The sequence below is a fragment of the Staurois parvus genome, unplaced genomic scaffold (genome assembly GCF_062004578.1).
Source record: "Staurois parvus isolate SC_StPar_1 unplaced genomic scaffold, SC_StPar_1.0 ptg000126l, whole genome shotgun sequence".
NCBI lineage: Eukaryota > Metazoa > Chordata > Amphibia > Anura > Ranidae > Staurois > Staurois parvus.
The window spans coordinates 1356560-1478455 of record NW_028317922.1 but is presented as its reverse complement, the minus strand read 5'-3'; the positions used below and the strand labels follow the sequence as shown (position 1 = coordinate 1478455).

Genomic DNA, 121896 nt, shown 5'->3' with positions numbered 1-121896 from the left:
TGTATACTGTGTCTTTTGGGACCCTGCAAGAGAAGTGACTCTGCAAAGAAATTGGTTGAATAAGTGATATTGCCTTTTCAAGGAAGGAGTGGTTATGCTTCTCATTTTGTGTGCATGGAAGAAGAAGCGGCCTGCAACCTGAGGAAGCTGAGAATCTTCAGCTGCGCAATTGTAGCTTTTGTCATGGAAGTCATTTCGGACCGCGAAGATACTTTTTCTGACCTGCTTCTGGTTTTCTAGTCTGATGCATCAGCACGAGGAAGAAAATGTATTGGATTTTATTCATCCCATGGTTCAAAAAAGTTCTATTTACTTGCATCAAGTTGTCAAAGACTAGTTTTGGCGGCGCCGTGACTTTTAGTATCTTTCAAAGCCGGCTAAGTCTTGTTCACCCCGGAATGCATTTGATAAGTTGTTTTGCTCGGCTGCGCGCTGCCATTCCTTTCGGACACATTGCATTTCCTCTGTGAAGCAGACTCTTCCACTTGGTTTGATTGGCATAACGCAGGTGAGGGCTGCAACAATGCAACATGCCAGCCTTTTTTTCTCCCAAGGCTTTGCAGCGCTATGTGGTGGTGTAACCTGGTCCTATTGAGAAGAATAGATTTTGGACATGTCCTTGCACGTTGGCTGAGAAAACCATATACTGCGGGAAGTTGTACAATTGCTTTTCTGCTGCGCCCGATACCCTAATGTGCACTGAACCAGTTTCTAAACCTTGGTCTTGGTCTGCCCAGTCTTGCCGGGAAGCGTTACACCAAAAGAAACGCAGGCAGTTGCCAAAACCCGGGATTGAACCAGGGACCTTTAGATCTTCAGTCTAACGCTCTCCCAACTGAGCTATTTCAGCTTAAGATGTGTGCTTTCCTCAGCAATTGTTGGCTACTATAAGTTGGTGTGACAGGAGCCTATGGAGAATTGAGATTTTTATGCCTATGCATGTTGCCGGAAAAGAGAAAAGGCAGCAAGATTCACGACTAAATTGCCAGTGAGACTAAGCCACCGTTCTGTCATGAGCAACAGACAGGTGAGAAGCCAAAGAATGGAGCATACGCTAGCCCGATTCATGAGAAAAGCAACAGCTCACAGACAGGTGGACTCTCCTTAAACCTACAACAGATGCCGAAACCCGGGATTGAACCAGGGACCTTTAGATCTTCAGTCTAACGCTCTCCCAACTGAGCTATTTTGGCACATTCCAAAGGAGCAAGCCAGCAGGTGTGTGGCGGCAAGGCGAAGGGGTCCCAGAGACCTTAAAGGAGATCTAAAGTCCCAGCCTACACTTTTATTTTCAAACATCAGCATGGTAATTGCAATAGGAACAATAGGAGCAATAGTTCCCCTTGACAAACCAATGTAAGCTTGCGTCAGTAACCTCCTTTTATGTTGTGATTGCTGTTTCTCTGCTGGCCATCTATTTCCACAATTTCCTGGATTTCCGGCATGGTGTTCAGCTTCTTCTCTGCTCTTTACTTTCATTTTCTAAGGACTGCAGCTCCCATGGTACCTTGCTGCCTGCAAGCTGTGATTCCTGTACTGACTCTGCCTCCTGAAACTCCTCCTCTCAGCAAATCTGTACGTTGGAAATCAGACTCTGTGAAATGTGTGACACAGCAAAGTCTACTCACAGGGCACTGTGAATACATTTCACTGAAATCAAAAAAGAAAATGTTGGTGGATCTTCACAAAGTCAGTTTACAATATTCAAGATTGTTCAAATTCATGCGAGTAGGCTAGAAATCAATGAAATGCAACGTGGGAAGCAATATATGGCTTTACATTTTTAAAGCTAGATAGAGGTTTTGAGGAGTCCAAATACACTGCTCTAAAGAAGCCTTAAACCAGCCGTAGTACTACCAAAGGACCAGAGTGAAGGAAAATGCTCCAAGTGTTCTCTTTTCGAAAGGAACCTTATCTAGCTGCTAACCCTCTTGCTTTTCATCTGACGTAGCCATTTTGAGCCACTTTCCCTGAAAAAGTCATACAGTTTGTAATCTTTCTTCGCTTTAAAGCTTTGCTTTTCATCTGACGTAGCCATTTTCACCCAATTTTCCTGATAAAAGGAATACAATCATACATCTTTCTTCAAACTAAAGTGAAAGGCAAAATCCAAATGACTTGCGTGTATACTGTGTCTTTTGGGACCCTGCAAGAGAAGTGACTCCGCAAGGAAATTGGTTGAATAAGTGATATTGCCTTTTCTAGGAAGGAGTGGTTATGCTTCTCATTTTGTGTGTATGGAATAAGAAGCGGCCTGCAACCTGAGGAAGCTGAGAATCTTCAGCTGTGCAATTGTAGCTTTTGTCATGGAAGTCATTTCGGACCGCGAAGATACTTTTTCTGACCTGCTTCTGTTTTTCTAGTCTGATGCATCAGCAAGAGGAAGAAAATGTATTGGATTTTATTCATCCCATGGTTCAAAAAAGTTCTATTTACTTGCATCAAGTTGTCAAAGACTAGTTTTGGCGGCGCCGTGACTTTTAGTATCTTTCAAAGCCGGCTAAGTCTTGTTCACCCCGGGATGCATTTGATAAGTTGTTTTGCTCGGCTGCGCGCTGCCATTCCTTTCGGACACATTGCATTTCCTCTGTGAAGCAGACTCTTCCACTTGGTTTGATTGGCATAACGCAGGTGAGGGCTGCAACAATGCAACATGCCAGCCTTTTTTTCCCCCAAGGCTTTGCAAGCGCTATGTGGTGGTGTAACCTGGTCCTATTGAGAAGAATAGATTTTGGACATGTCCTTGCACGTTGGCTGAGAAAACCATATACTGCGGGAAGTTGTACAATTGCTTTTCTGCTGCGCCCGAGACCCTAATATGCACTAAACCAGTTTCTAAACCTTGGTCTTGGTCTGCCCAGTCTTGCCGGGAAGCGTTACACCAAAAGAAACGCAGGCAGTTGCCGAAACCCGGGATTGAACCAGGGACCTTTAGATCTTCAGTCTAACGCTCTCCCAACTGAGCTATTTTGGCTTAAGACGTGTGCTTTCCTCAGCAATTGTTGGCTACTATAAGTTGGTGTGACAGGAGCCTATGGAGAATTGAGATTTTTATGCCTATGCATGTTGCCGGAAAAGAGAAAAGGCAGCAAGATTCACGACTAAATTGCCAGGGAGACTAAGCCACCATTCTGTCATGAGCAACAGACAGGTGAGAAGCCAAAGCATGGAGCATACGCTAGCCCGATTCATGAGAAAAGCAACATCTCACAGACAGGTGGACTCTCCCTTAACCTACAACAGATGCCGAAACCCGGGATCGAACCAGGGACCTTTAGATCTTCAGTCTAACGCTCTCCCAACTGAGCTATTTCGGCACATTCCAAAGGAGCAAGCCAGCAGGTGTGTGGCGGCAAGGCGAAGGGGTCCCAGAGACCTTAAAGGAGATCTAAAGTCCCAGCCTACAATTTTATTTTCAAACATCAGCATGGTAATGGCAATAGGAACAATAGGAGCAATAGTTCCCCTTGACAAACCAATGTAAGCTTGCCTCAGTAACCTCCTTTTATGTTGTGATTGCTGTTTCTCTGCTGGCCATCTATTTCCACAATTTCCTGGATTTCCGGCATGGTGTTCAGCTTCTTCTCTGCTCTTTACTTTCATTTTCTAAGGACTGCAGCTCCCATGGTACCTTGCTGCCTGCAAGCTGTGATTCCTGTACTGACTCTGCCTCCTGAAACTCCTCCTCTCAGCAAATCTGTACGTTGGAAATCAGACTCTGTGAAATGTGTGACACAGCAAAGTCTACTCACAGGGCACTGTGAATACATTTCACTGAAATCAAAAAAGAAAAGGTTGGTAGATCTTCACAAAGTCAGTTTACAATATTCAAGATTGTTCAAATTCATGCGAGTAGGCTAGAAATCAATGAAATGCAACGTGGGAAGCAATATATGGCTTTACATTTTTAAAGCTAGATAGAGGTTTTGAGGAGTCCAAATACACTGCTCTAAAGAAGCCTTAAACCAGCCGTAGTACTACCAAAGGACCAGAGTGAAGGAAAACGCTCCAAGTGTTCTCTTTTCGAAAGGAACCTTATCTAGCTGCTAACCCTCTTGCTTTTCATCTGACGTAGCCATTTTGAACCACTTTCCCTGAAAAAGTCATACAGTTTGTAATCTTTCTTCGCTTTAAAGCTTTGCTTTTCATCTGACGTAGCCATTTTCACCCAATTTTCCTGATAAAAGGCATACAATCATACATCTTTCTTCAAACTAAAGTGAAAGGCAAAATCAAAATGACTTGCGTGTATACTGTGTCTTTTGGGACCCTGCAAGAGAAGTGACTCCGCAAGGAAATTGGTTGAATAAGTGATATTGCCTTTTCTAGGAAGGAGTGGTTATGCTTCTCATTTTGTGTGCATGGAAGAAGAAGCGACCTGCAACCTGAGGAAGCTGAGAATCTTCAGCTGCGCAATTGTAGCTTTTGTCATGGAAGTCATTTCGGACCGCGAAGATACTTTTTCTGACCTGCTTCTGGTTTCTAGTCTAATGCAACAGCACGAGGAAGAAAATGTATTGGATTTTATTCATCCCATGGTTCAAAAAAGTTCTATTTACTTGCATCAAGTTGTCAAAGACTAGTTTTGGCGGCGCCGTGACTTTTAGTATCTTTCAAAGCCGGCTAAGTTTTTTTCACCCCGGAATGCATTTGATAAGTTGTTTTGCTCGGCTGCGCTCTGCCATTCCTTTCGGACACATTGCATTTCCTCTGTGAAGCAGACTCTTCCACTTGGTTTGATTGGCATAACGCAGGTGAGGGCTGCAACAATGCAACATGCCAGCCTTTTTTTCCCCCAAGGCTTTGCAGCGCTATGTGGTGGTGTAACCTGGTCCTATTGAGTAGAAAAGATTTTGGACATGTCCTTGCACGTTGGCTGAGAAAACCATATACTGCGGGAAGTTGTACAATTGCTTTTCTGCTGCGCCCGAGACCCTAATATGCACTGAACCAGTTTCTAAACCTTGGTCTTGGTCTGCCCAGTCTTGCCGGGAAGCGTTACACCAAAAGAAACGCAGGCAGTTGCCGAAACCCGGAATAGAACCAGGGACTTTAGATCTTCAGTCTAACGCTCTCCCAACTGAGCTATTTCGGCACATTCCAAAGGAGCAAGCCAGCAGGTGTGTGGCGGCAAGGCGAAGGGGTCCCAGAGACCTTAAAGGAGATCTAAAGTCCCAGCCTACACTTTTTTTTTCAAACATCAGCATGGTAATGGCAATAGGAACAATAGGAGCAATAGTTCCCCTTGACAAACCAATGTAAGCTTGCCTCAGTAACCTCCTTTTATGTTGTGATTGCTGTTTCTCTGCTGGCCATCTATTTCCACAATTTCCTGGATTTCCGGCATGGTGTTCAGCTTCTTCTCTGCTCTTTACTTTCATTTTCTAAGGACTGCAGCTCCCATGGTACCTTGCTGCCTGCAAGCTGTGATTCCTGTACTGACTCTGCCTCCTGAAACTCCTCCTCTCAGCAAATCTGTACGTTGGAAATCAGACTCTGTGAAATGTGTGACACAGCAAAGTCTACTCACAGGGCACTGTGAATACATTTCACTGAAATCAAAAAAGAAAATGTTGGTGGATCTTCACAAAGTCAGTTTACAATATTCAAGATTGTTCAAATTCATGCGAGTAGGCTAGAAATCAATGAAATGCAACGTGGGAAGCAATATATGGCTTTACATTTTTAAAGCTAGATAGAGGTTTTGAGGAGTCCAAATACACTGCTCTAAAGAAGCCTTAAACCAGCTGTAGTTCTACCAAAGGACCAGAGTGAAGGAAAATGCTCCAAGTGTTCTCTTTTCGAAAGGAACCTTATCTAGCTGCTAACCCTCTTGCTTTTCATCTGACGTAGCCATTTTGAGCCACTTTCCCTGAAAAAGTCATACAGTTTGTAATCTTTCTTCGCTTTAAAGCTTTGCTTTTCATCTGACGTAGCCATTTTCACCCAATTTTCCTGATAAAAGGCATACAATCATACATCTTTCTTCAAACTAAAGTGAAAGGCAAAATCAAAATGACTTGCGTGTATACTGTGTCTTTTGGGACCCTGCAAGAGAAGTGACTCCGCAAGGAAATTGGTTGAATAAGTGATATTGCCTTTTCTAGGAAGGAGTGGTTATGCTTCTCATTTTGTGTGCATGGAAGAAGAAGCGGCCTGCAACCTGAGGAAGCTGAGAATCTTCAGCTGCGCAATTGTAGCTTTTGTCATGGAAGTCATTTCGGACCGCGAAGATACTTTTTCTGACCTGCTTCTGGTTTTCTAGTCTGATGCATCAGCACAAGGAAGAAAATGTATTGGATTTTATTCATCCCATGGTTCAAAAAAGTTCTATTTACTTGCATCAAGTTGTCAAAGACTAGTTTTGGCTGCGCCGTGACTTTTAGTATCTTTCAAAGCCGGCTAAGTCTTGTTCACCCCGGAATGCATTTGATAAGTTGTTTTGCTCGGCTGCGCGCTGCCATTCCTTTCGGACACATTGCATTTCCTCTGTGAAGCAGACTCTTCCACTTGGTTTGATTGGCATAACGCAGGTGAGGGCTGCAACAATGCAACATGCCAGCCTTTTTTTCCCCCAAGGCTTTGCAAGCGCTATGTGGTGGTGTAACCTGGTCCTATTGAGAAGAATAGATTTTGGACATGTCCTTGCACATTGGCTGAGAAAACCATATACTGCGGGAAGTTGTACAATTGCTTTTCTGCTGCGCCCGAGACCCTAATATGCACTGCACCAGTTTCTAAACCTTGGTCTTGGTCTGCCCAGTCTTGCCGGGAAGCGTTACACCAAAAGAAACGCAGGCAGTTGCCGAAACCCGGGATTGAACCAGGGACCTTTAGATCTTCAGTCTAACGCTCTCCCAACTGAGCTATTTTGGCTTAAGACGTGTGCTTTCCTCAGCAATTGTTGGCTACTATAAGTTGGTGTGACAGGAGCCTATGGAGAATTGAGATTTTTATGCCTATGCATGTTGCCGGAAAAGAGAAAAGGCAGCAAGATTCACGACTAAATTGCCAGGGAGACTAAGCCACCGTTCTGTCATGAGCAACAGACAGGTGAGAAGCCAAAGCATGGAGCATACGCTGGCCCGATTCATGAGAAAAGCAACAGCTCACAGACAGGTGGCCTCTCCTTAAATCTACAACAGATGCCGAAACCCGGGATCGAACCAGGGACCTTTAGATCTTCAGTCTAACGCTCTCCCAACTGAGTTATTTCGGCACGTTCCAAATGAGCAAGCCAGCAGGTGTGTGGCGGTAAGGCGAAGGGGTCCCAGAGACCTTAAAGGAGATCTAAAGTCCCAGCCTAAACTTTTATTTTCAAACATCAGCATGGTAATGGCAATAGGAACAATAGGAGCAATAGTTCCCCTTGACAAACCAATGTAAGCTTGCCTCAGTAACCTCCTTTTATGTTGTGATTGCTGTTTCTCTGCTGGCCATCTATTTCCACAATTTCCTGGATTTCCGGCATGGTGTTCAGCTTCTTCTCTGCTCTTTACTTTCATTTTCTAAGGACTGCAGCTCCCATGGTACCTTGCTGCCTGCAAGCTGTGATTCCTTTACTGACTCTGCCTCCTGAAACTCCTCCTCTCAGCAAATCTGTACGTTGGAAATCAGACTCTGTGAAATGTGTGACACAGCAAAGTCTATTCACAGGGCACTGTGAATACATTTCACTGAAATCAAAAAAGAAAATGTTGGTGGATCTTCACAAAGTCAGTTTACAATATTCAAGATTGTTCAAATTCATGCGAGTAGGCTAGAAATCAATGAAATGCAACGTGGGAAGCAATATATGGCTTTACATTTTTAAAGCTAGATAGAGGTTTTGAGGAGTCCAAATACACTGCTCTAAAGAAGCCTTAAACCAGCCGTAGTACTACCAAAGGACCAGAGTGAAGAAAAATGCTCCAAGTGTTCTCTTTTCGAAAGGAACCTTATCTAGCTGCTAACCCTCTTGCTTTTCATCTGACGTAGCCATTTTGAGCCACTTTCCCTGAAAAAGTCATACAGTTTGTAATCTTTCTTCGCTTTAAAGCTTTGCTTTTCATCTGACGTAGCCATTTTCACCCAATTTTCCTGATAAAAGGCATACAATCATACATCTTTCTTCAAACTAAAGTGAAAGGCAAAATCAAAATGACTTGCGTGTATACTGTGTCTTTTGGGACCCTGCAAGAGAAGTGACTCCGCAAGGAAATTGGTTGAATAAGTGATATTGCCTTTTCTAGGAAGGAGTGGTTATGCTTCTCATTTTGTGTGCATGGAAAAAGAAGCGGCCTGCAACCTGAGGAAGCTGAGAATCTTCAGCTGCGCAATTGTAGCTTTTGTCATGGAAGTCATTTCGGACCGCGAAGATACTTTTTCTGACCTGCTTCTGGTTTCTAGTCTAATGCAACAGCACGAGGAAGAAAATGTATTGGATTTTATTCATCCCATGGTTCAAAAAAGTTCTATTTACTTGCATCAAGTTGTCAAAGACTAGTTTTGGCGGCGCCGTGACTTTTAGTATCTTTCAAAGCCGGCTAAGTCTTGTTCACCCCGGAATGCATTTGATAAGTTGTTTTGCTCGGCTGCGCACTGCCATTCCTTTCGGACACATTGCATTTCCTCTGTGAAGCAGACTCTTCCACTTGGTTTGATTGGCATAATGCAGGTGAGGGCTGCAACAATGCAACATGCCAGCCTTTTTTTCCCCCAAGGGTTTGCAGCGCTATGTGGTGGTGTTACCTGGTCCTATTGAGAAGAATAGATTTTGGACATGTCCTTGCACGTTGGCTGAGAAAACCATATACTGCGGGAAGTTGTACAATTGCTTTTCTGCTGCGCCCGAGACCCTAATATGCACTGACCCAGTTTCTAAACCTTGGTCTTGGTCTTGGTCTGCCCAGTCTTGCCGGGAAGCGTTACACCAAAACAAACACAGGCAGTTGCCGAAACCCGGGATTGAACCAGCGACCTTTAGATCTTCAGTCTAACGCTCTCCCAACTGAGCTATTTCGGCTTAAGACGTGTGCTTTCCTCAGCAATTGTTGGCTACTATAAGTTGGTGTGACAGGAGCCTATGGAGAATTGAGATTTTTATGCCTATGCATGTTGCCGGAAAAGAGAAAAGGCAGCAAGATTCACGACTAAATTGCCAGGGAGACTAAGCCACCGTTCTGTCATGAGCAACAGACAGGTGAGAAGCCAAAGCATGGAGCATACGCTAGCCCGATTCATGAGAAAAGCAACAGCTCACAGACAGGTGGACTCTCCTTAAATCTACAACAGATGCCGAAACCCGGGATCGAACCAGGGACCTTTAGATCTTCAGTCTAACGCTCTCCCAACTGAGCTATTTCGGCACGTTCCAAATGAGCAAGCCAGCAGGTGTGTGGCGGCAAGGCGAAGGGGTCCCAGAGACCTTAAAGGAGATCTAAAGTCCCAGCCTACACTTTTATTTTCAAACATCAGCATGGTAATGGCAATAGGAACAATAGGAGCAATAGTTCCCCTTGACAAACCAATGTAAGCTTGCCTCAGTAACCTCCTTTTATGTTGTGATTGCTGTTTCTCTGCTGGCCATCTATTTCCACAATTTCCTGGATTTCCGGCATGGTGTTCAGCTTCTTCTCTGCTCTTTACTTTCATTTTCTAAGGACTGCAGCTCCCATGGTACCTTGCTGCCTGCAAGCTGTGATTCCTGTACTGACTCTGCCTCCTGAAACTCCTCCTCTCAGCAAATCTGTACGTTGGAAATCAGACTCTGTGAAATGTGTGACACAGCAAAGTCTACTCACAGGGCACTGTGAATACATTTCACTGAAATCAAAAAAGAAAATGTTGGTGGATCTTCACAAAGTCAGTTTACAATATTCAAGATTGTTCAAATTCATGCGAGTAGGCTAGAAATCAATGAAATGCAACGTGGGAAGCAATATATGGCTTTACATTTTTAAAGCTAGATAGAGGTTTTGAGGAGTCCAAATACACTGCTCTAAAGAAGCCTTAAACCAGCCGTAGTACTACCAAAGGACCAGAGTGAAGGAAAATGCTCCAAGTGTTCTCTTTTCGAAAGGAACCTTATCTAGCTGCTAACCCTCTTGCTTTTCATCTGACGTAGCCATTTTGAGCCACTTTCCCTGAAAAAGTCATACAGTTTGTAATCTTTCTTCGCTTTAAAGCTTTGCTTTTCATCTGACGTAGCCATTTTCACCCAATTTTCCTGATAAAAGGCATACAATCATACATCTTTCTTCAAACTAAAGTGAAAGGCAAAATCAAAATGACTTGCGTGTATACTGTGTCTTTTGGGACCCTGCAAGAGAAGTGACTCCGCAAGGAAATTGGTTGAATAAGTGATATTGCCTTTTCTAGGAAGGAGTGGTTATGCTTCTCATTTTGTGTGTATGGAAGAAGAAGCGGCCTGCAACCTGAGGAAGCTGAGAATCTTCAGCTGCGCAATTGTAGCTTTTGTCATGGAAGTCATTTCGGACCGCGAAGATACTTTTTCTGACCTGCTTCTGGTTTTCTAGTCTGATGCATCAGCACGAGGAAGAAAATGTATTGGATTTTATTCATCCCATGGTTCAAAAAAGTTCTATTTACTTGCATCAAGTTGTCAAAGACTAGTTTTGGCGGCGCCGTGACTTTTAGTATCTTTCAAAGCCGGCTAAGTCTTGTTCACCCCGGAATGCATTTGATAAGTTGTTTTGCTCGGCTGCGCGCTGCCATTCCTTTCGGACACATTGCATTTCCTCTGTGAAGCAGACTCTTCCACTTGGTTTGATTGGCATAATGCAGGTGAGGGCTGCAACAATGCAACATGCCAGCCTTTTTTTCCCCCAAGGCTTTGCAGCGCTATGTGGTGGTGTAACCTGGTCCTATTGAGAAGAATAGATTTTGGAAATGTCCTTGCACGTTGGCTGAGAAAACCATATACTGCGGGAAGTTGTACAATTGCTTTTCTGCTTTGCCCGAGACCCTAATATGCACTGAACCAGTTTCTAAACCTTGGTCTTGGTCTGCCCAGTCTTGCCGGGAAGCGTTACACCAAAAGAAACGCAGGCAGTTGCCGAAACCCGGAATAGAACCAGGGACCTTTAGATCTTCAGTCTAACGCTCTCCCAACTGAGCTATTTCGGCTTAAGACATGTGCTTTCCTCAGCAATTGTTGGCTACTATAAGTTGGTGTGACAGGAGCCTATGGAGAATTGAGATTTTTATGCCTATGCATGTTGCCGGAAAAGAGAAAAGGCAGCAAGATTCACGACTAAATTGCTAGTGAGACTAAGCCACCGTTCTGTCATGAGCAACAGACAGGTGAGAAGCCAAAGCATGGAGCATACGCTAGCCCGATTCATGAGAAAAGCAACAGCTCACAGACAGGTGGACTCTCCTTAAACCTACAACAGATGCCGAAACCCGGGATCGAACCAGGGACCTTTAGATCTTCAGTCTAACGCTCTCCCAACTGAGCTATTTCGGCACGTTCCAAAGGAGCAAGCCAGCAGGTGTGTGGCGGCAAGGCGAAGGGGTCCCAGAGACCTTAAAGGAGATCTAAAGTCCCAGCCTACACTTTTATTTTCAAACATCAGCATGGTAATTGCAATAGGAACAATAGGAGCAATAGTTCCCCTTGACAAACCAATGTAAGCTTGCCTCAGTAACCTCCTTTTATGTTGTGATTGCTGTTTCTCTGCTGGCCATCTATTTCCACAATTTCCTGGATTTCCGGCATGGTGTTCAGCTTCTTCTCTGCTCTTTACTTTCATTTTCTAAGGACTGCAGCTCCCATGGTACCTTGCTGCCTGCAAGCTGTGATTCCTGTACTGACTCTGCCTCCTGAAACTCCTCCTCTCAGCAAATCTGTACGTTGGAAATCAGACTCTGTGAATTGTGTGACACAGCAAAGTCTACTCACAGGGCACTGTGAATACATTTCACTGAAATCAAAAAAGAAAATGTTGGTGGATCTTCACAAAGTCAGTTTACAATATTCAAGATTGTTCAAATTCATGCGAGTAGGCTAGAAATCAATGAAATGCAACGTGGGAAGCAATATATGGCTTTACATTTTTAAAGCTAGATAGAGGTTTTGAGGAGTCCAAATACACTGCTCTAAAGAAGCCTTAAACCAGCCGTTGTACTACCAAAGGACCAGAGTGAAGGAAAATGCTCCAAGTGTTCTCTTTTCGAAAGGAACCTTATCTAGCTGCTAACCCTCTTGCTTTTCATCTGACGTAGCCATTTTGAGCCACTTTCCCTGAAAAAGTCATACAGTTTGTAATCTTTCTTTGCTTTAAAGCTTTGCTTTTCATCTGACGTAGCCATTTTCACCCAATTTTCCTGATAAAAGGCATACAATCATACATCTTTCTTCAAACTAAAGTGAAAGGCAAAATCAAAATGACTTGCGTGTATACTGTGTCTTTTGGGACCCTGCAAGAGAAGTGACTCCGCAAGGAAATTGGTTGAATAAGTGATATTGCCTTTTCTAGGAAGGAGTGGTTATGCTTCTCATTTTGTGTGCATGGAAGAAGAAGCGGCCTGCAACCTGAGGAAGCTGAGAATATTCAGCTGCGCAATTGTAACTTTTGTCATGGAAGTCATTTCGGACCGCGAAGATACTTTTTCTGACCTGCTTCTGGTTTCTAGTCTGATGCATCAGCACGAGGAAGAAAATGTATTGGATTTTATTCATCCCATGGTTCAAAAAAGTTCTATTTACTTGCATCAAGTTGTCAAAGACTAGTTTTGGCAGCGCCGTGACTTTTAGTATCTTTCAAAGCCGGCTAAGTCTTGTTCACCCCGGAATGCATTTGATAAGTTGTTTTGCTCGGCTGCGCGCTGCCATTGCTTTCGGACACATTGCATTTCCTCTGTGAAGCAGACTCTTCCACTTGGTTTGATTGGCATAACGCAGGTGAGGGCTGCAACAATGCAACATGCCAGCCTTTTTTTCCCCCAAGGCTTTGCAGTGCTATGTGGTGGTGTAACCTGGTCCTATTGAGTAGAATAGATTTTGGACATGTCCTTGCACGTTGGCTGAGAAAACCATATACTGCGGGAAGTTGTACAATTGCTTTTCTGCTGCGCCCGACACCCTAATATGCACTGAACCAGTTTCTAAACCTTGGTCTTGGTCTGCCCAGTCTTGCCGGGAAGCGTTACACCAAACGAAACGCAGGCAGTTGCCGAAACCCGGATAAGAACCAGGGACCTTTAGATCTTCAGTCTAACGCTCTCCCAACTGAGCTATTTCGTCTTAAGACATGTGCTTTCCTCAGCAATTGTTGGCTACTATAAGTTGGTGTGACAGGAGCCTATGGAGAATTGAGATTTTTATGCCTATGCATGTTGCCGGAAAAGAGAAAAGGCAGCAAGATTCACGACTATATTGCTAGTTAGACTAAGCCACCGTTCAGTCATGAGCAACAGACAGGTGAGAAGCCAAAGCATGGAGCATACGCTAGCCCGATTCATGAGAAAAGCAACAGCTCACAGACAGGTGGACTCTCCTTAAACCTACAACAGATGCCGAAACCCGGGATCGAACCAGGGACCTTTAGATCTTCAGTCTAACGCTCTCCCAACTGAGCTATTTCGGCACATTCCAAAGGAGCAAGCCAGCAGGTGTGTGGCGGCAAGGCGAAGGGGTCCCAGAGACCTTAAAGGAGATCTAAAGTCCCAGCCTACACTTTTATTTTCAAACATCAGCATGGTAATGGCAATAGGAACAATAGGAGCAATAGTTTTCCTTGACAAACCAATGTAAGCTTGCGTCAGTAACCTCCTTTTATGTTGTGATTGCTGTTTCTCTGCTGGCCATCTATTTCCACAATTTCCTGGATTTCCGGCATGGTGTTCAGCTTCTTCTCTGCTCTTTACTTTCATTTTCTAAGGACTGCAGCTCCCATGGTACCTTGCTGCCTGCAAGCTGTGATTCCTGTACTGACTCTGCCTCCTGAAACTCCTCCTCTCAGGAAATCTGTACGTTGGAAATCAGACTCTGTGAAATGTGTGACACAGCAAAGTCTACTCACAGGGCACTGTGAATACATTTCACTGAAATCAAAAAAGAAAATGTTGGTGGATCTTCACAAAGTCAGTTTACAATATTCAAGATTGTTCAAATTCATGCGAGTAGGCTAGAAATCAATGAAATGCAACGTGGGAAGCAATATATGGCTTTACATTTTTAAAGCTAGATAGAGGTTTTGAGGAGTCCAAATACACTGCTCTAAAGAAGCCTTAAACCAGCCGTTGTACTACCAAAGGACCAGAGTGAAGGAAAATGCTCCAAGTGTTCTCTTTTCGAAAGGAACCTTATCTAGCTGCTAACCCTCTTGCTTTTCATCTGACGTAGCCATTTTGAGCCACTTTCCCTGAAAAAGTCATACAGTTTGTAATCTTTCTTCGCTTTAAAGCTTTGCTTTTCATCTGACGTAGCCATTTTCACCCAATTTTCCTGATAAAAGGCATACAATCATACATCTTTCTTCAAACTAAAGTGAAAGGCAAAATCCAAATGACTTGCGTGTATACTGTGTCTTTTGGGACCCTGCAAGAGAAGTGACTCCGCAAGGAAATTGGTTGAATAAGTGATATTGCCTTTTCTAGGAAGGAGTGGTTATGCTTCTCATTTTGTGTGTATGGAAGAAGAAGCGGCCTGCAACCTGAGGAAGCTGAGAATCTTCAGCTGCGCAATTGTAGCTTTTGTCATGGAAGTCATTTCGGACCGCGAAGATACTTTTTCTGACCTGCTTCTGGTTTTTTAGTCTGATGCATCAGCACGAGGAAGAAAATGTATTGGATTTTATTCATCCCATGGTTCAAAAAAGTTCTATTTACTTGCATCAAGTTGTCAAAGACTAGTTTTGGCGCCGCCGTGACTTTTAGTATCTTTCAAAGCCGGCTAAGTCTTGTTCACCCCGGAATGCATTTGATAAGTTGTTTTGCTCGGCTGCGCGCTGCCATTGCTTTCGGACACATTGCATTTCCTCTGTGAAGCAGACTCTTCCACTTGGTTTGATTGGCATAACGCAGGTGAGGGCTGCAACAATGCAACATGCCAGCCTTTTTTTCCCCCAAGGCTTTGCAGCGCTATGTGGTGGTGTAACCTGGTCCTATTGAGAAGAATAGATTTTGGACATGTCCTTGCACGTTGGCTGAGAAAACCATATACTGCGGGAAGTTGTACAATTGCTTTTCTGCTGCGCCCAATACCCTAATATGCACTGAACCAGTTTCTAAACCTTGGTCTTGGTCTGCCCAGTCTTGCCGGGAAGCGTTACACCAAAAGAAACGCAGGCAGTTGCCGAAACCCAGGATTGAACCAGGGACCTTTAGATCTTCAGTCTAACGCTCTCCCAACTGAGCTATTTCGGCTTAAGATGTGTGTGTTCCTTAGCAATTGTTGGCTACTATAAGTTGGTGTGACAGGAGCCTATGGAGAATTGAGATTTTTATGCCTATGCATGTTGCCGGAAAAGAGAAAAGGCAGCAAGATTCACGACTAAATTGCCAGTGAGACTAAGCCACCGTTCTGTCATGAGCAACAGACAGGTGAGAAGCCAAAGAATGGAGCATACGCTAGCCCGATTCATGAGAAAAGCAACAGCTCACAGACAGGTGGACTCTCCTTAAACCTACAACAGATGCCGAAACCCGGGATCGAACCAGGGACCTTTAGATCTTCAGTCTAACGCTCTCCCAACTGAGTTATTTCGGCACGTTCCAAATGAGCAAGCCAGCAGGTGTGTGGCGGTAAGGCAAAGGGGTCCCAGAGACCTTAAAGGAGATCTAAAGTCCCAGCCTACACTTTTATTTTCAAACATCAGCATGGTAATGGCAATAGGAACAATAGGAGCAATAGTTCCCCTTGACAAACCAATGTAAGCTTGCCTCAGTAACCTCCTTTTATGTTGTGATTGCTGTTTCTCTGCTGGCCATCTATTTCCACAATTTCCTGGATTTCCGGCATGGTGTTCAGCTTCTTCTCTGCTCTTTACTTTCATTTTCTAAGGACTGCAGCTCCCATGGTACCTTGCTGCCTGCAAGCTGTGATTCCTTTACTGACTCTGCCTCCTGAAACTCCTCCTCTCAGCAAATCTGTACGTTGGAAATCAGACTCTGTGAAATGTGTGACACAGCAAAGTCTATTCACAGGGCACTGTGAATACATTTCACTGAAATCAAAAAAGAAAATGTTGGTGGATCTTCACAAAGTCAGTTTACAATATTCAAGATTGTTCAAATTCATGCAAGTAGGCTAGAAATCAATGAAATGCAACGTGGGAAGCAATATATGGCTTTACATTTTTAAAGCTAGATAGAGGTTTTGAGGAGTCCAAATACACTGCTCTAAAGAAGCCTTAAACCAGCCGTAGTACTACCAAAGGACCAGAGTGAAGGAAAATGCTCCAAGTGTTCTCTTTTCGAAAGGAACCTTATCTAGCTGCTAACCCTCTTGCTTTTCATCTGACGTAGCCATTTTGAGCCACTTTCCCTGAAAAAGTCATACAGTTTGTAATCTTTCTTCGCTTTAAAGCTTTGCTTTTCATCTGACGTAGCCATTTTCACCCAATTTTCCTGATAAAAGGCATACAATCATACATCTTTCTTCAAACTAAAGTGAAAGGCAAAATCAAAATGACTTGCGTGTATACTGTGTCTTTTGGGACCCTGCAAGAGAAGTGACTCCGCAAGGAAATTGGTTGAATAAGTGATATTGCCTTTTCTAGGAAGGAGTGGTTATGCTTCTCATTTTGTGTGCATGGAAGAAGAAGCGGCCTGCAACCTGAGGAAGCTGAGAATCTTCAGCTGCGCAATTGTAGCTTTTGTCATGGAAGTCATTTCGGACCGCGAAGATACTTTTTCTGACCTGCTTCTGGTTTCTAGTCTAATGCAACAGCACGAGGAAGAAAATGTATTGGATTTTATTCATCCCATGGTTCAAAAAAGTTCTATTTACTTGCATCAAGTTGTCAAAGACTAGTTTTGGCGGCGCCGTGACTTTTAGTATCTTTCAAAGCCGGCTAAGTCTTGTTCACCCCGGAATGCATTTGATAAGTTGTTTTGCTCGGCTGCGCACTGCCATTCCTTTCGGACACATTGCATTTCCTCTGTGAAGCAGACTCTTCCACTTGGTTTGATTGGCATAATGCAGGTGAGGGCTGCAACAATGCAACATGCCAGCCTTTTTTTCCCCCAAGGGTTTGCAGCGCTATGTGGTGGTGTTACCTGGTCCTATTGAGAAGAATAGATTTTGGACATGTCCTTGCACGTTGGCTGAGAAAACCATATACTGCGGGAAGTTGTACAATTGCTTTTCTGCTGCGCCCGAGACCCTAATATGCACTGACCCAGTTTCTAAACCTTGGTCTTGGTCTTGGTCTGCCCAGTCTTGCCGGGAAGCGTTACACCAAAACAAACACAGGCAGTTGCCAAAACCCGGGATTGAACCAGGGACCTTTAGATCTTCAGTCTAACGCTCTCCCAACTGAGCTATTTCGGCTTAAGACGTGTGCTTTCCTCAGCAATTGTTGGCTACTATAAGTTGGTGTGACAGGAGCCTATGGAGAATTGAGATTTTTATGCCTATGCATGTTGCCGGAAAAGAGAAAAGGCAGCAAGATTCACGACTAAATTGCCAGGGAGACTAAGCAACCGTTCTGTCATGAGCAACAGACAGGTGAGAAGCCAAAGCATGGAGCATACGCTAGCCCGATTCATGAGAAAAGCAACAGCTCACAGACAGGTGGACTCTCCTTAAATCTACAACAGATGCCGAAACCCGGGATCGAACCAGGGACCTTTAGATCTTCAGTCTAACGCTCTCCCAACTGAGCTATTTCGGCACGTTCCAAATGAGCAAGCCAGCAGGTGTGTGGCGGCAAGGCGAAGGGGTCCCAGAGACCTTAAAGGAGATCTAAAGTCCCAGCCTACACTTTTATTTTCAAACATCAGCATGGTAATGGCAATAGGAACAATAGGAGCAATAGTTCCCCTTGACAAACCAATGTAAGCTTGCCTCAGTAACCTCCTTTTATGTTGTGATTGCTGTTTCTCTGCTGGCCATCTATTTCCACAATTTCCTGGATTTCCGGCATGGTGTTCAGCTTCTTCTCTGCTCTTTACTTTCATTTTCTAAGGACTGCAGCTCCCATGGTACCTTGCTGCCTGCAAGCTGTGATTCCTGTACTGACTCTGCCTCCTGAAACTCCTCCTCTCAGCAAATCTGTACGTTGGAATTCAGACTCTGTGAAATGTGTGACACAGCAAAGTCTACTCACAGGGCACTGTGAATACATTTCACTGAAATCAAAAAAGAAAATGTTGGTGGATCTTCACAAAGTCAGTTTACAATATTCAAGATTGTTCAAATTCATGCGAGTAGGCTAGAAATCAATGAAATGCAACGTGGGAAGCAATATATGGCTTTACATTTTTAAAGCTAGATAGAGGTTTTGAGGAGTCCAAATACACTGCTCTAAAGAAGCCTTAAACCAGCCGTAGTACTACCAAAGGACCAGAGTGAAGGAAAATGCTCCAAGTGTTCTCTTTTCGAAAGGAACCTTATCTAGCTGCTAACCCTCTTGCTTTTCATCTGACGTAGCCATTTTGAGCCACTTTCCCTGAAAAAGTCATACAGTTTGTAATCTTTCTTCGCTTTAAAGCTTTGCTTTTCATCTGACGTAGCCATTTTCACCCAATTTTCCTGATAAAAGGCATACAATCATACATCTTTCTTCAAACTAAAGTGAAAGGCAAAATCAAAATGACTTGCGTGTATACTGTGTCTTTTGGGACCCTGCAAGAGAAGTGACTCCACAAGGAAATTGGTTGAATAAGTGATATTGCCTTTTCTAGGAAGGAGTGGTTATGCTTCTCATTTTGTGTGCATGGAAGAAGAAGCGGCCTGCAAACTGAGGAAGCTGAGAATCTTCAGCTGCGCAATTGTAACTTTTGTCATGGAAGTCATTTCGGACCGCGAAGATACTTTTTCTGACCTGCTTCTGGTTTCTAGTCTGATGCATCAGCACGAGGAAGAAAATGTATTGGATTTTATTCATCCCATGGTTCAAAAAAGTTCTATTTACTTGCATCAAGTTGTCAAAGACTAGTTTTGGCGGCGCCGTGACTTTTAGTATCTTTCAAAGCCGGCTAAGTCTTGTTCACCCCGGAATGCATTTGATAAGTTGTTTTGCTCGGCTGCGCGCTGCCATTCCTTTCGGACATATTACATTTCCTCTGTGAAGCAGACTCTTCCACTTGGTTTGATTGGCATAACGCAGGTGAGGGCTGCAACAATGCAACATGCCAGCCTTTTTTTCCCCCAAGGCTTTCCAGCGCTATGTGGTGGTGTAACCTGGTCCTATTGAGAAGAATAGATTTTGGACATGTCCTTGCACGTTGGCTGAGAAAACCATATACTGCGGGAAATTGTACAATTGCTTTTCTGCTGCGCCCGATACCCTAATATGCACTGAACCAGTTTCTAAACCTTGGTCTTGGTCTGCCCAGTCTTGCTGGGAAGCGTTAAACCAAAAGAAACGCAGGCAGTTGCCGAAACCCGGGATTGAACCAGGGACCTTTAGATCTTCAGTCTAACGCTCTCCCAACTGAGCTATTTCGGCTTAAGACGTGTGCTTTCCTCAGCAATTGTTGGCTACTATAAGTTGGTGTGACAGGAGCCTATGGAGAATTGAGATTTTTATGCCTATGCATGTTGCCGGAAAAGAGAAAAGGCAGCAAGATTCACGACTAAATTGCCAGTGAGACTAAGCCACCGTTCTGTCATGAGCAACAGACAGGTGAGAAGCCAAAGCATGGAGCATACGCTAGCCCGATTCATGAGAAAAGCAACAGCTCACAGACAGGTGGACTCTCCTTAAACCTACAACAGATGCCGAAACACGGGATCGAACCAGGGACCTTTAGATCTTCAGTCTAACGCTCTCCCAACTGAGCTATTTCGGCACATTCTGAAGGAGCAAGCCAGCAGGTGTGTGGCGGCAAGGCGAAGGGGTCCCAGAGAACTTAAAGGAGATCTAAAGTCCCAGCCTACACTTTTATTTTCAAACATCAGCATGGTAATGGAAATAGGAACAATAGGAGCAATAGTTCCCCTTGACAAACCAATGTAAGCTTGCCTCAGTAACCTGCTTTTATGTTGTGATTGTTGTTTCTCTGCTAGCCATCTATTTCCACAATTTCCTGGATTTCCGGCATGGTGTTCAGCTTCTTCTCTGCTCTTTACTTTCATTTTCTAAGGACTGCAACTCCCATGGTACCTTGCTGCCTGCAAGCTGTGATTCCTGTACTGACTCTGCCTCCTGAAACTCCTCCTCTCAGCAAATCTGTACGTTGGAAATCAGACTCTGTGAAATGTGTGACACAGCAAAGTCTACTCACAGGGCACTGTGAATACATTTCACTGAAATCAAAAAAGAAAATGTTGGTGGATCTTCACAAAGTCAGTTTACAATATTCAAGATTGTTCAAATTCATGCGAGTAGGCTAGAAATCAATGAAATGCAACGTGGGAAGCAATATATGGCTTTACATTTTTAAAGCTAGATAGAGGTTTTGAGGAGTCCAAATACACTGCTCTAAAGAAGCCTTAAACCAGCCGTAGTACTACCAAAGGACCAGAGTGAAGGAAAATGCTCCAAGTGTTCTCTTTTCGAAAGGAACCTTATCTAGCTGCTAACCCTCTTGCTTTTCATCTGACGTAGCCATTTTGAGCCACTTTCCCTGAAAAAGTCATACAGTTTGTAATCTTTCTTCGCTTTAAAGCTTTGCTTTTCATCTGACGTAGCCATTTTCACCCAATTTTCCTGATAAAAGGCATACAATCATACATCTTTCTTCAAACTAAAGTGAAAGGCAAAATCCAAATGACTTGCGTGTATACTGTGTCTTTTGGGACCCTGCAAGAGAAGTGACTCCGCAAGGAAATTGGTTGAATAAGTGATATTGCCTTTTCTAGGAAGGAGTGGTTATGCTTCTCATTTTGTGTGTATGGAAGAAGAAGCGGCCTGCAACCTGAGGAAGCTGAGAATCTTCAGCTGCGCAATTGTAGCTTTTGTCATGGAAGTCATTTCGGACCGCGAAGATACTTTTTCTGACCTGCTTCTGGTTTTCTAGTCTGATGCATCAGCACGAGGAAGAAAATGTATTGGATTTTATTCATCCCATGGTTCAAAAAAGTTCTATTTACTTGCATCAAGTTGTCAAAGACTAGTTTTGGCGGCGCCGTGACTTTTAGTATCTTTCAAAGCCGGCTAAGTCTTGTTCACCCCGGAATGCATTTGATAAGTTGTTTTGCTCGGCTGCACGCTGCCATTCCTTTCGGACACATTGCATTTCCTCTGTGAAGCAGACTCTTCCACTTGGTTTGATTGGCATAACGCAGGTGAGGGCTGCAACAATGCAACATGCCAGCCTTTTTTTCCCCCAAGGCTTTGCAGCGCTATGTGGTGGTGTAACCTGGTCCTATTGAGAAGAATAGATTTTGGACATGTCCTTGCACGTTGGCTGAGAAAACCATATACTGCGGGAAGTTGTACAATTGCTTTTCTGCTGCGCCCGAGACCCTAATATGCACTGAACCAGTTTCTAAACCTTGGTCTTGGTCTGCCCAGTCTTGCCGGTAAGCGTTACACCAAAAGAAACGGAGGCAGTTGCCGAAACCCAGGATTGAACCAAGGACCTTTAGATCTTCAGTCTAACGCTCTCCCAACTGAGCTATTTCAGCTTAAGACATGTGCTTTCCTCAGCAATTGTTGGCTACTATAAGTTGGTGTGACAGGAGCCTATGGAGAATTGAGATTTTTATGCCTATGCATGTTGCCGGAAAAGAGAAAAGGCAGCAAGATTCACGACTAAATTGCTAGTGAGACTAAGCCACCGTTCTGTCATGAGCAACAGACAGGTGAGAAGCCAAAGCATGGAGCATACGCTAGCCCGATTCATGAGAAAAGCAACAGCTCACAGACAGGTGGACTCTCCTTAAACCTACAACAGATGCCAAAACCCGGGATCGAACCAGGGACCTTTAGATCTTCAGTCTAACGCTCTCCCAACTGAGCTATTTCGGCACGTTCCAAAGGAGCAAGCCAGCAGGTGTGTGGCGGCAAGGCGAAGGGGTCCCAGAGACCTTAAAGGAGATCTAAAGTCCCAGCCTACACTTTTATTTTCAAACATCAGCATGGTAATTGCAATAGGAACAATAGGAGCAATAGTTCCCCTTGACAAACCAATGTAAGCTTGCCTCAGTAACCTCCTTTTATGTTGTGATTGCTGTTTCTCTGCTGGCCATCTATTTCCACAATTTCCTGGATTTCCGGCATGGTGTTCAGCTTCTTCTCTGCTCTTTACTTTCATTTTCTAAGGACTGCAGCTCCCATGGTACCTTGCTTCCTGCAAGCTGTGATTCCTGTACTGACTCTGCCTCCTGAAACTCCTCCTCTCAGCAAATCTGTACGTTGGAATTCAGACTCTGTGAAATGTGTGACACAGCAAAGTCTACTCACAGGGCACTGTGAATACATTTCACTGAAATCAAAAAAGAAAATGTTGGTGGATCTTCACAAAGTCAGTTTACAATATTCAAGATTGTTCAAATTCATGCGAGTAGGCTAGAAATCAATGAAATGCAACGTGGGAAGCAATATATGGCTTTACATTTTTAAAGCTAGATAGAGGTTTTGAGGAGTCCAAATACACTGCTCTAAAGAAGCCTTAAACCAGCCGTAGTACTACCAAAGGACCAGAGTGAAGGAAAATGCTCCAAGTGTTCTCTTTTCGAAAGGAACCTTATCTAGCTGCTAACCCTCTTGCTTTTCATCTGACGTAGCCATTTTGAGCCACTTTCCCTGAAAAAGTCATACAGTTTGTAATCTTTCTTCGCTTTAAAGCTTTGCTTTTCATCTGACGTAGCCATTTTCACCCAATTTTCCTGATAAAAGGAATACAATCATACATCTTTCTTCAAACTAAAGTGAAAGGCAAAATCCAAATGACTTGCGTGTATACTGTGTCTTTTGGGACCCTGCAAGAGAAGTGACTCCGCAAGGAAATTGGTTGAATAAGTGATATTGCCTTTTCTAGGAAGGAGTGGTTATGCTTCTCATTTTGTGTGTATGGAAGAAGAAGCGGCCTGCAACCTGAGGAAGCTGAGAATCTTCAGCTGCGCAATTGTAGCTTTTGTCATGGAAGTCATTTCGGACCGCGAAGATACTTTTTCTGACCTTCTTCTGGTTTTCTAGTCTGATGCATCAGCACGAGGAAGAAAATGTATTGGATTTTATTCATCCCATGGTTCAAAAAAGTTCTATTTACTTGCATCAAGTTGTTAAAGACTAGTTTTGGCTGCGCCGTGACTTTTAGTATCTTTCAAAGCCGGCTAAGTCTTGTTCTCCCCGGAATGCATTTGATAAGTTGTTTTGCTCGGCTGCGCGCTGCCATTCCTTTCGGACACATTGCATTTCCTCTGTGAAGCAGACTCTTCCACTTGGTTTGATTGGCATAACGCAGGTGAGGGCTGCAACAATGCAACATGCCAGCCTTTTTTTCCCCCAAGGCTTTGCAGCGCTATGTGGTGGTGTAACCTGGTCCTATTGAGAAGAATAGATTTTGGACATGTCCTTGCACGTTGGCTGAGAAAACCATATACTGCGGGAAGTTGTACAATTGCTTTTCTGCTGCGCCCGACACCCTAATATGCACTGAACCAGTTTCTAAACCTTGGTCTTGGTCTGCCCAGTCTTGCCGGGAAGCGTTACACCAAAAGAAACGGAGGCAGTTGCCGAAACCCGGGATTGAACCAGGGACCTTTAGATCTTCAGTCTAACGCTCTCCCAACTGAGCTATTTCGGCTTAAGACATGTGCTTTCCTCAGCAATTGTTGGCTACTATAAGTTGGTGTGACAGGAGCCTATGGAGAATTGAGATTTTTATGCCTATGCATGTTGCCGGAAAAGAGAAAAGGCAGCAAGATTCACGACTAAATTGCTAGTGAGACTAAGCCACCGTTCTGTCATGAGCAACAGACAGGTGAGAAGCCAAAGCATGGAGCACACGCTAGCCCGATTCATGAGAAAAGCAACAGCTCACAGACAGGTGGACTCTCCTTAAACCTACAACAGATGCCGAAACCCGGGATCGAACCAGGGACCTTTAGATCTTCAGTCTAACGCTCTCCCAACTGAGCTATTTCGGCACGTTAAAAAGGAGCAAGCCAGCAGGTGTGTGGCGGCAAGGCGAAGGGGTCCCAGAGACCTTAAAGGAGATCTAAAGTCCCAGCCTACACTTTTATTTTCAAACATCAGCATGGTAATTGCAATAGGAACAATAGGAGCAATAGTTCCCCTTGACAAACCAATGTAAGCTTGCCTCAGTAACCTCCTTTTATGTTGTGATTGCTGTTTCTCTGCTGGCCATCTATTTCCACAATTTCCTGGATTTCCGGCATGGTGTTCAGCTTCTTCTCTGCTCTTTACTTTCATTTTCTAAGGACTGCAGCTCCCATGGTACCTTGCTTCCTGCAAGCTGTGATTCCTGTACTGACTCTGCCTCCTGAAACTCCTCTCAGCAAATCTGTACGTTGGAATTCAGACTCTGTGAAATGTGTGACACAGCAAAGTCTACTCACAGGGCACTGTGAATACATTTCACTGAAATCAAAAAAGAAAATGTTGGTGGATCTTCACAAAGTCAGTTTACAATATTCAAGATTGTTCAAATTCATGCGAGTAGGCTAGAAATCAATGAAATGCAACGTGGGAAGCAATATATGGCTTTACATTTTTAAAGCTAGATAGAGGTTTTGAGGAGTCCAAATACACTGCTCTAAAGAAGCCTTAAACCAGCCGTAGTACTACCAAAGGACCAGAGTGAAGGAAAATGCTCCAAGTGTTCTCTTTTCGAAAGGAACCTTATCTAGCTGCTAACCCTCTTGCTTTTCATCTGACGTAGCCATTTTGAGCCACTTTCCCTGAAAAAGTCATACAGTTTGTAATCTTTCTTCGCTTTAAAGCTTTGCTTTTCATCTGACGTAGCCATTTTCACCCAATTTTCCTGATAAAAGGAATACAATCATACATCTTTCTTCAAACTAAAGTGAAAGGCAAAATCAAAATGACTTGCGTGTATACTGTGTCTTTTGGGACCCTGCAAGAGAAGTGACTCCGCAAGGAAATTGGTTGAATAAGTGATATTGCCTTTTCTAGGAAGGAGTGGTTATGCTTCTCATTTTGTGTGTATGGAAGAAGAAGCGGCCTGCAACCTGAGGAAGCTGAGAATCTTCAGCTGCGCAATTGTAGCTTTTGTCATGGAAGTCATTTCGGACCGCGAAGATACTTTTTCTGACCTGCTTCTGGTTTTCTAGTCTGATGCATCAGCACGAGGAAGAAAATGTATTGGATTTTATTCATCCCATGGTTCAAAAATGTTCTATTTACTTGCATCAAGTTGTCAAAGACTAGTTTTGGCTGCGCCGTGACTTTTAGTATCTTTCAAAGCCGGCTAAGTCTTGTTCACCCCGGAATGCATTTGATAAGTTGTTTTGCTCGGCTGCGCGCTGCCATTCCTTTCGGACACATTGCATTTCCTCTGTGAAGCAGACTCTTCCACTTGGTTTGATTGGCATAATGCAGGTGAGGGCTGCAACAATGCAACATGCCAGCCTTTTTTTCCCCCAAGGCTTTGCAGCGCTATGTGGTGGTGTAACCTGGTCCTATTGAGAAGAATAGATTTTGGACATGTCCTTGCACGTTGGCTGAGAAAACCATATACTGCGGGAAGTTGTACAATTGCTTTTCTGCTGCGCCCGAGACCCTAATATGCACTGAACCAGTTTCTAAACCTTGGTCTTGGTCTGCCCAGTCTTGCCGGGAAGCGTTACACCAAAAGAAACGGAGGCAGTTGCCGAAACCCGGGATTGAACCAGGGACCTTTAGATCTTCAGTCTAACGCTCTCCCAACTGAGCTATTTCGGCTTAAGACATGTGCTTTCCTCAGCAATTGTTGGCTACTATAAGTTGGTGTGACAGGAGCCTATGGAGAATTGAGATTTTTATGCCTATGCATGTTGCCGGAAAAGAGAAAAGGCAGCAAGATTCACGACTAAATTGCTAGTGAGACTAAGCCACCGTTCTGTCATGAGCAACAGACAGGTGAGAAGCCAAAGCATGGAGCATACGCTAGCCCGATTCATGAGAAAAGCAACAGCTCACAGACAGGTGGACTCTCCTTAAACCTACAACAGATGCCGAAACACGGGATCGAACCAGGGACCTTTAGATCTTCAGTCTAACGCTCTCCCAACTGAGCTATTTCGGCACGTTCCAAAGGAGCAAGCCAGCAGGTGTGTGGCGGCAAGGCGAAGGGGTCCCAGAGACCTTAAAGGAGATCTAAAGTCCCAGCCTACACTTTTATTTTCAAACATCAGCATGGTAATTGCAATAGGAACAATAGGAGCAATAGTTCCCCTTGACAAACCAATGTAAGCTTGCCTCAGTAACCTCCTTTTATGTTGTGATTGCTGTTTCTCTGCTGGCCATCTATTTCCACAATTTCCTGGATTTCCGGCATGGTGTTCAGCTTCTTCTCTGCTCTTTACTTTCATTTTCTAAGGACTGCAGCTCCCATGGTACCTTGCTTCCTGCAAGCTGTGATTCCTGTACTGACTCTGCCTCCTGAAACTCCTCCTCTCAGCAAATCTGTACGTTGGAATTCAGACTCTGTGAAATGTGTGACACAGCAAAGTCTACTCACAGGGCACTGTGAATACATTTCACTGAAATCAAAAAAGAAAATGTTGGTGGATCTTCACAAAGTCAGTTTACAATATTCAAGATTGTTCAAATTCATGCGAGTAGGCTAGAAATCAATGAAATGCAACGTGGGAAGCAATATATGGCTTTACATTTTTAAAGCTAGATAGAGGTTTTGAGGAGTCCAAATACACTGCTCTAAAGAAGCCTTAAACCAGCCGTTGTACTACCAAAGGACCAGAGTGAAGGAAAATGCTCCAAGTGTTCTCTTTTCGAAAGGAACCTTATCTAGCTGCTAACCCTCTTGCTTTTCATCTGACGTAGCCATTTTGAGCCACTTTCCCTGAAAAAGTCATACAGTTTGTAATCTTTCTTTGCTTTAAAGCTTTGCTTTTCATCTGACGTAGCCATTTTCACCCAATTTTCCTGATAAAAGGCATACAATCATACATCTTTCTTCAAACTAAAGTGAAAGGCAAAATCAAAATGACTTGCGTGTATACTGTGTCTTTTGGGACCCTGCAAGAGAAGTGACTCCGCAAGGAAATTGGTTGAATAAGTGATATTGCCTTTTCTAGGAAGGAGTGGTTATGCTTCTCATTTTGTGTGCATGGAAGAAGAAGCGGCCTGCAACCTGAGGAAGCTGAGAATATTCAGCTGCGCAATTGTAACTTTTGTCATGGAAGTCATTTCGGACCGCGAAGATACTTTTTCTGACCTGCTTCTGGTTTTTTAGTCTGATGCATCAGCACGAGGAAGAAAATGTATTGGATTTTATTCATCCCATGGTTCAAAAAAGTTCTATTTACTTGCATCAAGTTGTCAAAGACTAGTTTTGGCGGCGCCGTGACTTTTAGTATCTTTCAAAGCCGGCTAAGTCTTGTTCACCCCGGAATGCATTTGATAAGTTGTTTTGCTCGGCTGCGCGCTGCCATTCCTTTCGGACATATTACATTTCCTCTGTGAAGCAGACTCTTCCACTTGGTTTGATTGGCATAACGCAGGTGAGGGCTGCAACAATGCAACATGCCAGCCTTTTTTTCCCCCAAGGCTTTCCAGCGCTATGTGGTGGTGTAACCTGGTCCTATTGAGAAGAATAGATTTTGGACATGTCCTTGCACGTTGGCTGAGAAAACCATATACTGCGGGAAATTGTACAATTGCTTTTCTGCTGCGCCCGATACCCTAATATGCACTGAACCAGTTTCTAAACCTTGGTCTTGGTCTGCCCAGTCTTGCTGGGAAGCGTTAAACCAAAAGAAACGCAGGCAGTTGCCGAAACCCGGGATTGAACCAGGGACCTTTAGATCTTCAGTCTAACGCTCTCCCAACTGAGCTATTTCGGCTTAAGACATGTGCTTTCCTCAGCAATTGTTGGCTACTATAAGTTGGTGTGACAGGAGCCTATGGAGAATTGAGATTTTTATGCCTATGCATGTTGCCGGAAAAGAGAAAAGGCAGCAAGATTCACGACTAAATTGCCAGTGAGACTAAGCCACCGTTCTGTCATGAGCAACAGACAGGTGAGAAGCCAAAGCATGGAGCATACGCTAGCCCGATTCATGAGAAAAGCAACAGCTCACAGACAGGTGGACTCTCCTTAAACCTACAACAGATGCCGAAACACGGGATCGAACCAGGGACCTTTAGATCTTCAGTCTAACGCTCTCCCAACTGAGCTATTTCGGCACATTCTGAAGGAGCAAGCCAGCAGGTGTGTGGCGGCAAGGCGAAGGGGTCCCAGAGACCTTAAAGGAGATCTAAAGTCCCAGCCTACACTTTTATTTTCAAACATCAGCATGGTAATGGAAATAGGAACAATAGGAGCAATAGTTCCCCTTGACAAACCAATGTAAGCTTGCCTCAGTAACCTGCTTTTATGTTGTGATTGTTGTTTCTCTGCTGGCCATCTATTTCCACAATTTCCTGGATTTCCGGCATGGTGTTCAGCTTCTTCTCTGCTCTTTACTTTCATTTTCTAAGGACTGCAACTCCCATGGTACCTTGCTGCCTGCAAGCTGTGATTCCTGTACTGACTCTGCCTCCTGAAACTCCTCCTCTCAGCAAATCTGTACGTTGGAAATCAGACTCTGTGAAATGTGTGACACAGCAAAGTCTACTCACAGGGCACTGTGAATACATTTCACTGAAATCAAAAAAGAAAATGTTGGTGGATCTTCACAAAGTCAGTTTACAATATTCAAGATTGTTCAAATTCATGCGAGTAGGCTAGAAATCAATGAAATGCAACGTGGGAAGCAATATATGGCTTTACATTTTTAAAGCTAGATAGAGGTTTTGAGGAGTCCAAATACACTGCTCTAAAGAAGCCTTAAACCAGCCGTAGTACTACCAAAGGACCAGAGTGAAGGAAAATGCTCCAAGTGTTCTCTTTTCGAAAGGAACCTTATCTAGCTGCTAACCCTCTTGCTTTTCATCTGACGTAGCCATTTTGAGCCACTTTCCCTGAAAAAGTCATACAGTTTGTAATCTTTCTTCGCTTTAAAGCTTTGCTTTTCATCTGACGTAGCCATTTTCACCCAATTTTCCTGATAAAAGGCATACAATCATACATGTTTCTTCAAACTAAAGTGAAAGGCAAAATCCAAATGACTTGCGTGTATACTGTGTCTTTTGGGACCCTGCAAGAGAAGTGACTCCGCAAGGAAATTGGTTGAATAAGTGATATTGCCTTTTCTAGGAAGGAGTGGTTATGCTTCTCATTTTGTGTGTATGGAAGAAGAAGCGGCCTGCAACCTGAGGAAGCTGAGAATCTTCAGCTGCGCAATTGTAGCTTTTGTCATGGAAGTCATTTCGGACCGCGAAGATACTTTTTCTGACCTGCTTCTGGTTTTCTAGTCTGATGCATCAGCACGAGGAAGAAAATGTATTGGATTTTATTCATCCCATGGTTCAAAAAAGTTCTATTTACTTGCATCAAGTTGTCAAAGACTAGTTTTGGCGGCGCCGTGACTTTTAGTATCTTTCAAAGCCGGCTAAGTCTTGTTCACCCCGGAATGCATTTGATAAGTTGTTTTGCTCGGCTGCACGCTGCCATTCCTTTCGGACACATTGCATTTCCTCTGTGAAGCAGACTCTTCCACTTGGTTTGATTGGCATAACGCAGGTGAGGGCTGCAACAATGCAACATGCCAGCCTTTTTTTCCCCCAAGGCTTTGCAGCGCTATGTGGTGGTGTAACCTGGTCCTATTGAGAAGAATAGATTTTGGACATGTCCTTGCACGTTGGCTGAGAAAACCATATACTGCGGGAAGTTGTACAATTGCTTTTCTGCTGCGCCCGAGACCCTAATATGCACTGAACCAGTTTCTAAACCTTGGTCTTGGTCTGCCCAGTCTTGCCGGTAAGCGTTACACCAAAAGAAACGGAGGCAGTTGCCGAAACCCAGGATTGAACCAAGGACCTTTAGATCTTCAGTCTAACGCTCTCCCAACTGAGCTATTTCAGCTTAAGACATGTGCTTTCCTCAGCAATTGTTGGCTACTATAAGTTGGTGTGACAGGAGCCTATGGAGAATTGAGATTTTTATGCCTATGCATGTTGCCGGAAAAGAGAAAAGGCAGCAAGATTCACGACTAAATTGCTAGTGAGACTAAGCCACCGTTCTGTCATGAGCAACAGACAGGTGAGAAGCCAAAGCATGGAGCATACGCTAGCCCGATTCATGAGAAAAGCAACAGCTCACAGACAGGTGGACTCTCCTTAAACCTACAACAGATGCCAAAACCCGGGATCGAACCAGGGACCTTTAGATCTTCAGTCTAACGCTCTCCCAACTGAGCTATTTCGGCACGTTCCAAAGGAGCAAGCCAGCAGGTGTGTGGCGGCAAGGCGAAGGGGTCCCAGAGACCTTAAAGGAGATCTAAAGTCCCAGCCTACACTTTTATTTTCAAACATCAGCATGGTAATTGCAATAGGAACAATAGGAGCAATAGTTCCCCTTGACAAACCAATGTAAGCTTGCCTCAGTAACCTCCTTTTATGTTGTGATTGCTGTTTCTCTGCTGGCCATCTATTTCCACAATTTCCTGGATTTCCGGCATGGTGTTCAGCTTCTTCTCTGCTCTTTACTTTCATTTTCTAAGGACTGCAGCTCCCATGGTACCTTGCTTCCTGCAAGCTGTGATTCCTGTACTGACTCTGCCTCCTGAAACTCCTCCTCTCAGCAAATCTGTACGTTGGAATTCAGACTCTGTGAAATGTGTGACACAGCAAAGTCTACTCACAGGGCACTGTGAATACATTTCACTGAAATCAAAAAAGAAAATGTTGGTGGATCTTCACAAAGTCAGTTTACAATATTCAAGATTGTTCAAATTCATGCGAGTAGGCTAGAAATCAATGAAATGCAACGTGGGAAGCAATATATGGCTTTACATTTTTAAAGCTAGATAGAGGTTTTGAGGAGTCCAAATACACTGCTCTAAAGAAGCCTTAAACCAGCCGTAGTACTACCAAAGGACCAGAGTGAAGGAAAATGCTCCAAGTGTTCTCTTTTCGAAAGGAACCTTATCTAGCTGCTAACCCTCTTGCTTTTCATCTGACGTAGCCATTTTGAGCCACTTTCCCTGAAAAAGTCATACAGTTTGTAATCTTTCTTCGCTTTAAAGCTTTGCTTTTCATCTGACGTAGCCATTTTCACCCAATTTTCCTGATAAAAGGAATACAATCATACATCTTTCTTCAAACTAAAGTGAAAGGCAAAATCCAAATGACTTGCGTGTATACTGTGTCTTTTGGGACCCTGCAAGAGAAGTGACTCCGCAAGGAAATTGGTTGAATAAGTGATATTGCCTTTTCTAGGAAGGAGTGGTTATGCTTCTCATTTTGTGTGTATGGAAGAAGAAGCGGCCTGCAACCTGAGGAAGCTGAGAATCTTCAGCTGCGCAATTGTAGCTTTTGTCATGGAAGTCATTTCGGACCGCGAAGATACTTTTTCTGACCTTCTTCTGGTTTTCTAGTCTGATGCATCAGCACGAGGAAGAAAATGTATTGGATTTTATTCATCCCATGGTTCAAAAAAGTTCTATTTACTTGCATCAAGTTGTTAAAGACTAGTTTTGGCTGCGCCGTGACTTTTAGTATCTTTCAAAGCCGGCTAAGTCTTGTTCTCCCCGGAATGCATTTGATAAGTTGTTTTGCTCGGCTGCGCGCTGCCATTCCTTTCGGACACATTGCATTTCCTCTGTGAAGCAGACTCTTCCACTTGGTTTGATTGGCATAACGCAGGTGAGGGCTGCAACAATGCAACATGCCAGCCTTTTTTTCCCCCAAGGCTTTGCAGCGCTATGTGGTGGTGTAACCTGGTCCTATTGAGAAGAATAGATTTTGGACATGTCCTTGCACGTTGGCTGAGAAAACCATATACTGCGGGAAGTTGTACAATTGCTTTTCTGCTGCGCCCGACACCCTAATATGCACTGAACCAGTTTCTAAACCTTGGTCTTGGTCTGCCCAGTCTTGCCGGGAAGCGTTACACCAAAAGAAACGGAGGCAGTTGCCGAAACCCGGGATTGAACCAGGGACCTTTAGATCTTCAGTCTAACGCTCTCCCAACTGAGCTATTTCGGCTTAAGACATGTGCTTTCCTCAGCAATTGTTGGCTACTATAAGTTGGTGTGACAGGAGCCTATGGAGAATTGAGATTTTTATGCCTATGCATGTTGCCGGAAAAGAGAAAAGGCAGCAAGATTCACGACTAAATTGCTAGTGAGACTAAGCCACCGTTCTGTCATGAGCAACAGACAGGTGAGAAGCCAAAGCATGGAGCACACGCTAGCCCGATTCATGAGAAAAGCAACAGCTCACAGACAGGTGGACTCTCCTTAAACCTACAACAGATGCCGAAACCCGGGATCGAACCAGGGACCTTTAGATCTTCAGTCTAACGCTCTCCCAACTGAGCTATTTCGGCACGTTCCAAAGGAGCAAGCCAGCAGGTGTGTGGCGGCAAGGCGAAGGGGTCCCAGAGACCTTAAAGGAGATCTAAAGTCCCAGCCTACACTTTTATTTTCAAACATCAGCATGGTAATTGCAATAGGAACAATAGGAGCAATAGTTCCCCTTGACAAACCAATGTAAGCTTGCCTCAGTAACCTCCTTTTATGTTGTGATTGCTGTTTCTCTGCTGGCCATCTATTTCCACAATTTCCTGGATTTCCGGCATGGTGTTCAGCTTCTTCTCTGCTCTTTACTTTCATTTTCTAAGGACTGCAGCTCCCATGGTACCTTGCTTCCTGCAAGCTGTGATTCCTGTACTGACTCTGCCTCCTGAAACTCCTCCTCTCAGCAAATCTGTACGTTGGAATTCAGACTCTGTGAAATGTGTGACACAGCAAAGTCTACTCACAGGGCACTGTGAATACATTTCACTGAAATCAAAAAAGAAAATGTTGGTGGATCTTCACAAAGTCAGTTTACAATATTCAAGATTGTTCAAATTCATGCGAGTAGGCTAGAAATCAATGAAATGCAACGTGGGAAGCAATATATGGCTTTACATTTTTAAAGCTAGATAGAGGTTTTGAGGAGTCCAAATACACTGCTCTAAAGAAGCCTTAAACCAGCCGTAGTACTACCAAAGGACCAGAGTGAAGGAAAATGCTCCAAGTGTTCTCTTTTCGAAAGGAACCTTATCTAGCTGCTAACCCTCTTGCTTTTCATCTGACGTAGCCATTTTGAGCCACTTTCCCTGAAAAAGTCATACAGTTTGTAATCTTTCTTCGCTTTAAAGCTTTGCTTTTCATCTGACGTAGCCATTTTCACCCAATTTTCCTGATAAAAGGAATACAATCATACATCTTTCTTCAAACTAAAGTGAAAGGCAAAATCAAAATGACTTGCGTGTATACTGTGTCTTTTGGGACCCTGCAAGAGAAGTGACTCCGCAAGGAAATTGGTTGAATAAGTGATATTGCCTTTTCTAGGAAGGAGTGGTTATGCTTCTCATTTTGTGTGTATGGAAGAAGAAGCGGCCTGCAACCTGAGGAAGCTGAGAATCTTCAGCTGCGCAATTGTAGCTTTTGTCATGGAAGTCATTTCGGACCGCGAAGATACTTTTTCTGACCTGCTTCTGGTTTTCTAGTCTGATGCATCAGCACGAGGAAGAAAATGTATTGGATTTTATTCATCCCATGGTTCAAAAATGTTCTATTTACTTGCATCAAGTTGTCAAAGACTAGTTTTGGCTGCGCCGTGACTTTTAGTATCTTTCAAAGCCGGCTAAGTCTTGTTCACCCCGGAATGCATTTGATAAGTTGTTTTGCTCGGCTGCGCGCTGCCATTCCTTTCGGACACATTGCATTTCCTCTGTGAAGCAGACTCTTCCACTTGGTTTGATTGGCATAATGCAGGTGAGGGCTGCAACAATGCAACATGCCAGCCTTTTTTTCCCCCAAGGCTTTGCAGCGCTATGTGGTGGTGTAACCTGGTCCTATTGAGAAGAATAGATTTTGGACATGTCCTTGCACGTTGGCTGAGAAAACCATATACTGCGGGAAGTTGTACAATTGCTTTTCTGCTGCGCCCGAGACCCTAATATGCACTGAACCAGTTTCTAAACCTTGGTCTTGGTCTGCCCAGTCTTGCCGGGAAGCGTTACACCAAAAGAAACGGAGGCAGTTGCCGAAACCCGGGATTGAACCAGGGACCTTTAGATCTTCAGTCTAACGCTCTCCCAACTGAGCTATTTCGGCTTAAGACATGTGCTTTCCTCAGCAATTGTTGGCTACTATAAGTTGGTGTGACAGGAGCCTATGGAGAATTGAGATTTTTATGCCTATGCATGTTGCCGGAAAAGAGAAAAGGCAGCAAGATTCACGACTAAATTGCTAGTGAGACTAAGCCACCGTTCTGTCATGAGCAACAGACAGGTGAGAAGCCAAAGCATGGAGCATACGCTAGCCCGATTCATGAGAAAAGCAACAGCTCACAGACAGGTGGACTCTCCTTAAACCTACAACAGATGCCGAAACCCGGGATCGAACCAGGGACCTTTAGATCTTCAGTCTAACGCTCTCCCAACTGAGCTATTTCGGCACGTTCCAAAGGAGCAAGCCAGCAGGTGTGTGGCGGCAAGGCGAAGGGGTCCCAGAGACCTTAAAGGAGATCTAAAGTCCCAGCCTACACTTTTATTTTCAAACATCAGCATGGTAATTGCAATAGGAACAATAGGAGCAATAGTTCCCCTTGACAAACCAATGTAAGCTTGCCTCAGTAACCTCCTTTTATGTTGTGATTGCTGTTTCTCTGCTGGCCATCTATTTCCACAATTTCCTGGATTTCCGGCATGGTGTTCAGCTTCTTCTCTGCTCTTTACTTTCATTTTCTAAGGACTGCAGCTCCCATGGTACCTTGCTTCCTGCAAGCTGTGATTCCTGTACTGACTCTGCCTCCTGAAACTCCTCCTCTCAGCAAATCTGTACGTTGGAATTCAGACTCTGTGAAATGTGTGACACAGCAAAGTCTACTCACAGGGCACTGTGAATACATTTCACTGAAATCAAAAAAGAAAATGTTGGTGGATCTTCACAAAGTCAGTTTACAATATTCAAGATTGTTCAAATTCATGCGAGTAGGCTAGAAATCAATGAAATGCAACGTGGGAAGCAATATATGGCTTTACATTTTTAAAGCTAGATAGAGGTTTTGAGGAGTCCAAATACACTGCTCTAAAGAAGCCTTAAACCAGCCGTAGTACTACCAAAGGACCAGAGTGAAGGAAAATGCTCCAAGTGTTCTCTTTTCGAAAGGAACCTTATCTAGCTGCTAACCCTCTTGCTTTTCATCTGACGTAGCCATTTTGAGCCACTTTCCCTGAAAAAGTCATACAGTTTGTAATCTTTCTTCGCTTTAAAGCTTTGCTTTTCATCTGACGTAGCCATTTTCACCCAATTTTCCTGATAAAAGGCATACAATCATACATCTTTCTTCAAACTAAAGTGAAAGGCAAAATCAAAATGACTTGCGTGTATACTGTGTCTTTTGGGACCCTGCAAGAGAAGTGACTCCGCAAGGAAATTGGTTGAATAAGTGATATTGCCTTTTCTAGGAAGGAGTGGTTATGCTTCTCATTTTGTGTGCATGGAAGAAGAAGCGGCCTGAAAACTGAGGAAGCTGAAAATCTTCAGCTGCGCAATTGTAACTTTTGTCATGGAAGTCATTTCGGACCGCGAAGATACTTTTTCTGACCTGCTTCTGGTTTCTAGTCTGATGCATCAGCACAACGAAGAAAATGTATTGGATTTTATTCATCCCATGGTTCAAAAAAGTTCTATTTACTTGCATCAAGTTGTCAAAGACTAGTTTTGGCGGCGCCGTGACTTTTAGTATCTTTCAAAGCCGGCTAAGTCTTGTTCACCCCGGAATGCATTTGATAAGTTGTTTTGCTCGGCTGCGTGCTGCCATTCCTTTCGGACACATTACATTTCCTCTGTGAAGCAGACTCTTCCACTTGGTTTGATTGGCATAACGCAGGTGAGGGCTGCAACAATGCAACATGCCAGCCTTTTTTTCCCCCAAGGCTTTCCAGCGCTATGTGGTGGTGTAACCTGGTCCTATTGAGAAGAATAGATTTTGGACATGTCCTTGCACGTTGGCTGAGAAAACCATATACTGCGGGAAATTGTACAATAGCTTTTCTGCTGCGCCCGAGACCCTAATATGCACTGAACCAGTTTCTAAACCTTGGTCTTGGTCTGCCCAGTCTTGCTGGGAAGCGTTAAACCAAAACAAACGCAGGCAGTTGCCGAAACCCGGGATTGAACCAGGAACCTTTAGATCTTCAGTCTAACGCTCTCCCAACTGAGCTATTTCAGCTTAAGATGTGTGCTTTCCTCAGCAATTGTTGGCTACTATAAGTTGGTGTGACAGGAGCCTATGGAGAATTGAGATTTTTATGCCTATGCATGTTGCCGGAAAAGAGAAAATGCAGCAAGATTCACGACTAAATTGCCAGTGAGATTAAGCCGCCGTTCTGTCATGAGCAACAGACAGGTGAGAAGCCAAAGCATGGAGCATACGCTAGCCCGATTCATGAGAAAAGCAACAGCTCACAGACAGGTGGACTCTCCTTAAACTTACAACAGATGCCAAAACCCGGGATCGAACCAGGGACCTGTAGATCTTCAGTCTAACGCTCTCCCAACTGAGCTATTTCGGCATGTTCCAAAGGAGCAAGCCAGCAGGTGTGTGGCGGCAAGGCGAAGGGGTCCCAGAGACCTTAAAGGAGATCTAAAGTCCCAGCCTACACTTTTATTTTCAAACATCAGCATGGTAATTGCAATAGGAACAATAGGAGCAATAGTTCCCCTTGACAAACCAATTTAAGCTTGCCTCAGTAACCTCCTATTATGTTGTGATTGCTGTTTCTCTGCTGGCCATCTATTTCCACAATTTCCTGGATTTCCGGCATGGTGTTCAGCTTCTTCTCTGCTCTTTACTTTCATTTTCTAAGGACTGCAGCTCCCATGGTACCTTGCTTCCTGCAAGCTGTGATTCCTGTACTGACTCTGCCTCCTGAAACTCCTCCTCTCAGCAAATCTGTACGTTGGAATTCAGACTCTGTGAAATGTGTGACACAGCAAAGTCTACTCACAGGGCACTGTGAATACATTTCACTGAAATCAAAAAAGAAAATGTTGGTGGATCTTCACAAAGTCAGTTTACAATATTCAAGATTGTTCAAATTCATGCGAGTAGGCTAGAAATCAATGAAATGCAACGTGGGAAGCAATATATGGCTTTACATTTTTAAAGCTAGATAGAGGTTTTGAGGAGTCCAAATACACTGCTCTAAAGAAGCCTTAAACCAGCCGTAGTACTACCAAAGGACCAGAGTGAAGGAAAATGCTCCAAGTGTTCTCTTTTCGAAAGGAACCTTATCTAGCTGCTAACCCTCTTGCTTTTCATCTGACGTAGCCATTTTGAGCCACTTTCCCTGAAAAAGTCATACAGTTTGTAATCTTTCTTCGCTTTAAAGCTTTGCTTTTCATCTGACGTAGCCATTTTCACCCAATTTTCCTGATAAAAGGCATACAATCATACATCTTTCTTCAAACTAAAGTGAAAGGCAAAATCAAAATGACTTGCGTGTATACTGTGTCTTTTGGGACCCTGCAAGAGAAGTGACTCCACAAGGAAATTGGTTGAATAAGTGATATTGCCTTTTCTAGGAAGGAGTGGTTATGCTTCTCATTTTGTGTGTATGGAAGAAGAAGCGGCCTGCAACCTGAGGAAGCTGAGAATCTTCAGCTGCGCAATTGTAACTTTTGTCATGGAAGTCATTTCGGACCGCGAAGATACTTTTTCTGACCTGCTTCTGGTTTCTAGTCTGATGCATCAGCACGAGGAAGAAAATGTATTGGATTTTATTCATCCCATGGTTCAAAAAAGTTCTATTTACTTGCATCAAGTTGTCAAAGACTAGTTTTGGCGGCGCCGTGACTTTTAGTATCTTTCAAAGCCGGCTAAGTCTTGTTCACCCCGGAATGCATTTGATAAGTTGTTTTGCTCGGCTGCGCGCTGCCATTCCTTTCGGACATATTACATTTCCTCTGTGAAGCAGACTCTTCCACTTGGTTTGATTGGCATAACGCAGGTGAGGGCTGCAACAATGCAACATGCCAGCCTTTTTTTCCCCCAAGGCTTTCCAGCGCTATGTGGTGGTGTAACCTGGTCCTATTGAGAAGAATAGATTTTGGACATGTCCTTGCACGTTGGCTGAGAAAACCATATACTGCGGGAAATTGTACAATTGCTTTTCTGCTGCGCCCGATACCCTAATATGCACTGAACCAGTTTCTAAACCTTGGTCTTGGTCTGCCCAGTCTTGCTGGGAAGCGTTAAACCAAAAGAAACGCAGGCAGTTGCCGAAACCCGGGATTGAACCAGGGACCTTTAGATCTTCAGTCTAACGCTCTCCCAACTGAGCTATTTCGGCTTAAGACGTGTGCTTTCCTCAGCAATTGTTGGCTACTATAAGTTGGTGTGACAGGAGCCTATGGAGAATTGAGATTTTTATGCCTATGCATGTTGCCGGAAAAGAGAAAAGGCAGCAAGATTCACGACTAAATTGCCAGTGAGACTTATGCAGGCCATAGATGGGTCGAAAATCGGCCGATTTCTCGGCCGAAAATAAAATTGGCCGATTTTCGGATCGTTAGTGGGCGATTTGGTCGGCCGTTTTTCGGTATTTTGGCCGTTTTTTTTTTTCGGTAAAGTTGGAAAAAAATCGGCCGATTTTGCCGATCGGCCGATTTTCGCGGCAATTAGTGGGCAAATCGGCCGATTTTTTACCGATAAAAAATCTGCGCATGAGCAGTGACCTGCAAGAGGAAGACAAAAAGAAGAAAAAGAAGAGGAAGACGATGAAGAAGAGGATGAAGAAGAGGAAGAAGAGGATGATGAAGAAGAGGATGAAGAAGAAGAAGAGGATGAAGAAGAAGAGGATGAAGAAGAAGATGAGGATGATGAAGAAGAAGAGGATGAGGATGATGAAGAAGAAGAGGATGAGGATGAAGAAGAAGAAGATGAAGAAGAGGATGAAGAAGAAGAGGATGAGGATGAAGATGAGGATGCAGAAGAAGAAGAAGATGAGGATGAAGAAGAGGATGAGGATGATGATGAAGAAGAAGAGGATGAGGATGATGATGAAGAAGAAGAATAGGATGAGGATGCAGAAGAAGAAGAGGATGAGGATGAAGAAGAGGATGAGGATGAAGAAGAGGATGAGGATGAAGAAGAGGATGAAGAAGAAGAGGATGAGGATGAAGAGGAGGATGAGGATGAAGAAGAAGTAGGATGAAAATAAGAAGAATTCCAGTCCAGCAAAAAGTGTCTGCAGAGAGCTCCGCTATTTCTGACAGTTCTCTGACAGTTCCTTGACATTTACAGTGGTTGAAACATTGTATCTATTTGTTTCCGAATAAAAACATCTGTATCCTAAATGGAAACAAATAGATACATTGCTGCAACTTCTATAAATGTCAAGGAACTGTCAGAGAACTGTCAAAGAAATAGCAGAGCTCTCTGCAGGGACACTTTTTGCGGGCTCTAGACGGGTAGAAAATCGGCCGATTTTTTTTACCATTGATGGTAACGTCGGCCACTTGAACAACCGATTTTTCGTTTTTTAAAAGAAAAATCTGCAGTTTTTCTCCCCATCTATGGCCTGCATAAGCCACCGTTCTGTCATGAGCAACAGACAGGTGAGAAGCCAAAGCATGGAGCATACGCTAGCCCGATTCATGAGAAAAGCAACAGCTCACAGACAGGTGGACTCTCCTTAAACCTACAACAGATGCCGAAACACGGGATCGAACCAGGGACCTTTAGATCTTCAGTCTAACGCTCTCCCAACTGAGCTATTTCGGCACATTCTGAAAGAGCAAGCCAGCAGGTGTGTGGAGGCAAGGCGAAGGGGTCCCAGAGACCTTAAAGGAGATCTAAAGTCCCAGCCTACACTTTTATTTTCAAACATCAGCATGGTAATGGAAATAGGAACAATAGGAGCAATAGTTCCCCTTGACAAACCAATGTAAGCTTGCCTCAGTAACCTGCTTTTATGTTGTGATTGTTGTTTCTCTGCTGGCCATCTATTTCCACAATTTCCTGGATTTCCGGCATGGTGTTCAGCTTCTTCTCTGCTCTTTACTTTCATTTTCTAAGGACTGCAACTCCCATGGTACCTTGCTGCCTGCAAGCTGTGATTCCTGTACTGACTCTGCCTCCTGAAACTCCTCCTCTCAGCAAATCTGTACGTTGGAAATCAGACTCTGTGAAATGTGTGACACAGCAAAGTCTACTCACAGGGCACTGTGAATACATTTCACTGAAATCAAAAAAGAAAATGTTGGTGGATCTTCACAAAGTCAGTTTACAATATTAAAGATTGTTCAAATTCATGCGAGTAGGCTAGAAATCAATGAAATGCAACGTGGGAAGCAATATATGGCTTTACATTTTTAAAGCTAGATAGAGGTTTTGAGGAGTCCAAATACACTGCTCTAAAGAAGCCTTAAACCAGCCGTAGTACTACCAAAGGACCAGAGTGAAGGAAAATGCTCCAAGTGTTCTCTTTTCGAAAGGAACCTTATCTAGCTGCTAACCCTCTTGCTTTTCATCTGACGTAGCCATTTTGAGCCACTTTCCCGGAAAAAGTCATACAGTTTGTAATCTTTCTTCGCTTTAAAGCTTTGCTTTTCATCTGACGTAGCCATTTTCACCCAATTTTCCTGATAAAAGGCATACAATCATACATGTTTCTTCAAACTAAAGTGAAAGGCAAAATCCAAATGACTTGCGTGTATACTGTGTCTTTTGGGACCCTGCAAGAGAAGTGACTCCGCAAGGAAATTGGTTGAATAAGTGATATTGCCTTTTCTAGGAAGGAGTGGTTATGCTTCTCATTTTGTGTGTATGGAAGAAGAAGCGGCCTGCAACCTGAGGAAGCTGAGAATCTTCAGCTGCGCAATTGTAGCTTTTGTCATGGAAGTCATTTCGGACCGCGAAGATACTTTTTCTGACCTGCTTCTGGTTTTCTAGTCTGATGCATCAGCACGAGGAAGAAAATGTATTGGATTTTATTCATCCCATGGTTCAAAAAAGTTCTATTTACTTGCATCAAGTTGTCAAAGACTAGTTTTGGCGGCGCCGTGACTTTTAGTATCTTTCAAAGCCGGCTAAGTCTTGTTCACCCCGGAATGCATTTGATAAGTTGTTTTGCTCGGCTGCACGCTGCCATTCCTTTCGGACACATTGCATTTCCTCTGTGAAGCAGACTCTTCCACTTGGTTTGATTGGCATAACGCAGGTGAGGGCTGCAACAATGCAACATGCCAGCCTTTTTTTCCCCCAAGGCTTTGCAGCGCTATGTGGTGGTGTAACCTGGTCCTATTGAGAAGAATAGATTTTGGACATGTCCTTGCACGTTGGCTGAGAAAACCATATACTGCGGGAAATTGTACAATAGCTTTTCTGCTGCGCCCGAGACCCTAATATGCACTGAACCAGTTTCTAAACCTTGGTCTTGGTCTGCCCAGTCTTGCTGGGAAGCGTTAAACCAAAACAAACGCAGGCAGTTGCCGAAACCCGGGATTGAACCAGGAACCTTTAGATCTTCAGTCTAACGCTCTCCCAACTGAGCTATTTCGGCTTAAGATGTGTGCTTTCCTCAGCAATTGTTGGCTACTATAAGTTGGTGTGACAGGAGCCTATGGAGAATTGAGATTTTTATGCCTATGCATGTTGCCGGAAAAGAGAAAAGGCAGCAAGATTCACGACTAAATTGCCAGTGAGATTAAGCCGCCGTTCTGTCATGAGCAACAGACAGGTGAGAAGCCAAAGCATGGAGCATACGCTAGCCCGATTCATGAGAAAAGCAACAGCTCACAGACAGGTGGACTCTCCTTAAACTTACAACAGATGCCAAAACCCGGGATCGAACCAGGGACCTGTAGATCTTCAGTCTAACGCTCTCCCAACTGAGCTATTTCGGCACGTTCCAAAGGAGCAAGCCAGCAGGTGTGTGGCGGCAAGGCGAAGGGGTCCCAGAGACCTTAAAGGAGATCTAAAGTCCCAGCCTACACTTTTATTTTCAAACATCAGCATGGTAATTGCAATAGGAACAATAGGAGCAATAGTTCCCCTTGACAAACCAATTTAAGCTTGCCTCAGTAACCTCCTATTATGTTGTGATTGCTGTTTCTCTGCTGGCCATCTATTTCCACAATTTCCTGGATTTCCGGCATGGTGTTCAGCTTCTTCTCTGCTCTTTACTTTCATTTTCTAAGGACTGCAGCTCCCATGGTACCTTGCTTCCTGCAAGCTGTGATTCCTGTACTGACTCTGCCTCCTGAAACTCCTCCTCTCAGCAAATCTGTACGTTGGAATTCAGACTCTGTGAAATGTGTGACACAGCAAAGTCTACTCACAGGGCACTGTGAATACATTTCACTGAAATCAAAAAAGAAAATGTTGGTGGATCTTCACAAAGTCAGTTTACAATATTCAAGATTGTTCAAATTCATGCGAGTAGGCTAGAAATCAATGAAATGCAACGTGGGAAGCAATATATGGCTTTACATTTTTAAAGCTAGATAGAGGTTTTGAGGAGTCCAAATACACTGCTCTAAAGAAGCCTTAAACCAGCCGTAGTACTACCAAAGGACCAGAGTGAAGGAAAATGCTCCAAGTGTTCTCTTTTCGAAAGGAACCTTATCTAGCTGCTAACCCTCTTGCTTTTCATCTGACGTAGCCATTTTGAGCCACTTTCCCTGAAAAAGTCATACAGTTTGTAATCTTTCTTCGCTTTAAAGCTTTGCTTTTCATCTGACGTAGCCATTTTCACCCAATTTTCCTGATAAAAGGCATACAATCATACATCTTTCTTCAAACTAAAGTGAAAGGCAAAATCAAAATGACTTGCGTGTATACTGTGTCTTTTGGGACCCTGCAAGAGAAGTGACTCCACAAGGAAATTGGTTGAATAAGTGATATTGCCTTTTCTAGGAAGGAGTGGTTATGCTTCTCATTTTGTGTGCATGGAAGAAGAAGCGGCCTGCAAACTGAGGAAGCTGAGAATCTTCAGCTGCGCAATTGTAACTTTTGTCATGGAAGTCATTTCGGACCGCGAAGATACTTTTTCTGACCTGCTTCTGGTTTCTAGTCTGATGCATCAGCACGAGGAAGAAAATGTATTGGATTTTATTCATCCCATGGTTCAAAAAAGTTCTATTTACTTGCATCAAGTTGTCAAAGACTAGTTTTGGCGGCGCCGTGACTTTTAGTATCTTTCAAAGCCGGCTAAGTCTTGTTCACCCCGGAATGCATTTGATAAGTTGTTTTGCTCGGCTGCGCGCTGCCATTCCTTTCGGACATATTACATTTCCTCTGTGAAGCAGACTCTTCCACTTGGTTTGATTGGCATAACGCAGGTGAGGGCTGCAACAATGCAACATGCCAGCCTTTTTTTCCCCCAAGGCTTTCCAGCGCTATGTGGTGGTGTAACCTGGTCCTATTGAGAAGAATAGATTTTGGACATGTCCTTGCACGTTGGCTGAGAAAACCATATACTGCGGGAAATTGTACAATTGCTTTTCTGCTGCGCCCGATACCCTAATATGCACTGAACCAGTTTCTAAACCTTGGTCTTGGTCTGCCCAGTCTTGCTGGGAAGCGTTAAACCAAAAGAAACGCAGGCAGTTGCCGAAACCCGGGATTGAACCAGGGACCTTTAGATCTTCAGTCTAACGCTCTCCCAACTGAGCTATTTCGGCTTAAGACGTGTGCTTTCCTCAGCAATTGTTGGCTACTATAAGTTGGTGTGACAGGAGCCTATGGAGAATTGAGATTTTTATGCCTATGCATGTTGCCGGAAAAGAGAAAAGGCAGCAAGATTCACGACTAAATTGCCAGTGAGACTAAGCCACCGTTCTGTCATGAGCAACAGACAGGTGAGAAGCCAAAGCATGGAGCATACGCTAGCCCGATTCATGAGAAAAGCAACAGCTCACAGACAGGTGGACTCTCCTTAAACCTACAACAGATGCCGAAACACGGGATCGAACCAGGGACCTTTAGATCTTCAGTCTAACGCTCTCCCAACTGAGCTATTTCGGCACATTCTGAAGGAGCAAGCCAGCAGGTGTGTGGCGGCAAGGCGAAGGGGTCCCAGAGACCTTAAAGGAGATCTAAAGTCCCAGCCTACACTTTTATTTTCAAACATCAGCATGGTAATGGAAATAGGAACAATAGGAGCAATAGTTCCCCTTGACAAACCAATGTAAGCTTGCCTCAGTAACCTGCTTTTATGTTGTGATTGTTGTTTCTCTGCTGGCCATCTATTTCCACAATTTCCTGGATTTCCGGCATGGTGTTCAGCTTCTTCTCTGCTCTTTACTTTCATTTTCTAAGGACTGCAACTCCCATGGTACCTTGCTGCCTGCAAGCTGTGATTCCTGTACTGACTCTGCCTCCTGAAACTCCTCCTCTCAGCAAATCTGTACGTTGGAAATCAGACTCTGTGAAATGTGTGACACAGCAAAGTCTACTCACAGGGCACTGTGAATACATTTCACTGAAATCAAAAAAGAAAATGTTGGTGGATCTTCACAAAGTCAGTTTACAATATTAAAGATTGTTCAAATTCATGCGAGTAGGCTAGAAATCAATGAAATGCAACGTGGGAAGCAATATATGGCTTTACATTTTTAAAGCTAGATAGAGGTTTTGAGGAGTCCAAATACACTGCTCTAAAGAAGCCTTAAACCAGCCGTAGTACTACCAAAGGACCAGAGTGAAGGAAAATGCTCCAAGTGTTCTCTTTTCGAAAGGAACCTTATCTAGCTGCTAACCCTCTTGCTTTTCATCTGACGTAGCCATTTTGAGCCACTTTCCCTGAAAAAGTCATACAGTTTGTAATCTTTCTTCGCTTTAAAGCTTTGCTTTTCATCTGACGTAGCCATTTTCACCCAATTTTCCTGATAAAAGGCATACAATCATACATGTTTCTTCAAACTAAAGTGAAAGGCAAAATCCAAATGACTTGCGTGTATACTGTGTCTTTTGGGACCCTGCAAGAGAAGTGACTCCGCAAGGAAATTGGTTGAATAAGTGATATTGCCTTTTCTAGGAAGGAGTGGTTATGCTTCTCATTTTGTGTGTATGGAAGAAGAAGCGGCCTGCAACCTGAGGAAGCTGAGAATCTTCAGCTGCGCAATTGTAGCTTTTGTCATGGAAGTCATTTCGGACCGCGAAGATACTTTTTCTGACCTGCTTCTGGTTTTCTAGTCTGATGCATCAGCACGAGGAAGAAAATGTATTGGATTTTATTCATCCCATGGTTCAAAAAAGTTCTATTTACTTGCATCAAGTTGTCAAAGACTAGTTTTGGCGGCGCCGTGACTTTTAGTATCTTTCAAAGCCGGCTAAGTCTTGTTCACCCCGGAATGCATTTGATAAGTTGTTTTGCTCGGCTGCACGCTGCCATTCCTTTCGGACACATTGCATTTCCTCTGTGAAGCAGACTCTTCCACTTGGTTTGATTGGCATAACGCAGGTGAGGGCTGCAACAATGCAACATGCCAGCCTTTTTTTCCCCCAAGGCTTTGCAGCGCTATGTGGTGGTGTAACCTGGTCCTATTGAGAAGAATAGATTTTGGACATGTCCTTGCACGTTGGCTGAGAAAACCATATACTGCGGGAAGTTGTACAATTGCTTTTCTGCTGCGCCCGAGACCCTAATATGCACTGAACCAGTTTCTAAACCTTGGTCTTGGTCTGCCCAGTCTTGCCGGGAAGCGTTACACCAAAAGAAACGGAGGCAGTTGCCGAAACCCAGGATTGAACCAAGGACCTTTAGATCTTCAGTCTAACGCTCTCCCAACTGAGCTATTTCAGCTTAAGACATGTGCTTTCCTCAGCAATTGTTGGCTACTATAAGTTGGTGTGACAGGAGCCTATGGAGAATTGAGATTTTTATGCCTATGCATGTTGCCGGAAAAGAGAAAAGGCAGCAAGATTCACGACTAAATTGCTAGTGAGACTAAGCCACCGTTCTGTCATGAGCAACAGACAGGTGAGAAGCCAAAGCATGGAGCATACGCTAGCCCGATTCATGAGAAAAGCAACAGCTCACAGACAGGTGGACTCTCCTTAAACCTACAACAGATGCCGAAACCCGGGATCGAACCAGGGACCTTTAGATCTTCAGTCTAACGCTCTCCCAACTGAGCTATTTCGGCACGTTCCAACGAAGCAAGCCAGCAGGTGTGTGGTGGCAAGGCGAAGGGGTCCCAGAGACCTTAAAGGAGATCTAAAGTCCCAGCCTACACTTTTATTTTCAAACATCAGCATGGTAATTGCAATAGGAACAATAAGAGCAATAGTTCCCCTTGACAAACCAATGTAAGCTTGCCTCAGTAACCTCCTTTTATGTTGTGATTGCTGTTTCTCTGCTGGCCATCTATTTCCACAATTTCCTGGATTTCCGGCATGGTGTTCAGCTTCTTCTCTGCTCTTTACTTTCATTTTCTAAGGACTGCAGCTCCCATGGTACCTTGCTGCCTGCAAGCTGTGATTCCTGTACTGACTCTGCCTCCTGAAACTCCTCCTCTCAGCAAATCTGTACGTTGGAAATCAGACTCTGTGAAATGTGTGACACAGCAAAGTCTACTCACAGGGCACTGTGAATACATTTCACTGAAATCAAAAAAGAAAATGTTGGTGGATCTTCACAAAGTCAGTTTACAATATTCAAGATTGTTCAAATTCATGCGAGTAGGCTAGAAATCAATGAAATGCAACGTGGGAAGCAATATATGGCTTTACATTTTTAAAGCTAGATAGAGGTTTTGAGGAGTCCAAATACACTGCTCTAAAGAAGCCTTAAACCAGCCGTAGTACTACCAAAGGACCAGAGTGAAGGAAAATGCTCCAAGTGTTCTCTTTTCGAAAGGAACCTTATCTAGCTGCTAACCCTCTTGCTTTTCATCTGACGTAGCCATTTTGAGCCACTTTCCCTGAAAAAGTCATACAGTTTGTAATCTTTCTTCGCTTTAAAGCTTTGCTTTTCATCTGACGTAGCCATTTTCACCCAATTTTCCTGATAAAAGGAATACAATCATACATCTTTCTTCAAACTAAAGTGAAAGGCAAAATCCAAATGACTTGCGTGTATACTGTGTCTTTTGGGACCCTGCAAGAGAAGTGACTCCGCAAGGAAATTGGTTGAATAAGTGATATTGCCTTTTCTAGGAAGGAGTGGTTATGCTTCTCATTTTGTGTGTATGGAAGAAGAAGCGGCCTGCAACCTGAGGAAGCTGAGAATCTTCAGCTGCGCAATTGTAACTTTTGTCATGGAAGTCATTTCGGACCGCGAAGATACTTTTTCTGACCTGCTTCTGGTTTTCTAGTCTGATGCATCAGCACGAGGAAGAAAATGTATTGGATTTTATTCATCCCATGGTTCAAAAAAGTTCTATTTACTTGCATCAAGTTGTCAAAGACTAGTTTTGGCTGCGCCGTGACTTTTAGTATCTTTCAAAGCCGGCTAAGTCTTGTTCACCCCGGAATGCATTTGATAAGTTGTTTTGCTCGGCTGCGCGCTGCCATTCCTTTCGGACACATTGCATTTCCTCTGTGAAGCAGACTCTTCCACTTGGTTTGATTGGCATAACGCAGGTGAGGGCTGCAACAATGCAACATGCCAGCCTTTTTTTCCCCCAAGGCTTTGCAAGCGCTATGTGGTGGTGTAACCTGGTCCTATTGAGAAGAATAGATTTTGGACATGTCCTTGCACGTTGGCTGAGAAAACCATATACTGCGGGAAGTTGTACAATTGCTTTTCTGCTGCGCCCGAGACCCTAATATGCACTGAACCAGTTTCTAAACCTTGGTCTTGGTCTGCCCAGTCTTGCCGGGAAGCATTACATCAAAAGAAATGCAGGCAGTTGCCAAGACCCGGGATTGAACCAGGGACCTTTAGATCTTCAGTCTAACGCTCTCCCAACTGAGCTATTTCGGCTTAAGATGTGTGCTTTCCTCAGCAATTGTTGGCTACTATAAGTTGGTGTGACAGGAGCCTATGGAGAATTGAGATTTTTATGCCTATGCATGTTGCCGGAAAAGAGAAAAGGCAGCAAGATTCACGACTAAATTGCCAGTGAGACTAAGCCACCGTTCTGTCATGAGCAACAGACAGGTGAGAAGCCAAAGCATGGAGCATACGCTAGCCCGATTCATGAGAAAAGCAACAGCTCACAGACAGGTGGACTCTCCTTAAACCTACAACAGATGCCGAAACCCGGGATCGAACCAGGGACCTTTAGATCTTCAGTCTAACGCTCTCCCAACTGAGCTATTTTGGCACGTTCCAACGGAGCAAGCCAGCAGGTGTGTGGTGGCAAGGCGAAGGGGTCCCAGAGACCTTAAAGGAGATCTAAAGTCCCAGCCTACACTTTTATTTTCAAACATCAGCATGGTAATTGCAATAGGAACAATAAGAGCAATAGTTCCCCTTGACAAACCAATGTAAGCTTGCCTCAGTAACCTCCTTTTATGTTGTGATTGCTGTTTCTCTGCTGGCCATCTATTTCCACAATTTCCTGGATTTCCGGCATGGTGTTCAGCTTCTTCTCTGCTCTTTACTTTCATTTTCTAAGGACTGCAGCTCCCATGGTACCTTGCTGCCTGCAAGCTGTGATTCCTGTACTGACTCTGCCTCCTGAAACTCCTCCTCTCAGCAAATCTGTACGTTGGAAATCAGACTCTGTGAAATGTGTGACACAGCAAAGTCTACTCACAGGGCACTGTGAATACATTTCACTGAAATCAAAAAAGAAAATGTTGGTGGATCTTCACAAAGTCAGTTTACAATATTCAAGATTGTTCAAATTCATGCGAGTAGGCTAGAAATCAATGAAATGCAACGTGGGAAGCAATATATGGCTTTACATTTTTAAAGCTAGATAGAGGTTTTGAGGAGTCCAAATACACTGCTCTAAAGAAGCCTTAAACCAGCCGTAGTACTACCAAAGGACCAGAGTGAAGGAAAATGCTCCAAGTGTTCTCTTTTCGAAAGGAACCTTATCTAGCTGCTAACCCTCTTGCTTTTCATCTGACGTAGCCATTTTGAGCCACTTTCCCTGAAAAAGTCATACAGTTTGTAATCTTTCTTCGCTTTAAAGCTTTGCTTTTCATCTGACGTAGCCATTTTCACCCAATTTTCCTGATAAAAGGCATACAATCATACATCTTTCTTCAAACTAAAGTGAAAGGCAAAATCCAAATGACTTGCGTGTATACTGTGTCTTTTGGGACCCTGCAAGAGAAGTGACTCCGCAAGGAAATTGGTTGAATAAGTGATATTGCCTTTTCTAGGAAGGAGTGGTTATGCTTCTCATTTTGTGTGCATGGAAGAAGAAGCGGCCTGCAACCTGAGGAAGCTGAGAATCTTCAGCTGCGCAATTGTAACTTTTGTCATGGAAGTCATTTCGGACCGCGAAGATACTTTTTCTGAACTGCTTCTGGTTTCTAGTCTGATGCATCAGCACGAGGAAGAAAATGTATTGGATTTTATTCATCCCATGGTTCAAAAAAGTTCTATTTACTTGCATCAAGTTGTCAAAGACTAGTTTTGGCGGCGCCGTGACTTTTAGTATCTTTCAAAGCCGGCTAAGTCTTGTTCACCCCGGAATGCATTTGATAAGTTGTTTTGCTCGGCTGCGCGCTGCCATTCCTTTCGGACACATTGCATTTCCTCTGTGAAGCAGACTCTTCCACTTGGTTTGATTGGCATAACGCAGGTGAGGGCTGCAACAATGCAACATGCCAGCCTTTTTTTCCCCCAAGGCTTTCCAGCGCTATGTGGTGGTGTAACCTGGTCCTATTGAGAAGAATAGATTTTGGACATGTCCTTGCACGTTGGCTGAGAAAACCATATACTGCGGGAAATTGTACAATTGCTTTTCTGCTGCGCCCGATACCCTAATATGCACTGAACCAGTTTCTAAACCTTGGTCTTGGTCTGCCCAGTCTTGCTGGGAAGCGTTAAACCAAAAGAAACGCAGGCAGTTGCCGAAACCCGGGATTGAACCAGGGACCTTTAGATCTTCAGTCTAACGCTCTCCCAACTGAGCTATTTCGGCTTAAGACGTGTGCTTTCCTCAGCAATTGTTGGCTACTATAAGTTGGTGTGACAGGAGCCTATGGAGAATTGAGATTTTTATGCCTATGCATGTTGCCGGAAAAGAGAAAAGGCAGCAAGATTCACGACTAAATTGCCAGTGAGACTAAGCCACCGTTCTGTCATGAGCAACAGACAGGTGAGAAGCCAAAGCATGGAGCATACGCTAGCCCGATTCATGAGAAAAGCAACAGCTCACAGACAGGTGGACTCTCCTTAAACCTACAACAGATGCCGAAACCCGGGATCGAACCAGGGACCTTTAGATCTTCAATCTAACGCTCTCCCAACTGAGCTATTTCGGCACATTCTAAAGGAGCAAGCCAGCAGGTGTGTGGCGGCAAGGCGAAGGGGTCCCAGAGACCTTAAAGGAGATCTAAAGTCCCAGCCTACACTTTTATTTTCAAACATCAGCATGGTAATGGCAATAGGAACAATAGGAGCAATAGTTCCCCTTGACAAACCAATGTAAGCTTGCGTCAGTAACCTCCTTTTATGTTGTGATTGCTGTTTCTCTGCTGGCCATCTATTTCCACAATTTCCTGGATTTCCGGCATGGTGTTCAGCTTCTTCTCTGCTCTTTACTTTCATTTTCTAAGGACTGCAGCTCCCATGGTACCTTGCTGCCTGCAAGCTGTGATTCCTGTACTGACTCTGCCTCCTGAAACTCCTCCTCTCAGCAAATCTGTACGTTGGAAATCAGACTCTGTGAAATGTGTGACACAGCAAAGTCTACTCACAGGGCACTGTGAATACATTTCACTGAAATCAAAAAAGAAAATGTTGGTGGATCTTCACAAAGTCAGTTTACAATATTCAAGATTGTTCAAATTCATGCGAGTAGGCTAGAAATCAATGAAATGCAACGTGGGAAGCAATATATGGCTTTACATTTTTAAAGCTAGATAGAGGTTTTGAGGAGTCCAAATACACTGCTCTAAAGAAGCCTTAAACCAGCCGTAGTACTACCAAAGGACCAGAGAGAAGGAAAATGCTCCAAGTGTTCTCTTTTCGAAAGGAACCTTATCTAGCTGCTAACCCTCTTGCTTTTCATCTGACGTAGCCATTTTGAGCCACTTTCCCGGAAAAAGTCATACAGTTTGTAATCTTTCTTCGCTTTAAAGCTTTGCTTTTCATCTGACGTAGCCATTTTCACCCAATTTTCCTGATAAAAGGCATACAATCATACATCTTTCTTCAAACTAAAGTGAAAGGCAAAATCCAAATGACTTGCGTGTATACTGTGTCTTTTGGGACCCTGCAAGAGAAGTGACTCCGCAAGGAAATTGGTTGAATAAGTGATATTGCCTTTTCTAGGAAGGAGTGGTTATGCTTCTCATTTTGTGTGTATGGAAGAAGAAGCGGCCTGCAACCTGAGGAAGCTGAGAATCTTCAGCTGCGCAATTGTAGCTTTTGTCATGGAAGTCATTTCGGACCGCGAAGATACTTTTTCTGACCTGCTTCTGGTTTTCTAGTCTGATGCATCAGCACGAGGAAGAAAATGTATTGGATTTTATTCATCCCATGGTTCAAAAAAGTTCTATTTACTTGCATCAAGTTGTCAAAGACTAGTTTTGGCGGCGCCGTGACTTTTAGTATCTTTCAAAGCCGGCTAAGTCTTGTTCACCCCGGAATGCATTTGATAAGTTGTTTTGCTCGGCTGCGCGCTGCCATTCCTTTCGGACACATTGCATTTCCTCTGTGAAGCAGACTCTTCCACTTGGTTTGATTGGCATAACGCAGGTGAGGGCTGCAACAATGCAACATGCCAGCCTTTTTTTCCCCCAAGGCTTTGCAGCGCTATGTGGTGGTGTAACCTGGTCCTATTGAGAAGAATAGATTTTGGACATGTCCTTGCACGTTGGCTGAGAAAACCATATACTGCGGGAAGTTGTACAATTGCTTTTCTGCTGCGCCCGAGACCCTAATATGCACTGAACCAGTTTCTAAACCTTGGTCTTGGTCTGCCCAGTCTTGCCGGGAAGCGTTACACCAAAAGAAACGGAGGCAGTTGCCGAAACCCGGGATTGAACCAGGGACCTTTAGATCTTCAGTCTAACGCTCTCCCAACAGAGCTATTTCAGCTTAAGACATGTGCTTTCCTCAGCAATTGTTGGCTACTATAAGTTGGTGTGACAGGAGCCTATGGAGAATTGAGATTTTTATGCCTATGCATGTTGCCGGAAAAGAGAAAAGGCAGCAAGATTCACGACTAAATTGCTAGTGAGACTAAGCCACCGTTCTGTCATGAGCAACAGACAGGTGAGAAGCCAAAGCATGGAGCATACTCTAGCCCGATTCATGAGAAAAGCAACAGCTCACAGACAGGTGGACTCTCCTTAAACCTACAACAGATGCCGAAACCCGGGATCGAACCAGGGACCTTTAGATCTTCAGTCTAACGCTCTCCCAACTGAGCTATTTCGGCACGTTCCAAAGGAGCAAGCCAGCAGGTGTGTGGCGGCAAGGCGAAGGGGTCCCAGAGACCTTAAAGGAGATCTAAAGTCCCAGCCTACACTTTTATTTTCAAACATCAGCATGGTAATTGCAATAGGAACAATAGGAGCAATAGTTCCCCTTGACAAACCAATGTAAGCTTGCCTCAGTAACCTCCTTTTATGTTGTGATTGCTGTTTCTCTGCTGGCCATCTATTTCCACAATTTCCTGGATTTCCGGCATGGTGTTCAGCTTCTTCTCTGCTCTTTACTTTCATTTTCTAAGGACTGCAGCTCCCATGGTACCTTGCTTCCTGCAAGCTGTGATTCCTGTACTGACTCTGCCTCCTGAAACTCCTCCTCTCAGCAAATCTGTACGTTGGAATTCAGACTCTGTGAAATGTGTGACACAGCAAAGTCTACTCACAGGGCACTGTGAATACATTTCACTGAAATCAAAAAAGAAAATGTTGGTGGATCTTCACAAAGTCAGTTTACAATATTCAAGATTGTTCAAATTCATGCGAGTAGGCTAGAAATCAATGAAATGCAACGTGGGAAGCAATATATGGCTTTACATTTTTAAAGCTAGATAGAGGTTTTGAGGAGTCCAAATACACTGCTCTAAAGAAGCCTTAAACCAGCCGTAGTACTACCAAAGGACCAGAGTGAAGGAAAATGCTCCAAGTGTTCTCTTTTCGAAAGGAACCTTATCTAGCTGCTAACCCTCTTGCTTTTCATCTGACGTAGCCATTTTGAGCCACTTTCCCTGAAAAAGTCATACAGTTTGTAATCTTTCTTCGCTTTAAAGCTTTGCTTTTCATCTGACGTAGCCATTTTCACCCAATTTTCCTGATAAAAGGAATACAATCATACATCTTTCTTCAAACTAAAGTGAAAGGCAAAATCCAAATGACTTGCGTGTATACTGTGTCTTTTGGGACCCTGCAAGAGAAGTGACTCCGCAAGGAAATTGGTTGAATAAGTGATATTGCCTTTTCTAGGAAGGAGTGGTTATGCTTCTCATTTTGTGTGTATGGAAGAAGAAGCGGCCTGCAACCTGAGGAAGCTGAGAATCTTCAGCTGCGCAATTGTAACTTTTGTCATGGAAGTCATTTCGGACCGCGAAGATACTTTTTCTGACCTGCTTCTGGTTTTCTAGTCTGATGCATCAGCACGAGGAAGAAAATGTATTGGATTTTATTCATCCCATGGTTCAAAAAAGTTCTATTTACTTGCATCAAGTTGTCAAAGACTAGTTTTGGCTGCGCCGTGACTTTTAGTATCTTTCAAAGCCGGCTAAGTCTTGTTCACCCCGGAATGCATTTGATAAGTTGTTTTGCTCGGCTGCGCGCTGCCATTCCTTTCGGACACATTGCATTTCCTCTGTGAAGCAGACTCTTCCACTTGGTTTGATTGGCATAACGCAGGTGAGGGCTGCAACAATGCAACATGCCAGCCTTTTTTTCCCCCAAGGCTTTGCAAGCGCTATGTGGTGGTGTAACCTGGTCCTATTGAGAAGAATAGATTTTGGACATGTCCTTGCACGTTGGCTGAGAAAACCATATACTGCGGGAAGTTGTACAATTGCTTTTCTGCTGCGCCCGAGACCCTAATATGCACTGAACCAGTTTCTAAACCTTGGTCTTGGTCTGCCCAGTCTTGCCGGGAAGCATTACATCAAAAGAAATGCAGGCAGTTGCCAAGACCCGGGATTGAACCAGGGACCTTTAGATCTTCAGTCTAACGCTCTCCCAACTGAGCTATTTCGGCTTAAGATGTGTGCTTTCCTCAGCAATTGTTGGCTACTATAAGTTGGTGTGACAGGAGCCTATGGAGAATTGAGATTTTTATGCCTATGCATGTTGCCGGAAAAGAGAAAAGGCAGCAAGATTCACGACTAAATTGCCAGTGAGACTAAGCCACCGTTCTGTCATGAGCAACAGACAGGTGAGAAGCCAAAGCATGGAGCATACGCTAGCCCGATTCATGAGAAAAGCAACAGCTCACAGACAGGTGGACTCTCCTTAAACCTACAACAGATGCCGAAACCCGGGATCGAACCAGGGACCTTTAGATCTTCAGTCTAACGCTCTCCCAACTGAGCTATTTTGGCACGTTCCAACGGAGCAAGCCAGCAGGTGTGTGGTGGCAAGGCGAAGGGGTCCCAGAGACCTTAAAGGAGATCTAAAGTCCCAGCCTACACTTTTATTTTCAAACATCAGCATGGTAATTGCAATAGGAACAATAAGAGCAATAGTTCCCCTTGACAAACCAATGTAAGCTTGCCTCAGTAACCTCCTTTTATGTTGTGATTGCTGTTTCTCTGCTGGCCATCTATTTCCACAATTTCCTGGATTTCCGGCATGGTGTTCAGCTTCTTCTCTGCTCTTTACTTTCATTTTCTAAGGACTGCAGCTCCCATGGTACCTTGCTGCCTGCAAGCTGTGATTCCTGTACTGACTCTGCCTCCTGAAACTCCTCCTCTCAGCAAATCTGTACGTTGGAAATCAGACTCTGTGAAATGTGTGACACAGCAAAGTCTACTCACAGGGCACTGTGAATACATTTCACTGAAATCAAAAAAGAAAATGTTGGTGGATCTTCACAAAGTCAGTTTACAATATTCAAGATTGTTCAAATTCATGCGAGTAGGCTAGAAATCAATGAAATGCAACGTGGGAAGCAATATATGGCTTTACATTTTTAAAGCTAGATAGAGGTTTTGAGGAGTCCAAATACACTGCTCTAAAGAAGCCTTAAACCAGCCGTAGTACTACCAAAGGACCAGAGTGAAGGAAAATGCTCCAAGTGTTCTCTTTTCGAAAGGAACCTTATCTAGCTGCTAACCCTCTTGCTTTTCATCTGACGTAGCCATTTTGAGCCACTTTCCCTGAAAAAGTCATACAGTTTGTAATCTTTCTTCGCTTTAAAGCTTTGCTTTTCATCTGACGTAGCCATTTTCACCCAATTTTCCTGATAAAAGGCATACAATCATACATCTTTCTTCAAACTAAAGTGAAAGGCAAAATCCAAATGACTTGCGTGTATACTGTGTCTTTTGGGACCCTGCAAGAGAAGTGACTCCGCAAGGAAATTGGTTGAATAAGTGATATTGCCTTTTCTAGGAAGGAGTGGTTATGCTTCTCATTTTGTGTGCATGGAAGAAGAAGCGGCCTGCAACCTGAGGAAGCTGAGAATCTTCAGCTGCGCAATTGTAACTTTTGTCATGGAAGTCATTTCGGACCGCGAAGATACTTTTTCTGAACTGCTTCTGGTTTCTAGTCTGATGCATCAGCACGAGGAAGAAAATGTATTGGATTTTATTCATCCCATGGTTCAAAAAAGTTCTATTTACTTGCATCAAGTTGTCAAAGACTAGTTTTGGCGGCGCCGTGACTTTTAGTATCTTTCAAAGCCGGCTAAGTCTTGTTCACCCCGGAATGCATTTGATAAGTTGTTTTGCTCGGCTGCGCGCTGCCATTCCTTTCGGACACATTGCATTTCCTCTGTGAAGCAGACTCTTCCACTTGGTTTGATTGGCATAACGCAGGTGAGGGCTGCAACAATGCAACATGCCAGCCTTTTTTTCCCCCAAGGCTTTCCAGCGCTATGTGGTGGTGTAACCTGGTCCTATTGAGAAGAATAGATTTTGGACATGTCCTTGCACGTTGGCTGAGAAAACCATATACTGCGGGAAATTGTACAATTGCTTTTCTGCTGCGCCCGATACCCTAATATGCACTGAACCAGTTTCTAAACCTTGGTCTTGGTCTGCCCAGTCTTGCTGGGAAGCGTTAAACCAAAAGAAACGCAGGCAGTTGCCGAAACCCGGGATTGAACCAGGGACCTTTAGATCTTCAGTCTAACGCTCTCCCAACTGAGCTATTTCGGCTTAAGACGTGTGCTTTCCTCAGCAATTGTTGGCTACTATAAGTTGGTGTGACAGGAGCCTATGGAGAATTGAGATTTTTATGCCTATGCATGTTGCCGGAAAAGAGAAAAGGCAGCAAGATTCACGACTAAATTGCCAGTGAGACTAAGCCACCGTTCTGTCATGAGCAACAGACAGGTGAGAAGCCAAAGCATGGAGCATACGCTAGCCCGATTCATGAGAAAAGCAACAGCTCACAGACAGGTGGACTCTCCTTAAACCTACAACAGATGCCGAAACCCGGGATCGAACCAGGGACCTTTAGATCTTCAATCTAACGCTCTCCCAACTGAGCTATTTCGGCACATTCTAAAGGAGCAAGCCAGCAGGTGTGTGGCGGCAAGGCGAAGGGGTCCCAGAGACCTTAAAGGAGATCTAAAGTCCCAGCCTACACTTTTATTTTCAAACATCAGCATGGTAATGGCAATAGGAACAATAGGAGCAATAGTTCCCCTTGACAAACCAATGTAAGCTTGCGTCAGTAACCTCCTTTTATGTTGTGATTGCTGTTTCTCTGCTGGCCATCTATTTCCACAATTTCCTGGATTTCCGGCATGGTGTTCAGCTTCTTCTCTGCTCTTTACTTTCATTTTCTAAGGACTGCAGCTCCCATGGTACCTTGCTGCCTGCAAGCTGTGATTCCTGTACTGACTCTGCCTCCTGAAACTCCTCCTCTCAGCAAATCTGTACGTTGGAAATCAGACTCTGTGAAATGTGTGACACAGCAAAGTCTACTCACAGGGCACTGTGAATACATTTCACTGAAATCAAAAAAGAAAATGTTGGTGGATCTTCACAAAGTCAGTTTACAATATTCAAGATTGTTCAAATTCATGCGAGTAGGCTAGAAATCAATGAAATGCAACGTGGGAAGCAATATATGGCTTTACATTTTTAAAGCTAGATAGAGGTTTTGAGGAGTCCAAATACACTGCTCTAAAGAAGCCTTAAACCAGCCGTAGTACTACCAAAGGACCAGAGTGAAGGAAAATGCTCCAAGTGTTCTCTTTTCGAAAGGAACCTTATCTAGCTGCTAACCCTCTTGCTTTTCATCTGACGTAGCCATTTTGAGCCACTTTCCCGGAAAAAGTCATACAGTTTGTAATCTTTCTTCGCTTTAAAGCTTTGCTTTTCATCTGACGTAGCCATTTTCACCCAATTTTCCTGATAAAAGGCATACAATCATACATCTTTCTTCAAACTAAAGTGAAAGGCAAAATCCAAATGACTTGCGTGTATACTGTGTCTTTTGGGACCCTGCAAGAGAAGTGACTCCGCAAGGAAATTGGTTGAATAAGTGATATTGCCTTTTCTAGGAAGGAGTGGTTATGCTTCTCATTTTGTGTGTATGGAAGAAGAAGCGGCCTGCAACCTGAGGAAGCTGAGAATCTTCAGCTGCGCAATTGTAGCTTTTGTCATGGAAGTCATTTCGGACCGCGAAGATACTTTTTCTGACCTGCTTCTGGTTTTCTAGTCTGATGCATCAGCACGAGGAAGAAAATGTATTGGATTTTATTCATCCCATGGTTCAAAAAAGTTCTATTTACTTGCATCAAGTTGTCAAAGACTAGTTTTGGCGGCGCCGTGACTTTTAGTATCTTTCAAAGCCGGCTAAGTCTTGTTCACCCCGGAATGCATTTGATAAGTTGTTTTGCTCGGCTGCGCGCTGCCATTCCTTTCGGACACATTGCATTTCCTCTGTGAAGCAGACTCTTCCACTTGGTTTGATTGGCATAACGCAGGTGAGGGCTGCAACAATGCAACATGCCAGCCTTTTTTTCCCCCAAGGCTTTGCAGCGCTATGTGGTGGTGTAACCTGGTCCTATTGAGAAGAATAGATTTTGGACATGTCCTTGCACGTTGGCTGAGAAAACCATATACTGCGGGAAGTTGTACAATTGCTTTTCTGCTGCGCCCGAGACCCTAATATGCACTGAACCAGTTTCTAAACCTTGGTCTTGGTCTGCCCAGTCTTGCCGGGAAGCGTTACACCAAAAGAAACGGAGGCAGTTGCCGAAACCCGGGATTGAACCAGGGACCTTTAGATCTTCAGTCTAACGCTCTCCCAACTGAGCTATTTCAGCTTAAGACATGTGCTTTCCTCAGCAATTGTTGGCTACTATAAGTTGGTGTGACAGGAGCCTATGGAGAATTGAGATTTTTATGCCTATGCATGTTGCCGGAAAAGAGAAAAGGCAGCAAGATTCACGACTAAATTGCTAGTGAGACTAAGCCACCGTTCTGTCATGAGCAACAGACAGGTGAGAAGCCAAAGCATGGAGCATACTCTAGCCCGATTCATGAGAAAAGCAACAGCTCACAGACAGGTGGACTCTCCTTAAACCTACAACAGATGCCGAAACCCGGGATCGAACCAGGGACCTTTAGATCTTCAGTCTAACGCTCTCCCAACTGAGCTATTTCGGCACGTTCCAAAGGAGCAAGCCAGCAGGTGTGTGGCGGCAAGGCGAAGGGGTCCCAGAGACCTTAAAGGAGATCTAAAGTCCCAGCCTACACTTTTATTTTCAAACATCAGCATGGTAATTGCAATAGGAACAATAGGAGCAATAGTTCCCCTTGACAAACCAATGTAAGCTTGCCTCAGTAACCTCCTTTTATGTTGTGATTGCTGTTTCTCTGCTGGCCATCTATTTCCACAATTTCCTGGATTTCCGGCATGGTGTTCAGCTTCTTCTCTGCTCTTTACTTTCATTTTCTAAGGACTGCAGCTCCCATGGTACCTTGCTTCCTGCAAGCTGTGATTCCTGTACTGACTCTGCCTCCTGAAACTCCTCCTCTCAGCAAATCTGTACGTTGGAATTCAGACTCTGTGAAATGTGTGACACAGCAAAGTCTACTCACAGGGCACTGTGAATACATTTCACTGAAATCAAAAAAGAAAATGTTGGTGGATCTTCTCAAAGTCAGTTTACAATATTCAAGATTGTTCAAATTCATGCGAGTAGGCTAGAAATCAATGAAATGCAACGTGGGAAGCAATATATGGCTTTACATTTTTAAAGCTAGATAGAGGTTTTGAGGAGTCCAAATACACTGCTCTAAAGAAGCCTTAAACCAGCCGTAGTACTACCAAAGGACCAGAGTGAAGGAAAATGCTCCAAGTGTTCTCTTTTCGAAAGGAACCTTATCTAGCTGCTAACCCTCTTGCTTTTCATCTGACGTAGCCATTTTGAGCCACTTTCCCTGAAAAAGTCATACAGTTTGTAATCTTTCTTCGCTTTAAAGCTTTGCTTTTCATCTGACGTAGCCATTTTCACCCAATTTTCCTGATAAAAGGAATACAATCATACATCTTTCTTCAAACTAAAGTGAAAGGCAAAATCCAAATGACTTGCGTGTATACTGTGTCTTTTGGGACCCTGCAAGAGAAGTGACTCCGCAAGGAAATTGGTTGAATAAGTGATATTGCCTTTTCTAGGAAGGAGTGGTTATGCTTCTCATTTTGTGTGTATGGAAGAAGAAGCGGCCTGCAACCTGAGGAAGCTGAGAATCTTCAGCTGCGCAATTGTAACTTTTGTCATGGAAGTCATTTCGGACCGCGAAGATACTTTTTCTGACCTGCTTCTGGTTTTCTAGTCTGATGCATCAGCACGAGGAAGAAAATGTATTGGATTTTATTCATCCCATGGTTCAAAAAAGTTCTATTTACTTGCATCAAGTTGTCAAAGACTAGTTTTGGCTGCGCCGTGACTTTTAGTATCTTTCAAAGCCGGCTAAGTCTTGTTCACCCCGGAATGCATTTGATAAGTTGTTTTGCTCGGCTGCGCGCTGCCATTCCTTTCGGACACATTGCATTTCCTCTGTGAAGCAAACTCTTCCACTTGGTTTGATTGGCATAATGCAGGTGAGGGCTGCAACAATGCAACATGCCAGCCTTTTTTTCCCCCAAGGCTTTGCAAGCGCTATGTGGTGGTGTAACCTGGTCCTATTGAGAAGAATAGATTTTGGACATGTCCTTGCACGTTGGCTGAGAAAACCATATACTGCGGGAAGTTGTACAATTGCTTTTCTGCTGCGCCCGAGACCCTAATATGCACTGAACCAGTTTCTAAACCTTGGTCTTGGTCTGCCCAGTCTTGCCGGGAAGCATTACATCAAAAGAAATGCAGGCAGTTGCCAAGACCCGGGATTGAACCAGGGACCTTTAGATCTTCAGTCTAACGCTCTCCCAACTGAGCTATTTCGGCTTAAGATGTGTGCTTTCCTCAGCAATTGTTGGCTACTATAAGTTGGTGTGACAGGAGCCTATGGAGAATTGAGATTTTTATGCCTATGCATGTTGCCGGAAAAGAGAAAAGGCAGCAAGATTCACGACTAAATTGCCAGTGAGACTAAGCCACCGTTCTGTCATGAGCAACAGACAGGTGAGAAGCCAAAGCATGGAGCATACGCTAGCCCGATTCATGAGAAAAGCAACAGCTCACAGACAGGTGGACTCTCCTTAAACCTACAAATGATGCCGAAACCCGGGATCGAACCAGGGACCTTTAGATCTTCAGTCTAACGCTCTCCCAACTGAGCTATTTCGGCACATTCCAAAGGAGCAAGCCAGCAGGTGTGTGGCGGCAAGGCGAAGGGGTCCCAGAGACCTTAAAGGAGATCTAAAGTCCCAGCCTACACTTTTATTTTCAAACATCAGCATGGTAATGGCAATAGGAACAATAGGAGCAATAGTTCCCCTTGACAAACCAATGTAAGCTTGCCTCAGAAACCTCCTTTTATGTTGTGATTGCTGTTTCTCTGCTGGCCATCTATTTCCACAATTTCCTGGATTTCCGGCATGGTGTTCAGCTTCTTCTCTGCTCTTTACTTTCATTTTCTAAGGACTGCAGCTCCCATGGTACCTTGCTGCCTGCAAGCTGTGATTCCTGTACTGACTCTGCCTCCTGAAACTCCTCCTCTCAGCAAATCTGTACGTTGGAAATCAGACTCTGTGAAATGTGTGACACAGCAAAGTCTACTCACAGGGCACTGTGAATACATTTCACTGAAATCAAAAAAGAAAATGTTGGTGGATCTTCACAAAGTCAGTTTACAATATTCAAGATTGTTCAAATTCATGCGAGTAGGCTAGAAATCAATGAAATGCAACGTGGGAAGCAATATATGGCTTTACATTTTTAAAGCTAGATAGAGGTTTTGAGGAGTCCAAATACACTGCTCTAAAGAAGCCTTAAACCAGCCGTAGTACTACCAAAGGACCAGAGTGAAGGAAAATGCTCCAAGTGTTCTCTTTTCGAAAGGAACCTTATCTAGCTGCTAACCCTCTTGCTTTTCATCTGACGTAGCCATTTTGAGCCACTTTCCCTGAAAAAGTCATACAGTTTGTAATCTTTCTTCGCTTTAAAGCTTTGCTTTTCATCTGACGTAGCCATTTTCACCCAATTTTCCTGATAAAAGGCATACAATCATACATCTTTCTTCAAACTAAAGTGAAAGGCAAAATCAAAATGACTTGCGTGTATACTGTGTCTTTTGGGACCCTGCAAGAGAAGTGACTCCGCAAGGAAATTGGTTGAATAAGTGATATTGCCTTTTCTAGGAAGGAGTGGTTATGCTTCTCATTTTGTGTGTATGGAAGAAGAAGCGGCCTGCAACCTGAGGAAGCTGAGAATCTTCAGCTGCGCAATTGTAACTTTTGTCATGGAAGTCATTTCGGACCGCGAAGATACTTTTTCTGACCTGCTTCTGGTTTTCTAGTCTGATGCATCAGCACGAGGAAGAAAATGTATTGGATTTTATTCATCCCATGGTTCAAAAAAGTTCTATTTACTTGCATCAAGTTGTCAAAGACTAGTTTTGGCTGCGCCGTGACTTTTAGTATCTTTCAAAGCCGGCTAAGTCTTGTTCACCCCGGAATGCATTTGATAAGTTGTTTTGCTCGGCTGCGCGCTGCCATTCCTTTCGGACACATTGCATTTCCTCTGTGAAGCAGACTCTTCCACTTGGTTTGATTGGCATAACGCAGGTGAGGGCTGCAACAATGCAACATGCCAGCCTTTTTTTCCCCCAAGGCTTTGCAAGCGCTATGTGGTGGTGTAACCTGGTCCTATTGAGAAGAATAGATTTTGGACATGTCCTTGCACGTTGGCTGAGAAAACCATATACTGCGGGAAGTTGTACAATTGCTTTTCTGCTGCGCCCGAGACCCTAATATGCACTGAACCAGTTTCTAAACCTTGGTCTTGGTCTGCCCAGTCTTGCCGGGAAGCATTACATCAAAAGAAATGCAGGCAGTTGCCAAGACCCGGGATTGAACCAGGGACCTTTAGATCTTCAGTCTAACGCTCTCCCAACTGAGCTATTTCGGCTTAAGATGTGTGCTTTCCTCAGCAATTGTTGGCTACTATAAGTTGGTGTGACAGGAGCCTATGGAGAATTGAGATTTTTATGCCTATGCATGTTGCCGGAAAAGAGAAAAGGCAGCAAGATTCACGACTAAATTGCCAGTGAGACTAAGCCACCGTTCTGTCATGAGCAACAGACAGGTGAGAAGCCAAAGCATGGAGCATACGCTAGCCCGATTCATGAGAAAAGCAACAGCTCACAGACAGGTGGACTCTCCTTAAACCTACAACAGATGCCGAAACCCGGGATCGAACCAGGGACCTTTAGATCTTCAGTCTAACGCTCTCCCAACTGAGCTATTTTGGCACGTTCCAACGGAGCAAGCCAGCAGGTGTGTGGTGGCAAGGCGAAGGGGTCCCAGAGACCTTAAAGGAGATCTAAAGTCCCAGCCTACACTTTTATTTTCAAACATCAGCATGGTAATTGCAATAGGAACAATAAGAGCAATAGTTCCCCTTGACAAACCAATGTAAGCTTGCCTCAGTAACCTCCTTTTATGTTGTGATTGCTGTTTCTCTGCTGGCCATCTATTTCCACAATTTCCTGGATTTCCGGCATGGTGTTCAGCTTCTTCTCTGCTCTTTACTTTCATTTTCTAAGGACTGCAGCTCCCATGGTACCTTGCTGCCTGCAAGCTGTGATTCCTGTACTGACTCTGCCTCCTGAAACTCCTCCTCTCAGCAAATCTGTACGTTGGAAATCAGACTCTGTGAAATGTGTGACACAGCAAAGTCTACTCACAGGGCACTGTGAATACATTTCACTGAAATCAAAAAAGAAAATGTTGGTGGATCTTCACAAAGTCAGTTTACAATATTCAAGATTGTTCAAATTCATGCGAGTAGGCTAGAAATCAATGAAATGCAACGTGGGAAGCAATATATGGCTTTACATTTTTAAAGCTAGATAGAGGTTTTGAGGAGTCCAAATACACTGCTCTAAAGAAGCCTTAAACCAGCCGTAGTACTACCAAAGGACCAGAGTGAAGGAAAATGCTCCAAGTGTTCTCTTTTCGAAAGGAACCTTATCTAGCTGCTAACCCTCTTGCTTTTCATCTGACGTAGCCATTTTGAGCCACTTTCCCTGAAAAAGTCATACAGTTTGTAATCTTTCTTCGCTTTAAAGCTTTGCTTTTCATCTGACGTAGCCATTTTCACCCAATTTTCCTGATAAAAGGCATACAATCATACATCTTTCTTCAAACTAAAGTGAAAGGCAAAATCCAAATGACTTGCGTGTATACTGTGTCTTTTGGGACCCTGCAAGAGAAGTGACTCCGCAAGGAAATTGGTTGAATAAGTGATATTGCCTTTTCTAGGAAGGAGTGGTTATGCTTCTCATTTTGTGTGCATGGAAGAAGAAGCGGCCTGCAACCTGAGGAAGCTGAGAATCTTCAGCTGCGCAATTGTAACTTTTGTCATGGAAGTCATTTCGGACCGCGAAGATACTTTTTCTGAACTGCTTCTGGTTTCTAGTCTGATGCATCAGCACGAGGAAGAAAATGTATTGGATTTTATTCATCCCATGGTTCAAAAAAGTTCTATTTACTTGCATCAAGTTGTCAAAGACTAGTTTTGGCGGCGCCGTGACTTTTAGTATCTTTCAAAGCCGGCTAAGTCTTGTTCACCCCGGAATGCATTTGATAAGTTGTTTTGCTCGGCTGCGCGCTGCCATTCCTTTCGGACACATTGCATTTCCTCTGTGAAGCAGACTCTTCCACTTGGTTTGATTGGCATAACGCAGGTGAGGGCTGCAACAATGCAACATGCCAGCCTTTTTTTCCCCCAAGGCTTTCCAGCGCTATGTGGTGGTGTAACCTGGTCCTATTGAGAAGAATAGATTTTGGACATGTCCTTGCACGTTGGCTGAGAAAACCATATACTGCGGGAAATTGTACAATTGCTTTTCTGCTGCGCCCGATACCCTAATATGCACTGAACCAGTTTCTAAACCTTGGTCTTGGTCTGCCCAGTCTTGCTGGGAAGCGTTAAACCAAAAGAAACGCAGGCAGTTGCCGAAACCCGGGATTGAACCAGGGACCTTTAGATCTTCAGTCTAACGCTCTCCCAACTGAGCTATTTCGGCTTAAGACGTGTGCTTTCCTCAGCAATTGTTGGCTACTATAAGTTGGTGTGACAGGAGCCTATGGAGAATTGAGATTTTTATGCCTATGCATGTTGCCGGAAAAGAGAAAAGGCAGCAAGATTCACGACTAAATTGCCAGTGAGACTAAGCCACCGTTCTGTCATGAGCAACAGACAGGTGAGAAGCCAAAGCATGGAGCATACGCTAGCCCGATTCATGAGAAAAGCAACAGCTCACAGACAGGTGGACTCTCCTTAAACCTACAACAGATGCCGAAACCCGGGATCGAACCAGGGACCTTTAGATCTTCAATCTAACGCTCTCCCAACTGAGCTATTTCGGCACATTCTAAAGGAGCAAGCCAGCAGGTGTGTGGCGGCAAGGCGAAGGGGTCCCAGAGACCTTAAAGGAGATCTAAAGTCCCAGCCTACACTTTTATTTTCAAACATCAGCATGGTAATGGCAATAGGAACAATAGGAGCAATAGTTCCCCTTGACAAACCAATGTAAGCTTGCGTCAGTAACCTCCTTTTATGTTGTGATTGCTGTTTCTCTGCTGGCCATCTATTTCCACAATTTCCTGGATTTCCGGCATGGTGTTCAGCTTCTTCTCTGCTCTTTACTTTCATTTTCTAAGGACTGCAGCTCCCATGGTACCTTGCTGCCTGCAAGCTGTGATTCCTGTACTGACTCTGCCTCCTGAAACTCCTCCTCTCAGCAAATCTGTACGTTGGAAATCAGACTCTGTGAAATGTGTGACACAGCAAAGTCTACTCACAGGGCACTGTGAATACATTTCACTGAAATCAAAAAAGAAAATGTTGGTGGATCTTCACAAAGTCAGTTTACAATATTCAAGATTGTTCAAATTCATGCGAGTAGGCTAGAAATCAATGAAATGCAACGTGGGAAGCAATATATGGCTTTACATTTTTAAAGCTAGATAGAGGTTTTGAGGAGTCCAAATACACTGCTCTAAAGAAGCCTTAAACCAGCCGTAGTACTACCAAAGGACCAGAGTGAAGGAAAATGCTCCAAGTGTTCTCTTTTCGAAAGGAACCTTATCTAGCTGCTAACCCTCTTGCTTTTCATCTGACGTAGCCATTTTGAGCCACTTTCCCGGAAAAAGTCATACAGTTTGTAATCTTTCTTCGCTTTAAAGCTTTGCTTTTCATCTGACGTAGCCATTTTCACCCAATTTTCCTGATAAAAGGCATACAATCATACATCTTTCTTCAAACTAAAGTGAAAGGCAAAATCCAAATGACTTGCGTGTATACTGTGTCTTTTGGGACCCTGCAAGAGAAGTGACTCCGCAAGGAAATTGGTTGAATAAGTGATATTGCCTTTTCTAGGAAGGAGTGGTTATGCTTCTCATTTTGTGTGTATGGAAGAAGAAGCGGCCTGCAACCTGAGGAAGCTGAGAATCTTCAGCTGCGCAATTGTAGCTTTTGTCATGGAAGTCATTTCGGACCGCGAAGATACTTTTTCTGACCTGCTTCTGGTTTTCTAGTCTGATGCATCAGCACGAGGAAGAAAATGTATTGGATTTTATTCATCCCATGGTTCAAAAAAGTTCTATTTACTTGCATCAAGTTGTCAAAGACTAGTTTTGGCGGCGCCGTGACTTTTAGTATCTTTCAAAGCCGGCTAAGTCTTGTTCACCCCGGAATGCATTTGATAAGTTGTTTTGCTCGGCTGCGCGCTGCCATTCCTTTCGGACACATTGCATTTCCTCTGTGAAGCAGACTCTTCCACTTGGTTTGATTGGCATAACGCAGGTGAGGGCTGCAACAATGCAACATGCCAGCCTTTTTTTCCCCCAAGGCTTTGCAGCGCTATGTGGTGGTGTAACCTGGTCCTATTGAGAAGAATAGATTTTGGACATGTCCTTGCACGTTGGCTGAGAAAACCATATACTGCGGGAAGTTGTACAATTGCTTTTCTGCTGCGCCCGAGACCCTAATATGCACTGAACCAGTTTCTAAACCTTGGTCTTGGTCTGCCCAGTCTTGCCGGGAAGCGTTACACCAAAAGAAACGGAGGCAGTTGCCGAAACCCGGGATTGAACCAGGGACCTTTAGATCTTCAGTCTAACGCTCTCCCAACTGAGCTATTTCAGCTTAAGACATGTGCTTTCCTCAGCAATTGTTGGCTACTATAAGTTGGTGTGACAGGAGCCTATGGAGAATTGAGATTTTTATGCCTATGCATGTTGCCGGAAAAGAGAAAAGGCAGCAAGATTCACGACTAAATTGCTAGTGAGACTAAGCCACCGTTCTGTCATGAGCAACAGACAGGTGAGAAGCCAAAGCATGGAGCATACTCTAGCCCGATTCATGAGAAAAGCAACAGCTCACAGACAGGTGGACTCTCCTTAAACCTACAACAGATGCCGAAACCCGGGATCGAACCAGGGACCTTTAGATCTTCAGTCTAACGCTCTCCCAACTGAGCTATTTCGGCACGTTCCAAAGGAGCAAGCCAGCAGGTGTGTGGCGGCAAGGCGAAGGGGTCCCAGAGACCTTAAAGGAGATCTAAAGTCCCAGCCTACACTTTTATTTTCAAACATCAGCATGGTAATTGCAATAGGAACAATAGGAGCAATAGTTCCCCTTGACAAACCAATGTAAGCTTGCCTCAGTAACCTCCTTTTATGTTGTGATTGCTGTTTCTCTGCTGGCCATCTATTTCCACAATTTCCTGGATTTCCGGCATGGTGTTCAGCTTCTTCTCTGCTCTTTACTTTCATTTTCTAAGGACTGCAGCTCCCATGGTACCTTGCTTCCTGCAAGCTGTGATTCCTGTACTGACTCTGCCTCCTGAAACTCCTCCTCTCAGCAAATCTGTACGTTGGAATTCAGACTCTGTGAAATGTGTGACACAGCAAAGTCTACTCACAGGGCACTGTGAATACATTTCACTGAAATCAAAAAAGAAAATGTTGGTGGATCTTCTCAAAGTCAGTTTACAATATTCAAGATTGTTCAAATTCATGCGAGTAGGCTAGAAATCAATGAAATGCAACGTGGGAAGCAATATATGGCTTTACATTTTTAAAGCTAGATAGAGGTTTTGAGGAGTCCAAATACACTGCTCTAAAGAAGCCTTAAACCAGCCGTAGTACTACCAAAGGACCAGAGTGAAGGAAAATGCTCCAAGTGTTCTCTTTTCGAAAGGAACCTTATCTAGCTGCTAACCCTCTTGCTTTTCATCTGACGTAGCCATTTTGAGCCACTTTCCCTGAAAAAGTCATACAGTTTGTAATCTTTCTTCGCTTTAAAGCTTTGCTTTTCATCTGACGTAGCCATTTTCACCCAATTTTCCTGATAAAAGGAATACAATCATACATCTTTCTTCAAACTAAAGTGAAAGGCAAAATCCAAATGACTTGCGTGTATACTGTGTCTTTTGGGACCCTGCAAGAGAAGTGACTCCGCAAGGAAATTGGTTGAATAAGTGATATTGCCTTTTCTAGGAAGGAGTGGTTATGCTTCTCATTTTGTGTGTATGGAAGAAGAAGCGGCCTGCAACCTGAGGAAGCTGAGAATCTTCAGCTGCGCAATTGTAACTTTTGTCATGGAAGTCATTTCGGACCGCGAAGATACTTTTTCTGACCTGCTTCTGGTTTTCTAGTCTGATGCATCAGCACGAGGAAGAAAATGTATTGGATTTTATTCATCCCATGGTTCAAAAAAGTTCTATTTACTTGCATCAAGTTGTCAAAGACTAGTTTTGGCTGCGCCGTGACTTTTAGTATCTTTCAAAGCCGGCTAAGTCTTGTTCACCCCGGAATGCATTTGATAAGTTGTTTTGCTCGGCTGCGCGCTGCCATTCCTTTCGGACACATTGCATTTCCTCTGTGAAGCAGACTCTTCCACTTGGTTTGATTGGCATAATGCAGGTGAGGGCTGCAACAATGCAACATGCCAGCCTTTTTTTCCCCCAAGGCTTTGCAAGCGCTATGTGGTGGTGTAACCTGGTCCTATTGAGAAGAATAGATTTTGGACATGTCCTTGCACGTTGGCTGAGAAAACCATATACTGCGGGAAGTTGTACAATTGCTTTTCTGCTGCGCCCGAGACCCTAATATGCACTGAACCAGTTTCTAAACCTTGGTCTTGGTCTGCCCAGTCTTGCCGGGAAGCATTACATCAAAAGAAATGCAGGCAGTTGCCAAGACCCGGGATTGAACCAGGGACCTTTAGATCTTCAGTCTAACGCTCTCCCAACTGAGCTATTTCGGTTTAAGATGTGTGCTTTCCTCAGCAATTGTTGGCTACTATAAGTTGGTGTGACAGGAGCCTATGGAGAATTGAGATTTTTATGCCTATGCATGTTGCCGGAAAAGAGAAAAGGCAGCAAGATTCATGACTAAATTGCCAGTGAGACTAAGCCACCGTTCTGTCATGAGCAACAGACAGGTGAGAAGCCAAAGCATGGAGCATACGCTAGCCCAATTCATGAGAAAAGCAACAGCTCACAGACAGGTGGACTCTCCTTAAACCTACAACAGATGCCGAAACCCGAGATTGAACCAGGGACCTTTAGATCTTCAGTCTAACACTCTCCCAACTGAGCTATTTCGGCACATTCCAAAGGAGCAAACCAGCAGGTGTGTGGCGGCAAGGCGAAGGGGTCCCAGAGACCTTAAAGGAGATCTAAAGTCCCAGCCTACACTTTTATTTTCAAACATCAGCATGGTAATGGCAATAGGAACAATAGGAGCAATAGTTCCCCTTGACAAACCAATGTAAGCTTGCCTCAGTAACCTCCTTTTATGTTGTGATTGCTGTTTCTCTGCTGGCCATCTATTTCCACAATTTCCTGGATTTTCGGCATGGTGTTCAGCTTCTTCTCTGCTCTTTACTTTCATTTTCTAAGGACTGCAGCTCCCATGGTACCTTGCTGCCTGCAAGCTGTGATTCCTGTACTGACTCTGCCTCCTGAAACTCCTCCTCTCAGCAAATCTGTACGTTGGAAATCAGACTCTGTGAAATGTGTGACACAGCAAAGTCTACTCACAGGGCACTGTGAATACATTTCACTGAAATCAAAAAAGAAAATGTTGGTGGATCTTCACAAAGTCAGTTTACAATATTCAAGATTGTTCAAATTCATGCGAGTAGGCTAGAAATCAATGAAATGCAATGTGGGAAGCAATATATGGCTTTACATTTTTAAAGCTAGATAGAGGTTTTGAGGAGTCCAAATACACTGCTCTAAAGAAGCCTTAAACCAGCCGTAGTACTACCAAAGGACCAGAGTGAAGGAAAATGCTCCAAGTGTTCTCTTTTCAAAAGGAACCTTATCTAGCTGCTAACCCTCTTGCTTTTCATCTGACGTAGCCATTTTGAGCCACTTTCCCTGAAAAAGTCATACAGTTTGTAATCTTTCTTCGCTTTAAAGCTTTGCTTTTCATCTGACGTAGCCATTTTCACCCAATTTTCCTGATAAAAGGCATACAATCATACATCTTTCTTCAAACTAAAGTGAAAGGCAAAATCAAAATGACTTGCGTGTATACTGTGTCTTTTGGGACCCTGCAAGAGAAGTGACTCCGCAAGGAAATTGGTTGAATAAGTGATATTGCTTTTTCTAGGAAGGAGTGGTTATGCTTCTCATTTTGTGTGTATGGAAGAAGAAGCGGCCTGCAACATGAGGAAGCTGAGAATCTTCAGCTGCGCAATTGTAGCTTTTGTCATGGAAGTCATTTCGGACCGCGAAGATACTTTTTCTGACCTGCTTCTGGTTTCTAGTCTGATGCATCAGCACGAGGAAGAAAATGTATTGGATTTTATTCATCCCATGGTTCAAAAAAGTTCTATTTACTTGCATCAAGTTGTCAAAGACTAGTTTTGGCTGCGCCGTGACTTTTAGTATCTTTCAAAGCCGGCTAAGTCTTGTTCACCCCGGAATGCATTTGATAAGTTGTTTTGCTCGGCTGCGCACTGCCATTCCTTTCGGACACATTGCATTTCCTCTGTGAAGCAGACTCTTCCAATTGGTTAGATTGGCATAACGCAGGTGAGGGCTGCAACAATGCAACATGCCAGCCTTTTTTTCCCCCAAGGCTTTGCAGCGCTATGTGGTGGTGTAACCTGGTCCTATTGAGAAGAATAGATTTTGAACATGTCCTTGCACGTTGGCTGAGAAAACCATATACTGCGCGAAGTTGTACAATTGCTTTTCTGCTGCGCCCGAGACCCTAATATGCACTGAACCAGTTTCTAAACCTTGGTCTTGGTCTGCCCAGTCTTGCCGGGAAGCGTTACACCAAAAGAAACGCAGGCAGTTGCCGAAACCCGGGATTGAACCAGGGACCTTTAGATCTTCAGTCTAACGCTCTCCCAACTGAGCTATTTCGGCTTAAGATGTGTGCTTTCCTCAGCAATTGTTGGCTACTATAAGTTGGTGTGACAGGAGCCTATGGAGAATTGAGATTTTTATGCCTATGCATGTTGCCGGAAAAGAGAAAAGGCAGCAAGATTCACGACTAAATTGCCAGTGAGACTAAGCCACCGTTCTGTCATGAGCAACAGACAGGTGAGAAGCCAAAGCATGGAGCATACGCTAGCCCGATTCATGAGAAAAGCAACAGCTCACAGACATGTGGACTCTCCTTACACCTACAACAGATGCTGAAACCCGGGATCGAACCAGGGACCTTTAGATCTTCAGTCTAACGCTCTCCCAACTGAGCTATTTCAGCACATTCCAAAGGAGCAAGCCAGCAGGTGTGTGGTGGCAAGGCGAAGGGGTCCCAGAGACCTTAAAGGAGATCTAAAGTCCCAGCCTACACTTTTATTTTCAAACATCAGCATGGTAATGGCAATAGGAACAATAGGAGCAATAGTTCCCCTTGACAAACCAATGTAAGCTTGCCTCAGTAACCTCCTTTTATGTTGTGATTGCTGTTTCTCTGCTGGCCATCTATTTCCACAATTTCCTGGATTTCCGGCATGGTGTTCAGCTTCTTCTCTGCTCTTTACTTTCATTTCCTAAGGACTGCAGCTCCCATGGTACCTTGCTGCCTGCAAGCTGTGATTCCTGTACTGACTCTGCCTCCTGAAACTCCTCCTCTCAGCAAATCTGTACGTTGGAAATCAGACTCTGTGAAATGTGTGACACAGCAAAGTCTACTCACAGGGAACTGTGAATACATTTCACTGAAATCAAAAAAGAAAATGTTGGTGGATCTTCACAAAGTCAGTTTACAATATTCAAGATTGTTCAAATTCATGCGAGTAGGCTAGAAATCAATGAAATGCAACGTGGGAAGCAATATATGGCTTTACATTTTTAAAGCTAGATAGAGGTTTTGAGGAGTCCAAATACACTGCTCTAAAGAAGCCTTAAACCAGCCGTAGTACTACCAAAGGACCAGAGTGAAGGAAAATGCTCCAAGTGTTCTCTTTTCGAAAGGAACCTTATCTAGCTGTTAACCCTCTTGCTTTTCATCTGACGTAGCCATTTTGAGCCACTTTCCCTGAAAAAGTCATACAGTTTGTAATCTTTCTTCGCTTTAAAGCTTTGCTTTTCATCTGACGTAGCCATTTTCACCCAATTTTCCTGATAAAAGGCATACAATCATACATCTTTCTTCAAACTAAAGTGAAAGGCAAAATCAAAATGACTTGCGTGTATACTGTGTCTTTTGGGACCCTGCAAGAGAAGTGACTCCGCAAGGAAATTGGTTGAATAAGTGATATTGCCTTTTCTAGGAAGGAGTGGTTATGCTTCTCATTTTGTGTGCATGGAAGAAGAAGCGGCCTGCAACCTGAGGAAGCTGAGAATCTTCAGCTGCGCAATTGTAACTTTTGTCATGGAAGTCATTTCGGACCGCGAAGATACTTTTTCTGACCTGCTTCTGGTTTCTAGTCTGATGCATCAGCACGAGGAAGAAAATGTATTGGATTTTATTCATCCCATGGTTCAAAAAAGTTCTATTTACTTGCATCAAGTTGTCAAAGACTAGTTTTGGCGGCGCCGTGACTTTTAGTATCTTTCAAAGCCGGCTAAGTCTTGTTCACCCCGGAATGCATTTGACAAGTTGTTTTGCTCGGCTGCGCGCTGCCATTCCTTTCGGACACATTGCATTTCCTCTGTGAAGCAGACTCTTCCACTTGGTTTGATTGGCATAACGCAGGTGAGGGCTGCAACAATGCAACATGTCAGCCTTTTTTTCCCCCAAGGCTTTCCAGCGCTATGTGGTGGTGTTACCTGGTCCTATTGAGAAGAATAGATTTTGGACATGTCCTTGCACGTTGGCTGAGAAAACCATATACTGCGGAAAGTTGTACAATTGCTTTTCTGCTGCGCCCGACACCCTAATATGCACTGAACCAGTTTCTAAACCTTGGTCTTGGTCTGCCCAGTCTTGCCGGGAAGCGATACACCAAAAGAAATGCAGGCAGTTGCCGAAACCCGGGATTGAACCAGGGACCTTTAGATCTTCAGTCTAACGCTCTCCCAACTGAGCTATTTCGGCTTAAGACGTGTGCTTTCCTCAGCAATTGTTGGCTACTATAAGTTGGTGTGTCAGGAGCCTATGGAGAATTGAGATTTTTATGCCTATGCATGTTGCCGGAAAAGAGAAAAGGCAGCAAGATTCACGACTAAATTGCCAGTGAGACTAAGCCACCGTTCTGTCATGAGCAACAGACAGGTGAGAAGCCAAAGCATGGAGCATACGCTAGCCCGATTCATGAGAAAAGCAACAGCTCACAGACACGTGGACTCTCCTTACACCTACAACAGATGCCGAAACCCGGGATCGAACCAGGGACCTTTAGATCTTCAGTCTAATGCTCTCCCAACTGAGCTATTTCGGCACATTCCAAAGGAGCAAGCCAGCAGGTGTGTGGTGGCAAGGCGAAGGGGTCCCAGAGACCTTAAAGGAGATCTAAAGTCCCAGCCTACACTTTTATTTTCAAACATCAGCATGGTAATGGCAATAGGAACAATAGGAGCAATAGTTCCCCTTGACAAACCAATGTAAGCTTGCCTCAGTAACCTCCTTTTATGTTGTGATTGCTGTTTCTCTGCTGGCCATCTATTTCCACAATTTCCTGGATTTCCGGCATGGTGTTCAGCTTCTTCTCTGCTCTTTACTTTCATTTCCTAAGGACTGCAGCTCCCATGGTACCTTGCTGCCTGCAAGCTGTGATTCCTGTACTGACTCTGCCTCCTGAAACTCCTCCTCTCAGCAAATCTGTACGTTGGAAATCAGACTCTGTGAAATGTGTGACACAGCAAAGTCTACTCACAGGGAACTGTGAATACATTTCACTGAAATCAAAAAAGAAAATGTTGGTGGATCTTCACAAAGTCAGTTTACAATATTCAAGATTGTTCAAATTCATGCGAGTAGGCTAGAAATCAATGAAATGCAACGTGGGAAGCAATATATGGCTTTACATTTTTAAAGCTAGATAGAGGTTTTGAGGAGTCCAAATACACTGCTCTAAAGAAGCCTTAAACCAGCCGTAGTACTACCAAAGGACCAGAGTGAAGGAAAATGCTCCAAGTGTTCTCTTTTCAAAAGGAACCTTATCTAGCTGCTAACCCTCTTGCTTTTCATCTGACGTAGCCATTTTGAGCCACTTTCCCTGAAAAAGTCATACAGTTTGTAATCTTTCTTCGCTTTAAAGCTTTGCTTTTCATCTGACGTAGCCATTTTCACCCAATTTTCCTGATAAAAGGCATACAATCATACATCTTTCTTCAAACTAAAGTGAAAGGCAAAATCAAAATGACTTGCGTGTATACTGTGTCTTTTGGGACCCTGCAAGAGAAGTGACTCCGCAAGGAAATTGGTTGAATAAGTGATATTGCTTTTTCTAGGAAGGAGTGGTTATGCTTCTCATTTTGTGTGTATGGAAGAAAAAGCGGCCTGCAACCTGAGGAAGCTGAGAATCTTCAGCTGCGCAATTGTAGCTTTTGTCATGGAAGTCATTTCGGACCGCGAAGATACTTTTTCTGACCTGCTTCTGGTTTTCTAGTCTGATGCATCAGCACGAGGAAGAAAATGTATTGGATTTTATTCATCCCATGGTTCAAAAAAGTTCTATTTACTTGCATCAAGTTGTCAAAGACTAGTTTTGGCGGCGCCGTGACTTTTAGTATCTTTCAAAGCCGGCTAAGTCTTGTTCACCCCGGAATGCATTTGATAAGTTGTTTTGCTCGGCTGCGCGCTGCCATTCCTTTCGGACACATTGCATTTCCTCTGTGAAGCAGACTCTTCCACTTGGTTTGATTGGCATAACGCAGGTGAGGGCTGCAACAATGCAACATGCCAGCCTTTTTTTCCCCCAAGGCTTTGCAGCGCTATGTGGTGGTGTAACCTGGTCCTATTGAGAAGAATAGATTTTGGACATGTCCTTGCACGTTGGCTGAGAAAACCATATACTGCGCGAAGTTGTACAATTGCTTTTCTGCTGCGCCCGAGACCCTAATATGCACTGAACCAGTTTCTAAACCTTGGACTTGGTCTGCCCAGTCTTGCCAGGAAGCGTTACACCAAAAGAAACGCAGGCAGTTGCCGAAACCCGGGATTGAACCAGGGACCTTTAGATCTTCAGTCTAACGCTCTGCCAACTGAGCTATTTCGGCTTAAGATGTGTGCTTTCCTCAGCAATTGTTGGCTACTATAAGTTGGTGTGACAGGAGCCTATGGAGAATTGAGATTTTTATGCCTATGCATGTTGCCGGAAAAGAGAAAAGGCAGCAAGATTCATGACTAAATTGCCAGTGAGACTAAGCCACCGTTCTGTCATGAGCAACAGACAGGTGAGAAGCCAAAGCATGGAGCATACGCTAGCCCGATTCATGAGAAAAGCAACAGCTCACAGACAGGTGGACTCTCCTTAAACCTACAACAGATGCCGAAACCCGGGATTGAACCAGGAACCTTTAGATCTTCAGTCTAACGCACTCCCAACTGAGCTATTTCGGCACATTCCAAAGGAGCAAACCAGCAGGTGTGTGGCGGCAAGGCGAAGGGGTCCCAGAGACCTTAAAGGAGATCTAAAGTCCCAGCCTACACTTTTATTTTCAAACATCAGCATGGTAATGGCAATAGGAACAATAGGAGCAATAGTTCCCCTTGACAAACCAATGTAAGCTTGCCTCAGTAACCTCCTTTTATGTTGTGATTGCTGTTTCTCTGCTGGCCATCTATTTCCACAATTTCCTGGATTTTCGGCATGGTGTTCAGCTTCTTCTCTGCTCTTTACTTTCATTTTCTAAGGACTGCAGCTCCCATGGTACCTTGCTGCCTGCAAGCTGTGATTCCTGTACTGACTCTGCCTCCTGAAACTCCTCCTCTCAGCAAATCTGTACGTTGGAAATCAGACTCTGTGAAATGTGTGACACAGCAAAGTCTACTCACAGGGCACTGTGAATACATTTCACTGAAATCAAAAAAGAAAATGTTGGTGGATCTTCACAAAGTCAGTTTACAATATTCAAGATTGTTCAAATTCATGCGAGTAGGCTAGAAATCAATGAAATGCAATGTGGGAAGCAATATATGGCTTTACATTTTTAAAGCTAGATAGAGGTTTTGAGGAGTCCAAATACACTGCTCTAAAGAAGCCTTAAACCAGCCGTAGTACTACCAAAGGACCAGAGTGAAGGAAAATGCTCCAAGTGTTCTCTTTTCAAAAGGAACCTTATCTAGCTGCTAACCCTCTTGCTTTTCATCTGACGTAGCCATTTTGAGCCACTTTCCCTGAAAAAGTCATACAGTTTGTAATCTTTCTTCGCTTTAAAGCTTTGCTTTTCATCTGACGTAGCCATTTTCACCCAATTTTCCTGATAAAAGGCATACAATCATACATCTTTCTTCAAACTAAAGTGAAAGGCAAAATCCAAATGACTTGCGTGTATACTGTGTCTTTTGGGACCCTGCAAGAGAAGTGACTCCGCAAGGAAATTGGTTGAATAAGTGATATTGCCTTTTCTAGGAAGGAGTGGTTATGCTTCTCATTTTGTGTGTATGGAAGAAGAAGCGGCCTGCAACATGAGGAAGCTGAGAATCTTCAGCTGCGCAATTGTAGCTTTTGTCATGGAAGTCATTTCGGACCGCGAAGATACTTTTTCTGACCTGCTTCTGGTTTCTAGTCTGATGCATTAGCACGAGGAAGAAAATGTATTGGATTTTATTCATCCCATGGTTCAAAAAAGTTCTATTTACTTGCATCAAGTTGTCAAAGACTAGTTTTGGCGGCGCCGTGACTTTTAGTATCTTTCAAAGCCGGCTAAGTCTTGTTCACCCCGGAATGCATTTGATAAGTTGTTTTGCTCGGCTGCGCACTGCCATTCCTTTCGGACACATTGCATTTCCTCTGTGAAGCAGACTCTTCCAATTGGTTAGATTGGCATAACGCAGGTGAGGGCTGCAACAATGCAACATGCCAGCCTTTTTTTCCCCCATGGCTTTGCAGCGCTATGTGGTGGTGTAACCTGGTCCTATTGAGAAGAATAGATTTTGGACATGTCCTTGCACGTTGGCTGAGAAAACCATATACTGCGCGAAGTTGTACAATTGCTTTTCTGCTGCGCCCGAGACCCTAATATGCACTGAACCAGTTTCTAAACCTTGGTCTTGGTCTGCCCAGTCTTGCCGGGAAGCGTTACACCAAAAGAAACGCAGGCAGTTGCCGAAACCCGGGATTGAACCAGGGACCTTTAGATCTTCAGTCTAACGCTCTCCCAACTGAGCTATTTCGGCTTAAGATGTCTGCTTTCTTCAGCAATTGTTGGCTACTATAAGTTGGTGTGACAGGAGCCTATGGAGAATTGAGATTTTTATGCCTATGCATGTTGCCGGAAAAGAGAAAAGGCAGCAAGATTCATGACTAAATTGCCAGTGAGACTAAGCCAGCGTTCTGTCATGAGCAACAGACAGGTGAGAAGCCAAAGCATGGAGCATACGCTAGCCCGATTCATGAGAAAAGCAACAGCTCACAGACAGGTGGACTCTCCTTAAACCTACAACAGATGCCGAAACCCGGGATCGAACCAGGGACTTTTAGATCTTCAGTCTAACGCTCTCCCAACTGAGCTATTTCGGCACATTCCAAAGGAGCAAACCAGCAGGTGTGTGGCGGCAAGGCGAAGGGGTCCCAGAGACCTTAAAGGAGATCTAAAGTCCCAGCCTACACTTTTATTTTCAAACATCAGCATGGTAATGGCAATAGGAACAATAGGAGCAATAGTTCCCCTTGACAAACCAATGTAAGCTTGCCTCAGTAACCTCCTTTTATGTTGTGATTGCTGTTTCTCTGCTGGCCATCTATTTCCACAATTTCCTGGATTTCCGGCATGGTGTTCAGCTTCTTCTCTGCTCTTTACTTTCATTTCCTAAGGACTGCAGCTCCCATGGTACCTTGCTGCCTGCAAGCTGTGATTCCTGTACTGACTCTGCCTCCTGAAACTCCTCCTCTCAGCAAATCTGTACGTTGGAAATCAGACTCTGTGAAATGTGTGACACAGCAAAGTCTACTCACAGGGAACTGTGAATACATTTCACTGAAATCAAAAAAGAAAATGTTGGTGGATCTTCACAAAGTCAGTTTACAATATTCAAGATTGTTCAAATTCATGCGAGTAGGCTAGAAATCAATGAAATGCAACGTGGGAAGCAATATATGGCTTTACATTTTTAAAGCTAGATAGAGGTTTTGAGGAGTCCAAATACACTGCTCTAAAGAAGCCTTAAACCAGCCGTAGTACTACCAAAGGACCAGAGTGAAGGAAAATGCTCCAAGTGTTCTCTTTTCGAAAGGAACCTTATCTAGCTGTTAACCCTCTTGCTTTTCATCTGACGTAGCCATTTTGAGCCACTTTCCCTGAAAAAGTCATACAGTTTGTAATCTTTCTTCGCTTTAAAGCTTTGCTTTTCATCTGACGTAGCCATTTTCACCCAATTTTCCTGATAAAAGGCATACAATCATACATCTTTCTTCAAACTAAAGTGAAAGGCAAAATCAAAATGACTTGCGTGTATACTGTGTCTTTTGGGACCCTGCAAGAGAAGTGACTCCGCAAGGAAATTGGTTGAATAAGTGATATTGCCTTTTCTAGGAAGGAGTGGTTATGCTTCTCATTTTGTGTGCATGGAAGAAGAAGCGGCCTGCAACCTGAGGAAGCTGAGAATCTTCAGCTGCGCAATTGTAACTTTTGTCATGGAAGTCATTTCGGACCGCGAAGATACTTTTTCTGACCTGCTTCTGGTTTCTAGTCTGATGCATCAGCACGAGGAAGAAAATGTATTGGATTTTATTCATCCCATGGTTCAAAAAAGTTCTATTTACTTGCATCAAGTTGTCAAAGACTAGTTTTGGCGGCGCCGTGACTTTTAGTATCTTTCAAAGCCGGCTAAGTCTTGTTCACCCCGGAATGCATTTGACAAGTTGTTTTGCTCGGCTGCGCGCTGCCATTCCTTTCGGACACATTGCATTTCCTCTGTGAAGCAGACTCTTCCACTTGGTTTGATTGGCATAACGCAGGTGAGGGCTGCAACAATGCAACATGTCAGCCTTTTTTTCCCCCAAGGCTTTCCAGCGCTATGTGGTGGTGTTACCTGGTCCTATTGAGAAGAATAGATTTTGGACATGTCCTTGCACGTTGGCTGAGAAAACCATATACTGCGGAAAGTTGTACAATTGCTTTTCTGCTGCGCCCGACACCCTAATATGCACTGAACCAGTTTCTAAACCTTGGTCTTGGTCTGCCCAGTCTTGCCGGGAAGCGATACACCAAAAGAAATGCAGGCAGTTGCCGAAACCCGGGATTGAACCAGGGACCTTTAGATCTTCAGTCTAACGCTCTCCCAACTGAGCTATTTCGGCTTAAGACGTGTGCTTTCCTCAGCAATTGTTGGCTACTATAAGTTGGTGTGTCAGGAGCCTATGGAGAATTGAGATTTTTATGCCTATGCATGTTGCCGGAAAAGAGAAAAGGCAGCAAGATTCACGACTAAATTGCCAGTGAGACTAAGCCACCGTTCTGTCATGAGCAACAGACAGGTGAGAAGCCAAAGCATGGAGCATACGCTAGCCCGATTCATGAGAAAAGCAACAGCTCACAGACACGTGGACTCTCCTTACACCTACAACAGATGCCGAAACCCGGGATCGAACCAGGGACCTTTAGATCTTCAGTCTAATGCTCTCCCAACTGAGCTATTTCGGCACATTCCAAAGGAGCAAGCCAGCAGGTGTGTGGTGGCAAGGCGAAGGGGTCCCAGAGACCTTAAAGGAGATCTAAAGTCCCAGCCTACACTTTTATTTTCAAACATCAGCATGGTAATGGCAATAGGAACAATAGGAGCAATAGTTCCCCTTGACAAACCAATGTAAGCTTGCCTCAGTAACCTCCTTTTATGTTGTGATTGCTGTTTCTCTGCTGGCCATCTATTTCCACAATTTCCTGGATTTCCGGCATGGTGTTCAGCTTCTTCTCTGCTCTTTACTTTCATTTCCTAAGGACTGCAGCTCCCATGGTACCTTGCTGCCTGCAAGCTGTGATTCCTGTACTGACTCTGCCTCCTGAAACTCCTCCTCTCAGCAAATCTGTACGTTGGAAATCAGACTCTGTGAAATGTGTGACACAGCAAAGTCTACTCACAGGGAACTGTGAATACATTTCACTGAAATCAAAAAAGAAAATGTTGGTGGATCTTCACAAAGTCAGTTTACAATATTCAAGATTGTTCAAATTCATGCGAGTAGGCTAGAAATCAATGAAATGCAACGTGGGAAGCAATATATGGCTTTACATTTTTAAAGCTAGATAGAGGTTTTGAGGAGTCCAAATACACTGCTCTAAAGAAGCCTTAAACCAGCCGTAGTACTACCAAAGGACCAGAGTGAAGGAAAATGCTCCAAGTGTTCTCTTTTCAAAAGGAACCTTATCTAGCTGCTAACCCTCTTGCTTTTCATCTGACGTAGCCATTTTGAGCCACTTTCCCTGAAAAAGTCATACAGTTTGTAATCTTTCTTCGCTTTAAAGCTTTGCTTTTCATCTGACGTAGCCATTTTCACCCAATTTTCCTGATAAAAGGCATACAATCATACATCTTTCTTCAAACTAAAGTGAAAGGCAAAATCAAAATGACTTGCGTGTATACTGTGTCTTTTGGGACCCTGCAAGAGAAGTGACTCCGCAAGGAAATTGGTTGAATAAGTGATATTGCTTTTTCTAGGAAGGAGTGGTTATGCTTCTCATTTTGTGTGTATGGAAGAAAAAGCGGCCTGCAACCTGAGGAAGCTGAGAATCTTCAGCTGCGCAATTGTAGCTTTTGTCATGGAAGTCATTTCGGACCGCGAAGATACTTTTTCTGACCTGCTTCTGGTTTTCTAGTCTGATGCATCAGCACGAGGAAGAAAATGTATTGGATTTTATTCATCCCATGGTTCAAAAAAGTTCTATTTACTTGCATCAAGTTGTCAAAGACTAGTTTTGGCGGCGCCGTGACTTTTAGTATCTTTCAAAGCCGGCTAAGTCTTGTTCACCCCGGAATGCATTTGATAAGTTGTTTTGCTCGGCTGCGCGCTGCCATTCCTTTCGGACACATTGCATTTCCTCTGTGAAGCAGACTCTTCCACTTGGTTTGATTGGCATAACGCAGGTGAGGGCTGCAACAATGCAACATGCCAGCCTTTTTTTCCCCCAAGGCTTTGCAGCGCTATGTGGTGGTGTAACCTGGTCCTATTGAGAAGAATAGATTTTGGACATGTCCTTGCACGTTGGCTGAGAAAACCATATACTGCGCGAAGTTGTACAATTGCTTTTCTGCTGCGCCCGAGACCCTAATATGCACTGAACCAGTTTCTAAACCTTGGACTTGGTCTGCCCAGTCTTGCCAGGAAGCGTTACACCAAAAGAAACGCAGGCAGTTGCCGAAACCCAGGATTGAACCAGGGACCTTTAGATCTTCAGTCTAACGCTCTGCCAACTGAGCTATTTCGGCTTAAGATGTGTGCTTTCCTCAGCAATTGTTGGCTACTATAAGTTGGTGTGACAGGAGCCTATGGAGAATTGAGATTTTTATGCCTATGCATGTTGCCGGAAAAGAGAAAAGGCAGCAAGATTCATGACTAAATTGCCAGTGAGACTAAGCCACCGTTCTGTCATGAGCAACAGACAGGTGAGAAGCCAAAGCATGGAGCATACGCTAGCCCGATTCATGAGAAAAGCAACAGCTCACAGACAGGTGGACTCTCCTTAAACCTACAACAGATGCCGAAACCCGGGATTGAACCAGGGACCTTTAGATCTTCAGTCTAACGCTCTCCCAACTGAGCTATTTCGGCACATTCCAAAGGAGCAAACCAGCAGGTGTGTGGCGGCAAGGCGAAGGGGTCCCAGAGACCTTAAAGGAGATCTAAAGTCCCAGCCTACACTTTTATTTTCAAACATCAGCATGGTAATGGCAATAGGAACAATAGGAGCAATAGTTCCCCTTGACAAACCAATGTAAGCTTGCCTCAGTAACCTCCTTTTATGTTGTGATTGCTGTTTCTCTGCTGGCCATCTATTTCCACAATTTCCTGGATTTTCGGCATGGTGTTCAGCTTCTTCTCTGCTCTTTACTTTCATTTTCTAAGGACTGCAGCTCCCATGGTACCTTGCTGCCTGCAAGCTGTGATTCCTGTACTGACTCTGCCTCCTGAAACTCCTCCTCTCAGCAAATCTGTACGTTGGAAATCAGACTCTGTGAAATGTGTGACACAGCAAAGTCTACTCACAGGGCACTGTGAATACATTTCACTGAAATCAAAAAAGAAAATGTTGGTGGATCTTCACAAAGTCAGTTTACAATATTCAAGATTGTTCAAATTCATGCGAGTAGGCTAGAAATCAATGAAATGCAATGTGGGAAGCAATATATGGCTTTACATTTTTAAAGCTAGATAGAGGTTTTGAGGAGTCCAAATACACTGCTCTAAAGAAGCCTTAAACCAGCCGTAGTACTACCAAAGGACCAGAGTGAAGGAAAATGCTCCAAGTGTTCTCTTTTCAAAAGGAACCTTATCTAGCTGCTAACCCTCTTGCTTTTAATCTGACGTAGCCATTTTGAGCCACTTTCCCTGAAAAAGTCATACAGTTTGTAATCTTTCTTCGCTTTAAAGCTTTGCTTTTCATCTGACGTAGCCATTTTCACCCAATTTTCCTGATAAAAGGCATACAATCATACATCTTTCTTCAAACTAAAGTGAAAGGCAAAATCAAAATGACTTGCGTGTATACTGTGTCTTTTGGGACCCTGCAAGAGAAGTGACTCCGCAAGGAAATTGGTTGAATAAGTGATATTGCTTTTTCTAGGAAGGAGTGGTTATGCTTCTCATTTTGTGTGTATGGAAGAAAAAGCGGCCTGCAACCTGAGGAAGCTGAGAATCTTCAGCTGCGCAATTGTAGCTTTTGTCATGGAAGTCATTTCGGACCGCGAAGATACTTTTTCTGACCTGCTTCTGGTTTTCTAGTCTGATGCATCAGCACGAGGAAGAAAATGTATTGGATTTTATTCATCCCATGGTTCAAAAAAGTTCTATTTACTTGCATCAAGTTGTCAAAGACTAGTTTTGGCGGCGCCGTGACTTTTAGTATCTTTCAAAGCCGGCTAAGTCTTGTTCACCCCGGAATGCATTTGATAAGTTGTTTTGCTCGGCTGCGCGCTGCCATTCCTTTCGGACACATTGCATTTCCTCTGTGAAGCAGACTCTTCCACTTGGTTTGATTGGCATAACGCAGGTGAGGGCTGCAACAATGCAACATGCCAGCCTTTTTTTCCCCCAAGGCTTTGCAGCGCTATGTGGTGGTGTAACCTGGTCCTATTGAGAAGAATAGATTTTGGACATGTCCTTGCACGTTGGCTGAGAAAACCATATACTGCGCGAACTTGTACAATTGCTTTTCTGCTGCGCCCGAGACCCTAATATGCACTGAACCAGTTTCTAAACCTTGGACTTGGTCTGCCCAGTCTTGCCAGGAAGCGTTACACCAAAAGAAACGCAGGCAGTTGCCGAAACCCGGGATTGAACCAGGGACCTTTAGATCTTCAGTCTAACGCTCTGCCAACTGAGCTATTTCGGCTTAAGATGTGTGCTTTCCTCAGCAATTGTTGGCTACTATAAGTTGGTGTGACAGGAGCCTATGGAGAATTGAGATTTTTATGCCTATGCATGTTGCCGGAAAAGAGAAAAGGCAGCAAGATTCATGACTAAATTGCCAGTGAGACTAAGCCACCGTTCTGTCATGAGCAACAGACAGGTGAGAAGCCAAAGCATGGAGCATACGCTAGCCCGATTCATGAGAAAAGCAACAGCTCACAGACAGGTGGACTCTCCTTAAACCTACAACAGATGCCGAAACCCGGGATTGAACCAGGGACCTTTAGATCTTCAGTCTAACGCTCTCCCAACTGAGCTATTTCGGCACATTCCAAAGGAGCAAACCAGCAGGTGTGTGGCGGCAAGGCGAAGGGGTCCCAGAGACCTTAAAGGAGATCTAAAGTCCCAGCCTACACTTTTATTTTCAAACATCAGCATGGTAATGGCAATAGGAACAATAGGAGCAATAGTTCCCCTTGACAAACCAATGTAAGCTTGCCTCAGTAACCTCCTTTTATGTTGTGATTGCTGTTTCTCTGCTGGCCATCTATTTCCACAATTTCCTGGATTTTCGGCATGGTGTTCAGCTTCTTCTCTGCTCTTTACTTTCATTTTCTAAGGACTGCAGCTCCCATGGTACCTTGCTGCCTGCAAGCTGTGATTCCTGTACTGACTCTGCCTCCTGAAACTCCTCCTCTCAGCAAATCTGTACGTTGGAAATCAGACTCTGTGAAATGTGTGACACAGCAAAGTCTACTCACAGGGCACTGTGAATACATTTCACTGAAATCAAAAAAGAAAATGTTGGTGGATCTTCACAAAGTCAGTTTACAATATTCAAGATTGTTCAAATTCATGCGAGTAGGCTAGAAATCAATGAAATGCAATGTGGGAAGCAATATATGGCTTTACATTTTTAAAGCTAGATAGAGGTTTTGAGGAGTCCAAATACACTGCTCTAAAGAAGCCTTAAACCAGCCGTAGTACTACCAAAGGACCAGAGTGAAGGAAAATGCTCCAAGTGTTCTCTTTTCAAAAGGAACCTTATCTAGCTGCTAACCCTCTTGCTTTTCATCTGACGTAGCCATTTTGAGCCACTTTCCCTGAAAAAGTCATACAGTTTGTAATCTTTCTTCGCTTTAAAGCTTTGCTTTTCATCTGACGTAGCCATTTTCACCCAATTTTCCTGATAAAAGGCATACAATCATACATCTTTCTTCAAACTAAAGTGAAAGGCAAAATCAAAATGACTTGCGTGTATACTGTGTCTTTTGGGACCCTGCAAGAGAAGTGACTCCGCAAGGAAATTGGTTGAATAAGTGATATTGCCTTTTCTAGGAAGGAGTGGTTATGCTTCTCATTTTGTGTGTATGGAAGAAGAAGCGGCCTGCAACATGAGGAAGCTGAGAATCTTCAGCTGCGCAATTGTAGCTTTTGTCATGGAAGTCATTTCGGACCGCGAAGATACTTTTTCTGACCTGCTTCTGGTTTCTAGTCTGATGCATTAGCACGAGGAAGAAAATGTATTGGATTTTATTCATCCCATGGTTCAAAAAAGTTCTATTTACTTGCATCAAGTTGTCAAAGACTAGTTTTGGCGGCGCCGTGACTTTTAGTATCTTTCAAAGCCGGCTAAGTCTTGTTCACCCCGGAATGCATTTGATAAGTTGTTTTGCTCGGCTGCGCACTGCCATTCCTTTCGGACACATTGCATTTCCTCTGTGAAGCAGACTCTTCCAATTGGTTAGATTGGCATAACGCAGGTGAGGGCTGCAACAATGCAACATGCCAGCCTTTTTTTCCCCCAAGGCTTTGCAGCGCTATGTGGTGGTGTAACCTGGTCCTATTGAGAAGAATAGATTTTGGACATGTCCTTGCACGTTGGCTGAGAAAACCATATACTGCGCGAAGTTGTACAATTGCTTTTCTGCTGCGCCCGAGACCCTAATATGCACTGAACCAGTTTCTAAACCTTGGTCTTGGTCTGCCCAGTCTTGCCGGGAAGCGTTACACCAAAAGAAACGCAGGCAGTTGCCGAAACCTGGGATTGAACCAGGGACCTTTAGATCTTCAGTCTAACGCTCTCCCAACTGAGCTATTTCGGCTTAAGATGTCTGCTTTCTTCAGCAATTGTTGGCTACTATAAGTTGGTGTGACAGGAGCCTATGGAGAATTGAGATTTTTATGCCTATGCATGTTGCCGGAAAAGAGAAAAGGCAGCAAGATTCATGACTAAATTGCCAGTGAGACTAAGCCAGCGTTCTGTCATGAGCAACAGACAGGTGAGAAGCCAAAGCATGGAGCATACGCTAGCCCGATTCATGAGAAAAGCAACAGCTCACAGACAGGTGGACTCTCCTTAAACCTACAACAGATGCCGAAACCCGGGATCGAACCAGGGACTTTTAGATCTTCAGTCTAACGCTCTCCCAACTGAGCTATTTCGGCACATTCCAAAGGAGCAAACCAGCAGGTGTGTGGCGGCAAGGCGAAGGGGTCCCAGAGACCTTAAAGGAGATCTAAAGTCCCAGCCTACACTTTTATTTTCAAACATCAGCATGGTAATGGCAATAGGAACAATAGGAGCAATAGTTCCCCTTGACAAACCAATGTAAGCTTGCCTCAGTAACCTCCTTTTATGTTGTGATTGCTGTTTCTCTGCTGGCCATCTATTTCCACAATTTCCTGGATTTTCGGCATGGTGTTCAGCTTCTTCTCTGCTCTTTACTTTCATTTCCTAAGGACTGCAGCTCCCATGGTACCTTGCTGCCTGCAAGCTGTGATTCCTGTACTGACTCTGCCTCCTGAAACTCCTCCTCTCAGCAAATCTGTACGTTGGAAATCAGACTCTGTGAAATGTGTGACACAGCAAAGTCTACTCACAGGGCACTGTGAATACATTTCACTGAAATCAAAAAAGAAAATGTTGGTGGATCTTCACAAAGTCAGTTTACAATATTCAAGATTGTTCAAATTCATGCGAGTAGGCTAGAAATCAATGAAATGCAACGTGGGAAGCAATATATGGCTTTACATTTTTAAAGCTAGATAGAGGTTTTGAGGAGTCCAAATACACTGCTCTAAAGAAGCCTTAAACCAGCCGTAGTACTACCAAAGGACCAGAGTGAAGGAAAATGCTCCAAGTGTTCTCTTTTCGAAAGGAACCTTATCTAGCTGCTAACCCTCTTGCTATTCATCTGACGTAGCCATTTTGAGCCACTTTCCCTGAAAAAGTCATACAGTTTGTAATCTTTCTTCGCTTTAAAGCTTTGCTTTTCATCTGACGTAGCCATTTTCACCCAATTTTCCTGATAAAAGGCATACAATCATACATCTTTCTTCAAACTAAAGTGAAAGGCAAAATCAAAATGACTTGCGTGTATACTGTGTCTTTTGGGACCCTGCAAGAGAAGTGACTCCGCAAGGAAATTGGTTGAATAAGTGATATTGCTTTTTCTAGGAAGGAGTGGTTATGCTTCTCATTTTCTGTGTATGGAAGAAGAAGCGGCCTGCAACATGAGGAAGCTGAGAATCTTCAGCTGCGCAATTGTAGCTTTTGTCATGGAAGTCATTTCGGACCGCGAAGATACTTTTTCTGACCAGCTTCTGGTTTCTAGTCTGATGCATCAGCACGAGGAAGAAAATGTATTGGATTTTATTCATCCCATGGTTCAAAAAAGTTCTATTTACTTGCATCAAGTTGTCAAAGACTAGTTTTGGCGGCGCTGTGACTTTTAGTATCTTTCAAAGCCGGCTAAGTCTTGTTCACCCCGGAATGCATTTGATAAGTTGTTTTGCTCGGCTGCGCACTGCCATTCCTTTCGGACACATTGCATTTCCTCTGTGAAGCAGACTCTTCCAATTGGTTAGATTGGCATAACGCAGGTGAGGGCTGCAACAATGCAACATGCCAGCCTTTTTTTCCCCCAAGGCTTTGCAGCGCTATGTGGTGGTGTAACCTGGTCCTATTGAGAAGAATAGATTTTGAACATGTCCTTGCACGTTGGCTGAGAAAACCATATACTGCGCGAAGTTGTACAATTGCTTTTCTGCTGCGCCCGAGACCCTAATATGCACTGAACCAGTTTCTAAACCTTGGTCTTGGTCTGCCCAGTCTTGCCGGGAAGCGTTACACCAAAAGAAATGCAGGCAGTTGCCGAAACCCGGGATTGAACCAGGGACCTTTAGATCTTCAGTCTAACGCTCTCCCAACTGAGCTATTTTGGCTTAAGACGTGTGCTTTCCTCAGCAATTGTTGGCTACTATAAGTTGGTGTGTCAGGAGCCTATGGAGAATTGAGATTTTTATGCCTATGCATGTTGCCGGAAAAGAGAAAAGGCAGCAAGATTCACGACTAAATTGCCAGTGAGACTAAGCCACCGTTCTGTCATGAGCAACAGACAGGTGAGAAGCCAAAGCATGGAGCATACGCTAGCCCGATTCATGAGAAAAGCAACAGCTCACAGACAGATGGACTCTCCTTAAACCTACAACAGATGCCGAAACCCGGGATCGAACCAGGGACCTTTAGATCTTCAGTCTAACGCTCTCCCAACTGAGCTATTTCGGCACATTCCAAAGGAGCAAAGCAGCAGGTGTGTGGCGGCAAGGCGAAGGGGTCCCAGAGACCTTAAAGGAGATCTAAAGTCCCAGCCTACACTTTTATTTTCAAACATCAGCATGGTAATGGCAATAGGAACAATAGGAGCAATAGTTCCCCTTGACAAACCAATGTAAGCTTGCCTCAGTAACCTCCTTTTATGTTGTGATTGCTGTTTCTCTGCTGGCCATCTATTTCCACAATTTCCTGGATTTTCGGCATGGTGTTCAGCTTCTTCTCTGCTCTTTACTTTCATTTTCTAAGGACTGCAGCTCCCATGGTACCTTGCTGCCTGCAAGCTGTGATTCCTGTACTGACTCTGCCTCCTGAAACTCCTCCTCTCAGCAAATCTGTACGTTGGAAATCAGACTCTGTGAAATGTGTGACACAGCAAAGTCTACTCACAGGGCACTGTGAATACATTTCACTGAAATCAAAAAAGAAAATGTTGGTGGATCTTCACAAAGTCAGTTTACAATATTCAAGATTGTTCAAATTCATGCGAGTAGGCTAGAAATCAATGAAATGCAATGTGGGAAGCAATATATGGCTTTACATTTTTAAAGCTAGATAGAGGTTTTGAGGAGTCCAAATACACTGCTCTAAAGAAGCCTTAAACCAGCCGTAGTACTACCAAAGGACCAGAGTGAAGGAAAATGCTCCAAGTGTTCTCTTTTCGAAAGGAACCTTATCTAGCTGCTAACCCTCTTGCTTTTCATCTGACGTAGCCATTTTGAGCCACTTTCCCTGAAAAAGTCATACAGTTTGTAATCTTTCTTCGCTTTAAAGCTTTGCTTTTCATCTGACGTAGCCATTTTCACCCAATTTTCCTGATAAAAGGCATACAATCATACATCTTTCTTCAAACTAAAGTGAAAGGCAAAATCAAAATGACTTGCGTGTATACTGTGTCTTTTGGGACCCTGCAAGAGAAGTGACTCCGCAAGGAAATTGGTTGAATAAGTGATATTGCCTTTTCTAGGAAGGAGTGGTTATGCTTCTCATTTTGTGTGTATGGAAGAAGAAGCGGCCTGCAACATGAGGAAGCTGAGAATCTTCAGCTGCGCAATTGTAGCTTTTGTCATGGAAGTCATTTCGGACCGCGAAGATACTTTTTCTGACCTGCTTCTGGTTTCTAGTCTGATGCATCAGCACGAGGAAGAAAATGTATTGGATTTTATTCATCCCATGGTTCAAAAAAGTTCTATTTACTTGCATCAAGTTGTCAAAGACTAGTTTTGGCGGCGCCGTGACTTTTAGTATCTTTCAAAGCCGGCTAAGTCTTGTTCACCCCGGAATGCATTTGATAAGTTGTTTTGCTCGGCTGCGCACTGCCATTCCTTTCGGACACATTGCATTTCCTCTGTGAAGCAGACTCTTCCAATTGGTTAGATTGGCATAACGCAGGTGAGGGCTGCAACAATGCAACATGCCAGCCTTTTTTTCCCCCAAGGCTTTGCAGCGCTATGTGGTGGTGTAACCTGGTCCTATTGAGAAGAATAGATTTTGGACATGTCCTTGCACGTTGGCTGAGAAAACCATATACTGCGCGAAGTTGTACAATTGCTTTTCTGCTGCGCCCGAGACCCTAATATGCACTGAACCAGTTTCTAAACCTTGGACTTGGTCTGCCCAGTCTTGCCGGGAAGCGTTACACCAAAAGAAACGCAGGCAGTTGCCGAAACCCGGGATTGAACCAGGGACCTTTAGATCTTCAGTCTAACGCTCTCCCAACTGAGCTATTTCGGCTTAAGATGTCTGCTTTCCTCAGCAATTGTTGGCTACTATAAGTTGGTGTGACAGGAGCCTATGGAGAATTGAGATTTTTATGCCTATGCATGTTGCCGGAAAAGAGAAAAGGCAGCAAGATTCATGACTAAATTGCCAGTGAGACTAAGCCACCGTTCTGTCATGAGCAACAGACAGGTGAGAAGCCAAAGCATGGAGCATACGCTAGCCCGATTCATGAGAAAAGCAACAGCTCACAGACAGGTGGACTCTCCTTAAACCTACAACAGATGCCGAAACCCGGGATCGAACCAGGGACTTTTAGATCTTCAGTCTAACGCTCTCCCAACTAAGCTATTTCGGCACATTCCAAAGGAGCAAACCAGCAGGTGTGTGGCGGCAAGGCGAAGGGGTCCCAGAGACCTTAAAGGAGATCTAAAGTCCCAGCCTACACTTTTATTTTAAAAACATCAGCATGGTAATGGCAATAGGAACAATAGGAGCAATAGTTCCCCTTGACAAACCAATGTAAGCTTGCCTCAGTAACCTCCTTTTATGTTGTGATTGCTGTTTCTCTGCTGGCCATCTATTTCCACAATTTCCTGGATTTTCGGCATGGTGTTCAGCTTCTTCTCTGCTCTTTACTTTCATTTTCTAAGGACTGCAGCTCCCATGGTACCTTGCTGCCTGCAAGCTGTGATTCCTGTACTGACTCTGCCTCCTGAAACTCCTCCTCTCAGCAAATCTGTACGTTGGAAATCAGACTCTGTGAAATGTGTGACACAGCAAAGTCTACTCACAGGGCACTGTGAATACATTTCACTGAAATCAAAAAAGAAAATGTTGGTGGATCTTCACAAAGTCAGTTTACAATATTCAAGATTGTTCAAATTCATGCGAGTAGGCTAGAAATCAATGAAATGCAACGTGGGAAGCAATATATGGCTTTACATTTTTAAAGCTAGATAGAGGTTTTGAGGAGTCCAAATACACTGCTCTAAAGAAGCCTTAAACCAGCCGTAGTACTACCAAAGGACCAGAGTGAAGGAAAATGCTCCAAGTGTTCTCTTTTCGAAAGGAACCTTATCTAGCTGCTAACCCTCTTGCTTTTCATCTGACGTAGCCATTTTGAGCCACTTTCCCTGAAAAAGTCATACAGTTTGTAATCTTTCTTCGCTTTAAAGCTTTGCTTTTCATCTGACGTAGCCATTTTCACCCAATTTTCCTGATAAAAGGCATACAATCATACATCTTTCTTCAAACTAAAGTGAAAGGCAAAATCAAAATGACTTGCGTGTATACTGTGTCTTTTGGGACCCTGCAAGAGAAGTGACTCCGCAAGGAAATTGGTTGAATAAGTGATATTGCTTTTTCTAGGAAGGAGTGGTTATGCTTCTCATTTTGTGTGTATGGAAGAAGAAGCGGCCTGCAACATGAGGAAGCTGAGAATCTTCAGCTGCGCAATTGTAGCTTTTGTCATGGAAGTCATTTCGGACCGCGAAGATACTTTTTCTGACCTGCTTCTGGTTTCTAGTCTGATGCATCAGCACGAGGAAGAAAATGTATTGGATTTTATTCATCCCATGGTTCAAAAAAGTTCTATTTACTTGCATCAAGTTGTCAAAGACTAGTTTTGGCGGCGCCGTGACTTTTAGTATCTTTCAAAGCCGGCTAAGTCTTGTTCACCCCGGAATGCATTTGATAAGTTGTTTTGCTCGGCTGCGCACTGCCATTCCTTTCGGACACATTGCATTTCCTCTGTGAAGCAGACTCTTCCAATTGGTTAGATTGGCATAACGCAGGTGAGGGCTGCAACAATGCAACATGTCAGCCTTTTTTTCCCCCAAGGCTTTCCAGCGCTATGTGGTGGTGTTACCTGGTCCTATTGAGAAGAATAGATTTTGGACATGTCCTTGCACGTTGGCTGAGAAAACCATATACTGCGGAAAGTTGTACAATTGCTTTTCTGCAGCGCCCGACACCCTAATATGCACTGAACCAGTTTCTAAACCTTGGTCTTGGTCTGCCCAGTCTTGCCGGGAAGCGTTACACCAAAAGAAATGCAGGCAGTTGCCGAAACCCGGGATTGAACCAGGGACCTTTAGATCTTCAGTCTAACGCTCTCCCAACTGAGCTATTTCGGCTTAAGACGTGTGCTTTCCTCAGCAATTGTTGGCTACTATAAGTTGGTGTGTCAGGAGCCTATGGAGAATTGAGATTTTTATGCCTATGCATGTTGCCGGAAAAGAGAAAAGGCAGCAAGATTCACGACTAAATTGCCAGTGAGACTAAGCCACCGTTCTGTCATGAGCAACAGACAGGTGAGAAGCCAAAGCATGGAGCATACGCTAGCCCGATTCATGAGAAAAGCAACAGCTCACAGACAGGTGGACTCTCCTTAAACCTACAACAGATGCCGAAACCCAGGATCAAACCAGGGACCTTTAGATCTTCAGTCTAACGCTCTCCCAACTGAGCTATTTCGGCACATTCCAAAGGAGCAAGCCAGCAGGTGTGTGGTGGCAAGGCGAAGGGGTCCCAGAGACCTTAAAGGAGATCTAAAGTCCCAGCCTACACTTTTATTTTCAAACATCAGCATGGTAATGGCAATAGGAACAATAGGAGCAATAGTTCCCCTTGACAAACCAATGTAAGCTTGCCTCAGTAACCTCCTTTTATGTTGTGATTGCTGTTTCTCTGCTGGCCATCTATTTCCACAATTTCCTGGATTTCCGGCATGGTGTTCAGCTTCTTCTCTGCTCTTTACTTTCATTTCCTAAGGACTGCAGCTCCCATGGTACCTTGCTGCCTGCAAGCTGTGATTCCTGTACTGACTCTGCCTCCTGAAACTCCTCCTCTCAGCAAATCTGTACGTTGGAAATCAGACTCTGTGAAATGTGTGACACAGCAAAGTCTACTCACAGGGAACTGTGAATACATTTCACTGAAATCAAAAAAGAAAATGTTGGTGGATCTTCACAAAGTCAGTTTACAATATTCAAGATTGTTCAAATTCATGCGAGTAGGCTAGAAATCAATGAAATGCAATGTGGGAAGCAATATATATCTTTACATTTTTAAAGCTAGATAGAGGTTTTGAGGAGTCCAAATACACTGCTCTAAAGAAGCCTTAAACCAGCCGTAGTACTACCAAAGGACCAGAGTGAAGGAAAATGCTCCAAGTGTTCTCTTTTCAAAAGGAACCTTATCTAGCTGCTAACCCTCTTGCTTTTCATCTGACGTAGCCATTTTGAGCCACTTTCCCTGAAAAAGTCATACAGTTTGTAATCTTTCTTCGCTTTAAAGCTTTGCTTTTCATCTGACGTAGCCATTTTCACCCAATTTTCCTGATAAAAGGCATACAATCATACATCTTTCTTCAAACTAAAGTGAAAGGCAAAATCAAAATGACTTGCGTGTATACTGTGTCTTTTGGGACCCTGCAAGAGAAGTGACTCCGCAAGGAAATTGGTTGAATAAGTGATATTGCTTTTTCTAGGAAGGAGTGGTTATGCTTCTCATTTTGTGTGTATGGAAGAAAAAGCGGCCTGCAACCTGAGGAAGCTGAGAATCTTCAGCTGCGCAATTGTAGCTTTTGTCATGGAAGTCATTTCGGACCGCGAAGATACTTTTTCTGACCTGCTTCTGGTTTTCTAGTGTGATGCATCAGCACGAGGAAGAAAATGTATTGGATTTTATTCATCCCATGGTTCAAAAAAGTTCTATTTACTTGCATCAAGTTGTCAAAGACTAGTTTTGGCGGCGCCGTGACTTTTAGTATCTTTCAAAGCCGGCTAAGTCTTGTTCACCCCGGAATGCATTTGATAAGTTGTTTTGCTCGGCTGCGCGCTGCCATTCCTTTCGGACACATTGCATTTCCTCTGTGAAGCAGACTCTTCCACTTGGTTTGATTGGCATAACGCAGGTGAGGGCTGCAACAATGCAACATGCCAGCCTTTTTTTCCCCCAAGGCTTTCCAGCGCTATGTGGTGGTGTAACCTGGTCCTATTGAGAAGAATAGATTTTGGACATGTCCTTGCACGTTGGCTGAGAAAACCATATACTGCGGGAAGTTGTACAATTGCTTTTCTGCTGCGCCCGAGACCCTAATATGCACTGAACCAGTTTCTAAACCTTGGTCTTGGTCTGCCCAGTCTTGCCGGGAAGCGTTACACCAAAAGAAACGCAGGCAGTTGCCGAAACCCGGGATTGAACCAGGGACCTTTAGATCTTCAGTCTAACGCTCTCCCAACTGAGCTATTTCGGCTTAAGATGTGTGCTTTCTTCAGCAATTGTTGGCTACTATAAGTTGGTGTGACAGGAGCCTATGGAGAATTGAGATTTTTATGCCTATGCATGTTGCCGGAAAAGAGAAAAGGCAGCAAGATTCACGACTAAATTGCCAGTGAGACTAAGCCACCGTTCTGTCATGAGCAACAGACAGGTGAGAAGCCAAAGCATGGAGCATACGCTAGCCCGATTCATGAGAAAAGCAACAGCTCACAGACAGGTGGACTCTCCTTAAACCTACAATAGATGCCGAAACCCGGGATCAAACCAGGGACCTTTAGATCTTCAGTCTAACGCTCTCCCAACTGAGCTATTTTGGCACATTCCAAAGGAGCAAGCCAGCAGGTGTGTGGTGGCAAGGCGAAGGGGTCCCAGTGACCTTAAAGGAGATCTAAAGTCCAAGCCTACACTTTTATTTTCAAACATTAGCATGGTAATGGCAATAGGAACAATAGGAGCAATAGTTCCCCTTGACAAACCAATGTAAGCTTGCCTCAGTAACCTCCTTTTATGTTGTGATTGCTGTTTCTCTGCTGGCCATCTATTTCCACAATTTCCTGGATTTCCGGCATGGTGTTCAGCTTCTTCTCTGCTCTTTACTTTCATTTTCTAAGGACTGCAGCTCCCATGGTACCTTGCTGCCTGCAAGCTGTGATTCCTGTACTGACTCTGCCTCCTGAAACTCCTCCTCTCAGCAAATCTGTACGTTGGAAATCAGAATCTATGAAATGTGTGACACAGCAAAGTCTACTCACAGGGCACTGTGAATACATTTCACTGAAATCAAAAAAGAAAATGTTGGTGGATCTTCACAAAGTCAGTTTACAATATTCAAGATTGTTCAAATTCATGCGAGTAGGCTAGAAATCAATGAAATGCAACGTGGGAAGCAATATATGGCTTTACATTTTTAAAGCTAGATAGAGGTTTTGAGGAGTCCAAATACACTGCTCTAAAGAAGCCTTAAACCAGCCGTAGTACTACCAAAGGACCAGAGTGAAGGAAAATGCTCCAAGTGTTCTCTTTTCGAAAGGAACCTTATCTAGCTGCTAACCCTCTTGCTTTTCATCTGACGTAGCCATTTTGAGCCACTTTCCCTGAAAAAGTCATACAGTTTGTAATCTTTCTTCGTTTTAAAGCTTTGCTTTTCATCTGACGTAGCCATTTTCACCCAATTTTCCTGATAAAAGGCATACAATCATACATCTTTCTTCAAACTAAAGTGAAAGGCAAAATCAAAATGACTTGCGTGTATACTGTGTCTTTTGGGACCCTGCAAGAGAAGTGACTCCGCAAGGAAATTGGTTGAATAAGTGATATTGCCTTTTCTAGGAAGGAGTGGTTATGCTTCTCATTTTGTGTGTATGGAAGAAGAAGCGGCCTGAAACCTGAGGAAGCTGAGAATCTTCAGCTGCGCAATTGTAGCTTTTGTCATGGAAGTCATTTCGGACCGCGAAGATACTTTTTATGTCCTGCTTCTGGTTTTCTAATCTGATGCATCAGCACGAGGAAGAAAATGTATTGGATTTTATTCATCCCATGGTTCAAAAAAGTTCTATTTACTTGCATCAAGTTGTCAAAGACTAGTTTTGGCGGCGCCGTGACTTTTAGTATCTTTCAAAGCCGGCTAAGTCTTGTTCACCCCGGAATGCATTTGATAAGTTGTTTTGCTCGGCTGCGCGCTGCCATTCCTTTCGGACACATTGCATTTCCTCTGTGAAGCAGACTCTTCCACTTGGTTTGATTGGCATAACGCAGGTGAGGGCTGCAACAATCCAACATGCCAGCCTTTTTTTCCCCCAAGGCTTTGCAGCGCTATGTGGTGGTGTAACCTGGTCCTATTGAGAAGAATAGATTTTGGACATGTCCTTGCACGTTGGCTGACAAAACCATATACTGCGGGAAGTTGTACAATTGCTTTTCTGCTGTGCCCGAGACCCTAATATGCACTGAACCAGTTTCTAAACCGTGGTCTTGGTCTGCCCAGTCTTGCCGGGAAGCGTTACACCAAAAGAAAAACAGGCAGTTGCCAAAACCCGGGATTGAACCAGGGACCTTTAGATCTTCAGTCTAATGCTCTCCCAACTGAGCTATTTCGGCTTAAGATGTGTGCTTTCCTCAGCAATTGTTGGCTACTATAAGTTGGTGTGACAGGAGCCTATAGAGAATTGACATTTTAGGCCTATGCATGTTGCCGGAAAAGAGAAAAGGCAGCAAGATTTACGACTAAATTGCCAGTGAGACTAAGCCACCGTTCTGTCATGAGCAACAGACAGGTGAGAAGCCAAAGCATGGAGCATACGCTAGCCCGATTCATGAGAAAAGCAACAGCTCACAGACAGGTGGACTCTCCTTAAACCTACAACAGATGCCGAAACCCGGGATCGAACTAGGGACCTTTAGATCTTCAGTCTAACGCTCACCCAACTGAGCTATTTTGGCACATTCCAAAGGAGCAAGCCAGCAGGTGTGTGGCGGCAAGGCGAAGGGGTCCCAGTGACCTTAAAGGAGATCTAAAGTCCCAGCCTACACTTTTATTTTCAAACATTAGCATGGTAATGGCAATAGGAACAATAGGAGCAATAGTTCCCCTTGACAAACCAATGTAAGCTTGCCTCAGTAACCTCCTTTTATGTTGTGATTGCTGTTTCTCTGCTGGCCATCTATTTCCACAATTTCCTGGATTTCCGGCATGGTGTTCAGCTTCTTCTCTGCTCTTTACTTTCATTTTCTAAGGACTGCAGCTCCCATGGTACCTTGCTTCCTGCAAGCTGTGATTCCTGTACTGACTCTGCCTCCTGAAACTCCTCCTCTCAGCAAATCTGTACGTTGGAAATCAGACTCTGTGAAATGTGTGACACAGCAAAGTCTACTCACAGGGCACTGTGAATACATTTCACTGAAATCAAAAAAGAAAATGTTGGTGGATCTTCACAAAGTCAGTTTACAATATTCAAGATTGTTCAAATTCATGCGAGTAGGCTAGAAATCAATGAAATGCAACGTGGGAAGCAATATATGGCTTTACATTTTTAAAGCTAGATTGAGGTTTTGAGGAGTCCAAATACACTGCTCTAAAGAAGCCTTAAACCAGCCGTTGTAATACCAAAGGACCAGAGTGAAGGAAAATGCTCCAAGTGTTCTCTTTTCGAAAGGAACCTTATCTAGCTGCTAACCCTCTTGCTTTTCATCTGACGTAGCCATTTTGAGCCACTTTCCCTGAAAAAGTCATACAGTTTGTAATCTTTCTTCGCTTTAAAGCTTTGCTTTTCATCTGACGTATCCATTTTCACCCAATTTTCCTGATAAAAGGCATACAATCATACATCTTTCTTCAAACTAAAGTGAAAGGCAAAATCAAAATGACTTGCGTGTATACTGTGTCTTTTGGGACCCTGCAAGAGAAGTGACTCCGCAAGGAAATTGGTTGAATAAGTGATATTGCCTTTTCTAGGAAGGAGTGGTTATGCTTCTCATTTTGTGTGTATGGAAGAAAAAGCGGCCTGCAACCTGAGGAAGCTGAGAATCTTCAGCTGTGCAATTGTAGCTTTTGTCACGGAAGTCATTTCGGACCGCGAAGATACTTTTTCTGACCTGCTTCTGGTTTTCTAGTCTGATGCATCAGCACGAGGAAGAAAATGTATTGGATTTTATTCATCCCATGGTTCAAAAAAGTTCTATTTACTTGCATCAAGTTGTCAAAGACTAGTTTTGGTGGCGCCGTGACTTTTAGTATCTTTCAAAGCCGGCTAAGTCTTGTTCACCCCGGAATGCATTTGGTAAGTTGTTTTGCTCGGCAGCGCGCTGCCATTCCTTTCGGACACATTGCATTTCCTCTGTGAAGCAGACTCTTCCACTTGGTTTGATTGGCATAACGCAGGTGAGGGCTGCAACAATGCAACATGCCAGCCTTTTTTTCCCCCAAGGCTTTGCAGCGCTATGTGTTGGTGTAACCTGGTCCTATTGAGAAGAATAGATTTTGGACATGTCCTTGCACGTTGGCTGAGAAAACCATATACTGCGGGAAGTTGTACAATTGCTTTTCTGCTGCGCCCGAGACCCTAATATGCACTGAACCAGTTTCTAAACCTTGGTCTTGGTCTGCCCAGTCTTGCCGGGAAGCGTTACACAAAAAGAATAGCAGGCAGTTGCCGAAACCCGGGATTAAACCAGGGACCTTTAGATCTTCAGTCTAACGCTCTCACAACTGAGCTATTTTGGCTTAGGACGTGTGCTTTCCTCAGCTATTGTTGGCTACTATAAGTTGGTGTGACAGGAGCCTATGGAGAATTGACATTTTTATGCCTAAGCACGTTGCCGGAAAAGAGAAAAGGCAGCAAGATTCACGACAAAATTGCCAGTGAGACTAAGCCACCGTTCTGTCATGAGCAACAGACAGATGAGAAGCCAAAGCATGAAGCATACGCTAGCCCGATTCATGAGAAAAGCAACAGCTCACAGACAGGTGGACTCTCCTTAAACCTACAACAGATGCCGAAACCCGGGACCGAACCAGGGACCTTTAGATCTTCAGTCTAACGCTCTCCCAACTGAGCTATTTCGGCACATTCCAAAGGAGCAAGCCAGCAGGTGTGTGGCGGCAAGGCGAAGGGGTCCCAGAGACCTTAAAGGAGATCTAAAGTCCCAGCCTACACTTTTATTTTCAAACATCAGCATGGTAATGGCAATAGGAACAATAGGAGCAATAGTTCCCCTTGAAAAACCAATGTAAGCTTGCGTCAGTAACCTCCTTTTATGTTGTGATTGCTGTTTCTCACTGGCCATCTAATTTCACAATTTCCTGGATTTCTGGCATGGTGTTCAGCTTCATCTCTGCTCTTTACTTTCATTTTCTAAGGACTGCAGCTCCCATGGTACCTTGCTGCCTGCAAGCTGTGATTCCTGTACTGACTCTGCCTCCTGAAACTCCTCCTCTCAGCAAATCTGTACGTTGGAAATCAGACTCTGTGAAATGTGTGACACAGCAAAGTCTACTCACAGGGAACTGTGAATACATTTCACTGAAATCAAAAAAGAAAATGTTGGTGGATCTTCACAAAGTCAGTTTACAATATTCAAGATTGTTCAAATTCATGCGAGTAGGCTAGAAATCAATGAAATGCAACGTGGGAAGCAATATATGGCTTTACATTTTTAATGCTAGATTGAGGTTTTGAGGAGTCCAAATACACTGCTCTAAAGAAGCCTTAAACCAGCCGTAGTACTACCAAAGGACCAGAGTGAAGGAAAATGCTCCAAGTGTTCTCTTTTCGAAAGGAACCTTATCTAGCTTCTAACCCTCTTGCTTTTCATCTGACGTAGCCATTTTGAGCCACTTTCCCTGAAAAAGTCATACAGTTTGTAATCTTTCTTCGCTTTAAAGCTTTGCTTTTCATCTGACGTAGCCATTTTCACCCAATTTTCCTGATAAAAGGCATACAATCATACATCTTTCTTCAAACTAAAGTGAAAGGTAAAATCAAAATGACTTGCGTGTATACTGTGTCTTTTGGGACCCTGCAAGAGAAGTGACTCCGCAAGGAAATTGGTTGAATAAGTGATATTGCCTTTTCTAGGAAGGAGTGGTTATGCTTCTCATTTTGTGTGTATGGAAGAAGAAGCGGCCTGCAACCTGAGGAAGCTGAGAATCTTCAGCTGCGCAATTGTAGCTTTTGTCATGGAAGTCATTTCGGACCGCGAAGATACTTTTTCTGACCTGCTTCTGGTTTTCTAGTCTGATGCATCAGCACGAGGAAGAAAATGTATTGGATTTTATTCATCCCATGGTTCAAAAAAGTTCTATTTACTTGCATCAAGTTGTCAAAGACTAGTTTTGGCGGCGCCGTGACTTTTAGTATCTTTCAAAGCCGGCTAAGTCTTGTTCACCCCGGAATGCATTTGATAAGTTGTTTTGCTCGGCTGTGCGCTGCCATTCCTTTCGGACACATTGCATTTCCTCTGTGAAGCAGACTCTTCCACTTGGTTTGATTGGCATAACGCAGGTGAGGGCTGCAACAATGCAACATGCCAGCCTTTTTTTCCCCCAAGGCTTTGCAGTGCTATGTGGTGGTGTAACCTGGTCCTATTGAGAAGAATAGATTTTGGACATGTCCTTGCACGTTGGCTGAGAAAACCATATACTGCGGGAAGTTGTACAATTGCTTTTCTGCTGCGCCCGAGACCCTAATATGCACTGAACCAGTTTCTAAACCTTGGTCTTGGTCTGCCCAGTCTTGCCGGGAAGCGTTACACCAAAGGAAACGCAGGCAGTTGCCGAAACCCGGGATTGAACCAGGAACCTTTAGATCTTCAGTCTAACGCTCTCCCAACTGAGCTATTTTGGCTTAAAATGTGTGCTTTCCTCAGCAATTGTTGGCTACTATAAGTTGGTGTGTCAGGAGCCTATGGAGAATTGAGATTTTTATGCCTATGCATGTTGCCGGAAAAGAGAAAAGGCAGCAAGATTCACGACTAAATTGCCAGTGAGACTAAGCCACCGTTCTGTCATGAGCAACAGACAGGTGAGAAGCCAAAGCATGGAGCATACGCTAGCCCGATTCATGAGAAAGATAACAGCTCACAGACAGGTGGACTCTCCTTAAACCTACAACAGATGCCGAAACCCGGGATCGAACCAGGGACTTTTAGATCTTCAGTCTAACGCTCTCTCAACTGAGCTATTTTGGCACATTCCAAAGGAGCAAGCCAGCAGGTGTGTGGCGGCAAGGCGAAGGGGTCCCAGAGACCTTAAAGGAGATCTAAAGTCCCAGCCTACACTTTTATTTTCAAACATCAGCATGGTAATGGCAATAGGAACAATAGGAGCAATAGTTCCCCTTGACAAACCAATGTAAGCTTGCCTCAGTAACCTCCTTTTATGTTGTGATTGCTGTTTCTCTGCTGGCCATCTATTTCCACAATTTCCTGGATTTCCGGCATGGTGTTCAGCTTCTTCTCTGCTCTTTACTTTCATTTTCTAAGGACTGCAGCTCCCATGGTACCTTGCTGCCTGCAAGCTGTGATTCCTGTACTGACTCTGCCTCCTGAAACTCCTCCTCTCAGCAAATCTGTACGTTGGAAATCAGACTCTGTGAAATGTGTGACACAGCAAAGTCTACTCACAGGGCACTGTGAATACATTTCACTGAAATCAAAAAAGAAAATGTTGGTGGATCTTCACAAAGTCAGTTTACAATATTCAAGATTGTTCAAATTCATGCGAGTAGGCTATAAATCAATGAAATGCAACGTGGGAAGCAATATATGGCTTTACATTTTTAATGCTAGATTGAGGTTTTGAGGAGTCCAAATACACTGCTCTAAAGAAGCCTTAAACCAGCCGTAGTACTACCAAAGGACCAGAGTGAAGGAAAATGCTCCAAGTGTTCTCTTTTCGAAAGGAACCTTATCTAGCTTCTAACCCTCTTGCTTTTCATCTGACGTAGCCATTTTGAGCCACTTTCCCTGAAAAAGTCATACAGTTTGTAATCTTTCTTCGCTTTAAAGCTTTGCTTTTCATCTGACGTAGCCATTTTCACCCAATTTTCCTGATAAAAGGCATACAATCATACATCTTTCTTCAAACTAAAGTGAAAGGTAAAATCAAAATGACTTGCGTGTATACTGTGTCTTTTGGGACCCTGCAAGAGAAGTGACTCCGCAAGGAAATTGGTTGAATAAGTGATATTGCCTTTTCTAGGAAGGAGTGGTTATACTTCTCATTTTGTGTGTATGGAAGAAGAAGCGGCCTGCAACCTGAGGAAGCTGAGAATCTTCAGCTGCGCAATTGTAGCTTTTGTCATGGAAGTCATTTCGGACCGCGAAGATACTTTTTCTGACCTGCTTCTGGTTTTCTAGTCTGATGCATCAGCACGAGGAAGAAAATGTATTGGATTTTATTCATCCCATGGTTCAAAAAAGTTCTATTTACTTGCATCAAGTTGTCAAAGACTAGTTTTGGCTGCGCCGTGACTTTTAGTATCTTTCAAAGCCGGCTAAGTCTTGTTCACCCCGGAATGCATTTGATAAGTTGTTTTGCTCGGCTGTGCGCTGCCATTCCTTTCGGACACATTGCATTTCCTCTGTGAAGCAGACTCTTCCACTTGGTTTGATTGGCATAACGCAGGTGAGGGCTGCAACAATGCAACATGCCAGCCTTTTTTTCCCCCAAGGCTTTGCAGTGCTATGTGGTGGTGTAACCTGGTCCTATTGAGAAGAATAGATTTTGGACATGTCCTTGCACGTTGGCTGAGAAAACCATATACTGCGGGAAGTTGTACAATTGCTTTTCTGCTGCGCCCGAGACCCTAATATGCACTGAACCAGTTTCTAAACCTTGGTCTTGGTCTGCCCAGTCTTGCCGGGAAGCGTTACACCAAAAGAAACGCAGGCAGTTGCCGAAACCCGGGATTGAACCAGGAACCTTTAGATCTTCAGTCTAACGCTCTCCCAACTGAGCTATTTTGGCTTAAAATGTGTGCTTTCCTCAGCAATTGTTGGCTACTATAAGTTGGTGTGTCAGGAGCCTATGGAGAATTGAGATTTTTATGCCTATGCATGTTGCCGGAAAAGAGAAAAGGCAGCAAGATTCACGACTAAATTGCCAGTGAGACTAAGCCACCGTTCTGTCATGAGCAACAGACAGGTGAGAAGCCAAAGCATGGAGCATACGCTAGCCCGATTCATGAGAAAGGTAACAGCTCACAGACAGGTGGACTCTCCTTAAACCTACAACAGATGCCGAAACCCGGGATCGAACCAGGGACTTTTAGATCTTCAGTCTAACGCTCTCTCAACTGAGCTATTTTGGCACATTCCAAAGGAGCAGGCCAGCAGGTGTGTGGCGGCAAGGCGAAGGGGTCCCAGAGACCTTAAAGGAGATCTAAAGTCCCAGCCTACACTTTTATTTTCAAACATCAGCATGGTAATGGCAATAGGAACAATAGGAGCAATAGTTCCCCTTGACAAACCAATGTAAGCTTGCCTCAGTAACCTCCTTTTATGTTGTGATTGCTGTTTCTCTGCTGGCCATCTATTTCCACAATTTCCTGGATTTCCGGCATGGTGTTCAGCTTCTTCTCTGCTCTTTACTTTCATTTTCTAAGGACTGCAGCTCCCATGGTACCTTGCTGCCTGCAAGCTGTGATTCCTGTACTGACTCTGCCTCCTGAAACTCCTCCTCTCAGCAAATCTGTACGTTGGAAATCAGACTCTGTGAAATGTGTGACACAGCAAAGTCTACTCACAGGGCACTGTGAATACATTTCACTGAAATCAAAAAAGAAAATGTTGGTGGATCTTCACAAAGTCAGTTTACAATATTCAAGATTGTTCAAATTCATGCGAGTAGGCTAGAAATCAATGAAATGCAACGTGGGAAGCAATATATGGCTTTACATTTTTAAAGCTAGATAGAGGTTTTGAGGAGTCCAAATACACTGCTCTAAAGAAGCCTTAAACCAGCCGTAGTACTACCAAAGGACCAGAGTGAAGGAAAATGCTCCAAGTGTTCTCTTTTCGAAAGGAACCTTATCTAGCTGCTAACCCTCTTGCTTTTCATCTGACGTAGCCATTTTGAGCCACTTTCCCTGAAAAAGTCATACAGTTTGTAATCTTTCTTCGCTTTAAAGCTTTGCTTTTCATCTGACGTAGCCATTTTCACCCAATTTTCCTGATAAAAGGCATACAATCATACATATTTCTTCAAACTAAAGTGAAAGGCAAAATCAAAATGACTTGCGTGTATACTGTGTCTTTTGGGACCCTGCAAGAGAAGTGACTCCGCAAGGAAATTGGTTGAATAAGTGATATTGCTTTTTCTAGGAAGGAGTGGTTATGCTTCTCATTTTGTGTGTATGGAAGAAAAAGCGGCCTGCAACCTGAGGAAGCTGAGAATCTTCAGCTGCGCAATTGTAGCTTTTGTCATGGAAGTCATTTCGGACCGCGAAGATACTTTTTCTGACCTGCTTCTGGTTTTCTAGTGTGATGCATCAGCACGAGGAAGAAAATGTATTGGATTTTATTCATCCCATGGTTCAAAAAAGTTCTATTTACTTGCATCAAGTTGTCAAAGACTAGTTTTGGCGGCGCCGTGACTTTTAGTATCTTTCAAAGCCGGCTAAGTCTTGTTCACCCCGGAATGCATTTGATAAGTTGTTTTGCTCGGCTGCGCGCTGCCATTCCTTTCGGACACATTGCATTTCCTCTGTGAAGCAGACTCTTCCACTTGGTTTGATTGGCATAACGCAGGTGAGGGCTGCAACAATGCAACATGCCAGCCTTTTTTTCCCCCAAGGCTTTCCAGCGCTATGTGGTGGTGTAACCTGGTCCTATTGAGAAGAATAGATTTTGGACATGTCCTTGCACGTTGGCTGACAAAACCATATACTGCGGGAAGTTGTACAATTGCTTTTCTGCTGCGCCCGAGACCCTAATATGCACTGAACCAGTTTCTAAACCTTGATCTTGGTCTGCCCAGTCTTGCCGGGAAGCATTACACCAAAAGAAACGCAGGCAGTTGCCGAAACCCGGGATTGAACCAGGGACCTTTAGATCTTCAGTCTAACGCTCTCCCAACTGAGCTATTTCGGCTTAAGATGTGTGCTTTCTTCAGCAATTGTTGGCTACTATAAGTTGGTGTGACAGGAGCCTATGGAGAATTGAGATTTTTATGCCTATGCATGTTGCCGGAAAAGAGAAAAGGCAGCAAGATTCACGACTAAATTGCTAGTGAGACTAAGCCACCGTTCTGTCATGAGCAACAGACAGGTGAGAAGCCAAAGCATGGAGCATACGCTAGCCCGATTCATGAGAAAAGCAACAGCTCACAGACAGGTGGACTCTCCTTAAACCTACAACAGATGCCGAAACCCGGGATAGAACCAGGGACCTTTAGATCTTCAGTCTAACGCTCTCCCAACTGAGCTATTTCGGCACATTCCAAAGGAGCAAGCCAGCAGGTGTGTGGCGGCAAGGCGAAGGGGTCCCAGAGACCTTAAAGGAGATCTAAAGTCCCAGCCTACACTTTTATTTTCAAACATCAGCATGGTAATGGCAATAGGAACAATAGGAGCAATAGTTCCCCTTGACAAACCAATGTAAGCTTGCGTCAGTAACCTCCTTTTCTGTTGTAATTGCTGTTTCTCTGCTGGCCATCTATTTCCACAATTTCCTGGATTTCCGGCATGGTGTTCAGCTTCTTCTCTGCTCTTTACTTTCATTTTCTAAGGACTGCAGCTCCCATGGTACCTTGCTGCCTGCAAGCTGTGATTCCTGTACTGACTCTGCCTCCTGAAACTCCTCCTCTCAGCAAATCTGTACGTTGGAAATCAGACTCTGTGAAATGTGTGACACAGCAAAGTCTACTCACAGGGCACTGTGAATACATTTCACTGAAATCAAAAAAGAAAATGTTGGTGGATCTTCACAAAGTCAGTTTACAATATTCAAGATTGTTCAAATTCATGCGAGTAGGCTAGAAATCAATGAAATGCAACGTGGGAAGCAATATATGGCTTTACATTTTTAAAGCTAGATAGAGGTTTTGAGGAGTCCAAATACACTGCTCTAAAGAAGCCTTAAACCAGCCGTAGTACTACCAAAGGACCAGAGTGAAGGAAAATGCTCCAAGTGTTCTCTTTTCGAAAGGAACCTTATCTAGCTGCTAACCCTCTTGCTTTTCATCTGACGTAGCCATTTTGAGCCACTTTCCCTGAAAAAGTCATACAGTTTGTAATCTTTCTTCGCTTTAAAGCTTTGCTTTTCATCTGACGTAGCCATTTTCACCCAATTTTCCTGATAAAAGGCATACAATCATACATCTTTCTTCAAACTAAAGTGAAAGGCAAAATCAAAATGACTTGCGTGTATACTGTGTCTTTTGGGACCCTGCAAGAGAAGTGACTCCGCAAGGAAATTGGTTGAATAAGTGATATTTCTTTTTCTAGGAAGGAGTGGTTATGCTTCTCATTTTGTGTGTATGGAAGAAGAAGCGGCCTGCAACCTGAGGAAGCTGAGAATCTTCAGCTGCGCAATTGTAGCTTTTGTCATGGAAGTCATTTCGGACCGCGAAGATACTTTTTCTGACCTGCTTCTGGTTTTCTAGTCTGATGCATCAGCACGAGGAAGAAAATGTATTGGATTTTATTCATCCCATGGTTCAAAAAAGTTCTATTTACTTGCATCAAGTTGTCAAAGACTAGTTTTAGTATCTTGACTTTAGTATCTTGACTTTTAGTATCTTTCAAAGCCGGCTAAGTTTTGTTCACCCCGGAATGCATTTGATAAGTTGTTTTGCTCGGCTGTGCGCTGCCATTCCTTTCGGACACATTGCATTTCCTCTGTGAAGCAGACTCTTCCACTTGGTTTGATTGGCATAACGCAGGTGAGGGCTGCAACAATGCAACATGCCAGCCTTTTTTTCCCCCAAGGCTTTGCAGCGCTATGTGGTGGTGTTACCTGGTCCTATTTTTTTTTTTTAATTTAAATATTTATTAGTTTTTCATATTATTACAAAAAATCCATAAAAGGAGACACAATACATATAAATATTCATTACATTTCTACTTTACCCTTTCTAATAACTCTTTTCTTTCCCTCCCCTCCCAACCCATTCCCACCCCCCTTCCCCCTCCCTCCCCTCTGCAAGTTCTCCAATCTCTCGAGGCCTAATAACTTTAAGTAACTTCCTACTTTAAAGTTTTCTATATTTCTCTTTCAATCCTGATTTTTCCCATCTCGTATAGTATACTCCCAAACTATCTTCCTGCATATGGTAAGATTTTTCCATTCTACTAATCTGGTTTACTCTATTGATCCAATCTTCCTCCTTCGGCACCTCTGTTTTCTGCCAAAACTTGGGTATCAAACCTTTTGCAGCATTTAAATAGTACCATACGCCTGATTCTTTATATTTATTTACTGTTGTCTCAACATTATGTAGGAGACACATCGTTGGGTCTAACCCTATGTCATTTCCAGTTATTATTTCTATCAATTTAACTATTGTCTTCCAAAAAGCTTGAATTTTCGGACATTGCCACCATATGTGAAACACCGTGCCCATCTCCCCACATCCTCTCCAACACATTTTTGAATTTTCCCCACTCATCTTGTGCTCAATACTCGGTGTAATATGCCATCGTGTCAAACAATTATAATTAATCTCCACGTCTCTCATACTAACATTCTCGTGTATCAATCTAAATATCTTTTTCTGTTGATCCTCGTCTAACACCACATTCATATCTCTTTCCCATTTCGTTATAAAAATTAACTTTGTGTCTGTGTCTAATTCTGTGAGTATTCTATAAATTTTAGCAATACCGTTTTTCCCATCTCTTCGTGTTTCTAGCAGCCTTTCAAACATATTCCACTCCTTTTTTAATCTCAGGGGTTTTGGGAGATTTCCAATGAAACATTTTAATTGGTGATATTTCCACTCATCTATTCTAGTAAAAATATCTCCCTTCTTCTCTTTTAATTCTTTAAATGATCTCAATTCCCCCTCTACCAGTACATCTCTCAATTGGATATCTTCCTTTTTAAACCATCTCCCTGATATCTCATCCTTTCCTGGGGGGAAATACTCAGTGTTTGCAAGAGGCATTAATATAGAGTTGAATTCCCATTTCATGTTTTTGTGTAAATTATCCCATACCCTTAAAACATTTAAAGCGTAAATACTTGTGCTTTCTTTAATTCTTCTATAATGTGCTGGAACCCATATTATCTTACTCAAACTATTTCCACTCAGATCATTTTCAATTTTTACCCAACTTTTCCCCTTATGGTTAAATGTCCAATCATAAATTCTTGCTAAAATTACTGCTTTATAGTATCTCTTGACATCAGGTAGTCCCATCCCCCCTTTCTCTTTAGTCCTACTTAATGTTTCGTATGATATTCTTGGTTTTTTATTCCTCCATATATATCTTGTTAACATTTTTTTTATTATCTTAAAAAAAGCCTCTGGGAGTTTGATTGGAACCATTTGAAATCTATACAGTATTTTAGGTATAATTACCATTTTAACTAGGTTTATACGTCCTATCCATGATGGATTTCCTCCTTCTAATATTTTTAATTCTTCCTTGGTCTCGTTTATCAAAGAAATATAGTTTAATCTATACAATTGTTTATATGAGATAGCAAGTTTTATTCCTAGGTATTTTATATCTTTTTCTCTCCATATAAAGGGGAATTCTTTTTTTAGCTTTTCCTTTTCGCTCTTTGGTATATTGATGTTCAGGATCTCTGTTTTTGTTGGATTAATTTTTAGATTTGATAGTTCACCATATTCCTTCAGGATCTTCATTATATTTGGTAGTGTTATTCGGGGGTTACCTACATAAAACAATAGGTCATCCGCAAAGGCCGCTACTTTATGTTCTATATTTTCTGTCTGGATTCCCTTTACCGCTCCACTATTCCTTATCATTGACAACAGGGGTTCCAATGACAAAACGTACAACAAGGGGGACAGTGGGCAGCCCTGTCTTGTTCCATTGGACATCCCAATGGGTTCCGACCTCTCCCCATTTACCGTGATGATTGCGGTGGGCTCCCTATATAATTTACCTATCCACTCACGCATTCTCTCTCCAATCCCCAACACTTCTAAGTTGTCCATCATAAAGCCCCAGTCCACTCTATCAAATGCCTTTTCGGCATCAATCGACAAGAGCGCCACCGGGGCTTTCCCTTTTCTACTTTTCTGAATAAGCATCAGAGTTCTCATCCCGTTGTCCCTACCCTCTCTCCCTGTGATAAAGCCCACCTGATCTCCATGAATCCATTCAGGCACTAGGTCTTTCAGCCTATTTGCTAGAACCTTTGCGTACAACTTGTTATTGGTGTTCAGTAATGAAATTGGTCTATAGCTGGAGCACTGAGAAGGATCTTTTCCCTCCTTGTGAATGAGTACAACATGGGCCTGAAGAGATTCTCTTCTCCCCTCCATCCCACCTCCCAGGTTGTTCATATACTTCTCCATCTTAGGTAACAATAATTCACTATATTTTTTATAGTACTTAACTGTGTAACCATCCGGTCCTGGACTTTTTCCACCCCCTGTACTTCTTAATGCTGCTTTTATTTCTTCCTGGGAAATTTCCGCATCCAAGGAGTTCAATTGTGGTTCACTTAGCTTTGGTAATCCCGCGTTTTTTAAATATATCATGCTTTTTTCGTTGATACCCTCTCCATTTTCTTTTGGAGAGCCTTGGGGACTAATATTATACAACTTTCTATAGTACTCCGTGAACACTTTAATAATCCCTTTAGTTGAGTGGATCAACTCCCCCTTGACTTTTTATCTTTTCTATATAATTCCTATTTTTCTTTTTATTCAGAGCTATCATTAAGTATTTTCCTGGTCTGTCTCCCCATCTATATCTTTCGCTTAATACTTTGTTATATACTCTTCTCCTCTCCTCTTCCATCAATCTCTCTAGCTCATCTTTTTATCCATTAACTTCTGTCTTGTTTCTCTTGTTATTTTCTTCTTTTGTATCTGCTCCAAGTCCAGGATTTCTTTTAGGAGCCCACTAACCCTCTCTCTTCTTTCTTTTTTCTTCCTTGCTCCCATCGCAATCAGGATTCCTCTTATATATACCTTATGGCTTTCCCATACTGTAGCTGTCGATACTTCCTCTGTCTCATTCTCCTTAAAATATACCTTGATCTCTTCCCCAATCTTCTGAGCTATATCCTCATCCAAGAGAAGGGCCTCATTTAACCTCCATCCTAAGCCTCCCGTCCACCGTCTTCCCCATCCCATTTTCATTATGACAGGGGCATGATCCGAGAATGCACTTATCTCTATTTCTATTTTAACCAACAGTTTTATGAGTTGATGGTCTATTAAAATATAATCCAGTCTCGAGTATATCTCATGTGCATTAGAGAAGAAGGTATAGTCTCTGTCTTTCATATGCATTATTCTCCAAGTGTCCACCAGTTGGTACTCGTGGATCGCTTTTTTCAAAGCTCTCAGAGACCTACCACCTTCTCTCTGCACAGAGGAGGTTGCATTTAAATCTCCTGCTACTATCAAACGCCCTTTTTTAAAATCTATCAATTTTTTCAGCAGACCCTTCAAATAGATCTCCGGCTTCTTGTTGGGGCAATATATATTGGCTAATGTACACTCGATTCCCTGTAATTTACCTTTCAAGAACAGGAATCTCCCCTCCGGATCGGTCTTTCTATCCTCCAGCTCAAATCTCATATTCTTTGCCAATCCTATTGTCACCCCTTTTGCTCTTTTAATTGGAGAGTCAGCGTAATACCATGTTGGATAATATTTGGATTTTAATTTCACATTTGACTCTATCTCAAAATGTGTCTTCTGTAAAAATACCACTGACGTTGCCCTATGATGTAACTCTTTAAACAACTTAAATCTTTTCCCAGGACAGTTCAACCCATTCACATTATATGTTATACTGTATTTCTTCCATCCTTCTTAATTCTGTCTATCTCTCCTCTAATTCGCCTCCTCCTATTAGGCCCTACTATCGTGCAGAGTATTGGCCCAACATCCCCTCCCCCCCTCCCTCCCGCCCAACCCCCGTCTCCTACCCCCACCCCCCACCCTCCTCACCCTCTCTTCTTTTTCCCCTACCCATTTTTAGGCTTGTAAACTGCCTACAAATCATTTGTGGATCTATTTCCACCATTGATTTAAAACTTAGGGCGTAAGCTCCGCCCATGTATGGCTCACCTCTCCTCCGACCTCCCCAGATCCCCTCTCTCTATCAACTGGACTCAGCAAGAATCTTTACTTCCCCCCCTTAACCGGAGCTTCCAGAAGGACTTCCACATCGACAGGGGAGAGACAAGGGGGGTGAGAGAGGAAAAAAAAAACATATTTTTTACTTAATTCTCCCTCCTTTCTCTCCCCAACCCCGGGGCCTCCCTCCCCCCGACCCGCTGCCAGTCCTCTTTTCTTGTATCATCTGTATCTCCTTTTTCTTCTTCTTCTTCTTCCCACCCAGCTGTCTCCATTCTTTGCAAGTCCAGTCTATCACAAAAATCTCTTAGTTCCTCTGGGAATCTCAAATAAGCTGTGACCCCATTTTTCCAGCCAATTAGAGATGCTGAGGTACCCCATCTATACTGCACATTCTCTTTTCTCATTTGCTCCAACAGGGGTCTCAGGGATCTCCTTCTCCATGGGGTCTCTGATGTTAAGTCCGCATAAATTTGGATAGTCAAATCTCCATACTTAATTAATGATCTTCCCTTGATCTTCTTCCAAATCTCATCTTTGACCCCAAATGTTTGGAACTGGACAATTATATCTCTCGGTCTTTCCTTCTCAGTAGCCTGTTTGAACTTTCCTATTCTGAACACTCCATCTAATTTGATCCCATCTGTTTCAGGTCTGTCTCTTATCGAGTTTAATATTTTTTTAACTAGATCATATAATGTTTCCCCTTTTGCCGACTCTGGAATTCCTCGTACTCTAAGGTTACACCTTCTTTCTTTATTTTCTTGAACTTCCATCCTATAGATCAATTTTTTCTGGGTATTCTCCAAATGGTTTATTTTTTTCCTTAGATTATCTATGTTTTGGGCCTGGGTTTTAACTTTCTCCTCTGTTTCTTCCATTCTCGATAGCAGATGCCCTAAATCATTTAGAATAGCTGTCATTTCATGTTTTATCATTTTCTCCAAACTTTGAAACATTTCTATCATCGCCTTCTTATTTGGTACTTGTAGTTCACCGTCAAATTCTTTTTTTCCCAAGCCATCCGCTATTTGTTGGCTACAGCTGCTATTCATGCCCAATGATAATCTAGGACTATTTCCTGAGCTAGTGTCCATTTCCCCTTTTGCACTTGCGCCTTGGGCCCTTTCTGGTGTAATATTTCCATATGATGTAAATTTCTTTTTCGTGCCTGTTTGAGACCCTTTGAACCCTGCTCCCTTAGGACCTTTATTCTTCATATCCTCTGTAAATCTTTTTTCTTCTATATTCTCAACCACTCATAAACCACTCCTTTATGATTTGTGGACCAGACAGGCTTGCTATTTTTCCTATATGTTTTGCTCTCCTAAGACATCTGGGCCTCTTCTCTTCTTCTCTTCTAAACCCTGGGAATCCTCCCCTCCCCTCCTTCACCCCTTGGTCCCCTATGTCACTCAGGGGTCCACTACGCAATAAGCCCCCAACAGCTCTCACTCACCCTTCTCTTCTCAGGACGGTGGCTCCAAGCTTGAGTGGAGGGCTTTCACTGCAGCTCAGTCCTGGGGGGGATTCCTCTGGGTTTCCAATGCTGTGCCTCTTTTTTTTTTCCTTTTTCTCCTAGGGATTCGTCCCAGGGAAGCAGGGTGGGTCTCCTGGTACTCACGGGTCTCCCTGACCCAGGATCGATCAGCCAGCCGGGGGGTATAGGCAGCAGTGAGCCGGCGTCTCCCTGTCACATCAGGACGCTGGCCAGCTTCCTCTTTCCCGCAGAGATCCTCCGCGGCTGGTCACGTGCTCCCGCAACATCACCTCTCCTCCCAGCCGCTCGGATCTCTCTCTCATGTAGCGCCAGGGGAACCGGCGCGTCACTGCAGCCTCCGACCAGCTCCCATCTCCGGCTCTCCGGGCTCTGCTCCACAGCCCTCCAGACTCCGGCAAGTCGGTTCCTGCTGAGGGTCACTGGGAAGGTTGGGAAGCCGGACCTAGCAAGGAGCTCCCCACAGCCGCCATGTTCAGGCTCCTCCCTCCCAACCTCTGATGCCTGGGTGTATTGCACGGGTTAGGACTTTTTCTGGGTGTGCCAAGATGGCGCCCGTACCGAAAGTAGGTCACCACGGACCGGAAGCTGCCACACAGCGTATCTACGCGTTGCGTCACTATACCAGGTGACTTCATCAGGATAAATCCAGAAAGAGTCCTGAGGAAGTCACATGGTATTGTGACGCAACGCGTCGGCCTGACGTAGTGACGCACGTCTGGCGTGGACGCCATCTTGGCACATCTTTTCCTATACCCATGCAGAATACACCCAAAAGCATGCGGGTTTTGAGGCTGTCAGACACTGAAGATCTATGCGAGTGCATTTTTTGTATTTGGATCTTTTTGATGAATAAAACATATTGCACTATGGGAGGTTGTGTTTATGTTTGAGATACTGGCACATACCCATACCCTATTTGGAGAGGAGCCACTACCTGAGTGCTGACCCCCTAGGAGGGAGATCTGTGTGCGGGGAGAGCAGACCAGTGGAGAGGCTGTATGCTAGAAGGATCTGAGGGTGTGATCCCACAATACGCTTTGACCCTTACGGGTTGAAGTCTTGAGGTGAGAGGCTAATCTAGCCGTCAGGAACAGGGTAAGTGAGCGCAAATCTCGAAACAGCGGCTAGCACACAAGGCAATCCTCAACACCAAAAAACAAAATATGCAAATGGTATGCAGCGCTATATAATATATCAACCATCAATATAAAGATGGATAAGACAGTAAATCCTCAATCACAATATGAATAGTTCCATATAAATGAAGATATAAATGTACAAATGTGCTGAATAGATAGAAATCCAATTGGGCTTGTGGACGAATCTGGTAAATGATTGCGCTTACCACAAAGACATACAAACAGGGCGTTGTATGTATATAGATGGACATCCGGGTCTGATCAGCAAATAGGACAGCATCCGGTCACCATATGAAACTTCCAGGGATGGTGGAACCCCCCAAGATCGTCTCCGATTTTGCCAGCAGGTCCAACGCAGTCCTCTCCAAATAATATTTCTCTGGATCGCTCCACCTTGATAGGGCTCGTAAATAACGAGCCAGGGCAAAAAATGGCAATGATAGTGAAGTATGTCTTTAATGGGTATATAGCAGCAACAAATGTAAGGAACTCACAAATAGGAAAACACAGCCCAGGTCAAACGAAGAGGTTCCCTGGTGATCAGTGGCTCCCTGGTAATCAAATGGCGTCTGTTGGGTGGATCCCCTAACATGTTTCGAGCCACGCTCGTTGTCAAAGGGGTGAATCCTATCCCAAGGACGCCAGCATTTAAAACATACCGCGGTCGCGCCTGCGCAGTAAGCACCTCGCGCCGCTCGAATCAACAGCGCATGCGCGGGTGACGTCACTCGTCAGACTCCGCCGGACCACATCGCGCATGCGCGGGCACATCATGAGTCTCCCATACAAATACTTCCGCCCACAAATATGTGGGCAAAGCTCCAAAGGGGAACCCACATAGCGCATGCGCAGGCGCATGCGCAAACGCCACATAGTGACGAGAAATTAAAATCCCAAATCCCCCCACCCTAATGGGCGGGCAGAAATGGATAAGAAGATAAACAAAGGAGAAAGCCCAGTTAACATAGTAACTGCAGCGCCCCAATGCTATCCTAAAAACCTGGTATATATTAGGAATCATATTTAATACGGATAACCAATATATATTATTCTTAAAGGGACTACAGATTTTAAACAAATAGATAGATTCTCAATCGTTATGTTGCAGTCCAAAGACACCCCATCAGACAAAAGCACAATGGGGTGCCCAATGGATACAGAACCCCCCAACAGGAGCCTATAACCTTAAATATATGTGACATCATAATATAATACATATCAATGTAACCATAATATAAAAAATGTTAAAAACATTAAAAAATGTCCATATTCATAATATGATCAAATTAAATGAACAAGACAGTTAAACCGGCATAGCAGCCAGTCAAATGACCTACAACCCCGTGTGTTATCAATCAATAGGAATATATAGTAATCAATAGATAAAAATTTATGTATAAAGACATCCAATGCTATTCATAAATGGGCACATAAAAAATGATAAAATATGATAAAATGAAATAAAATAGGATAAAAACTTTGATGTCCCCCTTACTCACATTAGTAGGGCACAGATAGTATACATAGATGGAAAAATTGGCATCTAATCAATAAAACATAATGATGGTAAGAACTAGATATCTATTCAAAATATGAATAGGCAGAGGGAAAATTAACAAGAAATCAACTATTATCAATAAAAGAATTGATATCCAAATCAACATTCAGACCTTGAGGTTGTAAAGATTTGAGCTCCACTATCCACTTAGTTTCGAGCTGGGACACTGCTATTGATAATAGTTGATTTCTTGTTAATTTTCCAAAGGGGATGTGGGTTCCCCGTTGGAGCTTTGCCCACATATTTGTGGGCGGAAGTATTTGTATGGGAGACTCATGATGTGCCCGCGTATGCGCCCACGCATGCGCGATGTGGTCCGGCGGAGTCTGACGAGTGACGTCACCCGCGCATGCGCTGTTGATTCGAGCGGCGCGAGGTGCTTACTGCGCAGGCGCGACCACGGTATGTTTTAAATGCTGGCGTCCTTGGGATAGGATTCACCCCTTTGACAACGAGCGTGGCTCGAAACATGTTAGGGGATCCACCCAACAGACGCCATTTGATTACCAGGGAGCCACTGATCACCAGGGAACCTCTTCGTTTGACCTGGGCTGTGTTTTCCTATTTGTGAGTTCCTTACATTTGTTGCTGCTATATACCCATTAAAGACATACTTCACTATCATTGCCATTTTTTGCCCTGGCTCGTTATTTACGAGCCCTATCAAGGTGGAGCGATCCAGAGAAATATTATTTGGAGAGGACTGCGTTGGACCTGCTGGCAAAATCGGAGACGATCTTGGGGGGTTCCACCATCCCTGGAAGTTTCATATGGTGACCGGATGCTGTCCTATTTGCTGATCAGACCCGGATGTCCATCTATATACATACAACGCCCTGTTTGTATGTCTTTGTGGTAAGCGCAATCATTTACCAGATTCGTCCACAAGCCCAATTGGATTTCTATCTATTCAGCACATTTGTACATTTATATCTTCATTTATATGGAACTATTCATATTGTGATTGAGGATTTACTGTCTTATCCATCTTTATATTGATGGTTGATATATTATATAGCGCTGCATACCATTTGTATAATCTAGCCGTCGGTTGGATCTTTTTTACCAGCAGTTACCCTACTTATATTAGCACAAGTGTTGGATTTGAAGTAGTGGTATCATCCACTTATTGGACTTTGGAGCACAGATGAGACTTTTTAGTTTGATCAAATCAGTGTGTTGTTTGCACAGTATTTGCACATTTTGTCACATATATTTTTTTCCGTTTGATGTATGTATATTGCACATTGATTTTTTCATATATATTACACTTATTGGTGGTATATATCCTCTGTTATATATTGTGGCACTAGTGTATTTTTTGGTGAGTTTGTTTTTACATTTAAATGCACTAGTCCTATGCATGGTTTTATACATTTTATATTTAGCTTGCAGTGGTATTGATGTATCACTTTTGTCACTGGATTCACCTTGCACGTTTTAGTTCGGCTGTTGAACACTATTTTTGATGTAGTGTATCTACTTGTCACATCACTTGGTGATATATTCATATCTATATTATTTTAAAAGTACTTCACTTTTTGATTGTGGCACCCGTTGTGAATATTTATTTAGTTGGTGTCATGATTTATTGCACATAGTATGCTAATTGGTATATATTCACATAAGGGCACATTTTTTTGGTAATATATAGGAGTAGCGCTACATTTATTTTTATTTAACCACTTATCCTCCTGAGGATTTACCCCCCTTCCTGACCAGGCCTCTTTTTGCTACTCGGCGCTGCACTAATTCAACTGATAATTGCGCGGTCATGCAATGCTGCACCCAAACAAAATTAACGTCCTTTTTTTCACACAAATAGAACTTTCTTTCTGTCATATTTCATCACCTGTGCGTTTTTTATTTTTCACGCTATAAACAAAAAAAGACCAAAAATGTTGAAGAAAAACAATATTTTTTACTTTCAGCTATAAAAAATATATAGTAAACTCAAAGTTAGTTAAAAAATTGAGGTCAAAATGTATTCTGTTACATGTTTTTGGTAAAAAAAAATCCCAATAAGTGTATATTGATTGCTTTGTGTGAAAGTTATAGCGTCTACAAACTATGGTAAAGATACTGCAATATTGAAATATAAAAAAAGAATAGAAGAGGTGCGCATGCGCGGCCGGCTGGAGTACATGTTCCGGCACTAGCCCCCAGCACTGATTATACCCGTATATGGGCACTGAACTCCAACAGCCCCCGGGTCTCCTTCCGGATCTGCACCGGACCTCAGCGCATTATAATATGCCAGGGAGGGTGTTGGGGAAGAGCCGTGGAAGCTCTCAGCTGGCGATGTCTGCGGGGAGGGGAAGATCCAAGATGGTGCCCGGCTCGGCGCCCGCAGCCCCTGCCGTCTCCTCTGTCCCCCACAGGGCAGCACCTCTCTCCCAGAGGGGGAAATCAGGCTCCACTTCCTCCAATGGCCAGGACAGGACCGCAGCAGCCTTGTCTGAAATGGTGAGTGATTCTCTGCGGCCCCCGAGGTCACCGTCCAGTCCTGCGCAGCCCGAGTCTCAGGCTTCGGCTTATTCGTTAAGCCATGATTCCCCTGCCTCTTCACCACTGAGTACAGAGATAGCAGCCATCTTCTCCAGCCAGAATAGCGGCCCGGAACCTGAGGAAGACATTCCGGCTCAGTTGCCGATGATCCTTCCAGATCCACCACAATACTCAGGTGATGCCACCTTAATAGCTTGGTTCGCTGACTTACTGCAACGTGAACTGGATAGAGCTACCTCAAAATTGGTGGCTGACCTTAAACAGGATTTTCAGGATTTGGGCCAACGACTGGACAGTATTGAGTCTAAAGTTGATGCTACAGTCCATAGTGTATCCCAAAATTCCAATATGATTACCGACTTGCAAGACCGCTTGGCGGAAGCATATTCTAAAATTGATGATTTGGAAAGTCGGGCTCGGCGCTACAATTTTCACATTCGAGGACTTTCTGAATCCGTTAAAGAGCTTACTGCATGCGCACAAACCCTTATGCGGGCTGCACTACCAGATATTGATGATCTTCATACTGAAATAGATCGTATTCATAGAGCACTGATTCCCCCTAGACGGGGGGTCTGCCCAGTGATGTAATTGTAAAACCTCACTTTTTCCAGGTCAAGGAAGCGATTATGAAGTATAACAGGGAGACTCCGGACCGGGACATAAGATACAAATTTTTGCTGATGTCTCTTCGACCACCACCCAGAAAAGGTGATCTCTTAAGCCTCTACTTTCTCACCTAGTGCAGAAGAATATCCGGTATTGATGGGCCTACCCTTATCGATTACAATTTAATTTTAATGGCAAGCCGTATGGATTTTCCACATTTCCGGATGGCGAGGATCTACTGCTTCAATTGGGTATTATCTCTGCAGTCTTACTTCCCACTCCCCAGCAAGATCGGCGTCCCGACCTCCACCGCTTTCGCCATTGTGGACTACTCCATGGGCTGGGAAAACGGGGCCGCGGAAGTCACCTGGGAAGACATCGTGATTTATTATATCCCTTTTAGGGTTAATTTTTCTTAGGTGGTTTTTTGATCAGTGGTGGCTTTTCCGTGGATTCTTGGGATCGTTGGCCACCGCCGCTCTGCTGTTGTGGGGGGTCTGGCGGGGGGATGGGGAGGACCTTGAGGTTTACTCTTATCCACCCACCGATTACGGTAGTTGGGGGTTCAATTATTCTTGCTAGTTTCTATACTGTTATTTGATATATTTTGATGGGTTATTGTTCTTGTTGGCGCCGGGGAGTGTCTATGTGCCCTCCTTGAGTGGAAGACTCTTCCCTGAGTTGTTTTCTCCAGGCAGATCCATTCCATTGCAGGGCTACAGCTCTGCTATTACTGGTACGCAGTTTGATTTGCTTATGCTATGTTATTTTATTTTGTATGCTACTACTGGTTCTATGGGACAAGAAGATTCTTTCTTCAGTCCGAATGACTTCTCTTTTTTCTCCCTCTTTTTCTTTTCTCTCCTCCCCCCCCCTTTTTTTTTTATTTCCTCTCTCCAGGGTCAGCTGCCAGCACACTTAGATTGGTTGGGCCATTTTCTTGCCCAAGGGGGTGAGTCCCAGCTTCTATAGGTACTTAATTGTCGATTATGTCGTCTCGACACCCTACTAGAGGAACTATTCGTCTACTCTCCCACAATGGTTCAGGGGCTCAATTCCCCCTCTAAACGTATAAAAGCCTTTAATGCATACCGCTCTTTTGGGGAGGATATAGTTGCTTTACAGGAGACCCATTTTCCCTCCTCCTTCTCACCACGATATGTTCATAAGGATTACCCTGTTTGTTATTTTGCTAGTGCTACAGAGAGGAAGCGGCGGGTTGCCCTTTGCTTGTCTCGCCATCTGTCGTTCACCGAATCTAAAATCATCCGGAGCAGAGAGGGACGGTATCTTCTGGTGAAGGGCCACTTGGGGGGTCACTTAGTTACTTTCGTAATCTACTACACCCCGAATACCAATCAGGTTGAATTTTTTCAGTCGTTGCTGAGCTCTATGACTAAGGAATTCGAGGGGGATGTTATCCTGGCCGGGGACTCTAATTTGGCGTTGGATCAGATTTTGGACCATTCCCGAACCGCTGTGTTTCAGCCCCCTCCTAGACAGAGCCATAAGTTCGCCCAGCTATTGTTTCGTTATGATCTGGTTGAAGCTTGGAGGGAAGCTAACCCAACTTCTCGGGATTACTCCCAATATTCTAGGGCCCATAACTGTTATTCTCGTATTGACCATATATTTCTTCATACGCACTACCCGTAAGTTGGCTCCTCGACATTCCCAAACGGATCTTCCTAAACTTAGATTGACTGATGGAACGTTGTCCCAAGATCCTGGTAAGAGCCTACAAAAATTTCATTCTTTTTACACTGAACTTTATAGCTGATCACCAGGGATTACTTCCTCGCCTTTTGACGTGTTTTTGAGCTCTGTTTCTCTCCCCTCTCTTCAGGAAACCCATAGGGAATCTATGGAACGGCCTATTTCTTATGAAATCTCTTGCCTCTCATAAAGCCCCTGGGCCTGATGATCTTCCTCATCAATACTATAAAGTTTTTCCTGACATCTTGATTCCCCATATGGCTCTTTATTTTAACTATTTACGAGAGGGGGGACTGGTGCTCCCTGACGAAAACAGGGCATTTATCAGTGTCCTCAAGGATGCGTCTATAGTTTCTAATTATCGGCCTATCTCCCTAATTAATTGCGATTTTAAGATTCTCACTAAAATCTTGGTCTTGCGTCTCCATAAATTCCTGGCCCTGTATATTCATGATGATCAGTCCGGATTCATAAGCGGTCGACAGACTTCAGACCAAATTCGTCGGACTTTGGCCCTGCTGTCGGCCGTGCAATCCAACTGGGACAAATCCTCACAGAGGGAAACTCTATTGTTATCCTTGGATATTCATAAAGCATTTGACAGTCTATCCTGGGATTATTTATTCCAGATGTTGGATAGGTTTGGTTTTGGCCCTTATTTCACGACATTACTACGGGCTTTATATTCTAGCCTGTAAGCTCACGTTTCCATCCGTGGATATAAATCAGCCCCCCTTTTGATAGAGCGAGGAACTAGACAGGGATGTCCTCTTTCTCCGCTATTATTTGCGTTGGCAGGCAATGGAACCACTGGCGATTGCTATCCGTTCTGATCCCACTATTTCAGGTATCCGCTGTGGTCAACGGGACCATAAATGTGCTCTATTTGCCGACGATGTCCTTACATATGTATCTAATCCTCGGACCTCTTTGCCTGGTCTCCTCCACCTGTTTCATCGTTTCTCTGACCCTCTGGGCTCACGCTTAATCCCTCTAAAATAATTGCCTTAAATATTTCATTACCCGATTCAGAGGTTGCTCATCTCCAGGACTTCCAGTGGGCTTCTCGTTCTCTTCCATATTTAGGGATCCATCTCACGAAAT

General features: G+C 43.7%; 52 non-coding genes across 52 annotated transcripts; all 52 read right to left on the bottom strand.

The window, feature by feature from the left end:
* Positions 1 to 3244: 3244 nt before the first annotated feature.
* Positions 3245 to 3317, bottom strand: TRNAF-GAA (transfer RNA phenylalanine (anticodon GAA)). The gene has a single exon. It is a non-coding gene; the product is annotated as a tRNA-Phe (tRNA).
* Positions 3318 to 9274: 5957 nt separating this feature from the next.
* TRNAF-GAA (transfer RNA phenylalanine (anticodon GAA)) lies at positions 9275 to 9347 on the bottom strand. The gene has a single exon. It is a non-coding gene; the product is annotated as a tRNA-Phe (tRNA).
* A 2050-nt stretch (positions 9348 to 11397) lies between these two features.
* On the bottom strand, positions 11398 to 11470 carry TRNAF-GAA (transfer RNA phenylalanine (anticodon GAA)). Its single transcript has one exon. It is a non-coding gene; the product is annotated as a tRNA-Phe (tRNA).
* A 2049-nt stretch (positions 11471 to 13519) lies between these two features.
* TRNAF-GAA (transfer RNA phenylalanine (anticodon GAA)) lies at positions 13520 to 13592 on the bottom strand. The gene has a single exon. It is a non-coding gene; the product is annotated as a tRNA-Phe (tRNA).
* A 3835-nt stretch (positions 13593 to 17427) lies between these two features.
* Positions 17428 to 17500, bottom strand: TRNAF-GAA (transfer RNA phenylalanine (anticodon GAA)). Its single transcript has one exon. It is a non-coding gene; the product is annotated as a tRNA-Phe (tRNA).
* A 270-nt stretch (positions 17501 to 17770) lies between these two features.
* On the bottom strand, positions 17771 to 17843 carry TRNAF-GAA (transfer RNA phenylalanine (anticodon GAA)). The gene has a single exon. It is a non-coding gene; the product is annotated as a tRNA-Phe (tRNA).
* Positions 17844 to 19549: 1706 nt separating this feature from the next.
* TRNAF-GAA (transfer RNA phenylalanine (anticodon GAA)) lies at positions 19550 to 19622 on the bottom strand. The gene has a single exon. It is a non-coding gene; the product is annotated as a tRNA-Phe (tRNA).
* A 2393-nt stretch (positions 19623 to 22015) lies between these two features.
* Positions 22016 to 22088, bottom strand: TRNAF-GAA (transfer RNA phenylalanine (anticodon GAA)). Its single transcript has one exon. It is a non-coding gene; the product is annotated as a tRNA-Phe (tRNA).
* Positions 22089 to 23795: 1707 nt separating this feature from the next.
* Positions 23796 to 23868, bottom strand: TRNAF-GAA (transfer RNA phenylalanine (anticodon GAA)). Its single transcript has one exon. It is a non-coding gene; the product is annotated as a tRNA-Phe (tRNA).
* A 270-nt stretch (positions 23869 to 24138) lies between these two features.
* On the bottom strand, positions 24139 to 24211 carry TRNAF-GAA (transfer RNA phenylalanine (anticodon GAA)). Its single transcript has one exon. It is a non-coding gene; the product is annotated as a tRNA-Phe (tRNA).
* A 1704-nt stretch (positions 24212 to 25915) lies between these two features.
* TRNAF-GAA (transfer RNA phenylalanine (anticodon GAA)) lies at positions 25916 to 25988 on the bottom strand. The gene has a single exon. It is a non-coding gene; the product is annotated as a tRNA-Phe (tRNA).
* A 2050-nt stretch (positions 25989 to 28038) lies between these two features.
* On the bottom strand, positions 28039 to 28111 carry TRNAF-GAA (transfer RNA phenylalanine (anticodon GAA)). The gene has a single exon. It is a non-coding gene; the product is annotated as a tRNA-Phe (tRNA).
* Positions 28112 to 30504: 2393 nt separating this feature from the next.
* Positions 30505 to 30577, bottom strand: TRNAF-GAA (transfer RNA phenylalanine (anticodon GAA)). The gene has a single exon. It is a non-coding gene; the product is annotated as a tRNA-Phe (tRNA).
* A 1707-nt stretch (positions 30578 to 32284) lies between these two features.
* Positions 32285 to 32357, bottom strand: TRNAF-GAA (transfer RNA phenylalanine (anticodon GAA)). Its single transcript has one exon. It is a non-coding gene; the product is annotated as a tRNA-Phe (tRNA).
* Positions 32358 to 32627: 270 nt separating this feature from the next.
* TRNAF-GAA (transfer RNA phenylalanine (anticodon GAA)) lies at positions 32628 to 32700 on the bottom strand. Its single transcript has one exon. It is a non-coding gene; the product is annotated as a tRNA-Phe (tRNA).
* A 1707-nt stretch (positions 32701 to 34407) lies between these two features.
* Positions 34408 to 34480, bottom strand: TRNAF-GAA (transfer RNA phenylalanine (anticodon GAA)). The gene has a single exon. It is a non-coding gene; the product is annotated as a tRNA-Phe (tRNA).
* A 270-nt stretch (positions 34481 to 34750) lies between these two features.
* On the bottom strand, positions 34751 to 34823 carry TRNAF-GAA (transfer RNA phenylalanine (anticodon GAA)). The gene has a single exon. It is a non-coding gene; the product is annotated as a tRNA-Phe (tRNA).
* A 3828-nt stretch (positions 34824 to 38651) lies between these two features.
* On the bottom strand, positions 38652 to 38724 carry TRNAF-GAA (transfer RNA phenylalanine (anticodon GAA)). Its single transcript has one exon. It is a non-coding gene; the product is annotated as a tRNA-Phe (tRNA).
* Positions 38725 to 41864: 3140 nt separating this feature from the next.
* Positions 41865 to 41937, bottom strand: TRNAF-GAA (transfer RNA phenylalanine (anticodon GAA)). The gene has a single exon. It is a non-coding gene; the product is annotated as a tRNA-Phe (tRNA).
* A 2049-nt stretch (positions 41938 to 43986) lies between these two features.
* Positions 43987 to 44059, bottom strand: TRNAF-GAA (transfer RNA phenylalanine (anticodon GAA)). Its single transcript has one exon. It is a non-coding gene; the product is annotated as a tRNA-Phe (tRNA).
* A 2393-nt stretch (positions 44060 to 46452) lies between these two features.
* On the bottom strand, positions 46453 to 46525 carry TRNAF-GAA (transfer RNA phenylalanine (anticodon GAA)). Its single transcript has one exon. It is a non-coding gene; the product is annotated as a tRNA-Phe (tRNA).
* Positions 46526 to 48576: 2051 nt separating this feature from the next.
* Positions 48577 to 48649, bottom strand: TRNAF-GAA (transfer RNA phenylalanine (anticodon GAA)). Its single transcript has one exon. It is a non-coding gene; the product is annotated as a tRNA-Phe (tRNA).
* Positions 48650 to 50355: 1706 nt separating this feature from the next.
* On the bottom strand, positions 50356 to 50428 carry TRNAF-GAA (transfer RNA phenylalanine (anticodon GAA)). The gene has a single exon. It is a non-coding gene; the product is annotated as a tRNA-Phe (tRNA).
* Positions 50429 to 50698: 270 nt separating this feature from the next.
* Positions 50699 to 50771, bottom strand: TRNAF-GAA (transfer RNA phenylalanine (anticodon GAA)). Its single transcript has one exon. It is a non-coding gene; the product is annotated as a tRNA-Phe (tRNA).
* A 2050-nt stretch (positions 50772 to 52821) lies between these two features.
* TRNAF-GAA (transfer RNA phenylalanine (anticodon GAA)) lies at positions 52822 to 52894 on the bottom strand. The gene has a single exon. It is a non-coding gene; the product is annotated as a tRNA-Phe (tRNA).
* A 2051-nt stretch (positions 52895 to 54945) lies between these two features.
* Positions 54946 to 55018, bottom strand: TRNAF-GAA (transfer RNA phenylalanine (anticodon GAA)). The gene has a single exon. It is a non-coding gene; the product is annotated as a tRNA-Phe (tRNA).
* Positions 55019 to 56724: 1706 nt separating this feature from the next.
* Positions 56725 to 56797, bottom strand: TRNAF-GAA (transfer RNA phenylalanine (anticodon GAA)). The gene has a single exon. It is a non-coding gene; the product is annotated as a tRNA-Phe (tRNA).
* Positions 56798 to 57067: 270 nt separating this feature from the next.
* Positions 57068 to 57140, bottom strand: TRNAF-GAA (transfer RNA phenylalanine (anticodon GAA)). The gene has a single exon. It is a non-coding gene; the product is annotated as a tRNA-Phe (tRNA).
* A 2050-nt stretch (positions 57141 to 59190) lies between these two features.
* Positions 59191 to 59263, bottom strand: TRNAF-GAA (transfer RNA phenylalanine (anticodon GAA)). Its single transcript has one exon. It is a non-coding gene; the product is annotated as a tRNA-Phe (tRNA).
* A 2051-nt stretch (positions 59264 to 61314) lies between these two features.
* On the bottom strand, positions 61315 to 61387 carry TRNAF-GAA (transfer RNA phenylalanine (anticodon GAA)). Its single transcript has one exon. It is a non-coding gene; the product is annotated as a tRNA-Phe (tRNA).
* Positions 61388 to 63438: 2051 nt separating this feature from the next.
* TRNAF-GAA (transfer RNA phenylalanine (anticodon GAA)) lies at positions 63439 to 63511 on the bottom strand. Its single transcript has one exon. It is a non-coding gene; the product is annotated as a tRNA-Phe (tRNA).
* Positions 63512 to 65217: 1706 nt separating this feature from the next.
* On the bottom strand, positions 65218 to 65290 carry TRNAF-GAA (transfer RNA phenylalanine (anticodon GAA)). Its single transcript has one exon. It is a non-coding gene; the product is annotated as a tRNA-Phe (tRNA).
* A 270-nt stretch (positions 65291 to 65560) lies between these two features.
* TRNAF-GAA (transfer RNA phenylalanine (anticodon GAA)) lies at positions 65561 to 65633 on the bottom strand. Its single transcript has one exon. It is a non-coding gene; the product is annotated as a tRNA-Phe (tRNA).
* Positions 65634 to 67683: 2050 nt separating this feature from the next.
* Positions 67684 to 67756, bottom strand: TRNAF-GAA (transfer RNA phenylalanine (anticodon GAA)). Its single transcript has one exon. It is a non-coding gene; the product is annotated as a tRNA-Phe (tRNA).
* A 3830-nt stretch (positions 67757 to 71586) lies between these two features.
* Positions 71587 to 71659, bottom strand: TRNAF-GAA (transfer RNA phenylalanine (anticodon GAA)). The gene has a single exon. It is a non-coding gene; the product is annotated as a tRNA-Phe (tRNA).
* Positions 71660 to 71929: 270 nt separating this feature from the next.
* Positions 71930 to 72002, bottom strand: TRNAF-GAA (transfer RNA phenylalanine (anticodon GAA)). The gene has a single exon. It is a non-coding gene; the product is annotated as a tRNA-Phe (tRNA).
* A 1706-nt stretch (positions 72003 to 73708) lies between these two features.
* TRNAF-GAA (transfer RNA phenylalanine (anticodon GAA)) lies at positions 73709 to 73781 on the bottom strand. The gene has a single exon. It is a non-coding gene; the product is annotated as a tRNA-Phe (tRNA).
* Positions 73782 to 74051: 270 nt separating this feature from the next.
* Positions 74052 to 74124, bottom strand: TRNAF-GAA (transfer RNA phenylalanine (anticodon GAA)). The gene has a single exon. It is a non-coding gene; the product is annotated as a tRNA-Phe (tRNA).
* A 1707-nt stretch (positions 74125 to 75831) lies between these two features.
* Positions 75832 to 75904, bottom strand: TRNAF-GAA (transfer RNA phenylalanine (anticodon GAA)). Its single transcript has one exon. It is a non-coding gene; the product is annotated as a tRNA-Phe (tRNA).
* Positions 75905 to 77953: 2049 nt separating this feature from the next.
* Positions 77954 to 78026, bottom strand: TRNAF-GAA (transfer RNA phenylalanine (anticodon GAA)). The gene has a single exon. It is a non-coding gene; the product is annotated as a tRNA-Phe (tRNA).
* A 2049-nt stretch (positions 78027 to 80075) lies between these two features.
* TRNAF-GAA (transfer RNA phenylalanine (anticodon GAA)) lies at positions 80076 to 80148 on the bottom strand. The gene has a single exon. It is a non-coding gene; the product is annotated as a tRNA-Phe (tRNA).
* Positions 80149 to 80418: 270 nt separating this feature from the next.
* TRNAF-GAA (transfer RNA phenylalanine (anticodon GAA)) lies at positions 80419 to 80491 on the bottom strand. The gene has a single exon. It is a non-coding gene; the product is annotated as a tRNA-Phe (tRNA).
* Positions 80492 to 82541: 2050 nt separating this feature from the next.
* TRNAF-GAA (transfer RNA phenylalanine (anticodon GAA)) lies at positions 82542 to 82614 on the bottom strand. Its single transcript has one exon. It is a non-coding gene; the product is annotated as a tRNA-Phe (tRNA).
* Positions 82615 to 84321: 1707 nt separating this feature from the next.
* TRNAF-GAA (transfer RNA phenylalanine (anticodon GAA)) lies at positions 84322 to 84394 on the bottom strand. The gene has a single exon. It is a non-coding gene; the product is annotated as a tRNA-Phe (tRNA).
* A 270-nt stretch (positions 84395 to 84664) lies between these two features.
* On the bottom strand, positions 84665 to 84737 carry TRNAF-GAA (transfer RNA phenylalanine (anticodon GAA)). The gene has a single exon. It is a non-coding gene; the product is annotated as a tRNA-Phe (tRNA).
* Positions 84738 to 86443: 1706 nt separating this feature from the next.
* TRNAF-GAA (transfer RNA phenylalanine (anticodon GAA)) lies at positions 86444 to 86516 on the bottom strand. Its single transcript has one exon. It is a non-coding gene; the product is annotated as a tRNA-Phe (tRNA).
* A 2392-nt stretch (positions 86517 to 88908) lies between these two features.
* TRNAF-GAA (transfer RNA phenylalanine (anticodon GAA)) lies at positions 88909 to 88981 on the bottom strand. The gene has a single exon. It is a non-coding gene; the product is annotated as a tRNA-Phe (tRNA).
* A 1706-nt stretch (positions 88982 to 90687) lies between these two features.
* TRNAF-GAA (transfer RNA phenylalanine (anticodon GAA)) lies at positions 90688 to 90760 on the bottom strand. Its single transcript has one exon. It is a non-coding gene; the product is annotated as a tRNA-Phe (tRNA).
* A 2050-nt stretch (positions 90761 to 92810) lies between these two features.
* On the bottom strand, positions 92811 to 92883 carry TRNAF-GAA (transfer RNA phenylalanine (anticodon GAA)). The gene has a single exon. It is a non-coding gene; the product is annotated as a tRNA-Phe (tRNA).
* A 2050-nt stretch (positions 92884 to 94933) lies between these two features.
* TRNAF-GAA (transfer RNA phenylalanine (anticodon GAA)) lies at positions 94934 to 95006 on the bottom strand. The gene has a single exon. It is a non-coding gene; the product is annotated as a tRNA-Phe (tRNA).
* A 2050-nt stretch (positions 95007 to 97056) lies between these two features.
* Positions 97057 to 97129, bottom strand: TRNAF-GAA (transfer RNA phenylalanine (anticodon GAA)). The gene has a single exon. It is a non-coding gene; the product is annotated as a tRNA-Phe (tRNA).
* An 8417-nt stretch (positions 97130 to 105546) lies between these two features.
* TRNAF-GAA (transfer RNA phenylalanine (anticodon GAA)) lies at positions 105547 to 105619 on the bottom strand. Its single transcript has one exon. It is a non-coding gene; the product is annotated as a tRNA-Phe (tRNA).
* Between the last annotated feature and the right edge of the window lie 16277 nt (positions 105620 to 121896).